The sequence below is a fragment of the Musca domestica genome, unplaced genomic scaffold (assembly GCF_030504385.1).
Source record: "Musca domestica strain aabys unplaced genomic scaffold, Musca_domestica.polishedcontigs.V.1.1 3, whole genome shotgun sequence".
NCBI lineage: Eukaryota > Metazoa > Arthropoda > Insecta > Diptera > Muscidae > Musca > Musca domestica.
The window spans coordinates 9,217,049-9,361,145 of NW_026712299.1; the positions used below are offsets into that span (position 1 = coordinate 9,217,049).

General features: G+C 35.7%; 8 protein-coding genes across 25 annotated transcripts; 4 read left to right on the forward strand and 4 right to left on the reverse strand.

Annotated features, from left to right (window-relative positions):
* Positions 1 to 744: 744 nt before the first annotated feature.
* On the reverse strand, positions 745 to 10,524 carry LOC101889670 (putative uncharacterized protein DDB_G0286901). Of its 2 annotated transcripts, XM_059124522.1 has the most exons (5): positions 10,297 to 10,524; positions 10,127 to 10,232; positions 2,619 to 5,071; positions 932 to 1,030; positions 745 to 890 (listed from the first exon to the last, which is right to left on the reverse strand). In XM_059124522.1, the coding sequence occupies exons 1-4, from the start codon at positions 10,519 to 10,521 to the stop codon at positions 941 to 943; spliced, it is 2,874 nt and encodes a 957-aa protein (XP_058980505.1). In that variant the 5' UTR covers positions 10,522 to 10,524; the 3' UTR covers positions 745 to 890; positions 932 to 940. The 2 variants fall into 2 exon arrangements, with proteins under 2 accessions (XP_058980505.1, XP_011295446.2); XM_011297144.3 differs by lacking the exons at positions 745 to 890; positions 932 to 1,030; positions 2,619 to 5,071 and adding exons at positions 6,106 to 6,513; positions 7,235 to 9,612 and having other exon boundaries at positions 10,297 to 10,519.
* Positions 10,525 to 12,556: 2,032 nt separating this feature from the next.
* Positions 12,557 to 46,665, reverse strand: LOC101889512 (homeobox protein 2). The gene is made up of 4 exons (XM_011297090.3): positions 46,392 to 46,665; positions 46,244 to 46,322; positions 12,905 to 17,343; positions 12,557 to 12,736 (listed from the first exon to the last, which is right to left on the reverse strand). The coding sequence occupies exons 1-4, from the start codon at positions 46,470 to 46,472 to the stop codon at positions 12,674 to 12,676; spliced, it is 4,662 nt and encodes a 1,553-aa protein (XP_011295392.1). The 5' UTR covers positions 46,473 to 46,665; the 3' UTR covers positions 12,557 to 12,673.
* Positions 26,264 to 99,778, forward strand: LOC101899511 (multidrug resistance-associated protein 1). 17 transcript variants are annotated; one of them, XM_005176179.4, is made up of 16 exons: positions 26,264 to 26,391; positions 49,937 to 50,167; positions 50,421 to 50,732; positions 53,178 to 54,383; positions 54,442 to 54,579; positions 55,152 to 55,298; positions 58,492 to 58,576; positions 58,643 to 59,465; positions 59,530 to 59,677; positions 62,210 to 62,417; positions 72,169 to 72,392; positions 94,354 to 94,571; positions 94,634 to 95,137; positions 95,203 to 95,584; positions 97,796 to 97,983; positions 98,680 to 99,778. In XM_005176179.4, exons 2-16 carry the CDS (start codon positions 50,114 to 50,116, stop codon positions 98,720 to 98,722), a joined length of 4,680 nt encoding a protein of 1,559 aa, XP_005176236.1. In that variant the 5' UTR covers positions 26,264 to 26,391; positions 49,937 to 50,113; the 3' UTR covers positions 98,723 to 99,778. The 17 variants fall into 17 exon arrangements, with proteins under 17 accessions (XP_005176236.1, XP_058980628.1, XP_058980625.1 ...); XM_059124645.1 differs by lacking the exon at positions 72,169 to 72,392 and adding an exon at positions 65,188 to 65,408 and having other exon boundaries at positions 26,270 to 26,391; positions 49,943 to 50,167; XM_059124642.1 differs by lacking the exon at positions 72,169 to 72,392 and adding an exon at positions 68,183 to 68,403 and having other exon boundaries at positions 26,270 to 26,391; positions 49,943 to 50,167.
* A 6,530-nt stretch (positions 99,779 to 106,308) lies between these two features.
* On the forward strand, positions 106,309 to 107,583 carry LOC101889338 (protein mono-ADP-ribosyltransferase Parp16). Its single transcript, XM_020039533.2, has one exon. The coding sequence runs from the start codon at positions 106,476 to 106,478 to the stop codon at positions 107,562 to 107,564; it is 1,089 nt and encodes a 362-aa protein (XP_019895092.1). The 5' UTR covers positions 106,309 to 106,475; the 3' UTR covers positions 107,565 to 107,583.
* Positions 107,584 to 108,991: 1,408 nt separating this feature from the next.
* On the reverse strand, positions 108,992 to 112,715 carry LOC101898984 (bromodomain-containing protein 7). The gene is made up of 4 exons (XM_005176176.4): positions 112,521 to 112,715; positions 111,591 to 112,411; positions 109,811 to 111,521; positions 108,992 to 109,745 (listed from the first exon to the last, which is right to left on the reverse strand). The coding sequence occupies exons 1-4, from the start codon at positions 112,576 to 112,578 to the stop codon at positions 109,390 to 109,392; spliced, it is 2,946 nt and encodes a 981-aa protein (XP_005176233.1). The 5' UTR covers positions 112,579 to 112,715; the 3' UTR covers positions 108,992 to 109,389.
* Positions 112,716 to 115,193: 2,478 nt separating this feature from the next.
* LOC109614191 (uncharacterized) lies at positions 115,194 to 116,023 on the forward strand. Its single transcript, XM_020039531.2, has 2 exons — positions 115,194 to 115,480; positions 115,540 to 116,023. The coding sequence occupies exons 1-2, from the start codon at positions 115,285 to 115,287 to the stop codon at positions 115,992 to 115,994; spliced, it is 651 nt and encodes a 216-aa protein (XP_019895090.1). The 5' UTR covers positions 115,194 to 115,284; the 3' UTR covers positions 115,995 to 116,023.
* A 2,490-nt stretch (positions 116,024 to 118,513) lies between these two features.
* LOC101889162 (uncharacterized) lies at positions 118,514 to 129,390 on the forward strand. Its single transcript, XM_011297086.3, has 9 exons — positions 118,514 to 118,721; positions 118,788 to 119,186; positions 119,249 to 119,514; positions 122,091 to 122,223; positions 122,283 to 122,748; positions 122,813 to 123,472; positions 123,545 to 124,018; positions 125,741 to 125,988; positions 126,047 to 129,390. Exons 1-9 carry the CDS (start codon positions 118,677 to 118,679, stop codon positions 129,233 to 129,235), a joined length of 5,880 nt encoding a protein of 1,959 aa, XP_011295388.1. The 5' UTR covers positions 118,514 to 118,676; the 3' UTR covers positions 129,236 to 129,390.
* A 3,890-nt stretch (positions 129,391 to 133,280) lies between these two features.
* On the reverse strand, positions 133,281 to 136,753 carry LOC101898809 (uricase). The gene is made up of 3 exons (XM_005176175.4): positions 136,391 to 136,753; positions 134,002 to 134,322; positions 133,281 to 133,931 (listed from the first exon to the last, which is right to left on the reverse strand). Exons 1-3 carry the CDS (start codon positions 136,599 to 136,601, stop codon positions 133,447 to 133,449), a joined length of 1,017 nt encoding a protein of 338 aa, XP_005176232.1. The 5' UTR covers positions 136,602 to 136,753; the 3' UTR covers positions 133,281 to 133,446.
* Positions 136,754 to 144,097: the final 7,344 nt, after the last annotated feature.

Below are 144,097 nucleotides of genomic sequence, written 5' to 3' on the forward strand. Positions count from 1 at the left end.
ATAAGGAGGTAGAACAGCTTCGTAAAACTACAGAAATACAGCCACGAGACTATGCCCGATTCCAGTCAAACTACATGCAACAAGTTGTTTTCATTTATCCAATATTTTTCATCATTTTTAAAATCAGTTAAACAGCGGAAAATTCCTGGATTTTCTTTAAAAAAATCTATCTATATCTTTCAATTCCATGGCAAAACTGGCTTATAGATTTACTGCGCGTCTCCCAATCATTGATTTTGAAAATATTCTGTTTTTATTTTTCAAATCAATTAACACATACACAAAACTGGTAGAAGTCGGGCACGTTCAGAAAAAAATTGTAATCACTGGTAGCTCTACCTTACCTTTTTATTGTACCATGATGGAAACCAAGTTTTATGCTGTGAAATTTGACAAAGCAAATAACAAGAAATGCAGAGATGGGTATGCTTATTTGAAATGTCTTTACCTTCTTAATTTTACAATGTATTTATAAAAATAAATAATATATTATTTCGCCAACTATTGCATGTTGCATACCCATGCTAACCAAAGGTAACCTCATTTCAAATAAGCATTCCCAGCTCTGCGTTTTCTGTTTTTTACCTTACCTTCTTAGTTCTGCCATGTCCATACCTTAGGAAAACGAATTTTATTTAGCTAACAAGATAAGCATCAACATATAAAAATAGAGATTTTAAACCTTTCAGTCCTCGAAGACGTTTTAAATAAAAAATAAAAAAAATGGTAAAAATGAACAGAGGATTACATTAACATTGAAGATAGGGAAACATTTTACAACCACGTTGTATTAGATTTCAAGGAATGTCATAAAAAGCGATTCCATTTATCTTCTTTGTTTAATTTTTGTCATATTTTAATATAATTAAAACACATTGAATTTCATTCCATAACATTATTATTTGTATCAGCTAGCGTATTCGCAGGAAACTCCTTAAATTCACGTGGTAGTAGTTTTTGTTTTCGCTAGTTTCATTTGTAAGCCTTTATAAAACTTGAGAAAACTTGGGTATTCACTAACGCATATGACCTGAAAAGAACAAAACGATATATATTAATTATTTAAATGTTATAAAAATATACAATTTTTAAGAATTTTCTATTTATTTATTTATTACTATACAGAGTGAGATGAAAATACCACAACCAACATCAGACTGCTGTCATTCCTAAGCCACTAGTCCGACAGCTGCTAAAATTATTCCAGTGACAGCTCATTTTATTGTTTTCATTTTATGAGCATTTTCAAGAGAAAAAGTTATTCGTGATGGAATCTAAGCGTGATATTGTGATTTCTGGAAAACCACAAGTGGCTATCGTTAGAGCACTCTAGCATTTAAATGTGAATAAATCTTTTGTGTTTCGTACCATCGCTCGTTACCGTGTTACTGGTAGCGTAGCCCGATACATGTCAAGGAAGTGGACGGAAGAAAACAGCAACATCAGCAGATATGGTTCGAAAAGTAAAGAAGAGACTTGATCGAAGCTGCGTCGCATTGGCCGAAAAATGGCTCGTGAGTTGAACATATCGCAAAATTCCATTCGGCGAGTATTGAACAATAAGCTCAGGGTAAAAACATTTAAATTGAAAAAAGTGCAAGAACTTACACCGCAACAGAAAGAAAATAGAATCAAAAGAGCTAAAGAGTTAGTTCGCTTGGCCGAAAGTGGTGAACTGCCGAATTTGGTTTTCTCCTATGAGAAAACATTCGTTGTCCAGCAGTTTGTTAACAAACAAAATGATTGTGTTTACTTGCTAAAGATGTCAGCTGAAAATGTACACCTTCGGTTGGCCACCAGAACTCAAGAACTCATTTTGGCCGCAGACCGTGGACATTCCAACAGATGGTTACAAAATGAGGTTCCTCGCTTCATTTCCAGCGCAAAATTGCAACCTTAATTTCTGGTTGGCAAGCAGTACTCAAACGCCGGCCATGGTGATGGTGTGGGCCGCCATAACAGCCGATAGGCGCTCTCCGCTCGTATTTATGGACCGTGGAATCAGAAAAAATGCCGAATATTATGGAGAAAATATTCTGGAGGGTGTATTAAAGACTTGGGCACGCAAACCTTGTACATTCCAACAGGAGTCAGCACCATCGCACTGAGGACCCGCCCCCCAAGAATGGTTACAAAATGAGGTTCCTCGCTTCATTTCCCGCCCACAATGGCCACCAAAATCTCCGCATACCAATCCGTTGGACTATTGTGTCTGGAGTATTTTGGAAAGCAAGGTTAGCACTAAAAAAATCCAAAGTGTCGATCACCTCAAGCAAGAGCTTCGCCGGGAATGGGCCAAAATAACGTAGAGCAACATTCGCTCAGCGTGTGACAGTTTCATTGCCCGTTTGAAGGCCATAATTCGTACTATAGTGACCAATTCGAACAAATCTAAACTTATTCTAAAATTTGATACTATTTCCGAGATGTTTTGCTTTCGTTCAATAAAATTAAAAAGAAGGTAACAATTATGGTGTTTGACTTTGTTGCAGCTTTTTTACCTCACCCTGTATCCAGTAACCGATATCATAAATGCTGTCCTAGGAGTACACATTTCTTTGCAACTGAAGAATGTGAGACATATGCTATATAAAATACTATACATAGTTTTTACCTACCTTCAATTGTATTATTGATTCGTATAGAAAATGAATATATAAACGATCATTCAATACGACATAGGCCTGTGTCACTTCGTCCGACAATGAAATTTCCGCATTCTCAAAACGTCTAACCGTTTCTTTGCATCGATGCCAGAATTCGATGATGTCTTGATAAATGAATGCCAATTTCACTTTGTGATTCATCAAAAGTAACAGGAAATGGCAACGAGCCTGCTCCTTCTTCGTTAACGCCACATTGAAGAGTATATTATACACCGTACCGCGCATTTTAAGTATGGTGCGTAAGTCTCGATTACGGAAATTTTGCTCAGTCAACCTTCTTGTTGCTGTACTGAAGTATTTCATTGCTGCATTTATAAAATCCCCAGCTTCTTTGTGTATGTCATCATCAGTTAGGGGTTGGAATTTGAGTTTATGTTTGACATATTCATCATTTTTATCGACTTGCTCGATACTATTCTCAATGTAAACATATTTTGGCCACCAGTTTCTCCAATATGCTTTCGGATTGCGTTTTGTTGGCCCAGCTGGATATGGTTTTAGTATCAATTGACCGGTGTAAACGGTCGCTTCGCTGCCACAGTCATTGATATCATCGCCATAATTGTAAGCATCATCATTGTCATCGTAGTCGTGATGATCCGACAGGGTGTCATGGTGTTCAAATTCAAATGAATTTGGAGCCTCGTGTGAATGTCTATTGTAACTGGTATCTCTTTTTGCTGGGAATTTTGCTTTTTGATTGTTGCTCTGGAAACCATCGTCATTACTGTTTCTCCTTCTACGTTTCCTCAATAGCTCTTCTTCATCAAGGTCATTTGCGTTATTTTGCCTACCACTTGCTACTGGGTAGTTTCTTTGCATATTATGTGACTTATTGTGGCTCATTGCATTGGGATTCCCATAACGATTATCCAAATGCCTTTTCCTCACTTCATCCAGCATTTGTTTTCTTGGGGAAAACATTAGTTCATTTCTTCCAAAACGTTGGTCTTCTAGTTGCCTCGGATCAACTCGAAAATCGTCATTACGAGAATTTATCTCAAAATTATTATTGCTACGCACTGGAATGTTGGTTGCAAAGGTCTCCTCGTTAGAACGTCTATTATAGTTATCCGGGGTTTTATTCCAACTGGTATTGTTGTCCGGTGTAAAAAAGTCGTCGGGCCCATTAAACCTTCGATCATCAAAGTTCATATTATTTATGCTGAAACTTTTATGTGGCCTATTGTTTTGGTTTTCCAGATTTCTGGTAATATCCACAGCAAAGTTATTGGATGGAAATGTGTTGTTGGCATTTCTAGGCGGCCGTGATTCAAAATCATTGGGGAAGGGTCGATTGATGCCTCTTTCACAATCCCATGAATTGGTATTGGCCACATTTCCAAAGTTTTTGAATGTTTGGAAATCAATTGAATTACGCGGGCCAAAAGTATTCCAATTATTATTTCCTCCTTCAAAGTTATTGTTATCCTTTTTGAAATCTTTAGGATTGTTTGGCCCGAAATTTGTGTTGTTTTTCCATCGATTGAAATTTTCCGCATCCCTAGCAGCAGGGTCAAAGTTTGGTTCATTGTTGGAACTATAAATATCTCTGCCACCGCTATTAAGTTCCTTTTCAAAAGGCCGATTATTATTCCCCCATTTTGAGCTGTTCGGTCCAACGTTTCTGTTATTATTGCTCCAGCCATTACCTCCTTTTGAATTATTTCGTAGGTCATCCACATTACCTCTGCCTCCGTTTTTAAACTCCTTTTCAAATGGAAAATTTTTACACCATTTTGTATTGTCCAATCCAATGTTTCTGTTATTATTACTCCAGCCATCACCTCCTCGACCACTTTTTGAATTATTTCGTAGTTCATCCACATTTCCAGGGCCAAAGTTTTGTCTATTGTTGGTATTATTGATATCACTGCCCCCATCATTAAAATCCCTTTTGAATGGAACATTATTAATCTCACATTTAGAGTTGTCCAGCCCAAAGTTTGGGTTATTTTTTCTCCAGCCATCATCACCACCTCGACCAACTTTTGAATTATTCCGTAGGTCATTGTTACTATTCCAATTTTGAGGTACATTATCATTGTTCCTCCCCAAATTATTGTTGACATTGGAATTAAAGTTTCGCCAGTTGCTGTTATTTCCATAACCCTCCTCATCTCTTCTAAAATCATCATCAAAATTATTACGTTCAATCATGTTACTATTCATGCTTTTAGCTGTATCAAGCCTTTCGAAGACATTATTGTTGTTTTTTCGTGGATAATTGTCATTGCTGTTGTTGTTTTCACTGCCAAAATAATTCCAATGTTCTCCTTTACCGCTTACAAAGGTTTGCTGTTTGTAATCTGTATTATTGTCCCTGTTGTTGTTTATTCCAAATGAAGAGTTTGGATTGTCGGAACCTCCTCCTCCGGGCATTTGAACATTGTTGCGAAATGGACCTGTAGAAAAAAAAATTATAATAAATTAAAAAGTATATACGAATAAAAACAAGTAAAAAAGCTGTAAGTTCGGCCGGGCCGAACTTTGAATACCCCTCACAAGTTGGAGCGAATTTGACAATTTTCAAAAAAATAAAATCCGTTAAAAATTATCTTAATATCTAAAAAATACCGAATGTAGTCGTTATTTTAGGAACTATACGACGATGTCGATAGGCAACTTTTGTCATAAGCCATTACCATATTCAAATGCGAAACTTGAAAAAAAAAATTTGGTGAATATAGGGAGATACCATTATATGGGGGCTACATTAAAACGTGGACATGCACAGACAGTTTTCTGTCATAGGCTGTAGCATCCATGATGAACTACAAATACCAAATTTGAAACAAATCCGGTGAATAATGTCGCTAAAATTATCAAAATACCGAATATAGGGAGGTACCGTTATATGGTGGCCATACGAAGACGTGGACCTGCACAGAAATTTTTCTGTCATAGGCTGTAGTATCCGCTACGAACTTCAAATACCAAATTTGAAACAATTCCGGTGAATAATGTCGTTAAAATCATCAAAATACCGAATATCGGGAGGTACCGTTAGGTGGGGGCTACACCAATACGTGAACCTACATGGTCCATTTTCAATACCAAAAGCTCTGCAGACATAATATACATTTGAGTAAAATTTTATCAACCTACTTCATTTCGTTCGGAAACTAGAGTGATTTCCACAGAAGGATGGACGGACGGACATTGCTAAATCGATATAGAATTTTATGCTGATCCAGAATTTTATACTTTGTGGGGTCTAAAATGTATATTTCGAGGTGTTACAAACGGAATGACAAACTTAATATACCCTCCATATCAAAATAAGATTTGATATCAAATCTTCAGTGTGCATTTGTGTATCATTTTCTTTGTTTAATATTTTCCCGCTAGGACCATCTGCTTTGTGATTGGTCCCAAATTCAATTATTTTTTTTTTTTCAATCTATCTAAAGATTAGGATGTACCAAAAAGCCTACAATTGTTCGGATAAATATTCATATGAACATTTTTTTATTTCATACTTTAAAATAAATATATATTTATGTAATTCAATCGTGGGTGTTTGCTTGTATTTAAAAAATACAACACGAGTAGTGTTAGGTTCTTATTCTAAAGGTAGATGCATTTATTCTTCTTGTTTATCTGTAGTTTCAGCATTCTCTGCATTATCGTCTTCCTCCTCTTCTTCTGCATTGTCATCATCAGCAATATCTTCCTCTCCTTCGGCCTCATCATTATCATCATCATCTGTGCCTTCTTCTGCATCCTCATGGTCTTCCTTATTTTCAGATAATACTGGGTTGCTAGGATATGTTTTGCCTTCAAGTGATGTCATCAATGTTTGATGGAAATCTTCAAAACCAGGCCATTCATTGGCACACAAAGTCTAAAAATGGAATTAATTGTAATTTATATACATTTTTGATATAATAAAATGCATTTACAGAGAAGCCAAACAGTTAGCGTCTGGCAGTCGAGAATTAGTTGACAAATTAAAATATCTTACTTTTGAAGCTTTGATCGCAACACTGTGTACATTTCAAGGTCTCCTATACAGAGAGGAAGACTTCTCAAGATCTCCTATAAACAACAAAAGACCTTTCAAGGTCTCCTATAGACAACAGAAGACCTTTCAAGGTCTCCTATAGACAATAGAAAGCTTCTCATGGTCTCCTATAGACAATAGAAGCCTTCTCATGGTCTACCATAGACAATATAAGACCTCTCAAGGTCTCCTAAAGACAATAGCAGACCTCTCAAGGTTTCCTATAGACAATATTAGACCTTTCAAGGTCTTCTATATATCCTAGAAGACTTCTCAATGTCTCCTATAGGCCCTAGAAGACCTCTCAATGTCTCCTATAGACCATAGAAGACCTCGCAAGGACTACTATAGACAATAGAAGACCTCTCATGGTCTCCTATAGACAAAAGAAGACCTCTTAAGGCCTTCTACAGACAATAGAAGACCTCGCAAGGTCTCCTATAGGCAATATCTTCTAAAGTATTTTAAAATCTTTGAAATTTAAAATTATCTCCAGCCATGATACACATACTCTCTGTTCAGCTCTGTAAAAATGCCATTGCAAACGTTGTTTAAAACCTACCTTCAAATCATCAATGGCCTCCAATACCAAATAATGAAATAGTTTATCGTTCTGTAATTTAATGGCATTTCGATTGCGAGTTGCTTCGTGTTGTTGTTCACTGGTGGCATGCCATTTGTGTATTAAACTCTGCAACAAAAGTGCCCATTTGGCTTTGTTTCTGAGATTGTCCAATGCCATTTTGACGGGACGTTTTTCCTCATCGTTGAGATGTTTTTGAAAGTTGGGATCTTGTAAATGTTTGCGATACACGAATAATTTATAAACATCCCGCAAGTGGTAGTTGATCTCATTAATGTTCAGGTTTTTCTGTATTTTCGCACAACCGATACGTAATAAAAGTTTTTTACGGTTTTCAAATTTAACACTCGTCGGTTCGTAGGTGAATTCAATGAACTCCTTAACAGCTTCATCGTTCGGATCGACTTTTTGAGCAGCCTTTTCAATGTAGGCGTACTTGGGCCACCAATCGGTCCAATATTTTTCTGGTTCACATTTGGAAAGATGTTTGGGGGGTTTCTTTAGAATACCCGCCTCGGCGAGACGTTTGGCCTCGTCCTTGAGAATGTTGGCTTGACGGCGACGTCTTATGAAATTGGCATCCTTTTTCTTTTTACCCTTTCGATTCCTTTTGTCATTTGCCTGATCTGTTGGAATTGCTTGTGGGGGTGTTGTATTGTTAGAGCGATTATCTGTCCGTTTTGGGTTTTTATTTCCGGGAGAAAATTCCCGACCACCTTTCGATTTATTCCTGGAACGGTTTCGTTTTTTGTTAAGAGGTCTGGAATTTCTTTCTTGATTGGAATGATTTCGATTATCATGAGCATGTGACCAGTTCCTTGGACCCATACCGTTTCCATTGTTGTTGAAATTTGTTGGAAAATTTGCAGAATTATTTCCTGAAGGAAATCCACGAGTATTTCCAAAATTCCTATCATTATTAAATCCTCCGTCATTACCACCAAATTGGGGAAAAGTATTGAAGCCATGCTGCTGATTGTTGCCAAAACCACCAGGAGTCTCATCAAATGTTGGTGGTGGTTGTTGATTGAAATAATCACCTCTGATGTCTTGGAAATCATCCCTAGGAAATTGTGCAAAATTATCATTAAATGATGGATTCAATTTGTTTCGTGTATCAGCGAATGCAGGAATATTTTCTAAACTAGAATTGTTACCAAACTCTCTATTGTAGTTGTTAGAAAATGGTGCTTCATTTTGGCGATTTCTATAGTCGTAATTGCCCAACTCTTGATCGTTTCGGAAATTTGTGCTATTACCAAAATCACCTCTTTGAAATTCATTATAATTTCTAGGGCCATCCTGAGTATTTGACATTTTTGATTCCCTTCGGGCAAAGAGATTTGTGTTGTCCATTTCCCGGTCATTTCGAGAGCGAGAACGTTCTCTATTACGCTCATTAAATACATCGTAACGAGTAACAGTATCCATCCTCTGATTATCCATTGGCATACGAGGGAATTCATCGTTATATCTATCATTTCGTTGATAGCCATCTCCATCTATCGCATTATCTCTATTCGAAAATTGCATTTCATTGTTCATTTCACCAAAATCCCTTGAAGAATCATGGCGATTGTTCCCTGCTCTTCGAGTAAAATCTGTGGCATTGTCTTGGCTTCTTCTAGCATTGAAGTTGTCGCGGCCATTGAAATCACGGTTACCACGAGAGTTTACATTAAAATCTTCCCTTCTTCTAAAATCCTGCGACTCGTTACGGGAATGCGGATTGAATTCTTCCCGGCTTCTGAAAACCTGTGACTCATCACGGGAGTTTAGGTTAAATTCGTTCATTTTTCCGAAACTCTGTTTGTCATTACGGAAATTTGAACTAAATTCTTTCCTTCTTCCGAAATGTTGCTGCTCATTACGGAAATTTGGATTAAATTCTTCCCGATTACTTCGGGAATTTCCATTATTTTCTTCTCTTCTTCCGAAACTAGGCGACTCATCACCGAAATTCATTTTAAATGGTTCATTTCTTTTAAAATCCTGCGACTTGTTGTGGGAATTTCGATTAATTTCTTGCCTTCTTTCAAAATTCGGGTGCTTGTTACGGGTACTTGGATGAAACTCTTCCCTACTTCGGAAATTCTGCTGCTCATTACCGGAACTTCGATTAAGCTCTTCGCTTCTTCCGAAATGCTGGCGCTCATCTTGACGTCTGTGCAAATCATCGTCATAATCTTTTTGATTTCGGTAATAATTGCCATCACCGAATTCTCGGGAGTCCATATCACGCCTACGTGTTGATTGTGAGGAACTCTGATCAAAAAAGCTAGGCACATTCACATCATCCCTTTTCGTGGTTCGTGATGGTCTTGCAGTAGGGATCATTGTATCATCATAACGATTACCTAATTATTAAAATGTCTTCATTATGATTTTTTAAGATTATTTGAAATATAAGTTATATGTTTTAAAATATTGAATAAATTACAGGAACAATTAGGATAACACATTTGAATTTTCACTTTTATATATCGATACGATTTCAATTTTTCTAAGATTTATCCGGAAATCTAGAGAGCGCGTAGAGGCAGTCGACCTATCAAAAGATTGGATATAAAAGGAATTTTAAATTGGATGTCAATCGAATGTTCAGCCATACTCCAATATGATTTAATAATGGCAATCATTGACAAATTACCCAATCAAATGGAGAGGACAAATGCTGGAATGGATAAATGCTTTCCATTTGTGTATGCACACATATATATACACAAATTAATAAGAAAAACAAAAATGATTAGGGGACATTCTGACATACATATCCTTTCCCTCTAATCTCACGTGTTAACCACTATCTGCGCGAACACTCACGACAAACGTACCTGCACAAATCTTAATTAGCTGGCTTATATTATTTACCTGGCCTATTGTTAAAGCCATTCATTGGCGGGTGTGAAAATGCGTTTGATTGCTGCTGCTGCCGATTGGATGAAAAATATTGGTCGAGATTTTGTTCCAAATTGCTCTAGACAAACAAATCAATTCATTTAGGAAACACATTTTCCAATCAAAGGTATAGCATGACTTACCCTTGGAAAGAGGGGACCATCCTGATCCAAATTCCGATTAAAATGACGGCGATCTCCCATTTTCACAAGGCGAAAGAGAAAATAATTTGCAACCAATAGATTTCCCTTTTCGAGTGATGTTTTTCTCGATATCAATCTTCGGTATCGTCTTGTATGTTTGTGCGGCAAATGATAGGGTTCACCAGGTCTAGTTTGATTTGATAACATTGCATTGTTTGCATACATGTTCATACAACAATGCTTAAATGTGGGTTACAATCAAAGCGTTGTCGTTTGTTAAATAACATTTAATGGCTGTAATTGAAGCCAAACGGACATAATATTCAATTATTGGTAAGACCCATTTCGCACGCAGAAAATTTGCCGCAAATGAAAGGGGATTTCTAAAATATTGAGAGCGGAATGTATGGCGCATAAAAAAGTTATCATGATTTCTTCTCCATATGGCGTTTTCTCTTTTTCCTTTTTTGCTATCATAAATAAAAATTGCTGTAGCAAAATAATTCCGTGGGAGAATAAATAAGTATCACGCATTAGGCATAATGTATGATGTAAAACACTTTCGTAAATATTGTGAAAATGCAACCCTGATGCCCGCTTTTTGTCAAAATCCTTTAAAACAAGTAAAAAAGTATCAGTCGCTTTTGTCGACAGGTGTATTATACTCCCAGCCTTAAGTTATGATTATTCAAACTGTTCACATTTATGGGGAGCTTCCGAAGCAGTTGGTCAATATTCACCAACTCGTATCTGACGTAAGACTGATATAAATAGTACAACGTACCAGATTTGGACTATTTCGACTACTTCCTATACCTTATATGAAATGTGTGCAAATTTTTGTTAAATCTGGAAATATGCGTGAGGTAACAGATATAGCGGATCGAAGTATTAAATTTTCAAACTTCATCTAATACAGATACAATATTGGTATGTGCAAAATTTGAAGGAAACCGAACAATTATATTCAATTTAATGCGAAATCATAAGTGCCGATAATTAACATATTCATATCAGATTTCTGCTTAAAAGAAATATTTAGATATAGCAAGTTGTAAAGAATCACCGGCTTGTTTCGCAAGTTATGACAGATATAAGTATGGGAAATTGTGACCCTTTGTGGATGAAGTACCAGAAGGGGTTGACAGATATAGATCATCTTCACAACAGATCTTGTTTGTATATAGGAAATTTGAGGAGATGGATGTTCGGATTTGGATGCTTATTTCCAGTTTTATGAGCGTTTTGTTTTTCAAAATCTTGAACCCTATGTGGAGGAGGTACCAGAAGAAATGGTGTGATCTCTAACATCTTTACAACAAATCTTGTGTTGAAGGAAATATTGAGATGTACCAAGTCTAAATAGAATCGGATGTTAATTTCATGTTTTATGAGCTTCATGCATATTTAAAATTTTGACCCTTTGTGGGGAGGTACCAGAAAGAGTGGACCGATATATTCCATCTTTACACCAGACCTTGGGCTTACAAAAATATTGTGATGTGTGTAATTTGAAGAGAACAAGATGTTTATTAGGGATTTTATGATTTTTATGGATATTCAAAATGTTAACCATTTGTGGGGGAGGTACCAGAAGAAATGGTGCGATCTCTACCATCTTTATAATAGATCTTGTGTTGATGGAAATATTAAGATGTGCCAAGTCTAAATAGAATCGGATGTTAATTTCGTGTTTTATGAGCTTCATGAATATTCAAAATTTTGACCATCTTTTGACCAATTCCATCTTCACTCCAGACCTTGGGTTAAAAAAAAAAAAACAAATGTGATGTGTGCAATTTGAAGACGATCGTACTCTTACATCACATTTTATAAGAGTACTTGATGGAGTGAGCCGATATTGTCAATTTTCGCACCTGACCTAGCACTGGTGCAAATATTAGGATTTACAAAGTTGGAGCAAAATCGAATTATCCTTTCTCCTTCTGTGCAATAAAATAGTTTTTTTTTTCAAAATTTCAACCATTTGCCCATTTTCGAGCTCGATGTAAGTTTGACAATAATATTACGATGTATGAAGTTTGGATCAATTCGGATACTTCCTTTGAGAGTTATCGTGTGCACAAACCATACTCTTTGATTCCTGCCGAACTGTTACACAAACTTATCTCTCAGATCCACTCTTTTTTCACTTAAAGTCTATCAACCTTACGCTTCTATTAATGTTGCATTTCTACAAACAGGATGGATCAGAAGGATCCCTAAACTAACATTGTAGAGGAAAAAATAAAAAAAAGGATTTTTAATACTTCTGAAAGTATATATTTATATATTTTATTTATTCATGCATATTTACATGTATGGCACTGAAGAACGATAGTATATAATATACAATCTGTGTGTGAATTTTCTTAATCTATGTACTTTGTAATGAATTATAGTACTCTTCAAATCCCGGCCAGTCTTCGTTAATTAGTTTCTGAAAATACAAAAAAAAAAAAAAAAAATAAATAAATAATTTACATATAGAAGAATAACATTCGTACAGAAGATTTACCCGAGGACTTTTAAGAAATGGCTAATTTTTTTAATTTCATTTTTAGAACTACAAACGTAGACCTTTTAATATTGTCTCTCAATAGCTTACCTTCAATTCCTGTATGGACTCGCAAACGAAATAAAGGAACACCTTGTTGGCCAACAGTTTTCTGGCATGACCAACTTTGAGCTGTTCCCCGCTTTCTGCACGTTGCACAATCTGCGTCGAGAAATGCCAACGACATATCATGCTTTGATAGAAGAATGCCCGACGAGTCTTTTTCCTGGCATTTTTCAATACCATTTCCAAGCGTTGCATTTCCTTTGCACTCAAATACTGTTGAAATTTTGAATCTTCCAATTGATGTCTGTATTTGAGAACATTAAAAATATCCCGTAAGGCATAATCCGTTTCATTGATACGTATGTGTTTAAGTATTTTTGCCACACCCATGGTGAGGAGGACACGTTTACGTTTGCGAAATTCCTTGTCGTTGGGTGTTAGTAGGAAATCTAGTACAGACGCCACAGTGGGATCATTACGATCCACTGGAGCAATTGAGTGTTCCACATAACCGTAAAGGGACCACCATTGTTTCCAATATTCTTCGGGGTCAGGTTTCAAATGGCCCTTGGCCGGTTTCTTTCCATTCACCTGGATGGGTTTAAAATCACCGAATACTTGTTTATTTATGTCGATATGATCATCTCCAGCGGTTTCCTGGTCCGGGCAAGTGTCTTTGGGTTTTAATTTTGTTTTCTTGGATTTCTTTTTTTCCGTTTTGGTTGTGTTTAATTTACTTTTTATGAGTTTTTTGGCGTATTTGTTTTGGACTCCAATGACAGCTCGGGACAACTTCCTTTGGAAATTGTGTTTCAGGCTTGATTTTAATAGGGGTATGGGTTTTCTATTGCCCCTTTGCACAAGGCGTCCTCTCACTGAAGGTGCTCTATTTATGAAGCCTCTTTGATTGAATTTTCCTATTCCAGGAAGGGGTTTTTGCAAATGCTGATACTTGAATGGTGGCCTGCCATTGCGATTGTCGAATGGCTTCATCCGTGGATTGTGGTTGCTGTACCGTTGATGGTTCTGCCGCAATTGTTGTCCACCATTATTGTTATTTTGTTCGATATTATTAGCGGGATTCACATTCTCAACAGGTGGAGCTGGATTGATATCCTCATAAAAACGCTGATTACCACCAAAGCTCGGATTAATTTGAAACCTATTATCATTTGATTTTGCAATCTGTTGTGTATTAAATCCCCTTCTTACAGGATATTTGGTGATTTCCTTATTTCCGAATTTTGAAAATTGCTTTTTAATACCAAAATGACGATCCATTTTATGATCCACCAAACGAATATTTGTTCGCCGGCGCATGCCAAATTGTATGTTTTTCGAATATTTCCCATTTTCATTACCATTCAAAGGGGGAGGGGGCACAGTAACATCAAATTGAACCGCCTGGAGGAGCTTATCATCGAAAGGATTTTGATTACTCATGGTCGGGAGACTTGTATTTTCTTTTTCGAAACTTCCCATAACTTCAGGTGGCCCATTATTTGGTTTATTTCCACATATATCATTGTTCCCAGTATTTTTATTTGCTTCATAACTTGAGGACTTATTATCTTCCAATCTTATATTTTCCTTATAAAAATCCCCAGTATTTTTTAGATTTTTATCAAATCGGTTTGCTATTTCATTGGAAGACCGTATTTGGTTTGTTGTTTGTTCCCAATTGTTGTTATTATTATTTTCCATACGATTACCAGTATTTTTGTTATTATTCATATTCCCAGTATTATTGGTGAAATGTTTATTCATTTCATTTGGACTTTGTGTAGCTGGCATATTATGTCCCCTGTTATGATTATATGGAGCCGGAGCATTACAAATGTTGTTGTTGTTGGATAAATTCCCAGTATTTTTATTTATTTCCACAATCCGAGGATTGTTTTCATCATATCTGTGGGGTTGGGAAGTTATATGTGCATTATATCCATGTGGCGAGGGAAAATTATATTCATGGGAATTTTGAGAAAAATTACCAATATTTTGTCTCACCACATTTCCAGTAAAATTCCCATTATTTTGATTGCCTTTTAAATTGCGATAATTGATCCCAGTATTTTGTGTATTGTTTCCAAACGCCGGTGGGCGTTTATAAAAACCAGTATAATTCCCATTATTTTGATTTATTCTATTTTCGAAATTATTTCTATTTGAATTAGTGGCATTTTTTTCCTGGTAGTGCCTGAATTCCATATTGCCAACGAGTGTAGGAGGGGGTTGAGTGAAGTTTGGAGGAAAGTTTCTAGGATTTATACTAGTATTTTGTTGATTTTGAAAATTTCCAAATTGATTTTTAAAAGGATTTTCTTCATTTGACATTTTTGGTAGTCCATATACCGGAGGGGGTTTATCAAATCTCATGTTGGGAGGAATAAAATTCCCAATATTTGGTGAATTATTTGCCATATTCCCTTTATTAGAGGCATATTGGTGAAGTTTAGATGGTGATTGGTTCATACTACCACCTGGTTTGTCATTATAACTGATTGGTGGAATCCCAGTATTTTTACTGAAGTTCGAATTGAAATTATTTGCACTATTTCTGGCATCATTAGTGTCATTTTGATTAATTTCTGATGAAGTTTGGCTCATAGGGCCATCTGGTTTCTCATAACGATGCATATGCGCAATCCCAGTATTTTTATTCAAATTTGAATTTGGGTTTCCTTCATTTATTTGTTTTGTAGAAAACAATAACGATGGCGGTGGCCCATTGAATTTGTTTACATTCGGTGGAAAATTCCCAGTATTTTGTTTGACCACTCCAGGATCGGGATTTAGGGAACTATCAAAAGGACTTTTATTGCACATGTTTTCTTGGCTTTCGGCTTGAGTAATTCTGCATTGAGAGGTAGATTTACCAGAGGCTTTCTTGCAAAAATTCCCAGTATTTTTATTGTGTGCGTTAAAGTTAGAGGTATCACTCTTTGAATTGCTATTTTTTCCGTCATCATATTGTGCTTTATTGACATATGGTGGGGCTACCTTATTTAATATATTGGTATGCGAAAATTTCCCAGTATTTTCATTGTGTTGCTTTCCATTATTCTCTAAAGCTTGTATATCAATATTTGGATTAACTTTGTTGGTATATTTCAAATTACTTTCTATTGTGGCTTCAATTATTTTCCCAGTATTTTTCTTAAAGTCCTTATTATTTCGATTAGTTTTCTCTCCATCGTCTTGCAATTGCTGAGTACACAAATTAGATATTTTATGGATGTGATTTGAATAACCAGTATTCTTTAAATACTGGGACTGCCTTGATGTATGCGGTTGAGCGAAATTCCCAGTATTTTCATTATTCTCTTGAGGCTGAATATTCATATTTGGATTATCTTTGTTGTCATATTTTAAATTACGTTCATTAATTTTCCCAGTATTTTTTTTAGAATCATTATTTTCATAGTTATCTCGATTAGTTGAATCTTTCTCGTGGTGCAATTGCTGCATACACGAATTCGAGTTTATGGGGGCTTGTTTAGAAAAATCGGTATTTTTAAAAAATTGGTTTTCCTTGGGACCCTTATCTTGTATGGGAGGGGAATTAGCCATAAAAGCTGTTTTAAAGGTGTTACTACCACTTGTGGAAGTGGTAAATGGTCCCTTCAAAATCCCAGTATTTTTATTGCAACTCTCATTTCCGGCCGTTTTATTTTTAATTTTATTTTCTTCGTTTTGTGTGATATTGCTTTGTACTCTGCCATCATTTGTTTTCAATTTATCAAATGTTTTGCTCCATTTGCTTACAACATTCCCAGTATATTTATGGGAATCTTTTTCTGTAGTATTTTCAATGCAATGAGTTTGGGACTTGTTCTTTATAGGAACTTGACTTGATCTGTTTAATTTTTCTGTATTAGACAATAATGTCTCTGAAGAAAGGGCTTGGATTTTCCCAGTATTTTCATTCTTCGACACTGTAATATCTTTGCTGGGCTCGTTTGCTTCATGAGTTCCTGTGTGCTTATTTTGTGCGTATGCATTTTGATGATGACCATGATATGTAGATGTCACTTTTTTCATTTCCTTGCGATGTTCCAATTCTTCGATATTACCAACATAACTGGAACTATCTGCCACTTGATTTTTTGTCGAATTAGTTTCATGGGAATCAGCAGTCTTTTCGATGGTATTTTCTTTCTTTGGAGCGAAATCGCTTCCTATATCGGCGGATTCTGCTGTCATGTTCAATGAAATCGGTTGTGTTGGCCTCTTAAGTCTTGGTGGTGACGGGGGCAAATGGGCATAGGGTGATGGGATATTTGATGATTTTGCTTGAAATGCATTGGAGTTTTTTGTCCGGTTTTCCATTAAGGATTTTTTGAAATCTTTTCTCTCAATGAACTCTTTGGATTTGCGATTACTTTCATGGTGTTCCTCGTACCTATCATACCGTGGTCTCTTTGCATGGTGGTCATACTCATCGTGCGCTCTGCGTTTATACGATGTGTGATGGTGTTTGTGTTCTGTATTGGCATGAGAATAGAATACCGTTAGAATATTTATAATAGAATAATAATAGAAAAGTTGAATTATGTAATGGATCGGGTTAAAAACTTTATTATAAAATGATGATCTATACGCCCACTCTCTCCCTGCCAAAGAAATCCCAACACGATTGCCGTAGTTCTCACGTGTTCACACGACAATGTTTGACATTGTATTACATTTTCTATCATTCCGATTCTTAGATAAGAAATTACAAAATATAACTGTCAACGATTTGGGAATTTCGAATTACGTGACAAATAGAATTCAAGGTGGCGGTGTATTTACACAAAAGATAGTTGATTTCTCCTCATAGGGAAGTGAAATGATTAGAAGACACTTCAAAAACGGTTGGCCAACACTTTAAAGGAAAGAATAAAAAGTACAGATTAGAATTTTTGAAAACGAGTTTTAGGAAAAGCATAAATAATTAAAAAAACAGTAAGGAAAAGTCAAAAGTCATTGGCCTGATATTAGCCATTATTTGTAGAATAAACCTAAAATCGGATTAAGGATATTTATGAGCTATATTAAAATCTTAGCCGATCTCGATAAAATTTGAAAGAGATATTTCCGAGCTCCATAAGATATATGGTACCAAATTTCATTGTTGTCGAATGGATATTACGAATTTTGGGGACTTAAACACCAAATCGGATCAAACATATATATGAGAGCTATAGCTATATCTGAACCGATTTTCACCAAATTTGAAGTACTTGCTTCGAGACTGAATTCGGTCGGACTGAAGTATTTTTAACGTTTTCGTCATATTCTCTATTTAAGTTCTTGGGTGTCAGTCATATTTTTCAATCGACTTGGTTGAAAATTTGGTCCATCCTCTTAGTCCAATTTTGGCATTGCAGCCGGTGTCTCACGAGTTAAATGATTCAATATCCAATTGACGGGTCTCGAACGTGAAATAAAATTTAATTTCTTTGAGTGTAAGCTTTCAAACGTTATTGCATTTTTATTTCAATAAATAAGAAAAATTATCTATCGCCGTCATCAAATGACATGCTTTATTGTGCAAATATGAATTTCGTGACGTATCGTAATTGTTAATCAATGTTTAACTTAGAATGAGAGCGAGAGAGGAGCGGAAGAACATTTCTCCTGATGATTTCAAAACTTCTGAGAATTCGTCTTAATTCCTCATAAAAAAAAACTTTTCACTTTTACTTCATTTATACCGGAGATGGGAAGTATATAGGAAGTTTATTAACAAAAAAAGTAAAAAAAGCAGGTAAGTTCGGCCGGGCCGAACATTTAATCCCCTCCACCATTTGGAAGGAACTTGTAAAATTAAAAAAAAACTTCCGGAAACTACCACTTAAATGAAAACTGTTATATGGAGACTATATGAAGACATGGAACGAGATTTTTTGTCATAGGCTGTAGTACCCATTAAGAACTGCAAATACGAAATTTGTAATAATTCAGGTAAATAATGTCGCTAAAATCATGAAAATACCGAATATCGGGAGGTACCGATATATGGGAGCTATACGAAGACGTGGACATGCACAGACAATTTTCTGTCATAGGCTGTAGTATCCATTACGAACTTCAAATACAAAATTTGAAACAATTCCGTTGAATAATGTCCTAAAATAAACAAAATACCGAATATCGGGAGGTACTGTTAAATGGGGGTTTTACGAAGACGTGGACATGTACAGACAATCTCATGTTATAGGCTGTAGCATCCATTACGAACATCAAATACCAAATTTGAAAGAATTCCGGTGAATAATGTCGCTAAAATCAACAAAGTATCGAATATCGGGGTGTACCTTTATATGGGGGCTATACGAAGACGTGGACATGCACAGACAATTTCATGTTTTAGGCTGTAGCATCCATTACGAACATCAAATACCAAATTTGAAAGAATTCCGGTGAATAATGTCGCTAAAATCAACAAAGTATGGAATATCGGGAGGTACCGCTATATGGGGGCTATACCAAAACGTCACCCATTTTCAATAGTAAAAGTCCCGAGACATAATACACATTTGAGTAAAATTTTTATCAACCTACTTCATTTCGTTCGGAAGCTAGAGTGATATCCACAGACGGACGGACATCGCTAAATCGACGTAGAATTTTATGCTGATCAAGAATGTATAAACTTTGGGGGGTCTAAAATGTATATTTCGAGGTGTTACAAACTGAATGACAAACTTAATATACCCTCCACACTATGGTGGAGGGTATATAAAATACTCTTTATCGTTTGATCTGCGATTTCAATCACAATAATGCATTTTGACATTAAATTTGTTAGTCCCCTGGCTTTGAATTGGTTTTAATTGTAGTCTACTTTGGCTCTGATAGAAGTTGCCGATCATTCCAATCGAAGATTTTTAAAATCTGCATCAAAGAAAAAAAATTTACTCTAAAGGAACAATTACGCCCATGTCGCAATTTTGAATGATAAATGTTTTTACAAGTGTGTTGTGGATGTATTACATTACTTATAATATTGCCCATCTCTGATACATGACACTTCTTAACACAAGCAAGCGCTCTCTCTCCCTCTCTCTTTATCTCTCAGTACACAATACATGAATAAATTGAAATGTTTTCACAATGACTTGACAACTTTAATGAAATAGCATACCCTCAACGATATTTAATAAGATAAAGTAGTAATAAAAAAGAAAATATTTTTAGCGTGAAATTGGCGTTTCTATCCGCTATAAATATCCCAATTGTGGAATTATAAATGTTTTATTTCTATTGCAACTCAGAGGATATAATAATTTTTTGTCGATCTTCTAGCACTCAAAAAGTGAAGGGTATTTTCTAGAGTTCGTTAGGACTTGTACCTAATCTAAATTGTCCTCCTAGCCTTGCGCGAGAAAATTCAATTTGTTCAATAATTACAGGAAAATTCCAGCAGATTATGAAATAAGAGTTAACAAGTAATCAGTAAGGAAAAATAAAAAGTCGGGCAGGGCCGACTATATGATATCCCACGCCACTATGCATATTTAGTAGAGCTCCTGTAACAAAAGAATTTATAGTGGGAATTTACCACCTATAAAGCTTTGGCTTTAGAGCAGTTATATTTTGGTTTCAGGGCGAACTAATATATGGGATGCATATCCTATTCTGAATCGATTTTCACTAAATTTGACGTAGATATTTTTTATACCAAAAAACATTACTATAGAGTGCAGTATATCACTTCGAGAAGGATTATTAAAAAATATATATATCGGAGTCGAGTTCCACTAAATGAAAACGTACGTTCCGAAATTCACTCAATTTGGGCTGATATTAGCCATTATTTGCACAATAAACCTGAATTCGGATTAAGGATATATATATATGGGAGCTATATCCAAATCCTACCCGATCTCGATAAAATTTGGCAAAGGATATCTGGTACCAAATATCATTGTTGTCGAATGCATATTACGAATGTGAGGGACTTAAATAACAAATCGGATGAAGCATATATATGGGTGTTATAGCTATATCTGAACCGATTTTCGAATGAAACATATATATTGGAGCTATAGCTATATCTGAACCGATTTTCACCAGATTTGATGTACTTGCTTCTATGCTGAATTCCATCGGAAGTGCCAAATTTCAGCCTGTTTGGGCTGATATTAGTCATTTGGTGCATAATTAACCCGAAATCGGTTGAGGATATATATGGGAGCTATGTCCTAACCGATCTCGATAAACTTTGACAGAGGTATTTTCGAGCAGTATCTGATGTCCGGTAACAATTATCATTCTTCTGGAGTGCATATTACGCATGTGAGGGACTTAAGACGCCAAATCGGATGAAACATATATATGGGAGCTATAGCTATATCTGAACCGATTTTCTCCAAATTTTCATTAACTTGCTGCTAGATTAAATTCGGTAGGATGTACAGCAATACAAGTTATTAGGACTTATATTGACCGAAATCGGTTGAAGATATATGTGAGCTATATCTAAATCTGATCCGATTATCACAAATTTCAATAGGGTTCGTCTGTGGGCCAAACAAATATTGTTTGCAAAATTTCATCTCAATTGGATAATAAATCTGACCTGCATTTTGTTCACAAGAATACGTGAACGGACGGACTGACATGCATAAATCGACTCAGAAAGTAGTTCTATAAAGATCCTCAAAAGTAACTATGTGTCTATCTCGCTTCCTTCTCCATGTTACAAACAAATGCACATAATACTATTTGGTTTAGGGTATAATGACGTATGAACAGACTCTAGTCTTACCCCTGTTAGCAATGACACATTTTCTTGACTGTAAAAATATCGAAACGGGTTGCAATTGCAACAGATCAAATCAAACTCAGATCAGATGATGACAATCTCTTAGATAGGCTACACCGAGAGACTTATCACAGGCGCATCAAAAATCACGTCTCAAGCAACCTTAAACGTAATGCTTAAATCGCTCCTGTCGAACTTAGTATACAGTACCAAGCGGTACTAATTCGATAAGACTGTCCGAACAGAATATAATATACGATCAAAAATGTCTATGACTTTTATGCCACTGCCATGCTCCATCAAGGATTAAGAAGCAAGTACGTAAAAAGCTTGAAGTCATGGCTAGGCATATTAATGTCAAATTATAAAGGAAAACTACGGCAGGATTTTAGTGCGGCTCTGTAATTCCTTTATGAAATGTCACAAAATATGCCCAGCCATGACTTCAAGCTTCTTATGTACTTGCGCCCTTAGACTCAGTGTCCATTCCGACTCGGATCCCTTAATCATCTTGATGTAATTTCGCAAAGAGGTTTTATTGGCTCTGGCGTTAAAACACAACTCTGTTCGACGCATTTATCCATCCTCTCTACTTCTCTTCAAATACGTATGGCTTTTCTCAAACATTATTCCTTTTTCAAATATCTTTGTTTGGCTTTCTTGGCCTCACATTTGTATGATTTCCTTGTAGATTTGTCAAGCTTGACATGGCCTTAAGTCCACAGCACACTGGCTAGGGTGTCTTCCCAGAATAGGCGCTTCACTTCGTAATCTCAAACAATATTTCTTTCAAGAAAACAAAAGGTGTTAACTTTAGTTTCGTTTGTATTTGTTTAAAATGAGAAGAATTCCGATAGAAAGAGGCAAAGAAAAAAGTATTTTCCCATGTGCTGGCCATGTACTCTCCCCAACATTCGTTATCTTCATTCGTCCTACACATCTGATACCGGCCAAAACCTGATAACAATTTCTACAGAGTTGGCATGATTTTAATATTTTATTAGCATAGAGAGCGAGAGAGAGAGTTAAAAGAGCTAGTAATAACCTTGTCTCTTCCATTGGGCATTGCAAGAGGTTCGAAAAATCAGCGGTGCTCAAGAAGAAATATCTCTTTTCAGACAAATTTCTCTTTGCTTATTTAAATCAAGAACAAAACAGTGTTAAGTCATTATTTATAAAAATATTTTTAACCCATTTGCTTTATAAATTATTTTGGCAAACATTCTTATTTAAAAACAATTAAATTGAACCGTAAAATATAAAGAAAAACAGAATTTTAATTTTCTCTTAAATTATCTCTTTTTTCTCTTCATGTTCTAGAACACGGTTTTGAGCACCGCTGGAAAAATAGAAAACGAAATTATTTAAGAGAAAACTAACACTTCAATTTTCTTAATATTTCATTTATTTTAACACTGAATAAATGTTGTTAATAAAACTACCCATTAAAATAAATAAGCTACCAATTAAAATAAATAATGCGTGGTTTGGGGTTTAGAAGAGGAATCAAGAAAAAATTCTATCGATTATAAAATTGGTAAATTCCCATAGCTTTTGCATTGATTCCCATTTCTTTAAATGTCAGATGTGTAAACGACAAATCAATTTATTTATTTGAGTAAAAAATTTACAAACACCTGGGAGAAAAAAAGGCCTCCATAAATTAAGATGTATTTGAACAACTGATAAATACTCCTTAATACGTTGGGTATTATTTGAAGCAGCGGTGCTCAAAACCGTGTTCTAGAACATGAAGCAAAAAAAGAGATAATTTAAGAGAAAATTAAAATTTTGTTTTTCTTTATATTTTACGGTTCTATTAAATTGTTTTTAGACACGAATGTTTGCCAAATTAATTTATAAAGCAAATGGATAAATAATATTTTTATAAATAATGACTTAACACTGTTTTGTTCTTGATTTAAATAAGCAAAGAGAAATTTGACTCGAGAGAGATATTTTTTCTTGAGCACCCCTGTTTGAAGAGAAGTCAGAGTATTACTCGAAGAGCATAAATTGGCCAAATTTATGAAAGAGATATGCTCTACTTAAAAAAACTTTTCACATTGAATTCTTTTTTTTTGAATGTTTTTTTTATTATTTATTAATTTTGAAATAAAAACAAACAAATAACAGAATATCGGGAGGTACCTTTTATATGGGGGCTATACCAAAGCGTAGACCTATATATACTATGTTCCGCCACCGAAGCTAGAACCTATTGTGAACTACAAATTCCAATTTTATGACTAATCCGTGGAAAAACGTGGATGAAACCATCAAAATACCGAATATTGGGAGGTATCCTTATATGGGGGCTATACAAAAATGTGGACCTATATAACCAATCTTCTGTCGCCGAGCTGGAACCCATCCGTGAAAAAATGTAGCGAAAATCATCCAAGTACCGAATATCGGGAGTTACCGTTATATGGGGGCTATACAAAACTGTGGACCAACATATCTCATTTTCAATACCAAAGCCATCCTAGACACAATAGAAGTTGTTCTGCCAAATTTTGAAGCTCTACATCAAATAATGTGGGATGTATCGTAATTTCAACAGGCAGACTGACGAACATTGTTAAATCGACTTAGAATTTTATGCTGATCATGAATATATATATACTTTATGGGGTCTACGACGAATATTTAGGTATATTACAAACGGAATGACAAAGTTAATATACCCTCCTTTTCAAGATGGAGGGTATAAAAATCGGTCTATGCTACACACTTTTGGTTCAAAACAATGCAATGGTTAATCACAAAAAGAGACCAGTAAGGAAAAGTCAAAAGTCATAATTTGCACATTAAACCTGAAATCGGATTAAGGATATATATATGGGAGCTATATCCAAATCTTAGCCGATCTCTATAAAATTTGGCAAATGTATTCCGGAGCTCTATACGATATCTGGTACCAAATATCATTGTTGTCGAATGCATATTACACATGTGAGGGACTTAAAAGCCCAAATCGGATGAAACATATATATGGGAACTAAAGCTATATCTGAACCGAATTTCACTAAATTTAATCGACTTGCTTCTAGACTGAATTTGGTCGGATGTGCCAAAATTCAGGTCATTTTGACTGATATTGATCATTTTTGGTGCACAATTGATTAATCGGTTGAAGATATACAGGGTGAGATAAAAAAAAAACAGCAACAAAGTCAAACGCCATAATATTTACATTTTTTTTTAATTTGTTGAATGAAAGCAAAAATTGTCGGAAATAGCATCAACTTTTAGAACAAATTTAGATTTGTTCGAATTGGTCACCCTTGGCACGAATTATGGCCTTCAAACGGCCAATGAAACCGTCACACGCTGCCCGAATGTTGCTCTGCGGTAATTTGGCCTATTCCCGGCGAAGCCCTTGCTTGAGGTGATTGACACTTTGGTATTTTTTAGTGCCAAAATACTCTAGACACAATAGTCCAGCGGATTGGTATCCGGAGATTTTGATGACTATTGTGCGCTGGAAATGAATCGAGGAACCCCATTTTGTAACCATTCTTGGGTGGCGCGTGCTGAGTGCGATGGTGGGGAGTCCTGTTCTAATGTCCACGGTCTGCGGCCAAAATGTTTGCGTACCCAAAGTCTTTAATACACCGTACTTGCACTTTTTGGAATTTCAATGGCTTCAATGGCCCGATGTCATTTTTCAATATTTTCCGAATGGAATGTGTTCAGCTCACGAGTCATTTTTCGGCTACTGCGATGCGGGTTTCGATCAAGTCGCTTCTTTACTTTTTTACTTTTCGAACAATTTCTGCTGATGTTTCTGTTTTCCTCCGTCCACTTCCTTGACGTCGGGCTACGCTACCAGTATCACAGTAACGAGCGATGGTACGAGACACGAAAGATTTATTCATATTTAAATGCTGGAGTGCTCTAACGATAGCCACTTGTGGTTTTCCATCCAAATGTAAAGAAATTACATGATTATGAAGTTGGTTGCAGTTTTTTCGTCTCACCCTGTAGACAATTCTCCTTCAGGGGGTAAAGTACTCACACTCCTTGTGTAGAATTTCAGACAATTCCATTGAAAAATGTGGTTCAAATCATCAAAATGCCGAATATCGTTGGTACCGTTATATGGGACCTGCCTGCTAAATCGTCCTAGAATTTTACGCTGATCAAGAATATATATACTTTATTTGGTCTAAAATTATTTTTTGATGATGAGTTACAAACGGAATGACGAACTTATTATACCCTCCATACTATGACTGGTGGAGGGTATAAAAATCGGTCTATGGTACAAACATTTAGTTCCAAACATTATAATGGCCAATCGCAAGAAGAGAAATACGTAGCAGTCAAAACTCTGTTCAGTATTCGTCATAACAATGATGATTTAACAAAAAATTATACACTCTCAACTCTTACTCTCTTTTTTCCACTTTGCAAGAGATCTTATCAATACGCAATACAACCAAGCAAAAAAAAAACTTACTTAAGAGAGAGAAGGCTTTCAATTTGCAAATTCTCTCTTTGTTCAAAGAGAGCTTGACAAGATAATGAACAGCACTATCGATGTTTCGACTTTAGTTGTTGAATAAAAAAAAACAACAAAACGTTTAGTTAACGATTTTTAATAAATATTCAAACAAAACTCTGGCATCGAATTCATAAAAGTTCAGTTGGTGCGAGAGGTTCGAGCGTGACGGACGGTTGAAGTTCGAATTTGTGTTTAGACGACGGCGTGACAACAAAACAAGTGTGGTAGTGACATTAAATAAAAGAAAAAGAAGAAGAAGAAAAGGTAAATGAATTAACAAAAAAAAAAAAAAAAATGAATAAAAAAAATAAAACAAAACACAAATTGCCGGTTTTAGAAAGAGAAGCTGTAACCCAAGTTTAAGAAAAAAAACAAGAATTTTAAAAATATTGTGAAATAACGGCTGGAGATCGATAAAAACGAAACAAACATCTAAGAAAACAAAGAAAAAAACCAAACATGAGTGAAAGTTTGAACCAATAAAATTTTGTAAAATAAAATATAAAATGGTTATGAAATAGCGTTCATTTGAATATTTCGGGTTTTGTTTTTTTTTTCGAAATATGTATTAGAAAAAGTTATGGCTTTTTGTTCAGTTAAATAAATGTTGCAGTGTACAATTAAATTGTAATTGAGTTGTTTTATGTTCGATTCGATTCCGTTGCAATTTCAATTGAATAAAATCTAACCAGATCACAAAAACAAAGAATGAAACCTTGAAATACAACAACAACATCAATTAATTGTCATTTTAATGGTTACAATTACTAGGGTTGTTGTTGTTACTATTTTGAAAAAAAAACTACAACAAACATCAAATAAATGATTGATAAAAAAAAACGAAAAATACCAACAAAATAATCATCAATAATTAGTCAGAATTTAAACATTTCATGCTGTGGTGGTTTTTTGTTTTTTTTTTTTTGCTTTTTTTGAGGAATGTACGAAAAATCCCCACAAATGGAATATCTATGTATCTTCGCTGGATTTACATATGTACGTACATAAAAACACTCAAAACGTAACGTTCAACCAGCGAGCCAGCCAGCCAGCCAGCCAGCCATTTAACCAAGCAAAGCTATACAGCCAAGAGCAACACAGCACATGTCGTTCCCTATTATGACTCGCCATGACGTCACGTGTCAAATGACTTGGCGGTTTTGCTTTTGTTGTTGTTTTTTTCTTTAACGCTTCGAGTTAACGACACATTTACTGGCTCTCATAATCTCTGTTGATAACATTGACTAAAATTTGCGACAAAGGTACTCAGCGCTACTTCGCTACTTCATTGGGGATTTGGTATAACTTTCTTCGAGAATGGATTAGATTTTTTCTATGGAATACAGTAGCGCAATGAGGAATTATTTGCTATAGAATAAAGTTCGTCAGTAGCATTGAGGAATTATTTCTTATAGCAAAAAGTTCGTCAGGACCATTGAGGATTTATGTGCCATAGCAAAAAGTTGGTCAGTAGCATTGAGAATTTTTTTGCTATAGCAAAAAGTTCGTCAGTAGCACTCAGGATTTATTTGCTTTACCAAAAAGTTCGACAGTAGCATTGAGGAATTATTTGCTATAGCAAAAAGTTCGTCAGTAGCATTGAGGAATTATTTGCTATAGCAAAAAGGATTTATTTGTTATAGCAAACAGTTCGTGAGTAGCACTCAGGATTTATTTGCTATAGCAAAAATTTCGTCAGTAGCATTGAGGAATTATTTGCTATAGCGAAAAATTCGTCAGTAGCACTCAGGATTTATTTGCTTTAGCAAAAAGTTCGACAGTATCATTGAGGACTTATTTGCTATAGCAAAAAGTTCGTCGGTATCATTGAGGAATTATTTGCTATAGCAAAAAGGATTTATTTGTTATAGCAAGAAGTTCGTCAATAGCACTTAGGATTTATTTGCTATATCAAAAAGTTCGTCAGTAGCATTGAGGAATTATTCGCTATAGCAAAAAGTTTGTCGGTAGCATTGAGGAATTATTTGCTATAGCATAAAGTTCGCCAATTGCACTAAGGATTAATGTGCTATAGCGAAAAGTTCGTGAGTAGCACTCAGGATTGATTTGCTATAGCAAAAAGTTCGTCAGTAGCATTGAGGAATTATTTGCTATAGCAAAAAGTTCGTCAGTAGCATTGAGAATTTATTTGCTATAGCAAAAAGTTCGTCAGTAGCACTCAGGATTTATTTGCTATAGCAAAAAGTTCGTCAATAGCACTCAGGATTTATTTGCTATAGCAAAAAGTTCGTGAGTAGTACTCAGGATTTATTTGCTATTGCAAAAAATTCTTCAATAGCACTCAGGATTTATTTGCTATAGCAAAAAGTTCGTCAGTAGCACTAAGGATTTATTTGCTATAGCAAGAAATTCGTCAGTAGCACTCAGGATTTATTTGCTATAGCAATAAGTTCGACAGTAGCATTAAGGAATTATTTGCTATAGCAAAAAGTTCGTGAGTAGCACTAAGGATTTATGTGCTATAGCATAAAGTTCGTCAATAGCACTAAGGATTTATGTGCTATAGCCGAAAAATCGTCAGTAGCATTGAGGAATTATTTGCTATACAAAAAGTTCGCCAGTTGCACTGAGGATTTATTTGCTATATCAAAAAGTTCGTCAGTAGCATTGAGGAATTATTTGCTACAGGAAAAAGTTCGTCAGTAGCACTTAGGAATTATTTGCTATAGCAAAAATTCGTCAGTAGCCCTTATTATTATTAGGAATTATTTGCTATAGCGAAAAGTTGGTCCGTAGCACTGAGGAGTTAATCAGAAGTACTGAGTATTTATTTGCTATAGCATTGTATTCTGGAATACAAATAGTCTTTCACAACATACTTTAGAGGTATCAAACTTCATAAAATCTAATAAAATTTATATATTTTTATACCCCTCCACCTCGGAAAGGAGGTTATATCAAATTTGTGATTCTGTTTGTAACATCCATAAATATTCGTCATAGACCCCATAAAGTATATATCTTTATAATCAGCATAAAATTCTAAGTCGATTTAACAATGTCCGTCTGTCTGTTAAAATCACGATCCAGTCCACATTATTGGACGTAGTGCTTAAAAATTGGGCAGAACAATTTGTATTGTGTCTAGGATGGTTGGTATTGAAGATCACTTCATTTCCAGCGCACAATGGCCACCGAAATCTTCGGATACCAATCCATTGGATTATTTACAAGCGCTTCGCAGCGGGCAGCATGTGACGGTTTCATTGGCCGTGTGAAGGCCATAATTCGTGCCAAAGGTGACCAATTCGAATAAATCTAATAATAAATCTAATAAATAAATCTAAACTTATTCTAAAATCTGATGTAATTTCCGACATTTTTTAAAAATTAAAAAAAAAATGTAAAAATTATGACGTTTGACTTTGATGTAGTTTTTTCCTCTCACCCTGCATTTTTAATCCGATTTGGGATTTTAAGTCCTTCATATGTGTAACATGCCTTCTACAACAATGATATGTTGAACCAGATAACTAATGGAGCTCGAAAGTACCTCTGTCAAATTTTATCGAGATCGGATCAAATTAGGATATAGCTCCCATATATATCTTTAACCGATGACCAATATTAGTCCAAATGACCTGAAATTTGGCACATTTAACCGAATTCATTCTATAATCGGTTCAGATGTAGCTATAGCTCTCATATATATGTTTCATCTGATTTGGGGTTATAAATTCCTCACATGGGTAATATGCACACCACAAAAATAATCTTTGGTACTAGATACCAGATATAGCCCAGAAATAAGTGTTTACAATTTTGTCAAGATCGGTTCAGATTTGGATATAGCTCCCAAATATATATCATTATCCGATTTCAGGTTGTTTCGTGCACCAAATGGCTAATATCAGTCCAAGTGACCTGAATTTTGGCACAAGTAGAAGCAAGTACATCAAATTTGGAGAAAATCGGTTCAGATATAGCTACAGCTCCCATATATATGTTTCATCCGATTAGGGATTTCTCCTCACATGGGTAATTTGCCCGGACATCAGAGAGTGCTCGAAAATAAATCTGTCTGTCAAATTTTATCGAGATCGTTACGGATTTTTATATAGCTTCGATAAAAATCCTTATCCGATTTTACGGTTTTTGAATTCCACTTTTTGGGGTGTTAAAAAATTTAGTTTTTCAATGACGTTTACATTTAAGATTATCCATATCATAAATAATTTTGAAATCTCAACAAGCCAGTGAATTGTAAAAACACCAAAAACTACAACAAAATAACAAGCTTATCAAGTGGTGAAGTTGTGAACAACACGTTAACACTGCGAGGTGACAATAATTATTTTCCTCCCCCACCCCTAATACCATTCCAAAAAAGTAAAAGAAAAACCAAATAAATATTAATGATAATCATAATAACAGAGCAACAACAAAAGCGTAAGTAAAGCAAATAATAATTTCACAACTGAACTTTTGTTTTTAAATAAAAAAAAACAAGTAAATTATTTAACTACTACCGCCGAGGCTGCTTCTGCTGTTGCTGCTGCTGCGGCAAAAACAAAAGCAAACAATGTTGACTTTTATAAGTGTGCCACAATCAACCAGCGGCCCCGCCCCACAAATCTATCCACCCATCCGTCCATTTGTACCGAACAATAGCGCCGCAGTCTGGAACAATGAAACAACCTTCACGGCCGCTAAAACCAAGATTACGATTATAGAATTTACAACAACACAGTGAGATAGTTTTTCATTAATCGTAATTTTGGTTCTTTGTTTTTGCTTTTATGTTTTCTTCTCCTTTATTTCACCTGATTTTGAAATAGAGGCCACCCGGGTCCCAGAATTGTAAAAATTTTATCTCAAATAGTAAAAAATAGAAAAACGTTTATAAACGTTTGATAAAGCTTGAAAATACAGATGGGGAGATAAATACAGCAAGGTAATGAATGCTCTCCCGTCAATTTTTTTATAGAAAAAAGTTCGTCAGCAACGGCTGAGGAAGTTTTTTCAAAAAAAAAAAAGTTCGTCAGCAAAGGCTGAGGTAGCGTTTTTTCCTATAAAAAATTTAAAAAGCATCAGGTATCGTTTTTGCCGACAGATGTATACCCTTAGCCAATGTTCGATTATTTAAATATGAATGTGTATGAGCTACCAGATATAGTCGGCTGAAGTATTCCATTTTTATAATTCAAATAAAAATATTGGTATGGGCACAATTATAAGAAAATCGAACATTTCTATCCAATTTTATGCGAAACCATAAATTCCATAATCATCTCAGATTTCTGGTTGAGACAAATATTTACAGGGTGAGATGAAAAAACTGCAACCAACTTCAGACTGCTGTCATTTCTAAGCCACTCGTCCGACAGCTGTTAAAATTATTCCAGTGACAGCTCATTATATTGTTTACAAAACCTACAAAAGCATTTTGGTGAGAATTTTCCAGTAAAAAAAGTTATTCGTGATGGAATTTAAGCGAGGCTGAAAATGTGCATCTTCGGTTGGCCACCAGAACTCAAGCGGGGGCCATGGTGATGGTGTTGGCCGCCATAACAGCCGATGGTCGCTCTTCGCTCGTATTAATCGACCGTGGAATCAGAATAAATGACGAATACTATCGCGAAAATATTCTGAAGGGTGTACTAATGCCTTGGGCATGCAAACATTTTGGCCGCAGAACTTGGACATTCCAACAGGACTCAGCACCATCGCACTCAGCACGCGCCACCAAAATCTACGGATACCAATCCGTTGGACTATTGTGTTTGGAGTATTTTGGAAATCAAGGTCGATCACCTCAAGCAAACCCTTCGCCGGGAATGGGCCAAAATACCGCAGAGCAACATTCGAGCAGCGTGTGACGTGTCATTGGCCGTTTGAAGACCATAATTTGTGCCAAAAGTGACCAATTCGAATAAATCTAAACTTATTCTAAAATTTGATGCTATTTCCGACATTTTTAGCTTTCATTCAATAAAATTTAAAATTATGGCGTTTGACTTTGTTGCTGGAGCTTTAACTTTATCTTGAACCGACTTTCACCAAATTTACTTGCCAGATGTGCCAAAAATCAGGTAATTTAGACTGATATTGGCCATTTAGTGCACAATTAACCCAAAATTTATTGAATATATATATGGAGGCTTATCCAAATCTGAACCGATCACCACAAAATGTTATGCATTAATTTTTTAGGTGTATCTAATATCTGGTACCAAACAAAAATCATCGCTGTACTGTGCATATTACGCATGTTGGAAATTTAAATCCCCAAATTGGATGAAACATATATATGGGAGCTATAGCTTTATCCGAAACGATTTCCACCAAATCTCATGTACTACTTCTAGACTGAATTCGGTCGGATGTGTCAAACATCAGGTCATTTGGACTGATATTGGAAATTTGGTGCACAATTAACCCGAAATCGGATAAAGATATATATAGGAGCTATATCTAAATTTGAACCGATTCACACCAATTCCAATAGGGTTCGTCCTTGGGCCAAAGAAATATTGTTTGGAATATTTCATCTCAATCGACCTGCATTTTGTTCACAAGAATATATGAACAGACGGACTGACACGCATAAATCAACTCAGAATGTGATCCTATGAAGATCCTCAAAAGAAAATATGAGTCTATCTCTTATACCCTTACCACTATGTGATGTAGGGTATAAAAATTCGTCCGCAAAATTGCTTCAGATGATCTAGCGATGTCCCTCTGTCTTTCCGTCTGTTGTAATCACGCTATCTTTCGAACGAATTCAGGTAGAAAGCTAAAATTTTGCATACATGCATAGTTTACCAGTAGGCAGATTAAGTTCGAAAATACGCCATGCCGGTCCACGTTTTCGTATAGACCCCATATAACGGTACCTCCCGATATTCGGTATTTTCATGATTTTAGCGACATTATTTACCCGAATTATTTAAAATTTCGTATTTGAAGTTCGTAATGGGTACTACAGGCTATGACAAAAAATTTTGTATGCAGGTCCCAGTCTTCATATAGCCGCCACATAAGGGTACCTCCCGATATTCGGTATTTTGAGGACTTCAGCATAATTATTCACCGGCATCGTTTTAAATTTCGTACTGGAAGATACCAATGGGTACTACAGCCTATGGCAAAAATTTCTGTATGAAGGTTCACATCTTCGTATAGCCCCCATATAACGATACCCCCGATATTCGGTATTTTCATGATTTTAACGGTATTATTTACCGGAATTATTTCGAATTTCGTATTTGAAGTTCATAACGGGTACTGTAGTACTATGACAGGTCCACGTCTTTGTATAGCCCCCGGTATTTTGACGATTTCAGCAACATTATTCAACGAAATCGCTTCAAATTTCGTATTGAAAGATCTTGATGGGTACTACAATTTATGGTAAAAAAAATCTTATGCAGGTCTACATCTTCGTATGGCCTCCATATGACGGTTTTCATTTAAGTGGTACTTTTCGGAATTTTATGAAATTTTTAAATTTCCTTCGAAATGGTGGAGATTTTTTACTTGTTCCTACAGAGGCATGTTCTTATAGATTCTACTGAAAATAGCAATCCCATCAAAATTTTTAAAGTTTCCATCCCATTTTCAATGTAAATATTTTTTTATGTATTGATATGCTGTCCGCAAGAATTATACAAATAAATTAAGTTGTTGAATATTGCTGCTGTTTTTGTTTTTAGAATTTGACGCCGCTATCAATGAGAGTAACTCAGATCGTATTCCGAACAATTTGTCAGAATTTCACAATTCTTGATTAACAATGAGTGAGCGTTTTGTGTTTGTTTAACAAATTGTAATTGACTTTGTAATAAGCGAATGCAAAGGGAAACCGCTGGGATGGAGTGAAGTGGTGGAGAAATGGCAATTTGAGATGGAAAATTAATAAAAACAAAAACAATTTTTTTGCATAGCCAAGTTTGTATTCTGAAGGGTAATGAAAGCTTAAAAGCTATTGAAGATTAGGAAATTGTCGATACGGAAGTGAATAAGTCCCACAATTATAAGTGATTCTGGAATTAATGGTCAATTTTTATCAACTGAGTTCTTTTTCAAAAATCTTTTTTGAAATACAACCTTTGTTTGAAGATTTTTGAACTCGAACCTTTGTTCAATAAAAAAAAAACCCGGACTGTCTAAACTGACAGAAGAGGTTACGGACCCCTCTTTAAATATTGATTCTATAGAAGGAAAAAACAAGATTTATCATCATATATATCCGTCGTGTTGAACAAGATGACGATAAAGAATTTTCTTACAAGATAAGCAATGATTTGCGATGTGATGTAGATTGTGCTTTGTTGTGCTAAGAGGAAGGAAGAAAGAACAGAAGGCAAAACAATAAATTTGCATCTGCAAAATAAATATTGACTTACTTATGGGTTCGCTGTAGGATTTCACAACACATTGAAATGAAAACCATACCTTTCGAATGGGTGGACCGTTCTCAGAAATTTCGTTAAGGGTCTTGATTAAAGCGAATATTATCAAATCAAATTGAATTATTTGAAGATAATTTTTATCAAATTTATTGGCCTCCTACGATACCGTACAAATAGAGTTTTAACTATTATTTAGAAAAAAAGAGCATAATCCTTCCGGTGCCTTCTAGTACCTCCCTCACAAAATGTCAATATTTTCAAAGAAAATAATTTACTGCACAGAAAGAGGAAGGATAATCCGATTTTGCTACAAATCCTTATATTTGCATCAGTGCTAGGTCAAGTACGAAAATGGAAAATATCTGTCCACTCCATCAAGTACCTCCCCCACAAGGGATCAAGATTTTGAATAAATATAACTCTTATAAAATGTGATGTAAGTGTCCGATTGCCTTCAAATTACACACATCAAGATATTTTTATTATTCCAAGGTCTGATGTGAAAATGGGATACATCGGCCCACTCAATATCTATGAAGCCCATAAAACACGAAATGGTAACTGGTAAAGATCAGAACCAATTCTTCTGGTACCTCTCCCACATAGGGTTCAAGTTTTTGAAAAACAAAACGCTCAAAGAAAGCGAAACAATCATCCAAATCTCTTCAAATTTTACACATCCAAATATTTTTGCTAAAGCAAGATCTGTTGTGAAGATGATATATATCTGCGCACCCCTTCTGGTACCTCAACTACAAAGGGTCACAATTTCAAATGTTTATATCTGTCATAACTTGCGAAATAAGTCGACGATAAACATAAATCTGATATGAATATGTGCAGGGTGAGATAAAAAAACCTGCAACGAAGTCAAACGCCATAATTTTTACATTTCTTTTAAATGAAAGCAAAAAAATGTCGGAAATAGCATCAAATTTTAAAATAAGTTTAGATTTGTTCGAATTGGTCACATTTGGCACGAATTATTGCCTTCAAATGGCCAATGAAACTGTCACACGCTGCCCGAATGTTGTTCTGAGCTATTTTGGGCCATTCCCGGCGAAGCGCTTGCTTGAGGTGATCGACACTTTGGTATTTTTTAGTGCCAACCATGCTTTCCAAAATACTTCAGACACAATAGTCCAACGGATTGGTATCCGAAGATTTTGGTGGTGTGCTGGAAATGAAGCGAGGAACCTCATTTTGTAGCCATTCTTGTCTTTTTACTTTCCGTTGCGGTGTAAGTTTTCGTGCTTTTTGGAATTTCAATGGTTCTCTGAACTATCAATGGTTCTCTGAACCATCAACCGTTCTCTGAACCATCAATAGTTCTCTGAACTATCAACGGTTCTCTGAACCATCAATGGTTCTTTGGCCCACCAATTGTTCTCTGAACCATCAATGGTTCTCTGAACCACCAAAGGTTCTGTGAAATAATGGTTCTTTGAACCTTCAATGGTTCTATGAACCAACAGTGGTTCTCTGAACCGTCAATGTTTCTCTGAACCATCAACCGTTCTCTGAACCATCAATAGTTCTCTGAACTATCAACGGTTCTCTGAACCATCAATGGTTCTTTGGCCCACCAATTGTTATCTGAACCATCAATGGTTCTCTGAACCACCAAAGGTTCTGTGAAATAATGGTTCTTTGAACCTTCAATGGTTCTATGAACCAATAGTGGTTCTCTGAACCGAGCTCATTCTTCAATATTTGCCGAATCGAATATTGCGATATGTTCAGCTCATGAGCCATTTTTCGGCCACTGTGACGCGGGTTATCAAGTCGCTTCTTTACGCGGTTATCAAGTCGCTTCTTTACTTTTCGAACCATTTCTTCTGATGTTGCTGTTTTCTTCCGTCCAAATTCTTGACGTCGGGCTATGCTACCAGCATCACGATAACGAGCGATGGTACGAGACACAAAAGATTTATTCACATTTAAATGCTAGAGTGCTCTAACGATAGCCACTGACTTCCAGCCAAATATAAAGAAATCTCAGTATCGCGCTTGAATTCCATCACAAATAACTTTTTTCTGGAAAATTCTCAGCAAAATGCTTTTGTACGCTTGTAAACAATATAATGAGCTGTCACTGGAATAATTTTAACAGCTGTCGGACGAGTGGCTTAGAAATGACGGCTGTCTGAAGTTGGTTGCAGTTTTTTCATATCACCCTGTAGATCTTCAACCTATTTCGAGTTTTTTTTGCACCAAATGGCTAATATCAGCCCAAATGGAGTGAATTGCATCACATCCGACCGAATTTAACCTAGAAACAGGTACATAAAATTTGGTAAAAAACGGTTCAGATTTAGCTATAGCTCCCATATATACGTTTCATCCGAATTGATATTTAAGTCCCTCACATGCGTAATATGCACTCCACAACAGTGATATTTGATACCGGACATTAGATACAGCTCGAAAATACCTCTGCCAAATTTTATCTAGGTCGTTTCAGATTTTTGTATACCTTCGATATACATCTTCATCCGAGTTTACAGTTATTATCAGCCCAAATTGGATAGATTTTTTTCATTTTCGACCGAATTTTTCCATTTAGTGAAACTCGGTCCGATATTTCTGTTGCTCCAACTAATATGTCTTAATATAATCCTTATCGAAGTTATATCATGCACCATACAGCAAGAATATTTGGTACTAGAGGTACAAAAGTCTTCGTCAAGTTTGTTAAAAATCGATTCAGAGTTGGACATAGTTCCCAAATTAGCGATGATACGCATTCAACTAAGGTTCATAGTTGGTATGATCTACTGCACATAAATTCCCAATATACACTTTTTTTTGTTACGGGAGCCCTACTTAATACGCATAGTGGTGTGTAGGGTATCATATAGTCGGTCCCGCCCGACTTTTGACCTTTCCTTACTCGTTCTGTTATTTGCTATCTAAATTCATGTTACATGTCAATATAAAAAATTAACCCGTTGTGTACAGTTGTATTTTCTTAATCACCTTGATAATATCTACAGTCAACGAAGATGGCCATCATTTTCTTTGCGTTTTTTTTTTTCATTTTTTCCATCCAACTTTTCTACAAATCTTCATTACGAATAATTTACAACATTTTACAGGCATTAACAAAGCCGGAAATACGTATTTTACAACAACCATAAATAAATAAATAAATAACTTTAAAATATTGCCGAAGGTGTCACATTTTCAAACCAATATGGACAAAAAAAAACCAACTAATTAAGGGTGGATCTAAAATCTAACCTAAGAAGAAATCTAAAAAGCAAAACAAAAGATAACCACCTATTCTCAAATGATTGATTAACTAAGACATGTATTAAAAAAAAACTAAGAAAAAAACGAGTTGGCTATCATCACACATCGAATACAAGTCACTAAACATAATTCATGACGGATTTTGTGGCGGCGTAAAAAAAATTAGAAAAAACTCGTTTACAACAAGAACTCACCTCCCAACTACAACTTGAACTTGAAATGGACAAGATTTTAGCATTAATTAAACATCCACTGGGTTTAGAAACAAAAAAACCAAATTAAGACTTGTTTTAGAATCGAAAATAAAAACTTGGGAATTATCTAATATCGTGGCTAGAACAGCACTCCGAGATGAAGCAAAAAAAAAAAACAAAAAAAAAATGTCAAAGATGAAACAACATTTGTAGAGAATGGGAGACAACAAAATGAAATGAAAATCATTGTGAAATATTTGCGCTAACTTGAGGGGAATTTTTATTTAGCTAACGATTATTATTAACTCAAAGTGTTATTAAAATATAATTATTTCGTAATTTTCGTTTTGTTGAAGTTTTAGATATTTTTTAATTCTTTTTAGATTTTATTTAGTATTAGATATATTATTTAAAATACTAAATATAATCTAAACAAAGAAAAGAAATTTGTTCAATTCGGAAGGAACTCCTCTATGAAGAAGTTAGAATTTCTCAACATAGCAGCTAGTATTTAAAAATTTAAAATAGTGTATCAAACCGATAAAAACGTTTTGTTTTTTTTTTTATCGAATTGACGTTTCGAAAGTCATTGAACTCAAATTTCTTCGTTATAATATTATCTAATGTGACACCTACTCAAAGATACAGCATTGGTGAGTTAGATATAAAATGGCAACAACAATAGCATTTGTATGAACACTGTGGAGCAAAAATATATTGCAAAAACTGAGCAATTGTTTACATTGTGGAACAATTTTTCTTGTAAGAAGACCTTGAGGTAATCTATGGTCTATAGAAGACCTTGAGGTCATCTATGGTCCATAGAAGACCTTGAGGTCATCTATGGTCCATAGAATACCTTGAGGTCATTTATGGTCCATAGAAGACCTTGAGGTCATCTATGGTCTCTAAAAGACATATAGGTCTTCTATGGCCTCCAGAAGACCTTGAAGTCTTCTATGTCCTCCAGAAGACATTGAGGTCTTCTATGGACTCTAGAAGACCTTGAGGTCTTCTATGGTCTCCCGTAGACCTTGAGCTCTTCTATGGTCTCTAGAAGACCTTGAGGTCTTTTATGGTCCATAGGAGACCATGAGGTCTGTTATTGTCTGGAGGAGTTTGAGGTCTTGGATGGTCTTTAGAAAATATTGAGGTCTTCTATGGTCTCTAGAAGACCTTGGGGACTTCTATGGTCTCCAGAAGACCTTGGGGTTTTCTATGGTCTCTAGGAGACCTTCAGGTCATCTTTTGTCTCTAGAAAACCTTGAGGTCTTATATAGTCTCTAGAAGACCTTGAGGTTATCTATGGTCTCTAGAAGACCTTGAAGTATTCTATGGTCTCTAGAATACCTTGGGGTCTTCTATTATTCATAGGAGACCTTGAGACCTTGCCTAAAGGAGATTTTAAAGTCTTGTATTGTCTACAGGAGACCTAGAGGTATTTTATAGTTTCTAGCAGACCTTAAAATTAGAAGAAGTTTAGATTTGTTCGAATTGATCACCTTTGGCACGAATTATGCCATTCAAACGGCCAATGAAAACGTCCCACGCTGCCCGAATGTTGCTTTGCGGTAACTGGCCCATTCCCGGCGAAACGCTTGCTTGAGGTGATCGACACTTTGGTATTTTTTAGTGCCAACCTTGCTTTCCAAAATACTCCAGACACAATAGTCCAACGGATTGGTATCCGGAGATTTTAGTGGCCATTGTGTGCTGGAAATGAAGCGAAGAACCTTATTTTGTAACCATTCTTGGGTGGCGCGTGCTGAGTCCTGTTGTAATGTCTAAGGTCTGAAATCCAAGGCCAAAATATTTTGCGTGTCCAAGGCACTCCAGAATACTTTCGCGATAATATTCGGCATTTATTCTGATGCCACGGTCGATTAATACGAGCAGAGATTGACCATCGGCTGTTATGGCGGCCCACACCATCACCATGGCCGGCGCTTGAATTCTGGTGACCAACCGTAGGTGCACATTTTTAGCTGACCTCTTTGGCAAGTAAACACCATCATTTTGTTTGTTTACAAACTGCTCTGCTGGACAACGAATGTTTTCTCATCGGAGAAAACCATATTCGGCAGTTCACCACTTTCGGCCAAGCGAAGCAACACTTTAGGTCTTTTGAGTCTATTTTCATCCTGTTGCGATGTAAGTTCCTGCACTTTTTGGATTTTCAATGGCTTTAACCCGAGTTCATTTTGCAGTATTTGCCGAATTGAATATTATGATATGTTCAGCACACGAGCCATTTTTCGGCCACTGCGACGCGGGTCTCTATACTTTTCGAACCATTTCTGGTGATGTTGCTGTTTTCTTCCGTCCACTTCCTTAACGTCGGGCTACGCTACCAGTATCATGGTAACGAGCGATGGTACGAGACACAAAAGATTTAATCACATTTAAATGCTGGAGTGCTATAACAATAGCCACTTGTGGTTTTCCACCCAAATATAAAGAAATCACACTATCACGCTTGAATTCCATCACGAATAACTTTTTTTCTGGAGAATTCTCACTAAAATGCTTTTGTACGCTTGTAAACAATATTAGGTGTGTCTGGTTACTTTTCCAGCAGGAATTGTCCAGCAACTTCTTTCTGAGAGAAAAGGTAGTTTTATTCTCTTTTGCAAGGAAAATGCGAAAAGTAAACAGACGGTATTCCTGCAGAAGCTTGCAACTAATCAGCTGATTTGTCAAAAAAACCAATTTGTCCCCCATGAGGAGAATTAAAACAAAGGAAGCAATACTAATTTTACAAGTTTTTTAAATAAAAATGTTGGAAATAGTCTTTTATTTTCTGATTACATATTGACATTTACGTTTTTCACATTTTGTAAAGTTGTTCTCTAAAAACTATTAGTCTTACTAATTCCAAAAAAATATTTTCAAATTGAAAGCACAAAAATAAATAAACAAACAGTAGAAAACATCTGATTGAATGTCGATGAATGAGAAGAAGAAGAGTTGCAAGTGATTCCAAGAAGAAATTTGTCCAGCAAGAATCTGCAAACTCTCACTGAAAGAACTGTCAAAATTTCTCTCTCCAACCGCTCTCTTTTGCAGAACTTTCGGGTTAACGACGACTTCCAGTAACAATTTGTAACAATTGTTACAAATTTTAGGGTAACCAGACACGCCTAATATGAGCTGTCACTGGAATAATTTTAACAGCTGTCGGACGAGTGGCTTAGAAACGACAGCAGTTTGAAGTTGGCTGTAGTTTTTTCATCACACCCTGTATAGGAAATCTTGAGATCCCTCTCTTTGAAATCCTCCTCATAAAAAAATATATTTTGTTATGCAATTTTGTTTCACAGTGTAATGTGTTGTTTTTTTACATTTCACTTCGAATTGCTATAAGAATCTACAATTTGTGCACTTGAATGGAATTATGAATAATGTTATTCGGTATCACTGTTAATGGCAATTAAAGACGACGTCGTATACGTATGTGTATCTAAAATGGTTTGTAATATGACGATCATCGTCTGTCAATGCTTATTTGTTATAAACAAATGTTATTTGTAATTGACTCTCTCTCTATAAAGTGACTTGGCAACAAGTAAAAAAGGAAAGCCTTAAGTTGGGTCTGCTCAAACTCTGTATGACGGAATTTAAATTTTCAGCGATTTCATTAAATTTGTATACAATCTGCAACAATATCTCAAATATATGTCACAAGCTACAAGAAAATGAGAGCAATAAAAGCGATTTCAAATGTTATCAACCTCTTGGGAACTGTAGACTCTTATCGAATGACATACATAACCAGAATATATCAAATCATGAATGACTTCAAGAGTAAATTGATATGGAAAGGAGTCGAGTTTGATAAGCGTTAATTTTCTCCCTCAAAATTTGCTTAGAAATGAATACCGGCGTTCAAATACATACATGTGAGGTTTAATGCTTCTTCAATATCACAGCTCTTACTTTTGACATTTAATGCTTGCAATTTTAGAACAAGTTGTTGTTATTGGCAAGTCATTATTTCTACTCTGTGTATTCAAATGGAAAAAACTTATCCCCTGTGGCAGCGGATTCAATGGCTAAAAAATAATTAAAATCAAATTAAGAAATTATAAGTGTTATTGGAAATTTACAATATCACCAAAAATAAAAACACATAAAACGAATCAATATAAAATTACATCATAATTATAGAATAAAACTTAAAATAGCCAAATAAAAATTTTCATTATTGATTTATGTAATTTTTATAAGAAATATAGTTTATAATATAGAAGGTATAAGAATATTAACAAGTAAAAAAGGTTAAGATCGGTCGGGCCGAACTTATAATACCCTCAACCTTAGGGTATATAATAGTATATAAAAGTATCTGACTTTAAGCGTGTTTCACTTTAAACTTCATATACCAGTAAGACCGTTTATCAAAAAACTATATAGTAAGTGAGGACGTTATATGGGGTCTAACCAAAACGAGAACCTCTATAGACAATTTTATTCTTCAGGGATTGTCTTCTATCAAATCTTCCAAAATACCCAATATAAAGCAAAAATGTGGATAAATGTGACTAGGATTATAAAAATACCGAATATCGGTGGGTATCGTTATATGTGCGCTATAGGAAAACGTGGAACTAAGTATTCAATGTTCTGCCACCGGCGCTAGAACCCATTATTAACTACAAATACCAATTTATATCAAAATATCGAATATCGGCAGGTAACCTAGACCTATGCGTTCAATGTTTCGCCAACGGAGCTAGAACCCATTATGACCCAAAAATACCAATTTTTAGACAAATCCCCGAAAAAATGTTGCAAAAATCATCAAAATACCGAATATCGGGAGGTACCGGTATATGGGGACTATACCAAAACATGGACCTATACATACGATGTTTCGCCACACGAGCTAGAACCCATTATGACTTACAATTTTTAGACAAATCCGTGAAAAAATTTGGTGCTGAGTCCTGTTGGAATGTCCAAGGTCTGCGGCCCAAGGCTTTAATACACCCTCCAGAATATTTTCGCGATAATATTCGGCATTTTTTCTGATGCCACGGTCGATTAATACGAGCGGAGAGCGACCATCGGCTGTTATGGCGGCCCACACCATCACCATGGCCGGCGCTTGAGTTATGGTGGCCAACCGAAGGTGCACATGTTCAGCTGACCTCTTTGGCAAGTAAGCACGATTATTTTGTTTGTTTACAAACTGCAGTTCACCATTTTCAGCCAAGCGAAGCAACACTTTAGCTCGTTTGGGTCTATTTTCTTTCTGTTGCGGTGTAGTTCTTGCACTTTTTGGAATTTTAATAGCTGAGCTCGGGTTAAGCTTGGTTTTCAATATTTGCCGAATGGAATATTGCGATATGTGCAGCACACGAGCCATTTTCGGCCACTGCGACGCGGGTTTCGATCAAGTCGCTTCTTTACTTTTCAAACCATGTCTGCTGATGTTGCTGTTTTCTTTCGTCCACTTCCTTGACGTCGGGCTACGCTACCAGTATCACGAGCGATGGTACGATACACAAAAGATTTATTCACATTTAAATGCTGGAGTGCTCTAAGGATAGCAACTTGTGGTTTCCAGCCAAATATAAAGAAATCACACTATCACGCTTGAATTCCATCACAAATAAGTGGAAAATTCTCACCAAAATGCTTTTGTACGCTTGTAAACAATAAAATGAGCTGTCACTGGAATAATTTTAATAGCTGTCGGCCGAGTGGGTTTGATATGACAGCAGTCTGAAGTTGGTTGCAGTTTTTTCATCTCACCCTGTATTATGTCGATCTTTGTTTACGTATACATAAGTTGTTTGAGAAGCACTGAGCCATGTACGTAAGCTCTATCTCTCCACTTTTCTAGAGCATGTAGCCTAGCAACAATTGATTTGTATTGAGGGTCTTAGCCGGCAAAATAGTTGTTATCCAACTGATCATGAATGGTGCCACGTCAAAGTTATATAGAGAGTAATCTATTACTAATGGGCTGACTTTGTTGAAGATGCCTTCCAAATTAAAAGAAGGCAGCTAAAGTGTATTGTGTGTGCTCCAAGAACATGTCAATAGTCCTAACCACCAGAAGATATGTGGTATGGGTTCTCAATCTTTTCTTGAATATGTACATCGATGTGTCTTTCGAGTAGTTTAAGCTGGATGATGGAAGTTTTATAGGTTAAATTTTAAGTAGACCCTTAAAAGGCTCTTCCTTCAGACTTCTTGAAAAGAGTAAGATCTATTTCATCTGTCTTGGGAGATACTCTATTAACAAACAATTTTTGCAAGTAATTCCATATGAAAAGACCTTTTAGAGGTTCGTGTGCCTATACAAGTGGTCTTAAAACAAATACGTACAAGAATTTTTCCTCACATCGAATAGCTTTCGTGTAAAACCCATTTTTATTTAATTGAATTGTGCTCAATATTTATGACCACATACTTTCATTTGCAGATTGTATCAATTTATATATGGAACACTGGCTGTCATTTAATTGATAATAACATTGATATGTAATAGTAGATGAATAACTTATGTACAGAAACATATGCTGTATAAGAGTTGTTCATAAGGGCCTTTATTAAGAGCAAGACATCACTGGAAATAATGTTTCCAGTTTGGTCTGCTATTTTAATTATAATAGCGGTTTAAACCAGCTCCAAGTTGAAATTGAAAATATTTGGTTTTCCATGAAACAATCATTTGCATATGTAGGCACATGAATAGACCCAAATACAAAATATTGTTGGCGAAATATTATTGTTGCCAAATCCATATTACGAATGTGAGGGACTTAAAGACCAAATCGCATGAAACATACTCCATATGGGAGCTAAAGCTATATCTGAACCAATTTTCACCAAATTGGATGTACTTACTTCTAGACTGAATTCGGTCGGATGTGCCAAAATTCAGGGCATTTGGACTGCTATTGGCTTTTTGGTGCACAATTAACCCGAAATCGGTTGAAGAAATATATGGGAGCTATATCCCAATCTGAACCGATCTTGATAAAATTTGGCAGAGGTATTTATGGGCTGTATCTGTATATTACGAATGTGAGGGACTTAAACACCAAATCGGATGAAACATATATATGGGAACGATTTTAACCAAATTTAATTTACTTGCTGGTACCAAAATTCAGGACTTTCGGACTAATATTGGCCATTTGGTGCCTAATTAACCAGAAATCGGTTGAAGATATATGAGAGCTATATTTAAAGCTGATCCTATTATCACTAATTTCAATATGGTTCGTCCTTAGGCCAAACAAATGTTGTTTGAAAATTTTCATCTCAATCGGATAATAAATGCGATCTGCATTTTGTCCACAAGAATACATGGACGGGTGGACGGTCTGACATGCATAAATCGACACAGAAAGGGATTCTATGAAGATCCTCCAAAGTAACTATGGATCTATCTCGCTTCCTTCCAAATGCACAAAGACATAATACACTTACCACAATGTGGTGTAGGGTATAAATATGTTTAAAAAATGGAACAAAGACCCTCAAAGCATATATTTAAAAATCTAATATTATTAAAATATATATGTAAGAAATCCAGGATTATTGGTCTTTGAAAAAAATGTTTAAACATTAATTAATATAGCTTAGTTTGTCTTTGAAAATATATGAAAAATCGGCGTTTTCAGCTCATTTTGTCCTTGAAAAATATCCAAGATTGTAGATGAGATAATCTTTAGAATTTTTTAAAAATTTAGAATGTAAACTGAATGTATTTGTCTGATATTGGGATTTTCTGGTAACGTTATTATTTGCAACATTATTGGAATATCGCTGGAGTCGTATTGCTACACAACATTTGGTGTCTTTGGTATGGTCTTTTATTTTCTTTCCTTATGATATTATCAGTGGCCTGGGAAAACTTTCTATGAGCAATTTTGCTTATTCCAAATAAGCTACTATTCTTCGTCGAAAGTCAAGGTTGCGGATTTTACTTATTCAACTTGATATCTTCTTCAGAACCATAGGAATATTGTAATCAATATATTTGTATTGATGGTATTCCATAAAAGAAATATTTTAATCGCTTGTTATTGCATTCCTTTTTTATAGTTCATTGAGCACCGGGAATTGCATATGATTACATATCCCATTTGCATATCTACATAACATACATACGTATGGCATCTATATACGTATTGAAAATATTCTATGTATACACACACTATTATTACTCGCAACTGCAATGAATGATCACTTTGTATCATTACCCCCCGTCTAGCTCTGAGAGAATCATCTACACACAATAGGAACTAAGATATTAACATTCCAACATACCTGAACTATCTCTGGAAGATTTGTGATATCTGTCTCTATCCGAATCTCGATCATAGTGTCTTCTATTTCGTTCATCATGCTAGTTTAATAAACAAAAATGGAATTTTTATATACATTTTTATTTTTCCAATATTTGCAAAATATCTACCTCAGCATGGTGATAATGATGGTGACGGCTGCGATCGTAGGAACTTTTGTTTTTATCTGAATAATTGTGACGTCCACCCATTGTTTGGCAATATATATGTTTAATAATAGCACATCCTTTATTGAATAATTCTAAAACTGCCCAAATTTGTGAAATATGCAGCAAAGCAACTGGTATAAAAATATTTTTCCAAAACACAACACTCTCAGCCAGACAAAAACAAACTGACAGTTAAACATATGTTTGACTGCTGTCAATATCCTGTTAGTAATGCCAATGTGTATTTTTTTGGCCGTGTTAATTTGTTGTTGCAGGGATTTTCGGAGCGCCAAAATGGTTATTTTTAAAAAGGATGTTATAAAAGAAAACGCCTGGCATAACATAGGGTGATTTTTTAAGAAACGTATACTATTCCTTATTCCAAAGAAGAATTAGTAAAAACAATAATAAATAAATAAAACACGTTAAAAAAATTAAAAAAATAATAAATAAATAAAATACCTCTAAAATTTTGTTTGAATCATAAAAAATCCGAATATAGGAAGTTACCGTTATATCTATACGAAGACATAAACTTGCATAGGCAAGTTTTGTATAGGTCATTACAATATTCAAATTCAAAAAAAAAAAAAAAAAACATCGAATGAAGTCGCTAAAAGAACAAAATACCGAATATAAGAAGGTATCGTTATATTGGATATATACGAAGACGTGGACCTGCATACGCAGTATTTTGTTACAGTCTATAGTACCCATTACGAAATTTGAAACAATTCCAGTGAATAAAGTCGCTGAAATCAGAAACCGCGGTAGGTATCCTTATATGAGGTCTATAAGAAGACGTGAACCTCCACCGACAGTTTTCTGTCATGGGTTGTATGATCCATTACAAACTTCAAATACCAAATTTGAAACAGTGCCGTTATATGGGGGCTATACAAAAACGTGGATACAATGTTTCGCAAAAGGAGCTAGAATCCGTTGCGAGCTACAGATACCAATTTTCAGACAAATCCGTGGCAATGTGGCTAAATACATCAAAATACCGAATATCTGGAGGTACCATTATATGAGGCTATACAAAAACGTGGACCTGCACAGACCATTTTCTGTAATAGGCTGTAGTATCCATTACGAACTTCAAATACCATTTTTTGGACAAATCCATGAAAAAATGTGGGGGCTATGCAAAAACTGCACAGATCTTCATTCTGATCTTCATATTATCTAATGTATATTATTAGTTTGTTAAAAACAGTACATGTTTTTAGTACTTTTACTTTTGAGATATGTATGTACACTTATTTAAGGCTTGTTGCTTTGTTGCTATCACGTCCTTCATTTATTATTAATATTAATCCCTTTTTTTAATTTTTGTGTAGTTATGGCTGGGGAGCCAAATATATTGACTTAGTTAAAATTAGTTTTAAGTTATTATTTTCTACTTGGAGCATAATTACGTTATTAATACTATTCATTGGCCCTGGAGGCTTTAGTATTATGGTATGAAATGAATAAATAAATAAATAAATTTTCTGTAATAGGCTGTAGTATCCATTACGAACTTCAAATACCAAAATTTGAAACAATTCCGCTGAATAATGTCGCTAAAATCATCATAAACTCGATGGCTATACGAAGATCGTGGACAATTTTCTGTCATACCCTGTAGTATCCATTACGAACTTTAAATTCCAAATTTGAAACAGTGTCTGTCAATAATGTCGCTAAAATCATCAAAATACCGAATATCGGGAAGTGCCGTTATATACATGGATTCATGGTACAATGTTTCGCAAACGAAGCTAGAATCCATTGTGAACTAAAAGTACCAATTTTTAGACGAATCCTTGAAAAAATGTGGCAATGACCATCAATATACCAAAAATAGGGAGGTACCGTTATAAGGGGGCTATGCAAGAACTTGGACCTATACATACAATGTTTCGTCACACGAGCTGGAAACCATTATGACCTACAAATACCAATTTTTAGACAAATGCGTGGAAAAAATGAGGTAATATTCATCAAAATACAAAATATCGAGAGGTACCGTTATATAGCGGCTATATCAAGACGGTATATCTCATTTTTAAATACCAACCAACCCTGTCACAATACAAATTGTTCTGCTAAATTTTGAAGCTCAAATAATGTGGTATTTCAACAGACAGACGGACATAGAATTTTCAATCAACTTAGAATTTTATGCTGATTATGAATATATTTATTCGGAATTGGAAAGTTAATATATCCTCCCTTCCAAAGTGGAGGGTATAAATAAATTATTTACAAAATTTCTGCCCCCGAAATTTCTCGACAAATATATCTCTTTGCTTTATAGCATGTTTCCATTGAAAACCGAACAACGTTCGCTCTCAGAATTAGGTACACGAATTAACCCGTTCATACGGCACGATTCGTAATTCATAGTAAAATAATTCCTTTTTTCAAAAATTTTGTTTGTTGATTTCAATGGGAATATATACGAAAATACATGAAATTCTCACTAATATGAATAGAAGAATTTATTGTTTTCCTCCCAAAGATTTATTATATCATTAATTTTACAATTTTCATTCACGATTTCAACTTTTTGTGTAAATGTTCACATTTTGAACACATTTTTGTGATTTTCCATTTTTAAATTCTGCTGGAGAGACACTTGTCAAACATTTTTTTTGCCGATAGAAACATTTTGAAAATGTTGCCTCTTTTGTTTGCGTTTTCTGTGGAAATTTTAACTCGTGGACAAAATGCGTACCTCGAATAAAAGAGAAAACAAAATTTACTTTCGTTTGAATGTACATACGCCATTCAACATTGTAGTTTTCATTCATAATTTTCAGTCTTCCCAAAAATTTTTAAAATTTCATAAAATTTTTCTATTTTTAATTTTTAAATGTCACAATTTATTTTTTCGATAAATGCTCTCATTTGTTAGGGATGGGACATATTTTTTCGTTGTTCTGAGAGTGATTTGATTTGAACAACGTACAAATATGAGTGTTCGCTCAGGAAATTTTGTGTGAAGAATTAGGTAGTTTTTTCATAGTTAAGGGTCAAACAACGAATAGAGAGCGAATCAAGTGCAGTGGAAACGCCACATTAAATGTTATTGTTTTACATTTTTGCTATGTTCTACCAGTTTTGCAATTTTCTAATATAACATAAAGTGAAAATCGGTCATCGAAGTGAAAAGTCTTAACTTCTTGTAATGCTGGAACAGACCTTTTCTTAGAACAAGAATTGAGCGCCAGATGTTGACTCACGAAATTAAAATATCTTGGCAAAGGGAATACAAAAAGTGAAAAGTCATGGTTATACATAATTTTTGAGAAAATCAAATTTAAACCTCTTAATTTTTTCTTATTTCACGTTTTTATTTAAATCGACGTTTATAAAAACTCCGCTGAATTGACAACACTGAAAACTTCTTTGTTTTCCTTGTTTTGTTTTGCAAAATAATAACAAAAATCAGCTGTTATTTTTAATAATTATAATTCTCCTCTCCTCTTTTTTTTGTTGTTATTTTTTGTTCTCAGCGATAGCACGTTTCGCAGCGTTTGCGTTTAGCTTGCTCACGGAATCATCATCATTTGGCAAGCTAAACAAATAAACAACGGTCGCGGTTTGTGGAAACCCTTCTCCTTTTGGTAGTTGGGAAAAAGAGACGCCTGAATTAGAGGATTGCAGACGCCCCCAAAGGAAAACACAACACAATGGAAGACACAACTCATTCGGCAATGGATGAGTTTTGTGGTTCGAAATTCTGGGTAAGTTTTGATTTCATTCAATGTTGGTGTTCGTTTATCCCACACTCGATACACACGCATATAGAAAGAGCAATGTGTTTTATAATCACTTTAATTTGTTGCTAATATTTACCTCCCATGCCACATTGCCGCCACCCACCCTCATCGACAAATGTGTGGGAAAATCATGACTAAAATAACCTTGTAATTCTACATTTTTTTGTTTATAGTAATTCATTGTTGTTGTTTTTTTTTCTGAACAAATCTCTTGCAGGATCTCAACGAAACCTGGTATACATTTGATCCTGATTTTACACCCTGCTTCGAACAAACCGTTCTAGTATGGGCACCATGTGCCTTCTTCTGGGCATTTTGTATATTCGATTTTTACTATCTGAAGGCCAGTCTAGATAAGAATATACCATGGAATAAATTAAACATAAGTAAATTATTGCTGACCTTGGGTCTACTAGTGCTGACAGCCATTGACTTTATAATGGCAATGGTGGGAAAGGGCAATGAAGACACAGCCGATTTTATCTATCCGGTTGAAATATGGACGCCCGTCATAAAGTTTGCCACATTTGTAAGTATCTATTAAATTTGATGTAATATTGTTTGAATGATTGATTTTGATAATCGAAATACCGTTATTCAAGTGGTTTGGACGGTGTCTTCTGTTGGAAAAAAGCTTTTGAAGTTTGAAGATAAGCTAACAAAAAAACACAAATTGTTTGTCTACAATGTAAATATTTTGAACAAGGGCTGACAATAGTAATTCAAATTTATATATTACACATTTCATCTCTAGATACAAGAGAGCAAAACTATAAACTGTGTGCAGTTGTAAAATGATTGTTTATTTTAATTTTAGTAGTTTTTTTTTATAGGAAGTGGTTTTCTAATATCAATATTATTTATAGAAATTGTAAACTATGTAGATTTCTATTTACGTATATCCAGCACATGTATGTGATACTTAACAATTTCATTTATAGCTTAGTAATATTTTCTGCGCATAGTTCCTCGTTGTTTCCAATCATATTTTGAAAGTCATGCAGTGGATAATCGCTTGAAATGAATCATAGAACATTACTCATGTTTTCGGATAATTCCGATAACGTCTACGTCAGTTAAGAAAGTTAATACCTTATCCATGTCATGTAGAAACCGAATCGTTTGTATTTTTGTCTTATCCAAGCCATTTGGAATATGTAGATACTTAACAGAAGTCATTTGGAAATATATATCATTATCTAATACATGTGGATATGGTAGATACCTTCTTTTGATAACATAGATACTTATCTGCACAATTTATATAACAAAGATATTTTATCCGGGTAATTAGAATAATATAGGAATCTCTTTCACGATATTTGGTGACGTATATGCATTATACGGGCAATTTGGATAACATAGATGGTTTATCCAAGCCTTTGAATAACAAACATATTTTATTCGCCCTATTCGGATACTCTAGATACCTAATCCACGACAATTGGATGAATTAGATACTTTATCCAACTAATTTGGATAACACAGGTACCTGATCCATACTATTTAGATTACGTAGATACATTATCCACAGCATTTGGATAACGTGGATGGCTTATCTAAGGCGTTGGATCGTAAAAACATTTTATCCGTGCTATTCGGATAATGTAGATACCTTATCCACGACATTTGAATAATACATTATCCGCGGCATTTGGATAACATACACGGCTTATCCACGTCATTTGGATAATGCAGATACATTATACGCGGTATTTGGATAACAAAAATATTTTATCCACGTCATTTGATTAACATAGTTATCTATCCACATCATTTGGATAACGTAGATATCTTATCCACGTCCTTTGGATAATAGAGAAATTTATCCACATCATTTGGATAACGTGGATACCTTATCCACAACATTTGGCAACCATAGATTCTTTATTCACGCTATTTGGAGAATGCAGATACATTATCCCATAATTTGGATAACGTAGATACATTATCCGCGACATTTGGACAACATAGTCCACATATCTACGTCATTTGGATAACAAAAACATTTTATCTACACTCGCTGGATAATGTTAATACCTTATCTACGGCATTTGGATAACGTATATGCTTTTTCCACGCTACTTGGATGTTGTAGAAACCTTGTCCACGACATTTGAAAACATAGTTTTTTCCACGCTATTTGGACCATGCAGATACATTATCCGCGGCATTTGGATAACGTAGATACATTATTCGCGACTTTTGGATAACATAGATAGCTTTTCCGCGTCATTTGTATATCAAAAACATTTTATCCACACCAGTTGGATAATGTTGATACCTTATCTAGGACAATTGGGTAACGTAGATACTTTATCCATGCTACTTGGATAACGCAGATACATTATCCGTGGCATTTTGATAACATAGATGGCTTATCCACGCTATTTGGATAACGCAGATACATTATACGCGGTGTTTGGATAACAAAAACATTTATCCACGTCATTTGAATAACATAGATACTTATCCACATCATTTGGATGACGTAGATACTTTATCCACGACATAGATTCTTTATCTACTCTGTTCGGATAGCGTAGATACTTTATCTAAGCTATTTGGATAACACAGATACGTAATATAAACTCAAAAATATTTTATCCCCGTCATTTGGATAACATAGATACTTATCTGAAACATTTGGATAACGCAGATACCTTATCTACACCATTTGGATAACACAGATGGATGATGTAGATATTTTATCCACAATATTTGGAAAACATAGATTCCTTATCCACGTTATTTGGATAACGTAGGCACCTTAATCACGCCATTTGGACAACATAGATACTTATCCGAAACATTTGTATAACGTAGATACCTTATCCACTCTATTTGGATAACGTAGATACATTATCTGCGATATTTTAAAAGCATATCTTTTTATTATCTCTCTCTTTACATCTCAACATTCAATATTAAATTTCTCTCTCTCTCTCTCTCTCTCTCTCTCTCTCTGTTGCAGGCTCTCATACTGATCTTCATTCCATTGAATCGCAAATATGGCGTCCAAACATCCGGTTGTCAATTCCTATTCTGGTTCCTATTAACAATATTCTCAATTCCTAGATGTCGCACCGAGGTGCGAGCTGAACGCATTCGTTCACAAGTGGTAGAGTCGTCGCTGAGTGATCAACCGGATTATTCATGGGATGAATATAAATATGTTAGTTTTATGATCTATTTTGCTTTTTGCTGTGCCATGCTGTTTCTGAACTGTTTTGCCGATGCCAGACCGAGGGAAACCAAATATCAGCGCACGGATAAGGAGATACCCGAAAATTCAGCCAGTTTTCTGTCACGCATTACGTACCAATGGTTTGATACCATGGCCTGGAGAGGTTACCGAAATCCCTTGGAAGAAAAGGATTTGTGGGATTTAAGGCCACAGGACAGCTGTAAGGAAGTTATGCCTATCTTTGCCTACTATTGGAACAAGAATGTGCGTAAGAACTATAAAGTCGATCCCAATCAACCAAAGGTGAAATTCAGCAATGGCAAGGTTTCGTTTGACAATCCTCATGGTGCCAAGAATGGCAAGAAGAAGGGTGATGCCTCAATTATGCCTCCCATTATTAAATCATTTGGTGGAGTTTTCCTCTTTGGATCCATGATGAAGTTAATGACCGATGTCTTGACATTTGCCCAACCCCAAGTGCTGCGTTGGATTATTGGCTTTGTGGAAGATTATGAAGACGAGAAACAACCACAATGGAAGGGTATATTCTATGCAGTACTACTTTTCCTTTTGGCTGCTGTACAAACAATAATCTTGGGTCAATATTTCCATCGCATGTTCATTGTGGGTCTACGTATTCGTACGGCCTTGATTAATGCTATTTATCGCAAAGCTTTGGTTTTGTCCAATGCCACGAGGAAAGAGTCGACAGTGGGTGAAATTGTCAATTTAATGGCTGTGGATGCTCAACGTTTTATGGATTTAACAACCTATTTGAATATGTTGTGGTCGGCTCCGTTGCAAATCGGTTTGGCTTTGTATTTCTTGTGGCAATTGTTGGGTCCCTCCGTTCTGGCCGGTCTGGCTGTAATGATTGTTTTGATTCCCGTCAACGGTGTTATTGCCAATCGCATCAAGACCTATCAAATACGACAAATGAAATACAAGGATGAACGTGTCAAACTAATGAATGAAGTTTTGAGTGGTATTAAAGTGAGTGAGATAAATATGTGTGTGGCTGGGTTATTTCTAAAATTCATTTTTCTTTTAGGTTTTGAAATTGTATGCCTGGGAGCCTAGCTTTGAGAAACAAGTGTTGGAGATCCGTGAGAAAGAAATTGCCACCCTGAAATCTACAGCTTATTTGAATGCCAGTACCTCGTTCTTGTGGTCTTGTGCCCCATTCTTGGTAAGTCCTCGCTAACTTTGGAAAAAAGCGCAAAGTTTTAATTTCTTTTCAGCTGATGCCCTGGAGATGTAACGCCACGTCATATATGTAAACAAAAATGATGTCAAATAATTTTATTGAATTTCTTTTAAATCCTCCAAAATTAAGATTTCTCTGATAACCTTTGGCACTTATGTTTTGGTCAGTGATGAGAACGTTTTAACACCCACCAAGGTGTTTGTGGGTCTGTCACTTTTTGAAGCAATGAATTTGCCCATGATCACAATACCAATGTTAATGGTGGATATTGCAGAGGTATATACAACAAAAAGAAAAAGAACCTAACAAGCCACCAAAAACTCATGGAATAATATCAATACAGATTCATATTATCAACAAAAACCTCTTATCTACCAGCAAAGCTTTTTGAGTCGAGAAAAGAAACATCATCGAAGGGTTATTGGATTCTACAACATCAACATATCGATTACAACTTTCCTTCTTTTTTCTTATTCTTATATAACTATCTCTTCTTCTTTCTTGTTACATGCCATTTTATTAAATTCTCTTACATTTTTTTTCAATTATTATAGGTATCATTGGTCACATTTGCCACATACGTTCTAATTGATGAAAATAATGTTCTCGATGCTACTAAAACATTTGTCTCATTATCATTATTCAATATCTTACGTTTCCCATTAACCATGTTGCCCATGTTGATATCGAATTTGGTTCAAGTAAGTTTTTCCAAGCCACTACTTCTTGTCCTTCATGGGAAAGAAGATAGTTTTGTGTGTTATGTTTTGTTTAGAGAAATCTTTTCAAAAGGTTGTTCCAATTATCTGTTGATCTGGATTTGGCTTGTGCAACCTTTCAAAAGATTTCTTTTGTTTGTTCCCTTGTTTGTTATTGCCTGTTTATTGTAATTTGTAATAATTCCCTCCACCTTTTACAATTATTCCCCACCTCAATCCTTAATGTTGTATGTGTTATACTGTTACATTCCAAATGTATCCCTGTGAGAGCCTTCCCCTAAAATAAGTTTTGATAAAATTGTTTAATCATTATTTGATAAAATTGTTTAATCCTTAGAATTAATGCTTTAAAAAAGTTTATGTTCTAGTTTTTATTTTGTAAATATTTTCGTTATTTTTTGTATTAATTATCTAACAATTTAAATTAATCCCCCCTTTGATCCAATCCTCTTAAAACACATACCTATTTTTATGAATTTAAATCAGAATCGTGTTCGATTATTATATATGTCCCTTAATTTCTTTGAAAATTTTCGCTGATTTGGTTTTCCCATATTCTATTGTTTTTTTATACCCTGAGTCATAGGGCTAGGGAGGGTATATTTGATGCGTCCAAAACGTGCATCATCGTAATATCGTGTTTTTAGATTAGGTCTCTTTGGGCCAAATCCGTTTCAGGACAATTGGAGTCGATCTAGCGATGTCCGTCCGTCTGTCTGTCTGGCTGGCTGGTGCGCACGATAACTCTCGAAGGGAGGGAAGGGATCCGATTTGATCTAAACTTGGTACATCGTAATATTATTGTCAAACTTAGATCGAGTTCGGGGATGTGCAATATCGGTCCACACCTTCTGGTACCTCCCCCACAAAATGTCAAAATTTTCAAAGAAAATAATTTACTGCACAGAAAGAGAAAATATAATCCGATGTTTCTCAAACTTTGTCATGTGCGAAAATGGATAATATCGGTCCACTTCATCCAGTACCTGCCCCGCAAAGAGTCAAAATTTTGAATAATTACAACTCCAATAAAATGTGTTGTAAGAGTCCGATTGTCTTCAAATTCCATGCATTCCAATAATTGTATTAACCCAAGGTCTGGCGTGAAGATGGAATATATCGGTCTACTCTTTCTGGTACCTCCCCCCACAAAAGGTCGACATTTTCAAAAAAATATATTTTCTGCACAGAAAGAGAAAGGATAATACGACTTTGCTCAAACTTTGCAATTCCTAATGTTTGCATCAGTGCTAGGTCAGGTGTGAAAATGGACAATAGCGGTACACTCCATCAAGTACCTCCCTGCAAAACTCCAAAATTTTTAATAATTATAACTCTTATAAAATATGATGTAAGGGTCTGACTGTCTTCAAATTTCACACATCCCAATAATTTTATTAACTAAATGTGTGGTGTGAAAATGGAATATATCGGCCCACTCCTACTGGTACCTCCCCCACAAAGGGTCAAAATTTTGAATATGCATGAAGCTCATAAAACACGAGATTGATATCCGATTCCATTCAGACTTGGGACATCTCAATATTTCCATAAACACAGGATCTGTTATAAAGATGGTAGAGATCGTCCAATTCTTCTGGTACCTCTTCCACAAAGGGTTAACATTTTGAAAATTCAAAACGATCAAAATATCCGAAATAAGCATCCGATTCTCTTCATATTACACACATTACAATATTTTTATTAACTCATGGTGTGAAGAGGGAATATATCGGTCCACTTCTTCTGCTACCTCCCCCACAAAGGGTTAACATTTTGAGTAACCATGAAACTCACACAACGCGAAAATAACGCCCGATTACACTTAGACTTGGTACATCTCAATATTTCCATCAACACAAGATCTGTTATAAATACGGTAGAGATCGGACTATTCCTTCTGGTACCTACCCTACAAAGGGTCAAAGTTGTGAATAAACAAAACGATCCGGTTCTCTTCATATTTCACACATCTCAACAATTTCGATAACACAATATCTGTTATAAAGATGGTAGAGATCGGACCATTGATTCCGGTACCTCCCCAAATAGGCTTCAAGATTTGAAAAACAAAACGCGAATTAATCATCCAACTCTCTTCAAATTTCACACATTCAAATATTTTTGCCAATGCAAGATCTGTTGTGAATACGATATATACCTGGCAACCCCTTCTTGCACCTCACCACAATTTAACCAGAAATCTGATATGAATATGTATTTTACCGGAATTTATGACTTCGCATAAAATTGAATATAAAATTTCGATTTTCACATACCAATATTTGTATCTGTATTAGATGAAGTATGAAAATGGAATACTTTGGTCGACTATATCTGTTAGCTCACGCATATTTCCACACTTTCCAAAAAAATTTTTTAGTAGTCGATATAGTCCATTTCTGGCACATTGTAATATTTATAACAGTCTTAGGTCAGATCTCTCGGCAAAACCGACTGATATTATTTTACTTGTTTTTTTTTTTTTTTTTTTTTTTTTTTGAAATCAATTTTATTAATCTCATCTTGCCCAACAAACATTTTTAATGTAAAATGGCACCTTCCAAAATTTCAAGAAAAAAATTCATTTTCCAAAGCCTTTATTTACAAACAACAAACATTTTTTGACTGCCCCTTTTTTCCTTTACCAAAAATCCTCATCCTAAAAAAAAAATCTTCCCTAATTTTTTTTTACCACACACATATCCTCATTACAAACAAAGCCTTAACCTAAAACCAAAAACCTCCACAGCTAATTTTATTCCTTGACACATTTTTAGACAGCCCTTAACTTTTCCTTCACCAAACATCCTCATCCCAAATTAAACCCCTAACCTGATACAATTCAAAAAATTTTCTTTGCATTATTAGACTGCCCTAAAATTTCCTTTAACAAATACATATCCTAATCCCAAATAAAACCTGAAACAAAAAAATCCTTGCACCTCATTCCATTCCTTGAAATCAAAATCCACTTAAATAACTAACAATACCTGGTGTTAAACATTAAATTGCCCCATAACAAAAATTATTTAATTTTGTAATAATAATTTGTTTATTAATTATTTTGTTATGGATTTAACATTTTCTGTTTTGGTTTTGCTTAAACAATGCATGTTTTGTGTGTTAACGTTTTGTTGTTACTTTTGACTAATCTTAAACCTTCTGCCCCTAGACACAAGTCTCTGTGAGTCGTATCAATAAATTCATGAACAGTGAAGAATTGGATCCCAATAATGTACAACATGATCCCAAGAAACGTAAGTCCAGAGAATTTCATATGATTCATTCATATCCTTCTATTAACCTCTCTGCTTCCCATACAGCCCATCCTTTGTCCATTGAAAATGGTACTTTCTCGTGGGGCGATGGTGAAATTACCCTGAAAAACATCAACATGCATGTCAAGAAGAATACCCTCTGTGCCATCGTTGGTACTGTGGGTTCGGGTAAATCTTCCGTGGTTCAAGCCTATCTGGGAGAAATGGAAAAAATTTCCGGCACTGTTAATACCGTTGGCTCAATTGCCTATGTACCCCAACAGGCATGGATTCAAAACTCAACGCTGCGTGATAATATTCTCTTTGGCAAACCATATGATCGTAAACGTTATAATCGTGTCATCGATGCCTGTGCCTTACGTCCCGACATTGAAATGTTGTCGGCTGGCGATCAGACAGAAATTGGTGAAAAAGGTATTAATTTGTCGGGTGGTCAAAAGCAACGTATTTCCATGGCTCGCGCCGTGTACAGTGATGCTGATCTGTATTTCTTGGATGATCCTTTGAGTGCTGTCGATTCACATGTAGGCAAACACATTTTCGAACAGGTTATCGGACCCAAAGGTCTGTTGGCCAAAAAGACCAGAGTTTTGGTTACCCACGGTATTACATTCTTGCCACAAACCGATAACATTTATGTCATGAAATTGGGTGAAATCAGTGAAAATGGCACCTATCAAGAGCTGTTGAACAAAAAGGGAGATTTCTCCGATTTCCTAATGCAACATTTGCAAGAAGGCGGCGAGGAGGCTGAAGATTTGGATGTTATTAAACAACAATTGGAGGGTACACTGCAATCGGATGAATTGAAGAATCAATTCCGCAAAGTTATTACATTGGCCAAACAGGAAAGTTTATCGGATTCGGTGTAAGTTTTCGGAATGGTAATGTGAAAAACTTAAATTAAAAATTGATTTTTTTTTGGTTTTTAGTTCCGTACGCTCCTTTGAAAGTGGTACCAGCAGCTTAAGACGCCGCAAACGCATGGATTCTCAAACATCCGTCACAACGGTGGCATCCAAGAAGGATATGGAAGAACAGGGCAAACTTATTGAGACTGAAAAATCACAAACTGGTGGTGTAAGTAGAAATTTTATTAGCTTTTCAAATCTATGAGAGATTCGTAAAAGGTCTTTTTAGGGTCCCTACAGAGAGAATCTTTCAAAATTTTATGAAAATAAGGCCTTTTAGAAGTCTTCCTATAAGCAAGGCCTTTAAGAGGGTTTTTGTTGAAATTTAAAAAACTTCTCAAATCTATGAGGGACTTTTGAAAGATATTTTATCTAAAGTATAGTTTTCAAAGGTTATTTATAGAGAATTGTAGAAAAACAGGCATCTAGGGGTCTTGTTTTTTCGTAAACCTTTTAAAGGTTTTCTGTCTATAACTTACCTAGACCTGAAAGATCTGAAAAATATCTTGTAGTGACTATTTAAATAACATGATTAAAGGGTCTTCTCTCCTGAAAAGATCTTCTATTCCAAGGACACCTCTTCTATTTGTAAGAAAGCTATAAAAGGCCTACTTCCAAAGCGATCTTTAAATGACCTTCTACCCAAAAAATCCTGTAAAGTGTCCTATATCCATAAAGGAACTGAAAGGGGTCCTCTGTCCATAGAAAATCAAGGTTCCTCTATCAATAAATGAGCTGTAAGGGATCCTCCATGTAAAGAAAATCTGAAAAATATCTTGTAGAAATAATTTAAATAAAATTAATTAAAATAACGTAAAGGGTTCACTATCCAAGAACACCTGAAAAGGTCATCCTTTAAAGTGTCCTATATCCATATAGGACCTGTAAGGGGTCCTCTATGTAAAGAAGACCTATAAAATGTTTTATATTCATATAAAGTCACAGAATATTTCTTATCAATAGGAAGCATGTGAAAGGGCTTCTTCCTGCTAAAGATCTGCAATTGTAAACATTTCCTCAGACTTGTTATGGAGACCAGATCGTCAATTAATAGAAAATCTGTAAAATGTGCTGAACAGAACATCAAGGGGTAGAAGGCAAATAGGAATATTTTAAAAGATCTTTTATCTGAAGAAGGTCTTAGAGACTACTACTGTAAAGTAGCGGATCACTACTGCAGAATAGCTGGCCCTAAGAAGGCACTACTGTAGAGTAGCGGTCTTTAGAGAACTCTGCTGAAGAGTTAAGATGCTTTGCTGAGCAGAATCTGACCTCAGAAAACTCTGCTGAAGAGTAGCTGTCGTCTAAGGCCTCTGTTAAATAGTGGATATGCTCAATGTCCATAACTGTAAAGTAGCTGGGCGTCAAAAGAGGCCTCTGCTGAAGCTGGTCTCAGAAACCTCTGCTGAAGGGTAGCTATCCTCTGAGGCCTCTGCTGAAGAGTGGATGTCCACAAAGTCCATATCTGTAAAGTAGCTGGCTGTCAGAGGGCACTGCTAAAGAGTAGGTGACCTCAAAGACATCGGATGAAGAGTAGCTGAGCCCAAAGCTCACAACTGTAAAGTAGTTGGCAGTTGGAGGGCACTGCTAAAAAGTAGTTGGCCTCAGAAGCCTCTGCTGAAGAGCAGCTAAGCTCAGAGACCTTTTTGAAGAGTATCTGGCCTCTGGTGAAGAGTAGCTGACTTTCGCTGAAGAATGGGTGGCCCCAGAAACCTCTACTAAAGAGTAGCTGAGCTCTGAAACATCTGCTGAAGTAGGTGGCCTCAAATGGCTCTGCTGAGGAGTAGCTGGCCTCAGACACCTTTGTTGAAGAGTATCAGTCCTCAAAAAGCTCTGCTGGAGGGTAGCTGACCTAATGTAGGGTATCTGGCATCAGAGAAGAGTTACTGACCTCAGAGACCTTTGATGGGGAGTCCACAACTGTAGAGTAGCTGACCCTTAGTGGTCTCCACTGAAAATAACTGGCTTCGGAAATCTCTGCTAAATTGTTACTGAACTGAGTGGTCTCTGCTTACCAGTAGCTGGCCCCAGAAGCTACTACTGAAGAATGACTAGGCCTAACATCTAGGAGCGTCTGCTGAGGAATATCTGGCCCTCCGAGGCAAATAATGTAGATTGGATTGCCTCTGCCTTGAAAATTGCCAAATTCGTTCCAAATGGTGGAGGTAATTCAAAGTTCGGCCCGGCCGAAGTTACAGCTTTTTTACTTGTTTTTAAGTAAAATTTTGCTACTTATCGAAAGTTGACTACGGATTATTTTCTTAGAATACCTCTTAAGGGCTATTAGTTTCATAGAAATCCTATTAAAGGTCTATCTATGTAGACAACTTCCAAATGGTTTATATGTATATTGGAAGACCTGCAAAAAAATCGTTCATCTATGAAATATTTATAAAATGTCTCCTCTCTGTAGAAGATCGAAAGTTGACTACGGATTATTTTCTTAGAATACCTCTTAAGGGCTATTAGTTTCATAGAAATCCTATTAAAGGTCTATCTATGTAGACAACTTCCAAATGGTTTATATGTATATTGGAAGACCTGCAAAAAAATCGTTCATCTATGAAATATTTATAAAATGTCTCCTCTCTGTAGAAGATCGCAAACCCTCCTCTTAATAAAAAATAAACCTTCCTCTTAATAGAAAATATCTTAAATTTTCAAATAATTCAAATAATTTATTGTCCTCTCTCAATTTCAGGTTGAATTCGCTGTCTACAAACATTACATTAAGAGTGTGGGCATTTTCCTATCCATGGCCACATTGATATTGAATTTCGTGTTCCAAGCTTTTCAAATTGGTTCTAATCTCTGGTTGACAAAATGGTCCAATGACAAAAATGTGGCCAACGACACGGGTCTGCGAGATATGTATTTGGGCGTGTATGGTGCCTTTGGTTTTGGACAAGGTAAGTTCATTTGGTTTACCAATCGAACGGTGATGGTTTTAATTTTTAAAGTGTGTCTTAAAGAAAAAAAGAAAGAAATCGTGAAATTCGTCTCATAAATGTTGGGTTAAGGGTTTTATTTGTTATGGGTTTCTCTTTACTTACTTTACTTTACTTTTCCATGGCTTGTTTTAGTTTTATTTATAAATTTATTTATGTTTTAGAAATGTTTTGAACTTTTAGCATGTAAAGTTTTTTTGTATATATTGCATGTTTGTTTTTTATTTATTTATAAAGAATTTAAAAATTTTCGGCTTAAATGTATGTTATACAGTATTGTCTGTCTGGCTTCTTTGTAATTGGTTTGATTTTTTATTTATTTTTACTAATTTTCTTTATTTAACGATTTATTTCCTTTTTAATTTTGTAAACTTTTAACAACTGTAATCCACACATGCTGTTTTTTTAACAATAATAACACCTCTACCACCCACCTAACACACCTGCCGCACTAACATGCCTGAGTAGTTATAACCAGTTTCTTTTCAACCCTTGCTATTGGTTTGGGCGGTGTTTATTGTTCCAAAGTCTTACACGCCGTCATGTTGGACTACGTTTTCCGTTGGCCCATGGAATTGTTCGACACAACGCCATTGGGTAGAATTGTCAATCGTTTCTCTAAAGACATGGATACGGTTGATAATATTTTGCCATTGAATTTACGTGTTGTCATAACACAAGCATATTCGGTAATTTTGAATTCATTTAATTTTTAATTATATAATTTTTCATTCATTTCCATTTAAACGAGACATCAGAAAAATTTTGAAATTAATTGTACAACGAAATGCAGGGTGAGATAAAAAAAACTGCAACAAAGTCAAACGCCATAATTTTTAATTAATTTTTTTTTTTTAAATTTTATTGAGTGAAAACAAAAAATGTCGGAAATAGCATCAAATTTTAGAATAAGTTAAGATTTGTTCGAATTGGTTACCTTTGGCGCGAATTTTGGCCTTCAAACGGCCAATGAAACCGTCACACGCTGCCCAAATGTTGCTCTGCGGCATTTTGGCCTATTCCCGGCGAAGCGCTTGCTTGAGGTATTCAACGCTTTGGTGTTTTTTAGTGCCAACCATGCTTTCCAAAATACTCCAGGCACAATAGTCCAACGGATAGGTATCCGGAGATTTTGGTGGCCATTGTGGGCTGGAAATGAAGCGAGGAACCTCATTTTGTAACCATTCTTGGTTGGAGCGTGCTGAGTGCAATGGTGCTAAGTCCTATTGGAATGTCCAAGGTCTGCGGCCAAAATGTTTGCGTGCCCAAGGCTTTAATATACCCTCCAGAATATTTTCGCGATAATATTCGGCATTTATTTGCGGTCCAAATGTTTGCGTGCCCAAGGCTTTAATACACCCTCTACAATATTTTCGCGAAAATATTCGGCATTTATTCTGATGCCAAGGGTCGATTAATACGAGCGGAGAGCGACCATCCGCTGTTATGGCGGCCCACACCATCATTATGGCCGACAATTGAGTTCTGGTGGCCAACAGAAGATGTACATTTCAGCTGACCTCTTTGGCAAGTAAACACGATTATTTTGCTGGACAACTAATGTTTTCTCATCGGAGAAAACCAAATTCTGCAGTTTACCACTTTCGGCCAAGCGAAGCAACTCTTTAGCTCTTCGGAGTCTATTTCCTTACTGTTGCGGTGTAAGTTTTTACACTTTTTTGAATTTCAATGGCTTTATCCCGAGCTCATTTTTCAATATTTGCCGAATGGAATATTTCGATATGGTCAGCTCACGAGACATTTTTCGTCCACCGCGACGCGGGTTTCGATCAAGTCGCTTCTTTACTTTTCGAACCATTTCTGCGATGTGGCTGTTTTCTTCCGTCCACTTCCTTGGCGTCGGGCTACGCTACCAGTATCACGGTAACGAGCGATGGTACGATGGACATAAAAGATTTATGCTCTAACGATAGCCACTTGTGGTTTTTCAGCCAAATATAAAGAAATCGCACTACCACGCTTGAATTCCCACACGAATAACTTTTTTTCTGGAAAATTCTCACCAAAATGTTTGTGTTCGCTTGTAAACAATATAATGAGCTGTCAATGGAATAATTTTAACAGCTGTCGGACGAGTGGCTTAGAAATAGAAAGTCTGAAGTTGCTTGCAGTTTTTCCATCTCACCCTGTGCATTACATACCTTATGTCTATCTATAAGAAATATTCAAAGTGTTCGATAGTTTTATAAACCATCGATGATTTTATGAATTTATTCATGGTTTTTATGAAATTATTTTTTTTTTAATTTATTGAAATATTTATAGTATTTATTTAATATGTTAATAATTGAAACAAATTAATAGCAAAATGCTGGGAAAAGAATTGGATTGTCAGAAAATACTAATTACAAATTAATTTTAAAACACCTAAGCACCTTAACAGTATAACACACACACACGAACACATTTCACTGTAAATAAGCACAGTTTTTGATAGGCTTGCAAGCAAATCTCTCTTTTCTAGGAACCTACCAAATGGTGGTTCCATAAAAACCCATTTCTGTTATACACTTCTAACACCCGTTTTTTCTGTTTCAAGTAACATGCACCAGAGCCATTTCGCTCTAACACATTGTTTTTTGCTACTAATATCTTAAAAAAGTATAATTTTTATTAGATTTAAAAATCTATATATAACTTCTTCTACTTGTTCTTCTACTTTTTTTCCCCGAAAATCATTTTCTTGTATCTCTCTTTCCCCCTTTTGTAGTTATAATTCATTTTGTCTTTTCGCTAACCTTGGCATTGGGTTGCATCCATTGTTCGAAAATCTTGCATCAAGAGCTAATAAACAATGTCGTGCGTTGGCCTATGGAAATGTTCGATACAACACCATTGGGTAGAATTGTTAATCGTTTTGCCAAAGACATTGATACCATTGATATAATTTTACCATTGAATTGGCGCGTTGTCATTAGTCAGGCTTTTGCGGTAATTAAAAACATTATACAAACAAACAAACAAACACACACACATAAACAAAATACAATAATATCTAAACACTATAGTGTATATATATTACATTCTATAACTTTGTATTGATATATATCCTCCATTTGGCTTTTCATATTTTTAATAAGATTTCAGAATTACTAACACAGTTCCCTCGCTCTACCCAATTTAAGGTTTTCATGTTTTCTAATATTTTCCATTTCAAAATTTCGAACAGAAAACGCGTTTTTAATTTGCAACCAATACGTTTGAGATTTAAAATAAAAATTGGCTTCTTGATTTCTCTTTGGGAGCGGATTTTGTGGTGTTCAAATTAAAAATGGTTCTCTGAACCAGTCAATGGTTCTCTGAACCACCAATGGTTCTATGGACCATTAACGGTTCTATAAAACATCAATGGTTCTATGAAACAATGATGATTCTACGAACCATCAATGGTTGTCTGCACCATCAATGGTTCTATGGACCATCAATGGTTCTATGGACCATCAATGGTTCTGTGAACCGTCAATGGTTCTGTGAACCAGTCAATGGTTCTATGAACCATCAATGGTTCTATGAACCATCAATGGTTCTATGGACCATCAATGGTTCTATGGACCATCAATGGTTCTGTGAACCGTCAATGGTTCTATGAACCAGTCAGTGGTTCTATGAACCAGTCGGTGGTTCTATGGCCCATCAACGGTTCCATGAACCATCAATGGTCCTATGGCCCATCAACGGTTCCATGAACCATCAATGGTGCTATGGCCCATCAATGGTTCTATGAACCATCAATGATTCTGTGAACCATCAATGGTTCTATGGACCATCAATGGTTCTTTGAACCAGTCAATGGTTCTATGAACCTCCAATGGCTCTCTGAATTATCAGTGGTTCTCTGAATCAGTCAATGGTTCTTTGAACCATAAATGGTTCTTTGAACCAAAAATGGTTCTTTGAACCAAAAATGGTTCTCTGAACCATAAATGGTTCTCAATGGCTCTTTGAACCCTCAATGATTCTATGAACCATCAATGGTTCTATGAGCCATCAATGGTGCTATGGCCCATCAATGGTTCTATGAACCATTAATGATTCTGTGAACCATCAATGGTTCTATGGAACATCAATGGTTCTTTGGACCAGTCAATGGTTCTATGAACCTCCAATGGCTCTCTGAATTATCAGGGGTTCTCTGAATCAGTCAATGGTTCTTTGAACCTTAAATGGTTCTTTGAACCAAAAATGGTTCTCTGAACAATAAATGGTTCTCAATGGCTCTTTGAACCCTCAATGATTCTATGAACCATCAATGGTTCTATGAGCCATCAATGGTGCTATGGCCTATCAATGGTTCTATGAACCATCAATGATTCTGTGAACCATCAATGGTTCTATGGACCATCAATGGTTCTTTGGACCAGTCAATGGTTCTATGAACCACCAATGGCTCTCTGAGTTATCAGTGGTTCTCTGAATCAGTCAATGGTTCTTTGAACCAAAAATGGTTCTCTGAACCATAAATGGCTCTCAATGGCTCTTTGAACCCTCAATAATTCTATGAACCATCAATGGTTCTATGAGCCATCAATGGTTCTATGAGCCATCAATGGTTCTATGAGCCACCAATGGTTCTATGAGCCATCAATAGTTCTATGAACCATCAATGGTTTTGTGCACCATCATTGGTTCTATGGACCATCAATGGTTCTGTGAAACATCAATGGTTCTATGAACCATGAATGGTTCTATCAAGCATCAATGGTTCGAAAGAACCATCAATGATTCTGTGATCCATCAATGATTCTGTGAACCATCATTGGTTCTGTGAAACATAAATGGTTCTGTGAACCATAAATGGTCCTGGGAACCATCAATATTTCTGTCAACCATCAATGGTTCTTTGAACCATTAATCGATTCTGTAAACCAGTCATTGGTTCTCTGAACCATCAATGGTCTTCTGAAGCATCAAGTGGTGAATCAGTTAATGTTTTCTAGAACTAATTAATGGTTCCTTGAACCATCTATAGTTCCTTTAACTCTTGTATCCCTAGTGTGGATAAGTTAATTTAAACACCACATGATTCGCATCCCTAGAGAAAACTTTGTACAAAATTCTGTCTGTCCCCAATCCCTTGGCCAACCCCTACTCCTCCCCCTTAGGCTAGCTTTGTGTGTTCTTTCTGTAAATAGTATTTAATGCATTTTGAGTGAATTTTTAAATATGGTCTTGTTAATATTAATTTTACAAGTAAGTTGCTAGTAAGCCGGAAATTTTTTTCGCGTTACAAAGATTGAAATTCGTTTTGGTTCTTTTTTAAATACTAACATTTATTTGTAGTGTTGGTTACCAAGATTTTGTTGTAAATTTGTGTTTTTTTTTGTAATTTCTTTTGGTAAAAATGGCATGTATCAATTTGACATGAAAATGTTTTTATTTTTTTACTTTTGTTAATTATTTATATAAGTATGGCTGATAAAAAAAATGTTTACCAACTGTTGCAGCAAAGCTTTTGTAAAAGACTAAGTACTACAATTTTTGTTCAAGATATTAGTACTATTTTGAACAAAATCGTTTCTTTTGTCCAAGATATTGCAATACATTTTGGAACAATTTTAGCTTAAACAGTAACTGAATCTGAAAAAAATGAGACTCCTGTCGCTTCTTAACGGTTACCCTTTTTTTAGATTATTTTTGAAAAAATCTTTTTTTTTTTTTGCTATATTTTTTAATTACCCCAAATCTGTTTCTTCCCTTAACCGCAGTTATAACTCGTTATTTATCCGGCCTGGCATTGGCAATTGGCTGTTTGCATAGCTCAATGAGTGTCTTTCATGTCTTATTGCTAAAAGTTTTCAAATGGCCAATGGAGCTGTTCGACACAACGCCGGTGGGCCGTATTATCAGTCGTTTTGCCAAAGACATTGATACATGCGATACAGTATTGCCATTGAGTTTTCAATCGTTTTTGAACACGTGTTTTTCGGTAAAGAAAACAAAAAAATTTGAAACAAAAAATACTTAATTTTTAAGTTGAATATAGGGATTATTAATTTTAAAAACACAATTCTCAATGTCGACTGAAGGTGGAGACTTTGATTTGTTTGAAGGTTAAATAAGATCCTAACCTAATTTAGTCTCAAAAAATCAAGTGCAAACTTTCTTTCGATGTTGTGGAAAATGCCTCCATTATTATTTTCTGATAGCTTAGTCCCATTTCTCTGCAAAAAAAGAACTTCAATATTTTTATGCAACAAAAAAATTAAATAATGTTCCTCTAATCGAAATTGCATTTGTGTGGGGATTTAACTTTTATATATTTCACAAAGCTTCAATGAAATTCCCATCTCTGGCAGGGTTTGAAAATATTAATGGTTCTTGCAATCAATGGTTCTATCCACAATGGAATGTCCACTGATCTACATTTTCCTTAATATCGCAGTTGATGACCCTGGCTTGTCCTATCCGCATATTTCCCCATTCGACAGGTACCGGATCTTTCTGTCGATCAGCATCGAATGACCCACGCTAATGTACCCATTGGGATCAGCGTGATCACTGACCACTACTCCAAAGGGGTTGTTGCTACTAGGGACCATGGGGTCTCATCCATTTTAATAATGGCATTAGCTTCTGCATAACACTCTTTAATGCCCTGAAGAAGGAACTCATTTTTTATAGTCGCCTAAATTATTAAAAAGTCAAAATGTTAATTCTTAGGTTTGGAGTAAAAGATCGATCATTTAGCTTCGAATAGAAGATTTTTTTGATAAAGTAATAAATTTAAGCAAGATTTATCCTGGAAACTGAAATACGTTACAAAGTTTTTGTTTTTCTGCCGTAAGAGACTGGGAGAGATGTAACACCGTGTAGTGAGTGTTTGGTATCACTAATAACAATGATGCCAAGTTTTGGGTTATGAAAAGAGTGGCCTAAGCACAAAATTATACATTTGACAACATTTATAAAAAAATCGGAAAATCAATTTTTCTACTTTTGATTTAAAATATATCGATTTTAATATCAATTATATTAAAACAATTTAAAATTCTGACGCTTCTGCCCCAGCAAAAATGCATTTTCGATGGTTTTTTGTCGCAGTATTGAATGTTATTCTCGTTTTTTTTTGGAATCTAGTATTACAAATTAGTTGCAAATTAAAATTATTCTTACATTCATATTTTCAAATATCATTATCTATATTTTTTAATATGCATATATTTATATTCTCTTCTAATAGTTGTATTTTAAATTATATTAATTTATATTTATCATCACTTGATTTTTCTTTTAACATAACTTGACTCAAGACTTTCTTCTCTTCTATGCATTGGTAATTTGGCAAAAAATTTCGAAAACAGTCACACAATAAAAACTGTATTTATTAAAATAATCTCTAAACTTTGATATTGTTCTGAAAGAAAGTGTTCTCAAAGGACATCATATTCTCCTTAGGGCCTTTTTTTCTATGACAAATGCAAATAAAATATGTTTTTCAAACGTAAGATTTTTAATTAAAAAATCAAAGTTATGGAAAATATATTTGGAATTGTGTTTATACCGTTGAGAAACGTCTTACAAAAACAGCAGCGTAATATCATATCTTTACGTTATTTGTTGCACTGTGTAATGCTTCAGAACAATTCATCCAATGTCCCAATTTTTTTTAATTCTAAATGAAATTCATTGCTTCTGGTTGGTTTTGAAAATCTCTTCTTTACATCATCTGCATTTAGTAGATTTTCCATATAATTTTTCACAGCAAAATTCCTACAGCAGCGTCCAAACTTCAAATCATCAAAAGGCAGAAATTAATTTGCCATCTACAACGCTCTCTAATCTGGTATTACGGAAATAATTCTGCGTCCATGGATAAGGTAGCCATGCTATAACCCAAACAAACAAACAAAAAATCACATCCCACCCATCCCATATATATTTCTCATCCCAACCTAATCCTATCCCACATTTTACATAATCCCACTTTTAACTCTGCAAATTTGCCTACCAGTTTTCATGATTTCAATATTCATATCCCTAATATCAAAGCCTTGACAGACAAGGTTCTTATAAATTTTTACCACAACTCTCATCGATGACAAGCTTTCAAAAGACATTTTTTAGAATTCCGTCCAATCTATGATATAGTACGTTTATATATATGAGGGTTAACCCACTGGATTTGGATTTAAATTGAAATATCCATTACTTTTACTTCAAATAAATCCTCTCAAAGTAGGTTAACCCTACAAAAAGTTCTAACGTAAACATGGCAATATTCAAATAAAAATAAACCTGCACAGACAATTTTCTGCCTTGGGCTGTATTATCAATTACGAACTGCAAATACAAAATTTGAAAAAATCCCGGTGAATAATGTCGCTGAAATCATCAAAATACCGAATATCGGGGGGTACCTTTATATGGGCGCTATACGAAGACGTGAACCTGCACAGTCAATATTCTGTCCTAGGCTGTAATATCCATTATGAAATTCAAATACCAAATTTGAAACAATTCCGGTAAATAATGTCGCCAAATCATCAAAATACCGAATATCGGGGGGTACCTTTATATGGGAGCTATACTAAGACGTGAACCTGCACAGTCAATATTCTGTCCTAGGCTGTAATATCCATTATGAAATTCAAATACCAAATTTGAAACAATTCCGGTAAATAATGTCGCCAAAATCAACAAAATACCGAATATCGGGAGGTACCGTTATGTGGGGGCTATACGAAGACGTGGAACTGCACAGAAAAGTTTCTGTCATAGGCTGTAGTATCCATTACGAACTTCGAATGCCCAATTTGACACAATTCCGGTGAATAATGTAGCTAAATTCACCAAAATACCGAATATAGGAAGGTACCGTTATATGAGGGCCATACCAAAACGTGAACCTACATGGCCTATTTTCAATACCAAAAGTCCTGCAGACATAATATACATTTGGGTTAAATTTTATCAACCTACTTCATTTCGTTCGGAGGCTAGAGTAAATTCCACAGACGGACATCACTATATCGACATAGAATTTTATGCTGATCAAGAATATATATACTTTGTGGGGTCTATAATGTATATTTCGAGGTGATATAAACGGAATGACAAAGTTAATATAGGGTGCAGGGTATAAAAATGGAATTTTGTCGCACAGTGTAATTAATTAAACATGATTGGACTTGATATATATTTTAAAAATCAAAAAACTTTTTCAATATTTTAGAGGGTTCCATACTCATTTTACGCCAAAAATGATCTCTCTCTCTCTCTTCATTCATTTAATCTCTTGAGTACCACTACCATTTGGTTTAGCTTAACAGAGTTGCCAGCATTATTTTTTATTAAAAAATCAAAACCTATTATTTTTCTTTCCTATACTGGTTTGGTAAAATAAAGAACAAAATTAATCCTCATCCTCCTCAATCCTCCATCCATCCTTTAATCCTTTACACAAAAATATATACAAAATCCCTTTATAATCCTTAAATATATTATTTTATTTTTTCCCCTTTTTCCCATTTTTATTATTTTTTTCCTATTTTGGTTTGGTAAAATAAACAACAAAATTTATCCTCATCCCCCTCCATATATCCTTTAATCCTTTATACAAAAATATATACAAAATCCCTTTATTAATCCTTAAATATATTCTTTTATTTTCCCCCTTTTTCCCCGTTTTGTGATTATTTGTTTTTGTTTTTTGTTATAACTACCACCACCACCATTGGATGGATCTATCCAGGTGTGTTTTCCTATTTTGCCGTAGTGGCCGTCTATTATGGTACCTTTGAGGCCGCCAAGTCCATGCACAATGATCTCTTGCGAATTATAATGCGTAATTCGGTGAGTCGATTCTTTGATGTGACACCAATTGGACGTTTGCTGAATCACTTTAGCGGTGATATGGAAGTAATCGATGGAGAATTACCAGCCACCGTGGATGGGATAATGACATTTATGTTTTCGGTATTTCAATTGTTTTCTTTTTTTATTTTTACAATTTTTTTTTTCATTTCCAACAAAACCCAACATGGTTTGTATGAATTTTCACCACCACCAAAATGAAAAAAAAAAACTCCATAAAAGAAAGTCACAACCGATTTTCATAATAATGCTGCATTTTCTATCTTTACTTCTACTCTTTTTTCTATTTACTTCCTCTTCTTTATCTCTTCTCTATAAATTTCTGTAATTTTTCCTTTTGCTTTTCCATATAATGTTCATAATACTACTCACATTCCAACCAACCAATCAGGATTCTGCAATTTTTTTGCCTCCCTAACCCTGTGGATAGCCACCCTACACGCCTCGTTTCGAATTTTCCACAGTTTATATTCACATTTAATGCATTGTTCATCGGAATTTTATGATATAACACCGAAAGGTCGCATTCTAGATAGATGTTCGAATGACATAAATACCCTTGACATGATCATACCAATGAATATACGTATGTTTATATCAACAGCATCACAGGTAAACGATTAATTTAAGTTGTATATTCTTTTTTTGTTTTAGAATAAATTTTAAGAAAATTACGAACAAATTTCATAAAAGAGAATATTACGAACAAATTTCATAACTGAAAAGTTGAAGCAACTTTTAACAATGTTGTAAAGAGATAAACGATGTTGAAGCAACATTTTTTCAAAATCGATCTGCATTTGTCAATGTTGCATCAACATTTGTGAGTTGTAGCAACATTGTTTAATGTTGCAAAAACATTTTTTTTAATTTTACATCAAATATTGTTAGGCTGAGTGAATTTTAATCAATCATAAAATTTTATTTATCAACATTTGAAGAAATTTTCTGAACTGAACATTTTTCATAACTGAAAAGTTGAGGCAACATTTAAAAATGTTGAAATGAGATAATCAATGTTGAAGCAACATGTTTCAAAGTTGTTTACATTTGTGAGTTGTATCGTGTTTAATGTTCCATAAACAGTTTTTTAATTTTATGTCAAATATTGTTAAGATTGAGTGAATTATTATAATTCCACTGATTCCTTCAATAGCAAAACACAAAAATGTTATATATCAACATTTGAAGAATTTTTCTGAACCGAATCAACATTGGACTATGTTGATCTTCTTTGAACAATGTTGCAGCAACATCTTTCAAAGTAGATCAGCATTTGTAAATGTTGACTCAACATTTGTTTGTGTTTTATGAACAAAGATTGAAAAGTTTTCTTCAATATCAATGTTGAATCAACATTTTATTCTTTCAAATTTATTTAACAATTTTCACTGTTGTATTTATAGTTATGTTGAATCAACATTTGGTTTTATGGAATAAATTTTTTAATTTTTAGATTGAAAATCTTTCTTCAAGTATTAAATCAATGTGGGCACTATCAAATCAAACTTTGTAATAATTGTTAAAATATATTCTCTCAACGGAATCAACATGTACCCATACCAAATCAACACTGAACTATGTTGAAATGGCATTTTCAATGTTGCGGCAACATTTTTCAAAGTAGATCAGCATATTTCAATGTTTAATCAACATTTGTTGCTGTTTATGTTTTAATACTGTTGCATAAACATTTGCTAATGTTGAGTGACTTCTTATCATTTCATAGATTGAAAATCTTTATTTAATATTGATGTTCAATTAAATTGGGCATAGGCTGTCTATAAATTGTCTCCATTTGCAATATTGTTGTAGAATCTTCCAAGACTATAAGACGTAGAGTTAATTATACCCTTAGTCACATGACTAGAGTATATATCATTTGATACGGCCAAAACGTGCCTAATCGAAATAACGGTTTTTGGCCCTAGGTCCAAATCCGTTTCAGGACATTTGGAGTCGATCTAGCGATGTCCATCCGCCCGTCTGTCTGTCTGGTTGGCTGGTGGGCACGATAACTCTCGAAGGGAGTATCCGATTTGATCCAAACTTGGTATATCGTAATATTATCCTCAAAGTTACAGGGTGAGATAAAAAAACTGCAATTTTTTTTAAATTTTATTAAATGAAAGCAAAAAATGTCGGAAATAACATCAAGTTTTAGAATAAGTTTAGATTTGTTCGAATCGGGCACAAATTATGGCCTTCAAACGGGCAATGAAACCGTCACACGCTGCTCGAATGTTGTTCTGCGGTATTTTGGTCATTTCCCGGCGAAGCGCCTTCTTGAGGTGATCGACTCTTTGGTATTTTTGCGTGTCAAGGCTTTAATACACCCTCCAGAATATTTTCGCGATAATATTCAGCATTTATTCTGATGCCACGGTCAATTAATACGAGAGGAGAGCGATCATCGGCTGTTATGAGGGCCCAGACCATCACCCTGGCCGGCGCTTGAGTTCTGGTGGCCAATAGAGGGTGCACACTTTCAGCTGACCTCTTTGGCAAGTAAACACGATCATTTTGTTTGACAGTTCATCACTTTCGGCCAAGCGAAGCAACTCTTTAGCTCTTTCTCTATTTTCTTTCTGTTGCGGTGTAAGTTCTTGCATTTTTTGGAATTTCAATGACTTTACCCCGAGCTCATTTTTTAGCCCACTGCGACGCGGGTTTTGATCAAGTCGCTTGTTTACTTTTCGAACCATTTCTGCCGATGTTGAAGTTTTCTTCCGTCCACTTCCTTGAAGTCGGGCTACGCCACCAGTATCACGGTAAAGAGTGATGATACGAGACACAAAAGATTTATTCACATTTAAATGCTGGATTGCTTTAACGTGGTTTTCCAGCAAATAACTTTTTTTCTGGAAAATTCTCACCAAAATGCTTTTGTACGCTTGTAAACAATATGATGAGCTGTCATTGGAATAATTTTAACAGCTGTCGGACGAGTGGCTTAGAAATGACAGCAGTCTGAAGTTGGTAGCAGTTTTTTGATCTCACCTTGTATGTGTTCCCCACAGTCGTAAGGTGTTCTCCGTAACAACGACATTCGGGGAAATATATCAAATACAGCTCAGTAATACCTTTGCCAAAATTTTATCGAGATCGGTTTAGATTTATCATATCATATATGTCTTTATCCGATTTCGAGTTATTTTGCACCAAATGGTTAATACAAGCCCAAATTGAAAAGGCACAAATGCCTCATAAATTTACCGATTTCGGAATTTTTTTGTGGCACCCCCAGATTTTTTAATTCTGCTCCAATAAATTCTCTCATAATCGACGAAAATATTGTTAAATGGTTTTTAACCAGTTTCCTCTTTGTGCCAGTTTTGAAGCGTGAACAGCTGGCTACTCTGATCAGCAAACGATTGCTTGCCCTTAGATTTTGCATTTGGTGCTGTATTATATGCAGCCTTTCGAGTTTTTGGCAACCTAGACCCCTTAGGCCTACATGCAGCCGGTTTACTCTGACGAGTATTCAGCTTTGCCTTTGCTTTAGGCTCAAATCTTGCGATCTGTGATACAGTAGTTTCATGAGCTATTTTTAGCGAGCAGCGCCATTTTCCGGAAAGAGAATCATTTTCACTAAGAGTTCCCCCTTAGCTAAGTGACGGTAATTTCTTTCGAACTTTCTCACTAACCTAAGCTTGGTCATGATATATGAGATTTCCTTCTCGGTATGCAAAGTCAGATCCAGTGAGATACAAAATGGCATTCTTATAGAAGCTGCGCTATTTTTCGGAAGGGAGTCCTTTTCGCTAAGAGTTCTCCCATAGGTAAGTGAGGGTAATTTCCTTTGGAATTTTCTCACCAACCTATGCTTGGTCATGATATATGAGATTGATCTTGGTCTTGATATATGGGATTTCCTTCTCGGTATGCAAAGTCGGATCCGTGTCCACGAATTTGAGGAGAATTTGGAATGATAGTCTCATTCAAGGTCATACACTGTAAAGGTGAGGCTGGGACTGCTCTGTGGGGTCTCTTCTATGAGGTCGACTCGTGTACCGCATTTATCGTCCTCTTGCTTCCATTTGGCCGTCAACTTGTCGTTTATTACTAGGACTTAAGGGCTAAGTACATAAGAAGCTTGAAGTCATGGCTAAGCATATTTTGTGGCATATCACAAAGGAATTACAGAGCTCCCATAAAATCCTGCCGTCGTTTTCCATTATAATTTGACATTAATATGCCTAGCCATGACTTCAAGCTTTTTATGTACTTGCACCCTTATAACAATGGCAATAACAGCCAATGACGATATTTATAATTTCTTATTAACTCTAGACCTTAATATCGGTAAAATATCCGTTTGCATTGAATTTTTTAAAAATCGAAATTTTCAGAAGTGTTTACTTTGTGTGTGTGAAGAGAGAAAACAATAGCCTATAGGCGACTCCTTTGCTTTAGCCGGCCGTATAATAAACTCAGAGCCAATTAGATATTGGCTCAACGCAGACAACATCAAGCCGTTAAACAAGATTTTCAACGACATCAATCAAATCTAATAATTTTCTATTTTCAAACTCTTTTTTTTTTCTTATGTGTTATTTTCTTGGCCCTCCGTTAAATGTTTATTCGTATTTCTAATGTTTCATGTTTATGTCCTTATAATTGAGAATAAGATACTCGTTTTTTGTTTCTGAGAACCACCACAAAATTTTCTCTCTATTCAATGTTTAAAATGATGACTTGGAAAAAACTGGATTTCTGTTTTGATATTTTTTTTTTGTTCTCAGTTTCCGTTTTCTCTACGTCCACTTTTTATTTTTTTTAACTCCCCACTTTCATTTCTAGTCTTAGCTTTTATTGGCGGCACTTTAAGCTGTGAATTGGGTACTTTATTGGCTTCATATAAACTGTTTGTGCAGGCTTTCGGTCGTGTTATGCATGCACCCCAAGAATTTTTCGATATAATACCCAAGGGACGAATATTAGATCGATTGGCTAATGATATTTATATTTTGGATCTAGTAATGCCCTCAAATATAAGAGTTTGTTGTAAGCAGACATTTGCGGTAGGTCAATGAAAACCCAAAAAAAAAGGTAAATAGGTTACTAACCGCCACTAACTAAAATGCACTAATTTTCTCACTCAAGCTGCTAACCCCCTCCGCACTAAATCAATTTTATCTAACAATCCCACAATTTTTCTATTTTAATTGTAATATTTCGCGATTCTTCTTGAAATTTGAAGAATTTTCACAAATTTGAAAGTTTTCATTTAAAATTGCCCAATACATTCAGTACGAAATGATAGCCCTTCGTTGCGTGACATTATCGTATGGGCAACACTGTACTTTTACGGTATACACGCATACCGATCATATAGGATATCTTATGGCAGCATTGTGATGGGCAGCACTGATATCCCAATTGCATTCGCTCAAACGAATATAGAAAAAAAAATAAAAATTAAATTAAATTAAAATATAAAAAAAGAAAAAATATAAAATTCAGAACTGTAGTAAAGTCCTCAAAAAAAAAAAAAAAAAAAAAAAAAAACAAGTAAAATAGTATTAATCAGATTTGCTGATCGATGTATAACCTTAACCTAGAGTTGTGATTATTTAAACTGTTGACCCTTAATGGGGGAGGTTCAGAATCAGTTGGCCAATATTGACCAATTCGTATCTGATCCAAGACTGCAACAAAGTGCAAAGCCATATTTTTTACATTTTTTTTTTAAATTTTATTGAATAAAAACAAAAATTGTCGAAAATAGCATAAGTTTAGATTTGTTCGAATTGGCACGAATTTTGGCCTTCAATCGGCCAATCAAACCGTCACACGGTGCCCGAATGTTACTGTGCGGTATTTTGACCCATTCCCGTCGAAGCGCTTGCTTGAGGTGATCGACAATTTGGTATTTTTTAGTGTCACGAATGTTTTCTCATCGGAGAAAACGCAATTCGGCAGTTCACCACTTTCGGCCAAGCGAAACAACCCTTTAGCTCTTTTGAGTGTATTTTATTTTTGTTGAGGTGTAAGTTCTTGCACTTTTTGGAATTTCAATGGCTTTACCCCGATCTGATTTTTTAGGTCTGATACGAAATGGATAATTTTGGCCCATTCCTTCGGAATCTACTCCATAGAGTGAAAACAATTTGATTAATCATACCTGAAGTCAAAATATATTTAAATAATCGAACCTAGGCTGAGGGATGAGTCGGCAAAACCGATTGATACTTTTCAGCTTGTTATAATAAAATTCAATGATTGCGATCATGTTCGTGTTGAAGACAAACTGAAGATGTTTGACAGTGAAACAAAACAACGAAACGCATGTGTGCTGTTTACACCAGTGTTGCCAAAGTCATAATAGCTAAAATAAACGCACTTTATATATTTACTTTTTCGATCATAGCCTGCCCTACTTCAATTTTTTAAATTGCAAAAGACTTTTTATTGGATTTTAAATGGAATATTTTGAATATAAATAAACAATATTATATTTTCTAATCGAAAGACTTAGGTATAGCGCAAAACAATAACAATTTTGTAAATTAATTTTCGATCTAACAAAACAATCAAGTACCTGCATGTCAAAAACAAAACACCTCAATTACATTATTCTTTTTTCATTGGAAAAATGTAAAAAACTAGGCTTTACATGTTTTGTGGTCTGTTGGTATTGTTGCCCACACTCCTCTCCTGTCATTATTCTTTTAATTTTACGAACATCTTTTTCCTCAACTTTTTCAATTTCATATTTAGATTAGCCAGATCCTTTTTCCCCATTCAAAAATTCTTTTTAACAATCCCCAATAAATTTTTTAATAAATTTCCAGCTTTATTATCGTACGGTACAGCGCTGGTACCACATTTGGGGGCATTGCGTGCTGCCAAAATTTTACATTTCATGTTATTGCTAAATGTTCTCAGATTACCAATGGAATTTTTCGATACCACACCCAGTGGTCGTGTCATGTCGAGATTTTCCAAAGATATCGATGCCCTCGATGTGGTAATACCACGGCTACTAGGTGGTGTCTGGTGTGCATTTGAGGTAAACATATTTTTCTATTTTTTGTAACACTATCGGTAACATCATGAAAGAAATTGGATTACATTTAGAAGTTTTTTTTTTATATCATCACTACAAAATTTATCAGAAATGTGCACAGTTATAGAGTCGAAGTATTTGATTAAGGAAGGTTTTTTGTGAAGCAATTTTCACAATTTTTTTAGAATGTTGCAACTTTTAGTTGGATTCTCACATTGATAGGTATTGTGTACCCCATTTAAGCACTTCGTTGATTGGCATCATTTGCATGCTACAACCATGTGTTGTAGGACGATTTGATCGAAATCGGTTCAGATATAGCTATAGCTCCCATATATATTGTTCATCCGATTTGTTATTTTTGATCTCCACAGTCGTAATGTGCACTCCGTAATAACGGCATCCGGGGAAATATATCAAATACAGCTCAGAAATACCTTTGCCAATTTTTATCGAGACCGGTTCACTAATTAACTAATAACTAGTTCCACTTAAGACGCCTCACAGCGCAAGCAACTGTAAACTTTAACATGGAAATGTCATACGACGTAAACTATTGACTCTCTTTGGTACAGGTTATGACCAGATATAAGTGACCAAATACTAACCCCTGCTTAGTCCCAAGTATACAGTTCGTTAAATTTGTTTGCTGAGTTGTTGTATTTATTCGCACCTGTCGCCTTTTCGTTTATTTGGGGACAATTGGTTCCCGTCACATTACTTTGGGACACATTTTGTACTAGTACGGTTTATAACAAAGTACAGGACTGACGAAATTGAGTTAATTGAAATTGTCGTTGCTAGCGTCTTCTGAGAATTTTTATAATTAGAGGCCAGTAACATTGTTTAAAATGTGTATACATTATTGAAGGTTTACCCATGGTACAATACAGAGGTAGAACAGCTTCGTAAAACTACAGAAATACTCCTCTGAGGCCATGCCCGCTTCCTGTCAAATTTGCATGCAACAAGTTTTTTTTATTAGATTTTTTTCCTTATTTTCAAAATGAGTTAAATAGCGCGATAAAAGAATTGAATATCTTGATTTTCTTTCAAAAATATGATCTAAACGGGTTTACCCCTGGTACAATAAGGAGGTAGAACAGCTTCGTAAAACTATAGAAATACAGCCCTGGAGCTATGCCCGCTTCCTATCAAATTTGCATGCAAACAAGTTATTTTCATTTATTCAATATTTTCCTCATTTGTAAAAATAGTTAAACCGCGCGAAAAATAAATAAAATGCCTGGTTTTTCTTTCAAAAATATGATCTAAATAGTTCCATCTTTCAATTACATGGCAAAATTCGCGAATAGCTTCAATGCGCGTCCCGCAACGTACGTTTCTTCCAACCGTTGATTTTAAAAATATTTTCTTTTAATTTTTCAAAATAATAAATACATACACAAAATTGGCAGAAGCCGGGCACACTTATAAAAAATTGAAATCAGCTGATAGCTCTACCTTACCTTTTTATTGTACCATGGGTTTACCCACTGGGCTGAATAGATCCACTGGGTTAACCTTGTGTGTTTAGATATATTTTTAGGAGTTTACGTATACATACGCAACCAAAAGCGAAAAGGCATAAAAAATTCAAAAAAAAAACCTTCCATTAAATGGGAAAATAGAATTTTAAGTTGTTCTTCTTATTGTATGAATGCAATATGTAAACAACGCCTTTGCGAAAACATTTGCGACTTTGGAGTAAACTTATGTAAAAACCCAGTGATTCCTGATAGATTATTGCCTAAATCCTTATAATGGTTATTCGAGACGAAATTTGTATCTAAACGTGCTTTAAGATTACTGGCAAATTATTATGAATGCAAAGAGCTTAATGATTCCCTTGCATGATTTTTATATAGGGAATGGGTCTCAGTATGTATTTGGTATTAGAATTGTTTCTAGTCTTGGGTATAATCGGGAAACGTGTAATGTAAAATTAAGGATTTATTTTATATTGAAAAAAATTCAAAAATATAATAGAATATTCTACGTAACTAACCTTGTACTTGACACATCCAGCACTAACATTACACTTTCATTAGCATTACTATGAATTCAATTGAAGCGATGAATTTATTCCTACATTCAAAGAACATATTCTTAATTATTATTCGAATCAGTGAAACTTATAACGCAGTTCCTAGATTTAATGAACATTTTTCGATAACCAATACTACATCATTAATGTTTTAATCTGCCAAGAATTTCTCTGGAATAATTTTTTTGTTCTAATACTAATTTGCATATTGTTCCCAAAACTAACCGTTAATACGATTCTGAGTGTGAACAGCATAAAATTTTCACAGTTTTTGTGAATGATTGTTCCTAAACCTAAGAAAGATATTCCTAGATTTTATTTAAAACAAGTGGAATGTAAATTACAATGACATTTAGAATTGAAAAGCGTTCTCCTAATGCATTTACCTCAATGTCTTAATGTCTAACCAAGATCAATACATGTTTTCTTTTTATTAGGAACCTTGTTCCTAATTTTTCGGAATTGTTTCTTCTCTTTTAATTTTTGTGAATATTAGATGAATTTCGCGTTCTATATATCAAACTTTTCTTCATTAATTTCCAAGCTTTAGATTATTGTATGGTAATTTCACAATCAGTGCATAAAATGTATTTAGAAATTAAGAACATTGTTTCTAAATTGTTTATTCGAAAGTCTACATATACATATACATATTATTGTCCCAAATTACAGGAGGGTTTTCCCAATTTTTTTTTAATTGCAATTTTTTTCTTATCCTTTTCCAAGTTTTTCACAATTTTATGAAAACATTTTGAATTAGTACATACATAAAATATATTTTCGAGTTAAGAAATTTATTCATATTTTCTTATTCGTAACTCTACTTTGACCCTTGTAAAAAATATCTTTTGTCAATGACGTAATTTCTTTATTCATATCCAAGTTTTAAATTATGTCATGGTCATAGTTTCATTTTCCCTAGTTTATTCCGGTCCATTCCTGTTCAATAATTTTTTTTCTTGCTATTAAGAACATTGTTCCTTACTTACAGGAATATTTTCTTATTTTTTAAATATTTTAAATAGAATAATAAAATTAGAGTAAATTATTTGCTATACTTCATGATTTCGTTCTTCACTTTCAAGCTATGGATTATTTCATGGAAATATTCACTATCAGTGCATAAAATGTGTTCAAATATTGAGAACAGTGTTCCTAAATCGTTTATTTGAAAGTCTGCATTGACAATTGTGAATGAAATATATTTTTGTCTTTAACAAAATTTTTCATTCACATCCCACTTTCAATTTGTATGAGGAAAATATTGTACACATTTTCTTCGCGCTTTTTCCTGTTCAGTACATATTATCTTGCAATTAAGAACATTGTTCCTAAATTTCAGGAATAGTTTCTTATTTTTATTTTATTTATTTTTTTTATTTTATTTTTGAATAGAATGATAACAATTAGAATAATTTATTGCACTATATTTCAAAATGTGTCATTTACTTTCTGACTTTACATTATTTTATGAAAATAGTGCATAAAATGTGTTTAAAAATTAAGAACATAGTTCCTAAATTCTTCATTCGCAAGTTCGCACATTGACAATGGAAAAGAAATATTTTTTTTAAATCTATTTCTTCATTCACATCTCAATTTCAAATTATTTCATTGAAAGATTAATATTTATTGCATAAAAGAGATTTCACAATTATGAACATTGTTCTTAATTTTTTTTTTGTAAAATCCTACATTTTATTGAAGTTTACGTTTGCAGAATAGTTTTCTGTGATTTATATCCTCATCAATAACTCGATAGAAAATTCATATTTATAAAATTAGGAATATTGTTCTTAAATCAAATAGCATATTATATTGAAGGTATTTCCAAAAGGACTTCATGTAGTATTAGCATGGTAGAAGAATACAGGTAGATGCATCAACGCTTGGGAACATTGATATGTCAAAAATTTTAAATTTTATTTATTATTTTTTTATTAAAAAGTAATATGTTTTCTTATACGCCGCCAATCAGAGGTTGTTATGATATGCATTTTTTACGAATATAATATTAACGAATATAATATAACGAATTTGAATAACTTTTCATTCAAAATTCTCATTTTCAAAAATGATTTAGCAGTTCATTGTACCAGCAGCTGTGTCGATGCGACTACCTGTATTCTTCTACCATGAGTATTAGCTAGGTTAGCGATTCTTATCCTAATTGTAAATTATTTCATACAACAAATTTTCACATTCAATGCACATAGTTTCGAGTCGAATTCAATAATTCTCATTAAGGTTGGTATTTTCTTTTTTTTAATGCAAAAAGTAGTTTTGAAATTCTAGCGTTTTTTACATTCAGGTTTTTGGTTATTTTGAGCAGTTATATATTATTAACACATGGGCTAGAAAAAAACCCGATAATTGAGAGGAGTAAAGAAGGAACCAATTTCTAATATATTTCTTAATTGTTTTGGTCCATGTGTTATCTTAGAAGTTTTCTAAATCTTTGTTTTTATAGAATTTTTACATTTTCTTTTGCACAATTCAGAATGCTAATGAAATGATTAACGACGCTTATCACAAAATTTCTTGTTGGATTGCCTTGGAACCAACCCTTTTCCACCAACACACGCCATCTTTGTTTTTTTTTTTTCTTCCAAACTAACCTAACATTATTATGTAGCAATTTGGTACATGCGAAATTGACAATTTTTTTAAAGAAAACTATTGAAACCCCTTTGTCAATAGTTTTCTTGTGATGTCTCTGTACTATATTATTTTTATATCTCTAACTTTCCTCCAAAAATCTATAACTTTATTTATAATTTTTTTAACTATATTTTCTATTGTTTTTAGCTATATTTTCCTACGCTCTAACTTTAGCACCATGGCTTGGTACCCTACAAGCCGCCTGTGTTCTGCACAGGGAATTATTAGTCAATATTATGCGTTTACCTATGAAATTTTTCGATACAACGCCAACGGGTCGTATCATGTCACGTTTATCGAAAGATATTGAATCGTTAGATACCACATTGCCCGATCTCTTTGATGGTTATATTTGGTGTGTATTTGAGGTAAATTATTTTCGAATTCTTCTTCTTCTTTAGTTTCTTTTGCAAATCATATTAAAACGAACGGTTAAACATAAATAAAATAGTTTTATCAGATAAAGTGATGATAAGCAGCTTTGCATCATGGCATGGCATATTAATGTCAAATTATAAGAGAAAACGACGTCAGGATTCGTGTGCGACTCTGACATCTCTTTATGATATGCCACCAAATTGTGGCATGCCATGATGCCAAACTATTCATGTATCATCAACTTTAGTTTCAATTGGCAAAAATGAAGATTTTTTTAAATACATTTTTCTCGAACACACCTCAAAATCATGGTTTTGAAATTTCTCAAAGAAGATTGGATTTAACGCTAGTTTTTCATTCAGATATTTAAGCTTAAAGTATGTTTATATATAATAAATCCACTGTCAATTCCATGTGTCGGGTGTTTTATAGAAAACATAAATTAAACATTTTTATCAAAAAAATGTTATCGGTTATTTTTAAAATTAAAGCGCATTTACATACAAAATTTTTATACGGGTCTACCGTGAAAATTGACCAATCATTAATTGTGATTTGTTAATTTACAAGTTAAGCGGGTAAAAATCTGTATGTAAACGTACTTTAGGATAACACTATTTTCGCTCTGTTTCTCTTTCATTTTATACCATGTTCTCATTGGCATGTAAACTACGCTGTTCACGACAAGCACCGTAATACATAGTAGAAAAATATTTTTTTGATTTCTGTGGAAATTTGTACGAAAATATATGAATTACGGTCCGATATCCAATGAAGTTTATTTGATTGATACGAAAAAAGTTGAGTGCTTACATAAACTCTTAACGCACGTTTACATACCAATATCTTTACTCGGGTTATTCATGAAAATCCAATAGCAATAAAAAATTTAACCAGAAAACATGCATTAAATTTATTGTGATTGGTCAATTATCAGGGTTATCCCCGGATAGAGATTTTGTATGTAAATGTACTTTTAGAAGGATATAGATCCACTCAGCTTATGTTTGCTTATGTATATATTCACAATTTTAAGGGACTCCAAAAAATAGCTAAATAATGTGACGAAAAAGCTAATATGGGGACAAATTATGTTTGAAATAAGTGCTCTAATCATTGTAGAAGAATAAAGGTAGATGCATCAACGCTTGGGAACATTGATATTATTTTTTTTAATAAGTAGCTTTGCATATGTTTTCTTATGCGACGCCAACCAGGGGTTTGTTATGACACACATTTTTCAACCATTTTTACAAATTTCGATATTTTTCATTCAAAAATTTCAATTCCAAAATTGGTTTGACAGTTCATTGTCCCAACAGCTATGTCGAGGCGACTATTTATATTCTTCTACCATGCTTCTAATATATTAGCACGAGTAAATATAAAATGAACGCCGTTACAAAAATATTAGTGACTTTGGAGTATTTTTAAACCCTCAGCCATATGGCTAGAGAGGGTATATATCATTTGATACGGCCAAAACGTGCCTCATATAAATAACGGTTTTAGATCCTTGGTATCTTTGCCCCAAATCCGTTGCAGAACATTTGGAGTCGACTTAGCGATGTCCGTCCGACTGTCTGGCTGGTGCGCACGATAACTCTTGAAGGGAGTATCCGATTAGATCTAAACTTTGTACATCGCAATCAAACTTCGATCGAGTTCGGAGATGGGCAATATCGGTCCACTCCTTCTGGTACCTCCCCCACAAAAGATCGACATTTTCAAAAAATATAGTTTCTGCAAAGAAAAAGGAACGATAATCCGATTTTGCTCCAACTTTGCAAATCCTAATATTTGCGTCAGTGCTAGGTTAGGTACGAAAATGGACAATATTGGTCAACTCCATCAAGTGCTTCCCCCAAAAAGAGTGAAAATTTTGAATAATTGTAACTCTTATAAAATGTGATGTAAGAGTCCGATTGTCTTCAAATTTCACACATCTCAATATTTCCGTCAACAAAAGATCTGTTATAACGATTGTAGATGTCGGACCATTTCTTTTGCTACCTGCCCCATATAGGGTTCAAGATTCTTAAAACCAAACCGTTAAAAGAAACGAAATAAGCTTCAAACTCTCTTCAAATTTCATACACACAAACATTTTTGCTAAAACAATATCTGTTGTGAAAATGACATATATCTGGGAACCTCTTCTGGTCCATTAGTGCTCATTTGTCATCGTTCATAAAATTAACGTTTTCTCCATCAGTCGCACTTTAAGGAACTGAAAATAAAGTTTTTGAATGATATTGTTGAGCCGATATTTTTAGTGAATACTTGATTTAGACTAGGTCGTTCGCAGTCTTCTCAATTTAATGCACCAAGATTTAAAAAACCCACCAAACCAAGAAAACTTAATTGGCTATCAAATGTGAAATCATCGAAATTTAAAAATCCAATTGGCATCAAATCAATAACTTTGGCAAGCTACCCATGTTGTTATGTGGTTCCACACTTTTATTCCATATACCGACACTATTTCGTTTTTATTTCTTTTCTAGCCATTCTTGATTATAGTGTAACGCTAGCACCCATGCTTGGTGCCTTGAGAGCGGGTCGACGTCTTCATAGCATATTATTAAAGAATATCATGCGTTTGCCATTGAAATTTTTCGATACAACACCAGTGGGTCGTATAATCTCACGTTTTTCGAATGATTTTGAATCGTTAGATACCGAATTATCAGAAATTCTTGACTCATTTGTTTGGTGTATATTTGAGGTAAATAAAATAAAGGATATGAGGAAGGGAAATTTTTATATGGAAGATAAATATCTGTAGCTTCTTCCATAAAAAATCTTGAAACCTTCTTGTGCACAATTTCGAAATCTTTACGTGGAGAGACCGGAGATTTTTTATGGAATATATGCAAATCGGAACTTAAAGTATGTTTACACTGGGTTTTATAGATATATTGTGTTAACCCCGTGTGTTTGGATAGACAAGAAGATATAAATACCGCTCAGCTGATCTTTGTTTACATAATAATTTAGCAAAAAAAAAAACAACTTATATTGAGACATTTTATCCCAAGTTAGGTTAAGTCATATTATCATAAGTAGTTCTAAAGGAATATTTTTATAATAACTATTCTCACCACAGAAAGATGTATTGTCTTTAGAAACTATAGATCCCTGTTTACAAAATGTTTCGAAAGAACGTATTCAAATGAATTCTATTTTTGTATCGTAATATTTCATCAATATGTATGTAAACGTGCTATTAGATATAGATTAGATCTATGTAAACGTGCTAGAAGATCTGTAGGTCTTCTCATAGAAGATCCATAGATCTTCTCATAGAAGATCCATAGATCTTCTCATAGAAGATCTGTTGATCTTCTAATAGAAGATTGGTAGATCTTCTCATACAAGATCTGTAGATCTTCTCATACAAGATCTGTAGATCTTCTCATACAAGATCTGTAGATCTTCTCATAGAAGATCTGTAGATCTTCTCATAGAAGATCTGTAGATCTTCTCATAGAAGATCTGTAGATCTTCTCATAGAAGATCTGTAGATCTTCTCATAGAAGATCTGTAGATCTTCTCATAGAAGATCTGTAGATCTTTTCATAGAAGATCTGTATATCTTCTCATAGAAAATCTCTCGAGATATTCCCATAGAAGATCTGTAGAAGATTTAAAGATCTCATAAAAGATTCTCATAAAAAGATCTGAAAATTGGTTCACAGGGTTGCCATACAATACGAATTTACAACATTTGCGTAATCTTAGAGGTAATGGTGTTTGCGTATTGCAGATTGCTTACTTCCAACTATACCCTCTTCCATTTCAAATTGTTTATAAACTTACGGTGCATAAGACAGTCCCACGTATATTTAGTAGACCAGTAAACATGTACTATATTCCGACACTTGTAGTAAATTTCAAAACTCCACGTTGTTGCATTTTGGTACAATATGTTACTAATAATGAATTTTTGTTTTACTAATATGAAATGCATATGAAAATAAGTTTATTTTAAATATTAATTTCTATGAGCAACCCCTCCTTTTTTCAAAAGCATAACCCCTAACCAATAAAACCCTCCGTTATTCTCAAACCAAAACCAAAAATTCATTTAAATTCAATAAAAAAAGACTTAATTGGAATTTTTTTAAAATTTTGAAAACTATTCACGATGTTATGCGTTTATTTTGGACTTCCCCTCCTCTCCCGTTTCGTTGCTCCCTGCGCTTGATCATTGTCTTCCTGTATATCAAAAATTTTGTGTTTTGTTTCATTTGTGTTTTTTTCTCTCTCTCTCTCCCATAATTTCATTTTGTTTTTAGGCGTTTTATCCTACGGTCTCGCCTTAGCCCCCTGGCTTGGTACCCTACGAGCTGGCCGTATACTTCATAGAGAATTGCTAGTGAATATCATGCGTTTACCGTTGAGATTTTTCGATACCACGCCGGTGGGTCGTATCATGTCACGTTTCTCGAAAGATATTGAATCGTTAGATACCACTTTGCCCGAACTATTTGATGCGTATATTTGGTGTATATTTGAGGTAAATTTCCAGTTTTGAAACAAGAGGTTTTCGAAAGACATAATATACCACAATAATTGTTCTAAAGTTGAAACATACAAAAATTATTTAAATCTTATTGAGATTTTCTATAGATAGATGAAGCCTATCTCAATAACAGACGATCCTTTACTGGCAATTTCGTCAGTGTACCCTAAATACAAGATGTTCTACAGGTCTTCTCGGACTGGAAACCTTTACAAATTTCCAAGGGTAGAAGAAAAAAGAAAAGGTCTTAAAGACCTTTTTTTAGGTATGGATGGAAGACCACTAACAGGTCGTATTTGGCTAGAAGGCCATTTACAGTTATTCTATGGTTAGGAAGGCTTTTAAAAATCTTCCAAAGCGAGAAAACCATTTACTAATGTTTTTTATAGGTCTTCTGCAACTACAAGACCTTTCGCAGGGCTAGAAGAACTTCTACAGTTCTTCTAACCATATTAGAAGTTCTACCGGTATTCCACAACTAGAAAAGAATTTTAGAGGTTCTCTATGACCGGAAAACTTTTTACAGAATTTCGTTGACTTTAAAGATCGGTAGATCTTCTCAGATGGAAGACTTTTTACATTTTTTATATTTTCAGTGACTTTAAGACCTCTTAAGCAGTTCTTCTTTGGATGAAATATCTTTTACCGAACTCCTATGGATAACAAGTAATAAACCTGTAAGTTCGGCCGGTAAGTCCCTCCACCATTTGGAACGAATTTGGCAATTTCAATATTCAAATGCGAAACTTGAAAAAAAAATTCGTGAATAATGTAGCTCAAATGATATGGGGCTATACGAAGACGTGGATCTGCACGTACTATTTTCTGTCATAGGCTGTTGTTTCCCTTACGAACTTCAAATACCAAATTTGAAACAATTCCGGTAGATAATGTCGCTAAAATCATCAAAATACCGAATATCGGGAGGTACCATTATATGTGGGCTATACGAAGACATGGACCTGCACAGACAATTTTCTGTCATAGACTGTAGTTTCCAATACGGACTTCAAATACCAAATTTGAAACAATTCTGGCAAATAATGTCCCTAAAATCATAAAAATGCCGAACATCGGGAGTTACCGTTATACCGAAGATGTGGATTTGCACGGACAATTTTCTATCATCGGCTGTAGTATCCATTACGAACTTCAAGTACCAAATATGAAACATTTCCATAATGTCGCTTAAATCACCAAAATACCGAAATAGGTGTATACCATTATATGACAAAACGTGGACCTACACGGCTCATTTTCAATACCAAAACTCCTGCAGACATAATATACATTTGAGTAAAATTTTATCAACCTTCTTCATTTCGTTCGGAAGCTAATGTGATTTCCACAGACGGACGGAAATCGCTAAATCGACATAGACTTTTATGCTGATCTTACTATATTTTGTAGGGTCTAAAATATACTATATACTTTGTGGGGTCTAAAATGTATATTTCGAGGTGTTTCAAACGGAATGACAAACTTAATATACCCTCCATACTATTGTGGAGGGTATAATAAGACTTCTATAAATATAAGATTGATTTCGACCACTGGTACAACCGGTTATTAGTTCCAAGAATTATTATATTTAGCATGATCTTTAGTAAAATGTATTAATTTTAGAATATTTGCTTAGACATTAGTACGTATTTCCACAAAAAAAATAGATATTTTCTCTTTCCTTATCTCTCTCTGTCTCTTTCTCTCTATACATAATTATAATTAAGTATCCATTACTCTCTCTCTCTGCCAGTATGACTGAAATGTGAGTAGAAAACAAAATCAAAACTGTTTATATCCATAAAGTCCATAAAGATCTTAAATAGAACTCTTGTATGATAAAAAACCATTTTCACTTCCTCTTGCTGTAGCAAAAAATCGAACGATTCTGAAAAATTTAAATAAAACTAGTTTATATTTATAATATTCCCATAGACCATTCATGGTCAAGGGACATTGTGACATTCTGTACCATTTTTTTTCCTAATCTACTAACGAACCAACTCTTTACAACTAACCTTAAGATCTAGTTTTAGTTTTCATAGCCATAATGGATGGGATTTTAGCGCATGTCCTAGTTTTTTATATATTTCGTCAATGCGTTGTTTTCGCTTGATCGTCTTAGTTGTAACTCTCTGTACAAAATAAAACCCTTAATTTTCATTTTGGTTAGCGTTCCATTTAAATTAAATGTTTTCTGCCCTTTGACCCCAATAAAAACTGACATGTGCTTTCTTCTATCCTTTCTATTTTCCTCCCACACACGCGCAGTTCTATTTTCTTACGGCGTCGCTGTAACGCCCTGGCTTGGTGCTTTACGTGCTGGTCTTGTCCTACATCGCTGTATGTTGTGGAATATATTTCGGGTGCCAATGCAATTTTTCGATACCACACCATCGGGTCGTATCTTGTCGAGATTCTCAAAAGATGTCGAGGCTTTGGATACGGTATTGCCAAGACTATTCGACGATGGTCTGTGGTGTGGATTTGTGGTAAAGTTTCTTTCGTTTTTAGGTATTAGTTTAAGTTATATAAATTGTTAAAATAACGTGGAATGATTATCCACATTATCGAATCAAGGTGGAATAATTATCCACATTATCCGCATAAGGTGAAATGATTATCCACGTTATCTAAATAACCTAAAATGACTTTATGTTACCCAAATAATGTGAAATACTTATCCACGGAATCCAAATAGTGTGAAATGATTATCCACGTTATCCAAATGACGTGGAGTTATTATCCACGTTATCCAAATGACGTGGAATTATTATCCATGTTATCCAAATGACGTGGAATTATTATCCGCATTATCCCAATAATGTGAAATGGTTATCCACGTTATCCGAACAATGTGAAATGATTATCTACGTTATCCAAACAGTGTGAAACGATTATCCACGTTATGCAATGGACATAAAATGATTATCCACGCTATCCAAATGACGTGGAATAATTATCCACGCTATCCAAATGACGTGGAATAATTATCCACGCTATCCAAATGACGTGGAATAATTAACCACATTATTCCAATGATGTGAAATGGCTATTCACGTTATCCGAACAATGTGAAATAATTATCCACGTTATCCAAACAGTGTGAAATGATTATCCACGTTATCCAAATGACGTGTAATAATTTTCCACGTTATGCAATTGACATAAAATGATTATCCACGTTATCCAAATGACGTGGAATAATTATCCACATTATTCCAATAATGTGAAATGGTTATCCACGTTATCCGAACAACGTGAAATGGTTATCCACGTTATCCGAACAATGTGAAATGATTATCCACGTTATCCAAACAGTGTGAAACGATTATCCACGTTATCCAAATGCAATTGACATAAAATGATTATCCACGCTATCCAAATGACTTGGAATAATTATCCACATTATCCCAATAATGTGAAATGGTTATCCACGTATCCGAAATGGTTATCCACGTTATCCGAACAATGTGAAATGATTATCCACGTTATCCAAACAGTGTGAAACGATTATCCACGTTATCCAAATGACGTGGAATAATTATCCACGTTATCCAAATGAACTGGAAACTTTTTTCACGTTATCCAAATAATGTGAAATGGTTATCCACGTTATCCAAAGACGTGGAATAATTATCCATATTATCCAAATGACCTGGAATAATTATCCATGTTATCCAAATGATTTGAAATGATTATCCACATTATCCATATGACCTGGAATAATTAACCACGTTATCCAAATGACGTGGAATAATTATCCACGTTATCCAAATAATGCGAAATTGTTATCCACGTTATCCAAACAGTATAAAACGATTATCCACATTATCCAAATAATGTGAATCGGTTATCCGCGTTATCCAAAAAAGCAGATCAGTTATCCACGTTAACCAAATAATGTAAAATGATTACACTGTGCGACAAAATTAAATTTTTTCAATAATTACGGCGAAAATTTAGCAGATTATGAAACTACTGCTAAAAAAAAACACGTCTATCGGCGTTTTAAAAGTTTGCCTCGAAAAGTGGCCCAAATAGAGCTAGGGCAAGTTCCTGCATGTGTCCATTTTCGGATTAAGAGCCCCTGAAATCCGTACATTTTAAGTATATTGTGTATTTGGTAGAAGACATTTTCTGACTTATAGTAAAATTTTATGAAGAATATTTTTGTCTTTGACGTCATCCTTCTAAAATGATGCCTTGTTGGAGATTTGTTCATGAAGTCACATGAAGTCACGGCTTTAACCCTAAAATGGGGTATTAATATATAAGAAGATTTGTGGAACATTTCGAATTGCTACTATCCCGTATAATGGGAGTTTTTATTCAAATGTTAAAAAAGGACCAAAACGACCCCTTTTTTTGACTCGCTTGAGGGTTAAACTGTTTAAACGATATATTCCTCGTATTTTTATCTACGATATAGCCAAAGACACTGCATAGCTAACATCCTTGGATTCTGAGGAATTTTAATCCAAAAATTTCCAAAAGTTTGGAAGAGGAGAAAACTTTCCCCAGCTCCTTTAAGGTTAATTTGAAGTGTAAACTTTAAAAACGTTGAAACTCATGTCTTCTATTTTAAGATCTACTTTCAAAATCTGCTCGATTTTCCCTGCACATTTTTTGGTGTTGATATGTTTATTTTTATTAATTCACGAATTTGGTCTAATGACGATAGACTGAGCACCAAGAAATTGAAATAAATAATATGTTGTTCATATCGAGTCATTGTATACCCAATATTGAAATATTCATCTACTTAAGTCACATGAGGTGATAAAGAAAAACCGTCTTTGGACATCCCATCTATTCCATATTTTTTGCCAAATTGCTACTCTATATTTTCTCTACATTAGTCCATAATAATTTTGATATCGAATCTAAACATAACCTAACTCAAATAATTTCAATTTGAAAGGAATCCTCATAGTTTCCCGACTATAAATAATTTCAATTTTCCAATACACCCACTTGTCATTGATGCAAGCAAAACAACATTTACACCTTCACTCACATAAGTTTTCACCTACTACCTATACACTAAGTCGAAGAGAAAAATCAAGTAATGATGATAATTTTTATGACCATTAGCATTTATTCAATATTTTATTATAGAGTATTCAATCACTAGCATCAAAAAACATATGTCATTCAAGAAAGAAAAAAAATATTTTATTTTAGAGGTATTTTATTGGATGAAATCTGAAAAGAATTTTCAAAATATATATAATGAACTAATTGACACAAAGAATTAAGTCAATCAAGATAGATCATTGAATACAATTTCGTCAGTGAAAATGTTCATTATAACCTAACTCCAGATCCATTTCGAATTCACCCAATAAAATACCTTTCCCCTTAATACAAAACATTTATTTTCACTATTTACATTTTTTTTCTCCTTACCAAATTTGGTTAACTCAAACAGGTTTTGGCCACCATTGTGGTTATTAGTATGTCCACACCCATATTCTTGGCAGTGATTATACCAATTGCCTTCCTATACTATTTTGCCCAACGTTTCTATGTGGCCACGTCTCGGCAATTGATGCGTTTGGAATCGGTATCAAGATCGCCCATATATTCACATTTCGGAGAAACGGTGACCGGTGTATCAACCATCCGAGCCTATGCAGTCCAAGATAGGTAAGTAAACCCCCCAACATTTATAATAATTAATTTTAACAAAATATCCCCACTCTTTCCAGATTTATCGATGAATCCGATAACAAGGTCGACAAAAATCAAATTTGCAAATATCCCTCCCTGATTGCCAATCGTTGGTTAGCTATTCGCCTGGAAATGGTGGGTAATTTAATTATTCTCTTTGCCTCGTTGTTTGCCGTACTGGGTGGTCAAACCAATCCCGGCTTGGTTGGTCTATCCGTCAGTTATGCCCTACAAGTTACCCAAACCCTGAATTGGTTGGTGCGCATGTCTTCGGACATTGAAACGAATATTGTGGCTGTGGAACGTATCAAGGAATACGGTGAGACCAAACAAGAAGCTCCATGGGAAATTGAAAACTCCAAGGTGCCACGTGATTGGCCCGAACAGGGTCAGGTGTGCTTTGAAGATTTCAAGGTACGCTATCGTGAGGGTTTGGATTTGGTATTGCGTGGCATTAGTTTCAAAATTGCCGGAGGTGAGAAAGTGGGTATTGTGGGTCGTACCGGTGCTGGCAAATCCAGTTTGACTCTGGCTCTATTCCGGTAAGTTTCAATCACCTACTTCATTTTTCCATTTCAATTAAAAATCCCTTTCTTGTTCGTTTTAGTATCATTGAATCGGCCGGCGGTCGCATTCTTATCGATGGCATTGATATCTCCACCTTGGGCTTGCATACTCTGCGTTCCCGCCTCACCATCATTCCCCAGGATCCTGTGCTCTTCTCCGGTTCGTTGCGCATCAATTTGGATCCCTTCGAAGTCAAGAGTGATGAGGAGATTTGGAAAGCTCTGGAATTGTCCCATTTGAAGACATTCGTTAAATCTCTACCATCCGGTTTGAATCATGAAATCACCGAAGGTGGTGAAAATTTGTCGGTGGGTCAACGTCAATTGGTGTGTTTGGCTCGTGCCTTATTGCGCAAGACGAAAGTATTGATTTTGGATGAAGCCACTGCCGCTGTTGATTTGGAAACCGATGATTTGATTCAGGTAAGTGAAGAGGAAGGAAGTCAGAGGTCTTTATAGGATTTTTTTCTAATATGGTAATATTTTGTTTGTAATTATATCGGAAATTTATTATATAGGGCAAATTTGTCTGTTCAACTGAATTTATAAAAAAATCCTCGCTTTGAAAAAATATTAGAATTCGAAAAGTCCAAAAAAACATTTTCCCCGCTTAAATGCATGTAAATATCGTAGACCCCTTTTTCCACAATGTGAAAATCATATATCGTAAAATTTTCTTCAGTGCTAGATAAAATATTATCAACGATAATCCAATATCGTAATCTTTTCGGTGTTATGTTAATATACAGGGTGAAATAAAAAAACTGCAACAAAGTCAAACGCCATAATTTTTACATTTTTTAAATTTTATTGAATGAAAGCAAAAAATGTCGGAAATGGCATTAAATTTTAGAATATCTTTAGATTGTTCGAATTGGTCACCTTTGGCACGAATTATAGCCTTCAAACGACCAATGAAACCATCACACTCTGCCCGAATGTTGCTCTGCGGTACTTGGCCCATTCCCGGCGAAGCGCTTACTTGAGGTGATCGACACTTTGGTATTTTTTAGTGCCAACCAAAATACTCCAGACACAATAGTCCAACGGATTGGTATCCGGAGATTTATTTTGGTTGCCATTGTGCACTGGAAATTGAGCGAGGGACGATTTTGTAACCATTCTTGGGTGGCGCGTGCTGAGAGCGATGGTGCTGAATCCTGTTGGAATGTCCAAGGTCTGCGGCCAAAATGTTTGCGTGCCCAAGGTTTTAATACACCCCCAGAATATTTTAGCGTTAATATTCTGATGCCACGATCGATTAATACGAGCGGAGAGCGACCATCGGCTGTTATGGCGGGCCACACCATCACCATGGCCGTCGCTTGAGTTCTTATGGCGAACCGAAGGTGCACATTTTCAGCTGACCTCTTTAGCAAGTAAACATGACCATTTTGTTTGTTTACAAACTGCTCTGCTGGACAACGAATGTTTTCTCATCGGAGAAAATCAAATTAGACCAAGCGAAGCAACTCTTTAGCACTTTTGAGTCTATTTTCTTTTTGTTGCTGTGTAAGTTCTTGCACTTTTAGGAATTTTAATGGCTTTACTCTGAGCTCATTTTTCATTCAATATTTGCGGAATGGAATATTGCGATATGTTCAGCTCACGAGCCATTTTGCGGCGACGCGGGTTTCGATCAGGTCGCTTCTTTTCTTTTCGAACCATTTCTGCTGATGTTGCTGTTTTCTTCCGTCCACTTCCTTGACGTCGGGCTACGCTACCAGTATCACAGTAACGAGCGATGTTAAGAGACACAAAAGATTTATTCACATTTAAATGCTGGAGTGCTCTAACAATAGCCACTTGTTGTTTTCCAGCCAAATATAAAGAAATCACACTATCACGCTTAAAGTCCATCACGAATATCTTTTTTTTCTCATCAAAATGCTTATGTACGCTTGTAAACAATATAATGAGATGTCACTGGAATAATTTTAACAGCTGTCGGACGAGTGGATTAGAAATGACAGCAGTCTGAAGTTGGTTGCAGTTTTTTGAAATCCCACCCTGTATACAGGGTTGCCCATATTCGACGATGGGTCCGGCAACACCATAACTTTTGACATGATGTCACATCGCTTAATGACATACCGCGTTTGAAGCGTCAGTCCAAGCTGATTTTACCCCAAAGGGCCCAAAGGTCCGTCGAATATGGGCAACCCTGTATATATAGCTCCCATAAATATCCTTAATCCGATTTCAAGTTTATTGTGCAAATAATGAGTAATATCACCCCAAATGGAGGGAATTTCGGGACGTGCGTTTCCATTTGGTGGAAATCGGCTCCGATATATATATTTTTAATATAATCCCTTTCGAAGTGATTAAAATGTCTCCGTCAATAGTGAAAATCCATTAAGAGTTTGATATGCCTCCCATGTATTAGTTCTCTCTGAAACCAAATTATAACTGCTCTAAAGCCAAAAGTTGATAAGTGATATAATCCCCACTTCAAATAAATTATTTTGTTTCGGGAGTTTTACTAAATATACATAAAAGTGTAGGGTATCATATAGTCGGCCCCGCCCGACTTTTGACTTTTCCTTACTGTTTTTTTTTTTTTTTTTGATAATTTCTAACAATTTATTCAACTTTCTAATTTTTTGTTGTTTTCTTCATTTTTTCTTCCAGAAAACAATTCGCTCCGAATTCGCCGATTGTACCATCTTGACCATTGCCCATCGTTTGAATACAATTTTGGACTCGGATAAAGTTATCGTTTTGGACAAGGGTGAAATTTCCGAATTCGATTCACCCAACAATCTATTGAACAATCCTCAAAGCGCCTTCTATAGCATGGCTAAAGATGCAAACTTAGTGTAATTGTTTTATTTTTTTTTACTTAATTTTCTTTTTTTTTCATTCTATGTTAATTTATTACTTAATTACTACTTAAAACAAAACGAAAATGTATTGCTAACACAAAAGAAAGAAAAAAAAAACAAAACTACAGACAGACAGAAAACACTTGTCATGGAGTGATATGCTAATCCTATGACACTTACATGTAACAAATCACACCGGAGCATGCCAAAAATGAAAAAAAAAAACAAACCCACACAAACAATATACTACATAAAACTCTGGACATTGTATGCCTAAGTAGCTAACAGTTGAGAAAAATTGAAAGTGAACTTAATTTATTTTTAGTTCTTGTAAGGCTTTGACTTCTTATTTTGTTGATTGCATTTGTTAATGGTTTATTTTTGGCTGTTTCCATTACATTTTGAGAGGAGCCTTGGTTTTAAAATTTTCTTATATTTTTATTTTCTCAATTTAAAAATAAGAAAAAAACTGCCGCCTTAATCTAAGTAGTACTTAATCACCATTGAAGTTTTCTTACCAAGGCTCTGAAAACTTTGCCAACCTTTTCAATCATGATTTCATGGCTTGTAACTGTGTGTGTTTTCGTTTATGGTTTCGTTTATGATATTTGCTTCTTTTCTTTTTTGTACAAAATAAATTATTTTTTATACTTTTTTTCTATTTCCATTGAATTCAAAATCAACCAAAAGTCGTAAACGTTTAACAACACAAGATTCCGAAAGTGAAATTTAAAGAAGAGTATTTAAAAAAAAAAATAAAACAAAACATAAATAAAAAAGAAACAATACTTTACAAAGTCCAAATCAACCTGCTGCGATAAAATTCAAGTATAACGCCTAATGAGTTACTTAACAAAAAAAATATTAAATATGTAATTGAAAACAAAAACAATATTTTGATTGTAAAACTAAATATCTTAAAAAATGTTTGTAAATACTACCTCAGTATCCTGTGAGACGTCAAGTTATAGAGGATATAAAAAAGCAATAACAAATAACAATTTGTAAAGAAAAAGAAAAAACAAACTACGAAACAAAATTTTGGAGATATTTGAGATCTATTTTTGGTTAAATTTTTTGCCAGCCTTACAGCCTCAAATTGGCTCCACTATTTTTTGTAATGAAATATCAAACTTTAACAACTTCAAAATTATAAGTATGTACAGTGAAACCTATGACCAAATTCTTGTATTCCATTCGAACAAATTTCAAACGAAATTAATTTAAATATGCCCATTTTAGATTGATTTGAATGAAAATGTTGAAAGAAACCGCAGGGATTTAATTCCAACCTTCGAAATTTACTAGTTTCTAACGAAATTTTTAATTTATCCATACCAAAAGTAAACATTTTCAAATTCATTCCGAGCGAAATCTTATCGATATCGAGTGCGAGAATTCGGAACCTTTGAAACTTAGGGTGAAAATACATAAACCGCACATTTGGCTGGCTTAAGTCATCGGCTGGCTTCATTGTACAAATGAGTTTTAGGTTGATTTTGTTCGATTTTGAACCTAGGCTCCTTTGATCATTTCCGAAGAAGCCAGCCGATGACTTAAGCCAGCCAGATAAGCGTTTTATGTATTCCCACCTTTACTTTTTTAACGAATTTTTCCATTTATCCACACCAAACATATTCAAATTAATTTCAAACGAAATCTTTTTAATATCGAGTGTGGGAATTCGGACACTGTTCTGGTGATCTACAAGCAAGCGTGGAATTTCTGAAATTCCTTTATAAAAAATTATTTTAGGAAAATAGTAAATTTTTCTAAAAAAAAGAAAAAACTAACCAATCTGTAAGGCCTTATTTAGACACAAAGAAATCCTCCTTCCCTTCGAGTTTGCTTTTCATAAAATTTCCTGGGTATGAATCCCAAAATAAGTTGGAAAAATGTTAACTTCATCTGCACTAGCCATGGGTTTTACTGTATATCAAGCTATTGAAAAAAAAAACAACAAAATAATAATTAAACAAAAAAACAAACAAATATCTCTATATAGTCAGAATTTAAATTAATGTAAATGATTTACTTAACAAATAATTGATATATAATAATGAAATACTTAATTTTTTTATTTTTTTTTATATATACATATGAATCACACACATTTTGTAAAAACAACAACCAAACAATAAAAAAAAAACAAAACTCCAACTTAATGGCCTGTATAACAAAACAAAATATATATATTTTTCTAAGAATTTATTTTTTATATATAATTACCATTCACACACACACACAAATAAATATATTAAATTTAAAACACTGCAAACTATTTAAATAAACAAACACAAATTTTATTTTTAAGAAAAGAATTTAAAACATTTTATTTTTATTCATTAAATTCCCAGCCAATTACTTTATGATTTTTTTAAAAAAACACTTTCCAATATTGATGCAATCCAAAATAAATGCCTTTGTGTGTTCATTGAGCTCTAAATTTAGGAAAATCGATCCCATCTTTTCTATAAGAAAAACAAAATATCATAAAATTCAATAATATAGTGTACCTATACAGCGTGAGATAAAAAAACTGCAACAAAGTAAATCCCCATAAAAGCAAAAAATATTGGAAATAGCATCAAATTTTAGAATAAGTTTAGATTTCTTCGAATTGGCCACCTTTGGCACGTATTATGGCCTTTAAACGGCCAATGAAATAGTCAAGCGCTGCCCGATTGTTGCTCTGCGGTATTTTGGCCCATTCCCGGCGAAGCGCTTGCTTGAGGTGATCGACACTTTGGTATTTTTTAGTGCCAACCTTGCTTTTATACTCCAGACCCAATAGTCCAACGGATTGGTATCCGAAGATGTTGGTGGCCATTGTGCGCTAGAAATTAACCTAGGAACCTCATTTAGTAACCATTCTTGGGTGGCGCGTGCTGAGTCCTGTTGCACTGTCCAAGGTCTGCGGCCAAAATGTTTGCGTGCCCAAGGCTTTTATACACTCTCCAGAATATTTTCGCCATAATATTCGCCATTTATTCTTATGCCACGGTCGATTAATACGAGTGGAGAGCGACCATTGGCTGTTATGGCGGCCCACACCATCACCATGGCCGGCCCTTGAGTTCTGGTGGCCAACCGAAGGTTCACATTTTCAGCTGACCTCTTTGGCAAGTAAACACGATCATTTTGTTTGTTTACAAACTGCTCTGCTGGACAACGAATGTTTTCTCATCGGAGAAAACTAAGTTCGGCAGTGCGCCACTTTCGGCCAAGCGAAGTTGCTTTGCTTTAGCTCTTTTGAGTCTATTTCCATTCTGTTGTGGTGTAAGTTCTTGCACTTTTTGCAATTTAAATGGCTTTACCCCGAGCTCATTTTTCAATATTTGCCGAATGGACTAATGCGATGTGTTCAGCTAACGAGACATTTTTCGGCCACTGCCAAGCGGGTCTCGATCAAGTCGCTTCTTTACTTTTCGAAGCATTACTGCTAATGTTGCAGTTTTCTTCCGTCCACTTCCTTGCCGTCGGGCTACGGTACCAGTTTCACGGTAACGAGCGATGGTACGAGACACAAAAGATTTATTCACATTTAAATGCTGGAGTGCTCTAACGATAGCCACTTGTGGTTTTCCAGCCAAATATAAAGAAATCACCCTATCTCGCTTGAATTCCATCACGAATAACTTTTTTTCTGGCAAATTCTCACCAAAATGCTTTTGTACGCTTGTAAACAATATAATGAGCTGTCACTGGAATATTTTAAATAGCTGTCGGACGAGTGACTTAGAAATGACATCAGTCTGAATTTGATCGCAGTTTTTTCATCTCACTCTGTAAGAAAAACAAAATATCTTAAAATTCAATGGTATAATTTACCTATATTTTCCATCATTATGGGCTTTTTGGATTTCCTTTAGTCTTACGGAAGTCTTTTTGGTTATGCCAGTCAGTTTGTTGGCAATTTTTTTTTCCAACAGCAGTCTCTTTTGGCAATCTCTTGTCTGAAGACAGTCCTTCTACACTGATGGCAAATATCGACCTGATGCATCCTATGTCCCAAAATATCGCAATCAATCACAATGAAGGGTGCTAATACATATAACGCTTTTTTGACTGGCTTAAGTCATCGGCCTGGTCCTAAGCCGGAAGGCCCAATCGAATTAAGTCAACCTAAAACTGCTTTTTTCTCTAAGTCGTCGAAGCCAGACGATGACTTAAGTTAGCCCAAAAAGCGTTCTGTGTATTCTCACCTTAATGGTGTACTATAATAAACAATTTTTGTCCCTTAAATAATACTAAACAACAAAAAGAAACAACAGAACAACAAAAAGTTTCTTTAACGATAAAATATCGTATGGAAAAAAAAAAATAAAATAAAATCTGAATAATGCAATTAAACACTTTTCTTATACAGAATTCTAAAAAATAATTATTATTGTAAAACAATATAAATATAATATTAAAAAAAAAAACAAAAACTAGCGTGTTATTAACAAATTCTTAAATAGAAAATATATCTCTTTTTGTAATACAAATTTACAATAAAAACCAACAAACGAACTAAAAACAAAACAAAAACTTTGCAATACTTTTTTTGGTTTCATTAAAAAGCTGTTCCAATCAAAGACCCATGGAAGATTTTTGTTTTTGTCAAGAACAAAATACATTTGATTTGGTTTAGTTTAAGAATGTGAGGGAATCGACAACTACTTCACTCGGAGACCTTAAGCTCTTTGTGTTCATCCTAGGATGAATAAAGTAGTGGTGATGGAAAAGATATAAAATCGTAATAGGAGAAAGGGGTGAGGAGATGTATTAGTAACATTTTCGAAGGTATTTTTTAAATACTATTTTTTTTTTCAAAATTGGCATATCTTAAGAACTTTTCAAGATATTGAAAAAAAAAAAAACAAATCAAAAAATATCAGTCGGCTTAGCCGACATATGTATACCCTCACCCAATGTTCGATTATTTAAATATATATTGCCTGCTGTTATGATCATTCAATTAGAGTAGGTTCCGAAGGAATGGGCCAATATTGAAAATTTCGTATGGGACCTAAATAAATATGATATAAATATTGCGACGTGCCAGGTTTGATCTATATCGACTACTTCCTTTACTTTATATGGGATGTGTGATCATTTTTAGAAAATGTTAAAATGAGATTGTCGACGAGAAGTATTCCATTTTCATACTTCACCTTCAGATAAAAATATTGGTGTGGGCAATGTTACAAGAAAATCGAACATTTATATCCAACTTATGGAAAATCATAAATTCCATATTCATCTCAGGTTTCTGGATACAGAAAGTTTTAAAGAATCGCAGACTTGTTTCTTTGTGAGTGAGGTGCCAGAAGGGGTTCGCAGATATATATCATCTTCACAACAGATCTTGTGTTATGGAATCGGATGTTAATTTCGGGTTTTATGAACTTTCTTTCTTTCTTTATTTATTTAATTCATACTTAATACTAAAGCCTCCAAGTAGAAAAATTCAAAATAACTTATAATTAACTATAACATTATTAAAAAACAGGTTATAAAAGCCCTTTAAAAGGACTTCATTGATATTCAAAATTTCGATCTTTTGTGGGGGAGGTACAAGGATTGATCCGATCTCTGCTATCTTTACAACAGACCTTATATTGATAGAAATATTGAGATATTCGTGTTTTATGGGCTTCATGAATATTCAAAATTTTGACTCTTTGTGAGGGCGGTACCAGAAGGAGAGAACCGATATATTCCATATTCACACCATACCTTGGGTAAATAAAAATATTGAGATGTGTGTAATTCGAAGACAATCGGACACTTACATCAAATTTTATAAGAGTTATAATTATTGACCTATTGTGGGGGAAGTACTGGATGGAGTGGACCGATATTGTCCATTTTCGCACCTGACCTAGCAAATATTAGGATTTACAAAGTTGGAGCAACACCGGATTATCCTTTCTCTTTCTGTGCAGTTAATTATCTTCTTTGAAAATGTTGACATGTTGTGGGGGAAATGCCAAAATGAGTAGACCGATACAAGGGTACCAAAAGGAGTGGACTGATATTGCCCATCTCCGAACTCTATTTAAGTTTGGTAATAAAATTATGATGTACCAAGTTTGGACCAAATCCAATACTCCCTTCAAGAGTTATTGTGCACACCAGCCAGTCAGACAGACGGACGAACATCGCTAGATCGACTCCAAATGTCCTAAAAAGGAATTGGTCCAAAGATACCTAGGGTCTAAGACCGTTATTTCGATGAGGTACGTTTTGGACCAATTAGACTTTAAAAACAAAATTTGAAACAATACAAAATTTTTTAAAAGTACTGTTTTTCGAAATTGGCATATCTCAAGAGATATTGAAAAAAATAAACAAATAAACGGAACAAATCGAGCACAACCATAGACAAATGAAGATATAGACAACGAAAAGTTAGTTTTGTCTTTTTATCAGGTGGCTCTCATCATGTTTTGCATAGTCAACATGCGTTCAATCCACTCGATTATTCCGAAATTTTTTGATGTCATCACGTACTTTTAACATATCTTTTATTACGGAACAAATTTCAACTGACAAATATCCTACAGTTTTTGTTATTTTTAACGTTTTAGAATTGAGTGGCTTTAATATTCCCACTTAAACCCCTGAAACGATATAGACGACATCTGCTGATCCGATTTTTTCGAAGATAAACGGTGAGAGCAATTCGTTGTCTATTTTTCATTTGTCTATGGCACAACTTTTGTTTTATTTATTTATTATTATTATTATTATTTTTTTTTTTTTTTTTGAAATTCAAAAATTGCCGATATTGTCAGTTTGTTGGTGAGAGAGGTTTTCAAGAAGTGGTGACTGACCATATCCACATCTCATATAAAAACTGTCAATTGTAGCTTTTAAAATTGTAATTGTAAGCATAGACAAATGAAAATATAGACAACGAAAAGTTAGTTTTGTCTTTTTTTCCAGATGGCTCTCATCATGTTTTGCATAGTCAGCATGCTGATTTACGCGTTCAAGCCACTCGACTTCGAAAACACATTTTATCGTTTTTCAAGAATTTCACTGGAATATTCCCATATTTGTCGATGTCATCACGTACTTTTCACATTTCTTTTATTATGAAATAATTTTCAGCTGACAAATATCCAACAGTTTTTGTTATTTTTAACATTTTTGAATTGAGTGACTTCAAAATTCCCACTCAAACCCCTGAAACGATATGATTCGATTTTTTTCGAAGATAAACGGTGAGAGCATTTCGTTGTCTATATTTTCATTTGTCTATGTTGTAAGTCAGGAGTTGTCTGCCATATACTCACTTTTCTTTTTCTTTAACTTTGCTGTACATTTAAGGACTATTCATTGGGAATTCCTATACATTGACATTAATTAATTTTTATACCCTCCACCATACTATGGAGGGTATATTAATTTTGTCATTCCGTTTGTAACTCCTCGAAATACTCACGTCAGACCCAACAAAGTATATATATATTCTTGATCAGCGTAAAATTCTAATACGATTTAGCCATGTCCGTCTGTCTGTCCGTCTGTCCGTCTGTCTGTTGTAATCACGCTATCTTTCGAACAAATTGAGATAGAAGGCTAAAATTTTGCACACATGTATATTTTGCCAGTAGGCAGGTTAAGTTCGTAAATGGGTCATGTAGGTCCAAGTTTTCATATAGCCCCCATATAACGGTACCTCTCGATATTCGGTATTTTGATGATTTTAGCGACATTATTCACCGGAATTGTTTCAAATTTGGCATTTGAAGTTCGTAATGGATACTACAGCCTAAGACAGAAAATTATCTGTGCAGGTCCACGTCTTCGTATAGCCCCCATATAACGGTACCCCCCTACATTCGGTATTTTGATGATTTTAGCGACATTATTTAACGGAACCGTTCCAAATTTGGTATTTGAAGTTCGTAATAGATACTGCAGCAGAAAACAGAAAATGGGCTATGTAGGTCCACGTCTTCGTATAGCCCCCATATACCGTACCCCCCGATATTCGGTATTTTGATAATTTTAGCGACATTATTTACCGGGATTGTTTTAAATTTCGCATTTGAAGTTCGTAATGGATACTTCAGCCCATGCCAGAAAATTGTCTGTGCAGGTCCACGTCTTGGTATAGCCCCCATATAACGGTACCGCCTATATTCGGTATTTTGATGATTTTAGCTACATTATAAACAAATTTTTCTTCATGTTTCGCATTTAAATGTTGTAATAACTTATGACAAAAGTTGCCTATGCAGGTATACATTCGGTATTTTTAAGATTTTAACAGAATTTTTAAAGGATTTTTTTTATTTTATTTATTTTATTTTTTTTTTTTTTTGGAAATTGCCAAATTTGTACCAAATGGTGGAGGGTATTAAACTTACTTGTTTTGTTTTTGAAAGCATTTTGTAAATTCGAAACTGTTGAAAATCCAAATATCAAACCTCAATTTTGCAAATCAAGATTTCTACACCACATTTTGAAGCATAGAAACTGCTAAAATGTTACAAATTCGGCAACAACAAAAATGTTACATCAAAAATAATGGGCACTCAGAAAATCAAGAAAATTTCATATCTCAGGATGATGAGAACCCTTCCTCTGCACTACAAGAAAGCGGCGACAATGGAACTCCAATACATCAATTAAATGAGCCTCTTGATTTCCTTGGCAAGATTCAAGCTTTGCGCAAGATTTTAGAGAAGGATATGATGGCCTGTGATGCCAAATGGACGTTGTTTGTGGCCACAGCCTTTAGTTATCGGAATACATTTAAACTAAAACCCTTTCCTCCGAGATTTCTCAATGACACAACTGGGGAGCATAATATTGATGCATTGATAATGGTCATCAATGATACACCAAAACTCAATGTGGTGCTACATAACATAATTGGTGGACAAATTGATAATATGGATCCAGAGGTCATTGAATTGCTCTATTGGCTTTTAATTCAGCAAAAGGAACCTGGTTTGCGTTTAGTAGATTTGGAAGAATTCAATGAAGGCTTAAAAGATGTGAATATATTGCAAAAACCAACACATATCTTTGAAGTGATTGATTCGAAAGGAATTTCAAATTCTCCCACAAAGCTGGGATTTTATGGGCAAACTTTGGATTCCTATTATTCGATCATATACAATGGTTTTTCTGAAGTACCGAATAAGGAAGCTATAAAACTGTATGCCGATCTTGGGTCATATTTGAGTACGACACCTTATGATGCTGCATGGGGTGCCTCGCAGTGTGGTTCGCTTATATCTTGCATAGCATTGTGTGAATTTGCAGGTGATTATAAAGTTGTGGCACAAGGAGGTGATCAAGTGTACAAGGATGTTGATCCACTCAAAATACGAATGCGTTATCTGTTGTTCTATGGTAGCCGTTATCCTGTGGAAGATAAAACTCAACCAGTAGGCTTTAAAGGTTGGGGTTTGAGCCGCAAATATATTTTATCATTGACAGCATATATGATCTTGATATGCTCGATTGCTGTTGTAAATAGTGGCGATCGTGGAGAATATTTTAAAACATTAGTTGTTAACAAATTTGAACAACTTTTAAAATTTTGTAGAAAATTCATCGCCTAAATAAATTAAATTTTAAATACGTGTTTTATAACAAAGGATTATGATAAACAAGTACATAAGGTGTTAAGCTCGGTCGGGTCTATGTTTTAGTGTCTTAAACCAAATGAGAACCAGAAACCAGAAATATAAACAAGTAAAAAAGTAGCTAAATTCGGCCGTGTCGAACTTTTAATACCCTCCACCATTTAGAAGGAACTTGAAAATTTTCCAAAAAACTATCGGGGGGTACCGATATATGGGGGCTATACAAAAACGTGGACCTATGCATACAATTTTCGCAAACGGAGCTAGAATCCATTGCGAACTACAAATACCAATTATTAGACAAATCCGTAAAAAATGTGGCAAAAATCATCAAAATACCGAATATCGGGAGGTACCGTTATCGAATTAAAATATCGAATATGGGGAGGTGCTACACGAAGACTTGGACCTGTATACGAATTTTTATGTCATAGGCTATAGTACGCACTACGAACTTTAAATATGAAATTTGAAACAATTCCGGTAAATAATGTTCAAAAATTGTGAAAGTATCGAATATCGGGAGGTAACGTTATATGGGGGCTATACGAAAACGTGGACCGTCATGGCTCATTTACGAACTTAACCTGCCTACTGGTAAACTATGCATATAGAGGTCAGTTGAAAATGCGCACCTTCGGTTGGCCACCACAACTCAAGCGCCAGCCATGGTGAGGGTGTGAGCCGCCATAACAGCCGATGTCGCTCTCCGCTCGTATTAATCGACCGTGGCATCAGAATAAATGCCACATATTATCGCGAAAATATTCTAGAGGGCGTTTTAAAGTCTTGGGCACGAAAACATTTTGGCCGCAGACCTTGGACATTTCAACAGGACTCAGCACCATCGCCATCGCGCCACCTAAGAATGGTTACAAAATGAGGTTCCTCGCCTAATTTCTAGCCTACAATGGCCACCAAAACTTCCGGATACCAATCCGTTGGGCTATTGTGTCTAGTGTATTTTGGAAGGCATGGTTGGCCCTAAAAAATACCACAGTGTCGATCACATCAAGCAAGCGCTTCGCCGGGAATGGGCCAAGATACCGCAGAGCAACATTCGGGCAGCGTGTGACGGTTTCATTGGCCGTTTGAAGGCTATAATTCGTGCCAAAGGTGACCGATTCGAACAAATCTAAACTTATTCTAAAATTTGATGCTATTTCCGACATTTTTGGCTTTCATTCAATAAAATTAAAAAAAAAAATTGTAAAAATTAGGCTAAATACTTCTCCCCTGTGTAGCACTAATATTCACAGATCATCTAACACATTATAAGAGGTCTACAAGATCTTCTTGTCAGCGCCACAGCTTGCCTGACTTCTGCTGCAACGATGAATGATACCAAAAGTTCTCCAAAACCTGTTGAAATCTCCCATAAGTCGCCTCATATCCACTCCATATAATATTTAATATATTTACATATTTATTTCTTTTTTTTTTCTCAATTTATATAATAAATACAAATTTTGCTATTCCAGGAAGAATGTGAGAGATGGAATTGTTAATTATTTGAAAATTAAAATCTACATATGTATTATGAGGTAAAAAATCCATTGAAATGCTCAAATTGGAGTTATAAGAGAAAGAAAGAAAAAAAAAACGAAAACATGAATTAGCGGCAGTGGAATAGGAGCTAAAAACCAATACAAAAAAATACTAACTAAACATAGGTACAAAAAACTATGAAGAACAATATCAGAAATATCAAAGAGACATAAACTAATTAAAAAGTAAAAAGACATGACGGTAAAATAAGGAGGCGTACAAATTGCTTGAGTGTGTAACTTGTTACGACATTTCAATTCATAAGTAATTGAGCCATTAAATTGTTATCATCGACATTGGATGACGAAGAGGCAGCGTGTAGACCTGGGCCACTTTCTAGAAATTCGCGTAATTCATTTTCCAAATCTCCGCTGGTATTGGCACCGCCTACATCTTCATCGATATCCATGGACAGAGCGCTTGTTAAATTGTGTTGATCCTGATTGCTTGTACTGCCGCTATTCGCGGTATTGCTCGATGTTGCTGTATTGGACGATAGAGATTGTGGGTTGGTGTTCGTAAAGCTTAGGGGTGGCAGAGCTACCGGCTGTTGCAACATGGCGGGTACAGATATACGCTGTTGTGGCTCGGGCGGAGGTGGCAAACCAACTAAAAAGGCAATTATATTTTAGATATTTTCGATATATCTGAGAGAGAGGGAGAGAGGAACTTACCATATGAAATGCCCATGGCTCGGCGTAGAGCATATGGGTCCGTTACCGCCGATGGTGGTAATTTCTTAACCACATCCGTCAGCTGTTGGCTAACTTGATGTGCCAATTGCGTCTCCTCTTGTGATGGCGGCTGCACCAGACCCAAATGATGTGGCAATGGCTGTGATAACCGTTCATGCTGGGTATTCTTCAGCTTATCAATTAGATTTAGATTATTGCTTAGATGCTCCTGTAATCTTCGCGTCAATTCAAAGTTCTTCATTTCCTTCTCAATATCATTTAAGAATGTTGTGTCTATACCCAGCTCCTGGAGGGTCCTAAGGCGATTAAAATCTATTCGAGTATTTTTATATTTTTCATATTCTTGTTCTATTTGGGCTCTTGAATCGTGCGGCGAGGGCGAAGAGCTACTGCCCAATAGCAGGGGTCCGGCATTGGTGAAGCACTTCAGTGCCTCTTGTTGTTCATAGTTTTGTACTTGGAGATCGTAGAGATCCTGCATGCATTTGGAATGTTCGCCATTGGTAAGAGCATCCAAGAGGCCATTGGCCAACATGGTGGCATACGAAGAATCTTTGGTAAATTGTAAAATACTTTCAGCATATTCTGTGCTCAGAGCATCACCATAAGTATCCATAACCAATTGGGTTTCGTCTTTGTTGAGTGTGGAAAAGCGCGAATCAAATGTGGGTGCAAATGACGAAAAGGGTCCGTAATTCAAAGGTTTCACTAGCTTAGCTTCATTGCGCTTATCTTCACGATAGCCTTGTACTTGACCAGATCCTGATTTTAGTTTGCCTACCAAATCACCCAGAGACACCACCTTTTCAGGTCCTTCATTTTCATCTTTGATGAGAAAGTTAAGTGAGGTGGTGCCATCTTTGTTCTGCCTTAGGAATCCCATTTTATGGGCCTTTTCCTTGGCCGATAAGCGTTTTTTGGCTGCCTGAGCTGCGCCCTGAACCTGGGCCAGTATTTCCTCCGAGGTTAAATCATCAACATAAGGTTCGAATCTAGTCTTAGGCTCATTAGCCAGACGTATGGCCTTACGTTTTTCCTCTTCCTCAATTTGAGCCTGAGTCAGTGGCTCTTCGGTACATGTGGAGGCTCCCTCATCGGCAGAGTCAATCATGCCATGATGATCGAAACCAGCAAAATCTCCACTGTGATGGACCAAATCGAAACCTAATTCCTTAGCGGTAAGATCCCTCAAATAACCAGAGGTGGGTTTGAGGCTTCTCATTAAATTGTCCGGTGAAAGATGTTTCATGCCCACTTGAAGTAATCGTTTGGCAGCCTTGTGATACACCGTATCCACATGATTGTAACGTATGGCATTGTCACACATCAGACGGAAATCTTCGGTGAATTCTTGTAGTGTACTGTATTCATTGTCATCGATTTTTTGACGCATGGTGGAAAAATCCATGGGTCGCGATATGATTTTCGAATATCCCGGTGCAATATCATCCGTAACCGGCCAGGCAAAGAATTGATGGGGATCACGTTTCTCCAAGCCACGCAGCAAATGCTCCAGTAGTTTATTTAATGAGGATTTTTGTTGTTTCATTTTCAGGACACATGTTCTGGGTTCCCGGCCCGACTCACTCGAGGAGCTGGGAGTTCGTGGGGCCTCTAACATTTTTGGTGTCAAATTAGAACCACCCGGTGTGGTGTCTGATGCCGATGGTGAGAATGAGGGTATTGTGAGCTGGAAAATATTTTCAAAATTATTTGAATGGAGGTCCTGCTATTTTCAATGTTTTACTTTTTTACTTACCTCAGACAAAGGTTTTGTGGGACTAACGCCACCCACAATACTACCAGCACCCATTGGACTGGGAGGTATATTTGGGGTTGCTGCTGCACTTGAAGGCCCTGCAACATTTTCTCCCTCCTCCGCCATGGCCACTGCCACATTTCCCATAGATGCTGCACTTTGCATGGTCGAAGATGCTGCAGAATCTTGTGTAACTTCATCTACTTTCATGGGCACGATGGGTTTGGATATGGGTCTACTGGCCGGTGAATTTTCCGTGGTAATACCCGCATAGAGTAACACATTTTCTGGTAAAGGCTGTGACGTTTCATCGTCCATAAAACTAAAACCATCCTGGCTGCTATCACCATCTGCCATCACCGAGGGCATTAGATTTGAAGGCGGCCCAGCCGCTCCCAGTTTAGGACTGCGTTGCTGTGTCAAACTAAAGGAAGTAGCCGGCAATGACTGTGAATCCTGATTGGCAATTAATGTCAAATCTTCAGTACGTTCCATTGAGGATGCATCTCGTCTGGGACTTTCGTCCACAGCATGTCTTTCTCCCTTATCACGTTTCTTTTCTTTGTGATGTTTGTGTTTCTTCTCACGATCTTTCTTCTTCTTCTTTTTCTTGGATTTCTTGTGTTTTTCACGGTGCTCCTCTTCGAAATCTTCCATTGCCAAGGGACTGCTGCACATTGCCTCGGCAGCAGTAGGAGGCCCGGCCACTGTGGATGTAATAACATCGTCGTCGCCATATTCGGGAGTGTTATTGGGTCCAAGTTTTAAAATTATTTTCAAACGTCTTTGTAAGTTGGCAGGATCATTACTGTGGCTATATTCTATAGAAGAAAAAAACAGGAATATATTATATTTGCCAATGAACAAAGTTTGTTGGCAGCAGCAAATTTAGCGGCAGCGGCGGCAAACTTGTCGTGTTATGTTACTGACCTTCATATTTTTCCCGCCGTTCCAATTTGTGTTTCTTGTGCTTTTTAGAGGATCCCATTTTGTTGCTCCTCCGTCTGGGTTTCCAATATTTTCTATTTTACAAGTATTTTCACAAATTTTCTTCGAAAAGAAAGAAATTTTGATGTTTGTTTGAAGCAAGCACTGAGAATGATGCCGTAGGGATATGTAGGTCGACTTTCGATTAATCGAATAATCGACTATTAGTGCTCTGAATCTCGAACTCGACTGTGGACTTGGGTGAAAACCGAGTACTCGACTAGTCTTCATCGAGTATTCAACTTATGCTATGTTCTCATTGCAATTTCAATCACGTTGTTTGCTCTCAGCATTAGGAACACGAATTAACCCGTTCATATATTTTATTTCATTCATGTTTTGAACTTTCTTCTATAAATTTTGGCATTTTACATATAACCTAACTTTGAAAAATGAGCTCGGGGTAAAGTAATTGAAATTCGAAAAAGTGCAAGAACTAACACCGCAACATAAAGAAAATAGACGCTTGGCCGAAAGTGGTGAACTGCTGAATTTGGTTTCGATGAGAAAACATTCGTTGTCCAGCAGTTTGTAAACAAACAAAATGATCGTGTCTACTTGCCAAAGAGGACAGCTGAAAATGTGCATCTTCGGTTGGCCACCAGAACTCAAGCGCCAGGCATGGTTATGGTGTGGGCCGACATAACAGCTGATGGTCGCTCTCCACTCGTATTAATCGACCGGTCGGTTAGAATAAATGCCGAATATTATCGCGAAAATATTCTGGAGAGTGTATTATAGCCTTGGGCACGCAAACATTTTGGCCGCAGACCTTGGGCATTCCAACAAGAATGGTTACAAAATGGTATTCAATTATTTATTCAAAATAAATGCAACAAGTTGTTTGATTTTTTATTGTTTTGATACTAATTCGGACATTACAAGCCAAACAGATAGACCTCTACACTTGCAATTTTTATACCCTACACCACAAGGCGGTCAGGGTATTATGTCTTTGTGCATTTGTTTGTAACAGGCAAAAGGAAACGAGATAGACCCATAATTCCTTTTGATGATCTGCATAGAATCACATTCTGAGTCGATTTATGCATGTCCGTCCGTCCGTCTGTCCGTCCGTCCGTCTGTCCGTCTGTCCATGTATTTTTGTAAACAAAGTACAGGTCGCATTTATTGCCCGATCCAGATGAAATTTTGCACAGATCATTTATTTGGCCCAAGGACGAACCCTATTGAAATTGGAGATAATCGGTCAATATTTAGATATAGCTCCCATATATATCTTCGTCCGATTTGCCTTTTATTGTGCACCAAACGTGTAATATCAGCCCGAATAGTATGGAATTTTGCACATGCAACCAAATTAGGCCTGAAAATATGTATGCCAAATTTGATCGAAATCGGTTCAGATATAGCTATAGCTCCCATATATATTGTTCATCCGATTTGTTATATTTGTCCACCGCCGCCGTAATATGCACTCTGCAACAACAATATTTGGGGAAATATATTAAAAACAGCTCAGAAATACATTTACAAAATTTTATCGAGATCGGTTCGGATTTGGATATAGCTCTCATATATAACTTCGTCCGATTTACCTTTGATTGTGCACCAAACGTCTAATATTTGTCCAAATGGGATGGAATTTGGCACATACGACCGAATTGAGACTAGAAGCTAGTACGTCAAATTTGGTGACGATCGGTTCAGATATAGCTATAGCTTCCATATATATTATTCAACCGATTTGTTATATTTGTTACCCACAACCGTAATATACACTCCGTAACAACGATATTCAGGGAAATATATCAAATACAGCTCAGAAATATCTTTGCCAAATTTTATCGAGATCGGTTCAGATATATATTTATCCGATTTCAAATTAATTGTGCACCAAATGGTCAATACAAGTCCGAATTTAAAAGATACAAATTCTTCGGCATGTTTAGTCCTTTGAACTTTAAATTATAATTATAATTATAATCATAGCGTGTATGATTGAATTCTCCCATAAAAACTTTTAATTGTTATGTGGAGCTCTACTAAATTAGCAAAGTGGTGTAGGGTATCATAAAGTCGGCCCCGCCCGACTTTAAGACTTTCTTTACTGGTTTTAATTAAATTAGCCTACCTTCTCTTCATTGTATCATGGTAGAGTCTTATTTGAAATGACTTTACTTTTTTAATTATACCATGCCTTTATAAAAGTTTTCTTTTTCTTTTTTTAACAAGAAGATGAATTGAGTCCCAGTGGTATTATCTGAAATTGTGATTTTATTTGGGGTTACATTTACATTGGCGACCAATCAAGATAAACTAATATAAACATGTGTCCGATATATCGTGATAAATAACTGTGTTTCAATGTAAATGTAGCCTTAGGGCTGTTCCAGAACCTGCAAGAATCTCCTAGTTTTGCAATTTTTTCGATATCATAAAGGTAAAATCGGTTATCATAGTAAAAATTTGACATTATTGCATTTCTGGAAAAGACCACTTGTTGCATAAATATTTTATGTCTATGTAAATAGGATATTAGTAAAACATAATTTGCGCCTAAAAATAAACTACACTATTTAACATGATTTCCATTAAAATAAACAATTTGTAATTTGTCACTGCAATAGTGACAAATGTATTTTATTTCAAAATTTTCAGATGTTAATTAGAAATATATTAAAAAAATATTATATATTAATTTAATTCAAAATTCTCTGTGAAAATTAAAAAAAAAAAAATAGAAATGGATCGTTTGGATTTATCAAAAATGGTTGATAAGCAAATCCGGCAGCATTCCAAGATTGACTATTTCAATTTGAAATATATGAAACAAAAGCAGAATGGAAGTGTATCTCATACGAATCCAAATGGATCACAGCATTCCTATCATCAGGGGAACATTAATGGGATTTTTGCCCATATCTATACCCAGCTTAGAGGTGAGTTCAATAAATCAAATCAAATTAGCTGTACTATGTGTAAATAAGAATATTTTCAGAGGCTAAAACAAAACCGAGGAGTGTTATACCCCATGTTGGAAAATCTAATAAATATAAAGCCGTTTACACCACACCGAACCCAAGTGTCACGAAGGATGTTATGAAAACCACGCATGAGAATCCATTGAGTAAAACATCTAATATTCCCCGTTTAAAAGTCCTCTGTGATCACAAGGAAAAGAAACGTCGCCACAATTCCATACCAACCGTCGATGATGCTAATAATTTTGTGAGTCAAAAGCGTTTGAGTGAGCTGAAGCAACAGAATGCCGTTTTCACTTCAATGTTGGAAGATCAACGCCAAATACAACAAGATCTCAGTACAATTTCCAAGGAAACCTCCAGTATGCGAAATAATTTAAATGATTTACACAATCGCCTGAATTGCTCAATGAAAATGCTGTCGCAAAACAAAACTGTAAATGAACTGAATTTGGCGAATAAGGCGAAATAAATTAAAATCGGATTTATTGAAAATCTAAATCTAGTTTTAAATAATACTGTGCAACACAATAAGTACAGTGTAACCATTTTTGGGTGGAGTGTGTTGAGTGCGATGGTGCTAAGTCCTGTTGTAATGTCCAAGATCTGCGGCCAAGATGTTTGCATGCCCAAGGCAGAATATTTTGGCGATAATATTCGTCATTTATTCTGATGCCACGGTCGATTAATACGAGCGGAGAACGACCATCGGCTGTTATGGCTACACCATCACCATGGCCGGCGCTTGAATTCTGGTGGCCATCGGAAGATGCACATTTTCAGCTAACCTCTTTGGCAAATAAACACGATCATTTGGTTTGTTTACAAACTGCTGGACAACGAATGTTTTCTCATCGGAGAAAACCAAATTCGCCAGTTCACGACTTTCGGCCAAGCGAAGCAACTCTTTAACCCCGAGCTTATGTTTTCAATATTTTCCGAATGGAATATTGCGATATATTGAGCTCACGAGCCATTTTCCATTTTCGGCCACTGCGACGCGGGTTTCAATCAAGTCGTTTCTTTACTTTTCGAACCATTTCTGCTGATGTTGCTGTTTTCTTCTGTCCACTTCCTTGACGTCGGTCTACGCTACCAGTATCACCGAGCGATGGTTCGAGACACAAAAGATTTATTCACATTAATAAGGTTAAAAGGGAATAATTTTAACAGCTGTCGGACGAGTGGCAGTCTGAAGTTAGTTGCCGTTTTTTTCATCACACCCGTATGATAAAAAATAGGACCATACGGCCAAAATCGAACTAAATCAACCTAAAACTCTTCGTTCATCTACGAAGAAACCAGCCGATGACCTAAGCCAGCCAGATAAGCGCTTTATGTATTTCCACCCTTAGACCTTTGATGTCTTCTAGGACCCTTAGTAGAATTTTATGGTAAATAATTCTGTAGAATATTTTGTCTTCCTAGGATACCGTTTGAAGGGAGATTTTAACCATATTTTCAAAAAAGTACCAAAGAGACCCCCATGTTGAGTGTTTGAGTGTTAAAATTGTTGACTAAAATATTCCTCGTATTTTTATACCCTCCATCTTGGAAAGGAGGGTATATTAACTTTGTCATTCCGTTTGTAACATCCTTAAATATTCGTCTTAGACCCCATAAAGTATATATATTCATAATCAGCATAAAATTCTAAGTGGATTTAACGATGTCCGTCTGTCTGTCTGTTGAAATTACGATACAGCCCACATTATTTGACGTAGAACGCCAAAATTTAGCAAAGCAATTTGTATTGTGTCTAGGATGGTTGGTATCGAAAATGAGATATATCGGTTCACGTTCTGATATAATCCCCATATAATGGTACCTCCCGATTTTCGGTATTATGATGATTTATGCCACATTTTTTCACGGATTTGTCTGAAAATTGGTATTTGTAGGTCATAACGGGTCCCTGTACGTGTGGCCAAACATTGCATGTATAGGTCCACGTTTTGGTATAGCCCCCATATAAAGGTATCTCTCGATATTCGATATTTTGATTATTTTTGCCACATTTTTTCACGGATTTGTCTAAAAATTGGTATTTGTTGGTCATAATGGGTTCCAGCTCCGGTAGCGAAACATTGAATGTATGGGTCCACGATTTGGTATAGTCCCCATATAACGGTACCTCCCGATATTCGGTATTTTGGTGGTTTTTGCCACATTTTTGCACTGATTTGTCTAAAAATTGGTATTTGTGGGTCTAGTTCGTGTGGCGTTTTTATGTATAGGTCCACATTTTGGTATAGTCCCCATATAATGGTACCTCCCAATATTCGGTATTTTGATGATTTTTGACACATTTTTTCACGAATTTCTCTGAAAATTGGTAGTTGTAGGTCATAATGGGTCCCAGTTCGAGTCATTGGCGAGTCATTGTAATTATAGGTCCAAGTTTTGGTATAGCCCCCATATAACGGTACCTCCGAATATAGGGTATTTTGATAATTTTTGCCACATATTTTCGCGGATTGGTGTAAAAATTGGTATTTGTAGGTCATAATGACGAAACATTGCATGTGTAGGTCCACGATTTGGTATAGCCCCCATATAACGATACCTCCCAATATTCGACATTTTAATGGTTGTTGTCAAATTTCTTCTAATGTTTCCTTTACCCTAAGGTGGAGGGTATTAAAAGTTTGGCCCGGCCGAACTTAATGTTTTTTTACTTGTTATGTACAATATTGCCGAAGACACTATATAACTAAAATGCACGGATTCCAACGAATCTTAAAGTCTGGAAGAGGGGGAACTTGCCTCAGATCTATTTAGGTTACTTTGCGATGTAAACTTTTAAAAAACCAATACACATGTCTTCTATTTTTAGCTCTACCTTCATAATTTGTGGATTCTCCACGGATGATAGCTAAAACATTACCCTTTATATGTACTACGCAGAAGGCACCACATTTGTCCTCCACTGTATTTCGATTTCAATTCAAAGGGAATCTGTCAAAATGCACCAATTTCGTTCCCTTACACAAATAACAACAAAAATTCCGTTAAGTTACAATCCAAAAGTAATGAAACCATGCTAGTCGGTTTATTGATCTTGTTCAGAGCAAAGAAGAATTGAAAAAAATACAAAAACAACAAATGCAGTATTAAAAAATAAAAAAAATTGGGAAAAGGCATTTCATCAAAAATGATCCTTAGAAAAACGGTTTGGATTATTTTCATTATCCAACAGGTAAGTTATATGAAATATCGATATCGAAAATAATAAATTTGGAAGTGTTTCTCAATTTCCCCCCAGATTCATGCCGATTTCATACAACAACACCTGCAAGCGGAATTTCATCCATTCACCCCGGTATGGTTTTCAGAACCTCCACCACCACCGCCACCATGTATTCTGCATCCATTTCCCTTAATAGAAAATCCTGCAATAGGGCATCCTCCTTTACACCACACTGTGGAGCAAAAGAAACCATCGGAGAGACCCAAACCCATTGATTTCAAACGACCATTCTTGGATATTGAAATAGAAGTGGAACGGAACACCCATGTTGCACAGGATCCAAAAGAAGAGGGCATCTTCATTGTTCATGGTCAGGAGTTATTTCAGATGTTTTTCGGCCATGAAGACAAACGTATTAGCCTGATGGGCTATTTGGAAGGGAATGTGAAAATCGTGGAACCCTTGGCAGCTGAAGTGAGAAAAATGATTTTATTTTTAATTAATTGAATATAAATATGCAATTCATAATCTTGCAGATCATATCCTGGAATGGCCACTATATATTGGTTGTGGCTTTAGATGACTACTTGGAGATATATAGGCTACGCAAAGATATTTTGGAAAATCGTGCAAAATTGCTAAGAGAACCCCAAGAATTTGTGGAAAAGGCTCCAGTTTTTGAGGTCATTCAGCAGCTAACTGTGCATGGCCATTTTCAAAAGTTATTTTTACTTAGAATCCAGGACAATGGAGTAATGTTAATTGTTACGTCAGGTTTTTCAAAACTCCATGGAAAAATTGGGTAAGTTGGAAATATTCGGGAATTAAAGTTTTTTCCAAATTCACGAACTCGAAAAAGAAAATTATAGGCTATTCAGTTAAATAATGTGGCTACGCCTACAAAATAACAGGATATAGCTATTTGGGGTCTATTCCAAAACGTGGACCTATAGTGCACCATTTGTGCGAGGGTGTGTTATGCATATTAATATTTATGGAGGAAGTTGATTTTAGGGGCTATGCTCGGATCGCTTTGAAATTGTTATCATTGGTCGGAATTTTTACCCTGGTTACTGCAAAGTAATTTTATCGTGGTGTGGGGGGAAGTGATTTAGGGAGTAAGCTGATTTAGGGGATATGCTGGGATTGCTTTCAAATTTTTATTATAGGTCGGTATTTTTACCCTGAGTTATTCGACCCGAAATTTCGTATACGAAATCCAGTTTCTATCCGGCTTTTTTTAACCGATAAGATTTAGGGAACAAAGAAATTTTTGTTCGTGGGGGAAATACCCGGTTACCCTGTTATTCGAATCGAAAGTTCGGATAAAAAATCCGGTTTTTATCCGGTTCAACTTTACCGATAAAATTTAGGGAGCGACGTAATTTCTTCATGGAGGAAATTCCCGGATACCCGTTTATTCGACCCGAAAGTTCGGATACAAAATTCGGTTTTTACCCGGTTTTATTTAACCGATTAATGTGGGTGTCATTTGAAATCCGGTTTTTATTCGGCTTTACTTAACCGATAAGACTTAGTGAGCAAAGCGTTTTTTTTCACGGGGAAATAACCAATTACTCGGTTATTCGAACCGAAAGTTCGGATACAAAATCGGTTTTTATCCGATGTTACATAACCGATCCGATTTATGGAGCAAAGTAATTTTGTTATGGGGAAAATAACCGGTTACCCGGTTATTCGATCCGGGTATTTGGATACAAAAACCAGTTTTTATCCACTTTAACTTAACCGATTAATAAGGGTATCATTTGAAAGCCGGTTTTTATCGGGCTTTACTTAACCGATACGATTTAGGGAGCAAATTATTTTTTTCGTGGGGAAACAACCAATTACCCGGTTATTCGAACCGAAAGTTCGGATACAAAATCCGGTTTTTATCCGATTTTACATAACCGATCCGATTTATGGAGCAAAGTAATTTTGTTATGGGTAAAATATCCAGTTACCCGGTTTTTCGACCCGAAAACTCGGATGCAAAATTCGATTATCCGGTTCCACTCAACAATATGGGTTTCATTTAAAAGCTTATGAAACAACCTATCCAGTTATCAAACATATAATGGTGTTATTTTAACCGGTTCAGTAGTAATACAGAAAGTTGGTACTTTGGGAGCGAACATTTTTGAAAAACCCCCGAAGAATAGAAAATGGTCCTAAATGGTATAGTAAGTTTAATGTACCACATTATAGTGTATATAGTCTAAGTTCTCTTGCCTTTCTAAAATGGTGCCATATGTGGCGATATGTCTCGTAATTCCTAAGATATTGGTCATAAAAATCATGATATTGATATTTTCTCTAATAACAGGTGTTTAAACTTTATAGCTTTTTTAAGTAGCCGACCTTTGGCTGATCTTGGATTTTTCCTCCAGTTAAGTTTATATATGGGTGAGATAAAAATAACTGCAACAAAGTCATATGCCATAGTTTTTACATTTTTTTCCGAATTTTATTGAATGAAAGTAAATAATGTCAAAAGTAGCATGAAATTTTAGAATAAGTTTAGATTTGTTCGAAGGCTTTAATACACCCCCCAGAATATTTTCGCGATAATATTCGGCATTTATTCTGATGCCATGGTCTATTAATACGCGCGGAGAGCGCCCATCGGCTGTTATGGCGGCCCACACCATCACCATGGTCGGCGCTTGAGTTCTGGTGTCCAACCGAAGGTGCATATTTTCAGCTGTTTATTAATAAACTGCTAAATAACGAATGTTTTCTCATCGGAGAAATCTAAATTCGGCAGTTCTCCACCCTCGGCTAAGAGAAGCAACTCTTTAGCTCTTTTGAGTATATTTTCTTTCTGCTGCGGTGTAAGTTCTTGCACTTTTTTGAATTTCAATGACTTTTCCCCAAGCTCATTTTTTAATATTTGACGAATGGAATATTACGACATGTTCAGCTCATGAGCCATTTCGGCCACTGCGAGGCGGGTTTCGGTCAAGTCGCTTCTTTACTTTTCCAACCATTTCTGCTGATGTCCCGCTTGAACTCCATCACGAATAAATTTGTTTCTGGAAAATTCTCACCAAAATGCCTTTGTAAGCTTGTAAACAATATAATGAGCTGTCACTGGAATAATTTTAACAGCTGTCGGACGAGTGGCTTAGAAATGACAGCAGTCTGAAATTGGTTGTAGCCTCTGGTATAATCCACTTCAAATAAATTCTTTTGTTACGGGAGCTCCACTAAATATACATACTGTGTAGGGTACCACATAGTCCCCGCCCGACTTTTGACTTTTCCTTACTTGTTTTTTGTTGAAACTGTTCTGACATTTTTCTTCAAAAAATTCTCCTAGCAACCCAGTTATTAATTTAAAAAATATTCTCAAAATTCCATTTTTATTTTTAGCTCTTTCAAGTGGAACGGCAATGAGTTTGAATCCCTACAAGAATTGACTGTACCGGCCTTGAGTGTGGTAAATGTCATTGGTACGGAAAGAAAATTTTTAATTACCGGAAAGTCCATTAAGCAACAAACCAAGGTAAGCTAATTGTCATCCGATCCCCACTTTTACATTTAATACCATTCCCATCCCCCCAGACCCTCCTCACCATCTATGAAATTGATCCAGTCTCCTTGAATTTGAAAATCAAGCAAACCTTCATGTTGGATTCCCAAGTGTTGCATAGCACAACGTTCCAAGGAGAAAATCTAATTGTGGCCTGTTCTTGGAAAAATCCCCGATGCCAGACATATTTACAAAACCGAGATGGGAATTTTGAGTTATTCCAGCAGAGAGAAAATGAGAATCTCTCATTTTCTCATTTTAAGGCTTCGAGGGAATTTCTTATGGTATCGCACCAGAATCGAATTATGATTTTCACAGATTATCATTTGGATTGTTATGGAAGTTTTACTTCGGATTTGTGGACCATATCGGATTTGATGGACTACCGGGGACCTCATGGGGAAAATTATCTGTTGATGCTTTTCAAAACGCCTTTTAAGCTGCTGATACGTGTTGTGGAATTGGAATTGGGTGAAAAATATCGCATGACAAGGGCAGGTGGGGAAGAGTATTTTTCCTTGGAATTTCTAAATCTTTGAAAGAAATTATTTTTCCTTTCCAGTCGACTCACCCAAACAGCTGATTATATCCATGGCTGAACAGTTGAGAAGTTTCCTGCCAGAGCGACAAGATAATGGCTTTCAAAATCTTTTCAATCCTCAACGTCGGACCCAATCTCAACCGAATATTTTGCAACGTTTCACGGATGTATTTTCATCCTCGAGAAGGGCGCAAGCACAGGAGAGATCATCGAATCCCCTTTCGGAAATACTCAATCGTTTTACTGGCGCCAGGTCATCTGCGTCCCAACAGAGAGGCGGGAGAGGGGGTTCATTAACGAACATGTTTCAGCAAATTATGAATATGGCCCCGCAACCCCCAGCAAGTCGACCAAGACAGCCGTCGTATGGTTCCATTGGTGGTATGTTTCGTTCGTTAAGTGCTGCCTTTAGACCCAGAAGGGAAGTTAAATCCACAACTCCCATTGCCATCAATTCGGGGAGAGTAAAGAAAATACAAATTCTTGATCCAATGTTAAAGAGTCCCCAGGAAATATTAACTAAAATTGAGGAACTGAAAGGAAAATATTTATCAGGTCGGCTGAGAGAAGCCCGCTCCCACAGCGAGGGACCCTTATCGATAACCCTAGAAATGGGAAGGCAAATAAAAGCCAAGAAAGTGAAGATTCAAAACCTAATATACTCCCATGAGGTCATCAAAGGTAATACCCCAACCCATTCAAAACCCCTCCCCATGCCGCCTCCCAAAAATAACCCATTTCTTCTACTTTCAGGCTTCTCCCACAATCGAACATCTGGAAAACTCCTAATAGAGCCTAGGATCAAAACCCACCTGCTAAATGCCACCGAAATTGTAGAACCTTCCAACGTGCGAGCCACCCGGCAATTTGTCCCCGACCTATACTATGGCCTGACACCTTCAATACGAGCCAAACATTTACAGGTCACTTCCATCAACGGCATACCATGGTCGAAATTTTATGAATCGATATTTTTAAAAAATCGTGATATTCAAATCAAAGGACGTTTAATTTTTCAATCCCCCCTGGTTGAGGTTCAGCATTTGAAGACCACGATGCTAAATCACTTGGAGGTGGATAAACTGTTCAATATGCGTCAGTCGCAAGTGGTGAATTCTAAGCTCAAGATATCGAGATTTTTTGTGCGGGAACTGGAAACCGAGACCGTAAATGGTTTGAAATTTGAGGAAGATGTTGTGTTTAGTGGCCGGGATGCCTATGTGGAGAGTGAGTTTTAGACATTTTTAAATCTCTTAATTTAACCAAAATTCTCTTAAAAAAATCTTAGGTCCAGAAGCAGAAGGGCCTAAGGAGTTTCAGAATTATTTTCTATAGAAAAAATGCATTTTCAGGGGCATTCCTGAGCAGATTTTTCCTATAGAAAAAGAAAATCATTTTCAGGCTGGGGCCTGAGCCGATTTTTTTCTATAGAAAAAAGTACAACACAGGCTGGGGCCTGAGCCGATTTTTTTCTATAGAAAAAAGTACAACACAGGCTGGGGCCTGAGCCGATTTTTTTCTATAGAAAAAAGTACAACACAGGCTGGGGCCTGAGCCGATTTTTTCTATAGAAAAAAGTACAACTCAGGCTGGGGCCTGAGCCGATTTTTGTGTATAGAAAAAAGTACAACACAGGCTGGGGCCTGAGCCGATTTTTTTCTATAGAAAAAAGTACAACACAGGCTGGGGCCTGAGCCGATTTTTTTCTATAGAAAAAAGTACAACTCAGCCTGGGGCCTGAGCCGATTTTTTTCTATAGAAAAAAGTACAACACAGGCTGGGGCCTGAGCCGATATTTTTCTATAGAAAAAAGTACAACACAGGCTGGGGCCTGAGCCGATTTTTTTCTATAGAAAAAAGTACAACACAGGCTGGGGCCTGAGCCGATTTTTTTTTTATAGAAAAAAGTACAACACAGGCTGGGGCCTGAGCCGAATTTTTTCTATAGAAAAAAGTACAACACAGGCTGGGGCCTGAGCCGATTTTTTTCTATAGAAAAAAGTACAACACAGGCTGGGGCCTGAGCCGATTTTTTTCTATAGAAAAAAGTACAACACAGGCTGGGGCCTGAGCCGATTTTTTTCTATAGAAAAAAGTACAACACAGGCTGGGGCCTGAGCCGATTTTTTTCTATAGAAAAAAGTACAACACAGGCTGGGGCCTGAGCCGATTTTTTTCTATAGAAAAAAGTACAACACAGGCTGGGGCCTAAGCCGATTTTTTTCTATAGAAAAAAGTACAACTCAAGCTGTGCCTGAGCCAATTTTTTTTTAGAAAAAGTCATTCTCAGCCTGGGGCTTGAGCAGATTTTTTTCTATAGAAAAAAGTCATTCTCAGGCTGGGGGCCTGAGCTGATTTTTTTCTATAGAAAAAAGTCATTCTCAGGCTGGCATCTGATCAGATTTTTTTTTATACAACTCAGGTGTCCCCTGAGCCGAATTTTTTATATAGAAAAAATTATATCTCAGGGGTCCCCTGAGCGAATTTTTTTTTCTATACAACTCAGGCTGGGACATGAGCAAAATATTTGTATAGAAAAAAGTACAACTCAGGCTGGGACCTGGGACGAATTTTTTCAATAGAAACAAGTCCGTTCTCTGACGGAGGTCTGAGTTGAATTTTTCTATAAAAAAGTACATCTCGGACGGAGGTCTGAGATTTTTTTCTATAGAAAAGAGTTCGACCTCAGACTAAGGACATTTTTTCTAGAGAAAAAGACTGTCTTCAGACGGAGGTCTGAGGAGATTTTTTCAGAAAAAAAATCCGTCATCAGACTGAGGTCTCAAGAGATTTTTTCCCAGAGAAAAAAGTCCGTCCGCAGACGGAGGTCTGAGGGGAGTTTTTTCTATAGACGGAGGTCTGAGGAGTTTCCTTTTTCTTTTTTCTCATCATCCCCCTGAGTTTTTTTTTTATTTCCTCTTTTTAATACCTCTCTTATTCTCCTTTTAGCTCCCGTGACCATGCATCACCTTAGCATATCCGGGGACCTTATAGTGGCCGATAAAAAAATTGAACGCCAAAATGCCGATGAAATGGAATTTAAACAATTCTACACAAAAAAGGTGGTCATCAATGGAACTTTGGTGTTGGGAAATGTGAGGCGGGACAAGGAGAACGAAAGTAAAATCATAATTGGCGATGAGGAATTCAAAGAGGACGAAATTAGGGAGAATTATTTATTGAAAAATGAAGAACAGGTATGGAGATCTCAGATTCTTAAAATAATGTTAAATGTTAATGATTTTCAATTTTTAGAATTTCCAATTTCCGGTAATATTTGATAATGGTAAGGTGGTGGCGCCCAACGTGGAGACTCGTTATTTAAATGACCACATAACGGAGGAACACATGCTGGTGGATAAGGTCAATACCTCAAAACCATTGTTGTTGGTGTTTATGAAAGCTGAGGTGCCCGGAGATGTTGTGTGCAGGGATTATAAATCTAAGTTGGCGGAAATCCAGGAAAATATCATACGACCAGGAGATGTGGCTGTGATAACGGGTAAAAAGCATTTCCAAGCCCCCTTGGCCACTAATGAAATGGAGACTCCAAATTTGAACGGTATTGCCATTGATGACTTGGTTTTCAAACCCGAATTGGCCACAACCATAAAATTCCAGGGGTGCAAGTTTTTCAATAAGATAATTGTGCGTAATCCCTGCTTCGTGGAAAAGGGTATTGAGGCAATGAACTTGAATAATTTACCCCTGGAAGATTTGCTGAATTATGATTACCATATGGATTACATATCGGTTTCGTATACCTTGATGGCCTCCAATATTGTGTTCCATAAAATTAATGGCATACCTTTCGATGATTTCTTCACGAAACTGAATGTGGAAAAGGATCAGCTGATTTTGCGCAAGGATTTGATAGTTGAGGGCAATGTTTTGTTTGCCGAACCATTGGAATTGAAATATATCAATGAATTGGAATGGAATGCATATGTGGCAGGTTTGGTAAGGAATCATGAATCGGCTGTTATCGAGGGGAAAGTATGTTTTGCGGGAGATTTTGTGGTGAATGAGGATCTGCTGGCGCCTGAGGTTAATAATTACGATTTACAAAATATTTTCAATAATATTTTGCTTAAAAGTAAGCCTCAACTTATAACGGGCCAGTATACATTCGACAATTTGCAGTTATCGAATTTGGATGTGTTATCGATAAATAATAAGGAGGTAAAGGAGTTTGTGTCATTGTCACCGGGGGAGGTGGAGGTTTTGGGTGATATAATGGCACCCAAGGTTGTGGTGAGGGGTAACTTAAAAGGCCCGATGAAAGAGGAGTTCCAGTTTGATAACATTTTGGAAAAACTGAACAATTTTACCAAGAAATCCTGGCGGAATTTAAAGGTGAAGGGAAATCTGAAATGGCCCACGGATTCGTTAAGCATAAATACCGATTATGAATTGCTGAAATATTTGTATAAATATGCCGTAAAATCGAATGGAGATCAAGTTATCAGTGGCAATGTTAAGTTGATATATCCATTAATCGATAAAATGAGAACGCGCCTAAAATTCCCCGGAAATATCGATTTGGAATTTATCGATCAAGATGCCTTGGATAGGAATTCCAATGAGAGCCAAGTAATAATGGCGCCCAAGCTATTCCTGCAGCCGGTTTTTATGGAACAAATGGAGGTGTTGGGTTCGATAAATGCAGGTCATGTAAATAATATCGACGTTTTGTTATTTAATAACTCCCTTTATCGTTTATCGAGCAAGGAGCCGTTAAAGGGTCCCCTAAAGTTTTCGGCACCCTTGAATATAGGTCACATGTCCCTGAGAGGTTTGTTAAATGGGGTAAATATTTCCCAGATTTATCAAATAGGCGATAATAACACCTTACCTGTCGTGAAGGCCAATCAGCTGTTCATCGATAACAGCATGGAGTTGCGGCGAATCAATCACATGGATATGGAATATTTCTTGGAACAACGTATACCCCTGGAGGGGCCGGCCTTGGAGGTATTTGGTCACTTAACATTTGAGAATTTAGTTATCAAAAATGCTGCCCTTCTGCAAAGTATCAATGGCATAGCCATCGATAACATGGTTTTCCGCCACAGTCCACATTTGCAGACAATTAAGGGCCACAAAACTGTGAGTTCCTATTTGGAGTTGGCTGGCCCAGCCCATATAAGACACCTAAATGGCAAGGATCTTATGGAAATTTATCGCAACTCCTTGTTTAAGAATCGTAATTATCAATTCGATAACTTGATTATCGATAAGGTGACATTTGAAAAGGGTTTGAATGTTTTAAATTCCGAAATGAAACAGAGATCATTTGCTGGGGATGTTTTAAAGGAAAATCAAACCAATGGACCTGATTTTATGGATTTACTAAAAATGATCGATAACAAGTTGTCATCGAACTCTGGCGATATTTTGTATTTGGATTATGATGTAAAAACCTCCATAAAATGGCAAACAACAAATGTCACAGAGAGGAATTTGGTGAGACTGAGAGAATTGACACGCCTCTCCTGTTGTGAGAAACAATATTTGAAAATCTCACTCCCCCAAAAGAGAGGGTTTGAAATACAACTTGAAAACATAACCTCAAATCGTTTGTCAGCCTTCCAGGGCAATGTGGCCGTAAAGGTGGAAAACTTTTGTAAACCAAAACACGGCAAGGTGAAATCGAAAATCACCATCAGTGCCACGAAACTTTTCAAGGTTTTTGGCATGAAAAGATATGTGGAATCCATACACATTATGGCCCCCAAGGGGCAAGAGGAATTCGTAATACTACATGGTTTAGATTTACCCAGTCGTAGGCGTAATGAAGTGCGTATTTTTAAAATCGATTATCACAATAACAGCATCGCCGATTGGCAGGGTTTGATATCGAACATTGGAGAAAAAGTGAAACTTTTCCACACCCAGAATCACACTTGGTTACTGACAAATGGCCCAGTTCACAATCACCCCGCCCTGACAGTATATCACTTTGAAAAACACTCACAAAAATTCAAATTTCAACAAATTATCGATGGCGATTATGATGTTATCGAAATGATACAACTCCCACACAATGCCCTTGATTATCATCAGCTGATATTGAGCTGTCACAAGTGTCATAAAATTTACATTTACGAACCCTCGCTGCAGGATGTTCCTACCAACTATCAAATTTACCAAATTTTATCCCTCAAATCGCCGATAAACAAACTGTTTACCTTTTCACTTAAAAACGATAATTATTTGATGGTGATATTGGATGATAAGGAGGGTTCATATTATCATCTCTACAAATATTCTTATATTCAGGGTTGGGTCCATAAAACCTATGGTTATTATCCCAACCTACATATGGCAATACCATACGTCGATGATTCGCTGGAAATTGCGGAAAATTCCGATACTTTGGCTCTGATGATTTTATGTAATTTCGATAACTGTCATTTGGTAAATGCTGTTGTGAGGAGATAGGGTTCTAATGTTGAAAATATATATTTTATTTATTGTTATATGTATTTATTTGTATATAAGTATGTAGTTTATATAGCGTAAGATAATGTAATATATTTTTTGTTAAATGCGGATTTTTTAAATTATAATAAATTATATTTTTTTGTTATACTTTATTGGTGAATTTTTATATACTTTTTTATTGACTCGCAGTGCTACAGACTTGATTTTTTTAAGAATATTTTTCAAGACAGCAACAGAACAAAATTTTTGGATATTTTCAAGGCACCAGCAGTGCTACAAACATGTATTTCTAAGAATATTTTTAAAGGAGCAGTACTGCTACAGGCATGGGATATTAAGGAGTATTTCTAAAGAAATTGCAGAATTATAGTCTTAAATTGTTAACGTCTCGAAGATCAAAATTTTTTATTTCTTTTTGTTTTTGGGATTATAATATTGGAGATTTTAAGAATATTTTTTTAAAGATCAGAAGAGCTATAATCGAGGGTCTTTTAAGATCATTCTTTGTAAGGACTAGTTAAACTAGAAACGTGTGACACTAGCATAGCTTTAAAAGCAGACTTTCAGGAATATAATATAGCAGAGCTACAAACGTGGATTTTTATACCCTACAGCACTATGTGTTGTATAAGTTTGATTGGGCCAAAAATTATGTAACACCACGAAATATTGGTTTCCCACATAGGAAAGTATATATGGATCTTCCTATCTCGCCGATCTGAGTCGATCTAGCTATGTATGTCCGTCTGTCCATGTTAATTTGTAATCACTCTATAGGGCGCAATTATGGCCCGATCTTCACGAAATTTAGAATGGAGGTGGGGCTAGAGTCAGAATAGAACCCTATTTCTTTTGGAGATGATCGCATAACATTTAGGGGTTGAAATGGACCAAAAACTGAAAAAAATAGACCAATTGACGCGGAAATTAGCATGGGGCTAGAGCTTAGGGCTGGGCAGAAAATCGCAGAAAAATATGTCAATAATGATGTTAATATAGATTTTGTAGTATTTTGTGACATTTATTTATTTTTTCATATTTTTTATCGCATGCGATTTTTTCAATTTGACTTATAATATTTTTTAATATTTTTCACCTTACAACACAGGTTGGATTTATTATATAAGGATTGCAAATATCGTCCGATCCTCACGAAAATTTTCACAAGGGTAGAGTTGGGCTCAGAAGGGCTAGCCCTATTGTTTTCAAAGATGTCCGCAATATATTAGGGGTTGAAATGGACCAACGACTAAAATTTTTCCTGATTTTGCAGCCGTTATAAAGGTCACAAATAGAAACCAAAGGACACGAAATCTCGCATAAAGTTAGAGTTTAGGACAGCGGGTACAATAGACCACTAACTTTGTGTGAAAAAATATCAGCATTACCATTAATACCAGCGATATCCGAAATACCCAAAAGGCGAACTTCTGGATTTTTTAGGCTGATTTCGTTGACGAATGTAGCCAAATACTTAGACAAGCAAATCATATAGATGAGTCTAAATTTGGAGATATAGAGGGGGGTCTTGCTTTTGGAGATGATTGCAAAATATTTAGAGGTTCAAATTATCCAAAAACAGAAATGTTTTTCCGATCACACAATTGAAGTCAATCGACACGCCTGTGAAGAGAGTTAAGGACAGGGAAGAATTCTATCATTTTGGATGAACATTAGATTATATTTAGCTGTAAAATGGACTACAACAACTAACAGTACGACGGTGTGCATAAATATTGGGCAAATGTCCCTAGTCAAAATCCTAATTTCAAAAGCGAAATCTTCCAATATGGATTTGAACATAAGGAGGTTTCTAACATACTGTAGTGTTGTAGGGTATAACATAGTCGGCCCCGCACGACTATAGCCTTTGCTTAATTGTTTTTTTTGGTTAGGAAATTTCGGATTTATTATCTTGGATTACTTAAGAATATTTTTTTTTTCAATTACCATCAGAACGTGGATTTGTTCAGCCATATGGCTATTTAGTGTATATACAGAGTGAGATGAAAAAACTGCAACCAACTTTAGACTGCTGTAATTTCTAAGCCACTCGTTCGACAGCTGTTAAATGTATTACAGTGACAGCTCATTATATTGTTTACAAGCGTACAAAAGCATTTTGGTGAGAATTTTCCAGAAAAAAAAATTATTCGTGATAGAATTCAAGAGTGATAGTGTGATTTCTTTATATTTGGTTGGAAAATCACAAGTGGATATGGTTAGAGCACTTCAGCATTTAAATGTGAATAAATCTTTTAGGTCTCGTACCATCGCTCGTTAACGTGATACTGGTAGCGTAGGCCGACCGCAAGGAAATGGACGGAAGAAAGCAGCAACATCAGCAGAAATGGTTCGAAAAGTAAAAAAGTAAAAAGTAAATGATCGTAACCCGCGCCGCAGTAGCCGAAAAATGACACGTGAGCTGAACATATCGCAATATTCCATTCGGCAAATATTGAAAAATGAGCTCGGGGTTAAGCCATTTAAATTCCAAAAAGTGTAAGAACTTACACCGCAACGGAAAGAAAATAGACTCAAAAGAGCTGCTTCGCTTGGCCGAAAGTGGTGAACTGCCGAATTTGGTTTTCTCCGATGGAAAACCATTCGTTTTCCAGCAGTTTGTAAACAAACAAAGTGATCGTGTTTACTTGCCAAAGAGGTCAGCTGAAAATGTGCACCTTCGGTTGGTCACCAGAACTCAAGATCCGCCCATGGTGATGGTGTGGACCGCCATAACAGCCGATGGTCACTCTTTGTTCGTATTAATCGACCGTGGCATCAAAATAAATGCCGAATATTATTGCGAAAATATTCTGAAGGGTGTACTAAAGCCTTTGGCACGCAAACATTTTGGCCGCAGACCTTAGAGATCCCAACAGGACTCAGCACCATCGCACTCAGCACGCGCCACCCAAGAATGGTTACAAAATCAGGTTCCTTGCTTCATTTCCAGCGCACAATGGCCACCAAAATCTCCGGATACCAATCCATTGGACTATTGTGTCTGGAGTATTTTGGAAGGAAATGTTGGCTTTAAAAAATACCAAAGTGTCGATCACCTCAAGCAAGCGCTTCGCCGGGAATGGGCCAAAATACCGCAGAGCAACATTCGGGCATCATGTGACGGTTTCAATGGCCGTTTGAAGGCCATAACTCGTGCCAAAGGTGACCAATTCGAAGAAATCTAAACCTATTCTAAAATTTATTTCCGACATTTGTTGCCGAATACCGAATGTAGCTGTTACATTAGGGTGTATACGATGACATGGACCAGCATAGGTAACTTTGGTCATAAGCCAATACACTATTCAAATGCGAAACTTAAAAAAAATCGATGTGTAATGTAGCTAAAATCATCAAAATTTCGAATATCGGGAGGTACCGTTATATGGGGGCTATACCAAAACGTGGACCTACATGGCCCATTTTCAATACCAAAATTCCTGCAGACATAATATTTGAGCAAAATTATATAAAATTACTTCATTTGATTTCCACAGACGGACAGACGACAGGCCCTCCATACTATGGTGGAGGGTATAATAATGAAAAAATTATGGCGCTTGACTTTGTTGCAGTTTTATTATCTCACCTTGTATACTTAAAACCGACAACATCCAAGAAATCTTAATCCGAAATTTCAAATAAAGTACAAGCGGCGAGAACTTGCCCCTGTATTTAGGTTTTGAAGTCAACTTTCAAAACGCCGATACACGTGTCTTCTATTTTTAGCTCTACTTTCATAATCTGCTGGATTTTTCTTGTAACTATTTTTTGCGTTGCACTGTGTAATCAAGAAAGTTATAAGAATATGGTTTAGCAGCCGCAACTCTGTTGTTATTTTTAAGTCATTGTCTAGCGAACGGTTTATCTATTATTCAAAATTCCATTCTTTGAATCATCTTCGGCAATGACAACTGTTATAAGAACAACAAATCATAAAGAATCCATTCAGCTACCGAGTAACCCCCACTTCAAAATAGGTGTTAATTCCACGAGCAAACATCCAAAACCCAACATAATTTCAACAATCTAAACATTTCATTACAAACTTTTTTTTTATTATTATTATTGAGAACATAAGATATGAATAACAAAAAAAAATAATTTCAAAACTTAAAATCATAACCGCAACCGTAAGACATAGCCAAAAATAACATTCCATAGAATTCCGCCAAAAAAAAGAGAAAAACAATGCCTTTGCTTTACAAATGACTGGCGATATCTTTGCGTGCCAATTGGGCATAGATGGTACCATGTGGCTTGTCGACGGGAATAAAGACTTCATTATTCTCGCCGGGTACAACGGCCTGGAAGGGCTTAGTGTCGAAATTGAAATAATGTTTATTTGGCATTGTCATCGAAATGACCGAAACTTCTGGCAGGGTGTCCAAAACTTCTTTCTCGGTCAAGTACAGGGTGTGTTGTACCGAGGGGGAGGAGGTGCCAACATTTGGATCACCGGCAAATTGCCGGATAATAATGTTCTTGACAATGTTCCAGGATTTACAGAACAGGACCTTATCGGTGTTGGAATATTCCCAAGAGCAGTCAACGACGGTACTGAAAATGCGATCATATTGATCGGGCAGCGAACGGAACTCATCGTTGACAAAGTTGACGAAGGACGATTGTGTGGTCTTCAAGACACGCAGGCCACGAATGCCACTAATGACAGTTTGCTTGGGATCTGTAAGGAATTTTCAAAATTTTGTTATAAAATTATATGTTGCCATAATTTGGTCCCATTTCTCACTCACCGGTCCTCCTCAGCACCACATCGCAGTAACGAATTTCGGTGGGTGTAAAGATGAAGGCATGATTATGTCTGGCCCTGTTATTGATGTTGGTGTAATTACAGTTACCATTGCCTTCTTGACAACCGGTCTCTTCGGCACTGACTCTCTGCCATGGATACTCCTCAACATGGATATGAACTTCCTCGACATGGGCATATTTCTGCATGAAATGACGTGCCAACAGAAGGGCAAAGTTCTCAGGGTTTTCAATGCCATGCTTCTTGGCCAACAGATAGACGGTGTTCTTTTGCGAGTCAGTGGCCACAATATCGGAGTTATCGCCTAAAATGTGAGGAGAGGGGGGATTGTAAATCGGTTTCGTGATTTTTTCATCTAGAAAAAATTCAGGACCCACAGTTCACCCTGTTGGTCTGGATTTTTTCGTCCAGAAAAAATGTCGACCTCAGTTCCCTGAGGCCTGGATTTTTTCGTCCAGAAAAAATGTCGACCTCAGTTCCCTAAGGTCGGGATTTTTTGTCCAGAAAAAAATTGGCACCTCAGTTCCATGAGTTCGGGATTTTTTCGTCCAGAAAAAATGTCGACCTTAGTTCCCTGAGGCCTGGATTTTTTCGTCCAGAAAAAATATTGACCTCAGTTTCCTGAGGCCTGGATTTTTCGCCCAGAAAAAATGTTGACCTCAGTTCTCTGAGGCCTGCATTTTTTTGTCCGGACAAAATGTCGACCTCAGTTCCCTGAGGACTGCATTTTTTCGTCCTGAAAAAATTTCGACCTCAGTTCCCAGAGGCCTGGATTTTTTCTTCCAGACAAAATGTCGACCTCAGTTCCCTGAGACCAGATTTTTTTCGTTTAGAAAAAATGTCGACCTCAGTCGCCTGAGGCCTGCATTTTTTCTTCCAGACAAAATGTCGACCTCAGTTCCCTGAGGCCTGGATTTTTTCGTCCAGACAAAATGTCGACCTCAGTTCCCTGAGGCCTGCATTTTTTCGTCCAGACAAAATGTCGACCTCAGTTCCCAGAGGACTGCAATTTTTCGTCCAGAAAAAATTTCGACCTCAGTTCCCTGAGGCCTGCATTTTTTCGTCCAGACAAAATGTCGACCTCAGTTCCCAGAGGACTGCAATTTTTCGTCCAGAAAAAATTGCGACCTCAGTTCCCTGAGACCAGATTTTTTTCGTTTAGAAAAAATGTCGACCTCAGTCGCCTGAGGCCTGCATTTTTTCTTCCAGACAAAATGTCGACCTCAGTTCCCTGAGGCCTGCATTTTTTCGCCCAGACAAAATGTCGACCTCAGTTCCCTGAGGCCTGCATTTTTTCGTCCAGACAAAATGTCGACCTCAGTTCCCTGAGGCCTGCATTTTTTCGTCCAGACAAAATGTCGACCTCAGTTCCCAGAGGACTGCAATTTTTCGTCCAGAAAAAATTTCGACCTCAGTTCCCAGAGGCCTGGATTTTTTCGTTAAGAAAAAATGTCGGCCTCAGTTCTCTGAGGTCTGGATTTTTTCGTCCAGACAAAATGTCGATCTCAGTTCCCTGAGGTCGGGATTTTCGTCTAGAAAAAATGTCGACCTCGGCTATCTGAGGTCTGGATTTTTTGGTACAGAAAAAAATTTGAAATTTTTTCGGGACCTCATTTCCCTGAGGCCTGGATTTTTTTGTCCAGAAAAAATGTCGACTCAGTTCCCTAAGGCCTGTTTTTTTTCGTTCAGAAAAAATGTCGACCTCAGTAGCCTGAGGTCTGGATTTTTTTCGTCCAGAAAAAATGTCGACCTCAGTAGCCTGAGGCCTGGATTTTTTTTTGTCCAGAAAAAATGTCGACATCAGTTCCCTGAGGCGTGGATTTTTTCGTCCAGAAAAAATGTCAACCTCAGTTCCCTGAGGCGTCGATTTTTTCGTCCAGAAAAAATGTACCCTCAGTTCCCTGAGGCCTCCATTTATTCGTCCAGAAAAAATGTAGAACTCAGTCGCCTGAGGCCTGGATTTTTTCGTCCAGAAGAAATGTAGACCTCAGTCGCCTGAGGCCTGGATTTTTTCGTCCAGAAAAAATGTAGACCTCAGTCGCCTGAGGCCTGGATTTTTTCGCCCACAAAAAATATCGACCTTAGTTCTCTGAGGTCTGAATTTATTGGTCCAGAAAAAATTCGACCGCAGTTTTCTGAGGTCTGGATTTTTTCGTCTAGAAAAAATATCGACCTCAGCCGCCTGAAAAAATGTCGACCTTAGTTCTCTGAGGTATGGATTTGTTCGTCCAGAAAAAATGTCGACCTCAGTTTCTTGAGGCCTCGATTTTTTCGTCCAGAAAAATTGCCGACCTGAGGTCGGGATTTTTTCGTTTAGAAAAAATTCGGCACCTCAGCTCTCTGAAGTCCGGATATTTGTCACTAAAACTCACCATGGAAATAATCCTTTTTGCTGTACAACTTCAAATGCGTGCCAACTTCAAATTCCTTTATCGAATGCACTGGCCCGTCCCTCTTAACGTGCAGGATCTTGACAGCATCCTTGCCATAGCCATAATCGGATATAGCATATTGATGGGGCGCTTCACGGTCTTGGAAGCTCTTTCCCTTGGTGGTGGGTTTTTGCAATGGATTGGCGAACATGATGGAGCGCGGCAGTGGGCAGTATCCTTTAAATCTTTTAGCTCAAAAGTGAAATCTGTAGCCGATTTGAAGGTGACCGCTGCTGGAGATTCAACGGGAACACACAGTTTGATTCAGTTTCAGTCCAAGACTGATTACTCCAGTCAGCGCTGACAGCATCTTTATATTAGATCAGATAGCATCGTGTTATCGTTCTCGTTCTCATTCTCCTTCGTCCAATGTCAGGGATATCTAATAGTTGTTGTTGTTTCTATTGTTCACTAATATTTTGTTGTGTTTTGTTTATCTCAAGAAGTTGGGTGGAGATAACAACTAATTCCCGTGAAAATGAAATTCACTAAATCTCATCCGCGGAGATTCATAAAAGTAAATAACAATTATAAATTTACGTCAAAATTTCGTCTATCAGCCACCCATGGATGGCGGCTACCTTGGTTGCTGGGGAGTGTAGATTTTCTTGGTGTTAGCCTACTTTAATGGTTACTTTATCACTTTACTATTTGTTGTTTGATCCAATTTTTCGGATTAAGGAATTTTCCAAAATAATCTTGTGACTATTTTAGGGGGGGCGGGGGTTGTAGAAAGAAAATGGTAGGCACACGTTTGGATTTGGCTTTGATAGGCATTGTTTTGATTTTTGTAGCACTCATTAAAAGAGCAAGAGAAAACAACAATCTTGTAGATTAGTGTAATCTAAGAATAAACATCACGCCCACCCTCTATTTACTTTTTATTTCACAGAAATAAATAAAATGCATTCTGCTCAGATAAGAGTTGAAAATTAAATTTTGAAAATAAGTTGAAAGATTGTAAAAATGTGTTGAGAGTAAAATTTACATATTTTTGTAGTAATCCATTGTGGGAGATAAGAGGTAGTAGTTTCGATAAATTTCGAAATATGGTGAAAAAAAAGGAAAAAATAAAACTATTTTTATTATTTCCGGTGCATCAGATGTTTCTAATAAAGTTTTAAGATATAAGGTAACATGTGATATTACAAGAAATCACCTTTGAAATACAGGGTGAGATGAAAAAACTGCAACCAACTTCAGACTGCTGTTATTTCTAAGCCACTTGTCCGACAGCTGCTAAAGTTATTTCAGTGACAGCTCATTATATTGTTTACAACCGTACAAAAGCATTTTGGTGAGAATTTTCTAGAAAAAAGTTATTCGTGATGAAATGCAAGCGTTATAGTGTGATTTCTTTATATTTGGCTGGAAAACAACAAGTGGCTATCGTTAGAACACCCCAGCATTTAAATGTGAATAAATCTTTTGTGTCTCGTACCATCGCTCGTTATCATGATACTGGTAGGGTAGCCCGACGTCAAGGAAATGGACGGAAGAAAACAGCAACATCAGCAGGAATGGTTCGAAAAGTAACGAAGCTACTTGATCGAAACCCGCTTCGCAGTGGCCGAAAGATGGCTCGTGAGCTGAACATATCGCAATACTCCATTCGGTAAATATTAAAAAATGAGCCTAGGGTAAAGCCATTGAAATTCCAAAAAGTGTAAGAACTTACACCCTAACTAAAAGAAAATAGCCTCAAAAGAGCTAAAGAGTTGCTTCGCTTGGCCGAAAGTGGTGAACTTCCGAATTTGGTTTATTCCGATGAGAAAACATTCGTTGTCCAGCAGAGCAGTTTGTAAACAAACAAAATGATCGTGTTTACTTGCCAAAGAGGTCAGCTGAAAATGTGCACCTTCGGTTGGCCACCAGAACTCAAGCGCCGACCATGGTGATGGTGTGGGCCGCCATAAAAGCCGATGGTCACTCTTTGCTCGTATTAATCGACAGTGGCATCAGAATAAATGCCCAATATTATGTTTGGCCACAGACCTTGGACATTCCAACAGGACTCAGCACCATCGCACTCAACACGTGCCACCCAAGAATGGTTACAAAATGAGGTTCCTCGCTTCATTTTCAGCGCACAATGACCACCAAAATCTCCGGATACCAATCCGTTGGACTAAATCCGTTGGACTAAAGGTTGGCACTAAAAATACCAAAGTGTCGATCAATATTTTTTTTTTAATGTAAAAATTGTGGCGTTTGACTTTTTTGGAGTTTTTTATCCCACCCGTATTCTACTCAAATTTCAAACATTTCATATTTTTCTACTGACGCAAGGTCTGGGGTGAAGATGGTAGGTTTCGGTCGACCTCTTTTTGAAATCTCCACCATTTAGAGTTAATTTGCAAATGAAAAAAATTCATAAAAAATTCGCTATAATTTAAACAATGAAGATGGTGCCTATTACGAACTCCAAATCCCGATTCTAACAAAAATTCTTATATCCAATTTTATGCGAAATCATAAATTCTGTATTCATCTCAAGTTTCTAGTTGAGAGAATGTAAATTTCGCGTTTTATGAGCTTCATGGGTATTCAAAATGGTGACCTTTTGTGGAGGAGGTATCAGAAGAGTGGACCGATATATCCCATCTTCACCGCAGATCTTGTGTTAGTAGAAATAATGGGATGTGTGAAATATGAAGGGAACCGCATGCTTATTTCGGATTTTATAATCGTTTTGGTTATTTAAAAATTTTACTCTTTGATGGAAAGGTACCAGAAGAAATGGTCCGGTCCTTACCATCTTTATAACAGATCTTGTGCTGATAGAAATATTGAGATGTGCTAAGTCTGAATTGAATTGAGTGTTATTTTGCGTTTTATGAGCTTCATGGATATTTAAAATTTTGAACCTTTGTGGGGGAGGTACCAGCAGGGAGTGGACCGATATTGCCCATCTCTGAACTCGGCCTAAGTTTGATAATAATATTACGAGAGTTATCGTGCGCACCAGCCCGCCAGACAGACAGACGGACGGAAATACCTGGATTGGCTTCAAATGTCCTAAAACAGTTTTGTTTCAAAGAGACCTAGGGTCTAAAAGCATTATTTCAATGATGCACGTTTTGCCGGTATCAAATGATATATACCCTCTCTAGCCATATGGCTGAGGGCTGTGATTAAAATTGTCGACTAAAATCACCCTCGACAAACAAATCGACACAAAAATGTTTAGCCACAGAATCAACAATCTTGTAACAAAGATTCCCAAAATCAACAATTTCTTTCTTTGTATGCCGACACCGAGTCTCGAACTCAAAAACTTCGAGCACAAAACTCGGGTACATTAGGTGCCGATGATGAGTACATTTCATGGTTAAGGTCTCAACATGGACTTTTAGATTTTTCAAAATGCAATTGTTGGACTTTTTTAAACTTGAGCTACGTTAACCTTGTCAGTAATGATGCCCACAGGAACTCTCATCTGTAACTCGTCGAGAGAAAGTCCTTGAGAAAGTAGGTATTCGCTATAGCATATCCATTATATTGCATATTTTATGAGAAGAAACTCGAAATATCAAATTACATCTGTTTTGCCTTGAAATCGGGGCCATAAACTTCAAAATCCCGAAATACAAGAGGCATCGATTGTGATATATACCATTTCTAATACCAATAATCCAAGGAACAATATAAATATCTGTTCAATGGTTTTTAAATTCAAATTTAGAAAAGTACCTTTGAGTGAGGGATATAAGAAAACCTGGACCTATATGAACAATTATCAATATATTGGGAAATGTTGCTATTTTGTGCCGTACTACCACCTCCGAAAAACAATAAAAAAGCAGACAAGTTAGGCAGGGCCGAACTTTTAATACCCTCCACTTTGAATAATTTAAAAAAAAAATCCGTCGAAAAACACCACTTAAATGAAAACCGTTATAGGGGGGATATACGAAGACGTGGACCTGCATATGTAATTTTTTGTCGTAGGCTGTAGTATCGATTCCGAACTTCAAATACGAATTTGAAACATTTCCGTTGAATAATGTCACAGATATCATCAAATTTGAAACAAAAATTTTGCACAGATCTGTTTTTTGTCTGCAGGCAGATCAAGATGGGCTTTAGGCGTTTACGATTTACAGTACCATCCGATACTCGGTATTTTGATGATTTTAGCCACATTTTTTAACGGAATTGTCTGAAAATCCACACATGGATTTTTTTGTGAGTACTTTACTCCCAGAAGAGAACTGTTTATACAGGTCATGCCTATATAACGGCACACCCGATATTAGGTATTTTTATGATTTTAGCCACATTTTTCAAAAGAATTGTCTGAAAATTCTCAAAAGAAGTTCCTTGTATATATAGGTTCCTATTTAGGTCCACGATATCGTATAGCCCCCATATAAAGGTATCCCCCCGATATTCGGTACATTGACGATTTCAGCCAAATTTTTCAATGGAATTGTCTTAAAATCCATAAAAGGAGTTCCTTGTGAGTACATACATTACCCTTTGGAACAGATTTGTCATAGGGTTTACGATATCATATATCCCCCTATCATATATATAACAGTTTCTCCCAATATTCGGTATTTCGATGATTTTTGCAACGTTATTCACAAATTTCGTATATAAAGTTCGGAACAGTTACATGACACAAATTACCTATGACACAAATTACTTTGGCAGGATCACATCTTCGTATAGCCCCCAAACAACGGTTTCATTTGAGCGGTATTTTCCGACGATTTTTTTTTTGAAATCTTTCAAGTTTCTTCCAAATGGTGGAGGGTATAAAAAGTTTCGTCCGGTCGAACTTGGCTGCTTTTTTACTTTTTACTTGTTCATATTTACTAGATTCTTTGCTCATTGGCGTCGTTCGCAAATAATTTAACGACAAAATTGATGACAATTATCGATAATAGTAAGTGACGAAAAAAAAAACAGTCGATATAACCTGCCAATAGAAACAATGTTGTCAAGTTTTATCTCGCTTCTTAGATGACAGTTTTGAAATCTTAAAAGTTACACATTAACTGAGATAATTTTAATATTTTCATCAAAGGCATTTCCAATCTCCAAATCCATTTTGCTGCATTACTCTATTATTCAAATCGAGGTCACATCTATAAATCCTACGAAATATCTCTCAAAGGTATTCTATATCAAGAAGACTATTACAGGTCTTCTGATGAAGGTATTTGGCGCTAGGAATGCTTTAAATAACAATGTACATATGTTTCGGAAGTGAAACTTCAAACCGGTATCCAAGGGCAACAGCGCATCCATTTATTTACCGTTTTTTAAGCAAATGTAATAAAGAAAACAACAAAAAAAAAAACAATTTTCTTGAACTCGTTACGAATAAAATTCGGTCAAAAGACATTATTAAGTAATGTTTATTTAATAATAACAACAGCAAATAAACAAATAAAACTGACAAAAGGAGAGGAGAGAGGAGGAGACGAACTTATTTTATGTGTGTTATTTTCTTTCGTGCGGCTGGGTGTGAGGGGTGTGTGCGGTATCTGTACATACGTACGTACATTTGTACTTTGGTACCATTCAATTGCATACAAATTGTCATCGAAGATAAAAGCGAAAGTGTTGGTACTTTTTTATACCATCCACCATACAATGTATGGAGGGTATATTAAGTCCGTCATTTCGTTTGTAACACCTCGAAATATACATTTTAGACCTCACAAAGTATATATATTCCTGATCAGCATAAAATTCTATATCGATTTAGCGATGTTCGTCCGTCTATCCGTCTGTCCGTCTGTGGTAATCACTCTAGCTTCCGAACGAATTGAAGTAGATTGCTAAAATTTTACTCAAATGTATATTATGCCTGCAGGACTTTTGGTATTGAAAATAGGCCATGTAGGTCCACGTTTTGGTAGAGCCCCGATACAATGGTACTCCCCCATATTTGGTATTTTGATGATTTTAGCGACAATATTCATCGGAATTGTTTCAAATTTGGTATTTGAAGTTCGAAATGACAGGAGATTGTCTGTGCAGGTCCACGTCTTCGTATAGCTCCCATATAATTGTACCTCCCGATACTCGGCATTTTGATGATTTTAGCGACATTTTGACAGGAATTGTTTCAAATTTGGTATTTGAAATAGATACTACAGCCTAAGACAGAAAATTGTCTGTGCAGGTCCACCTTTTGGTATAGCCCCCATATAACGGTACCTCCCGATATTCGGTATTTTGATGCTTTTAGGTACAATATTCATCGGAATTATTCCAAATTTGGTATTTGAAGTTCGAAATGTATGCTACAGCCTATGGCAGGAGATTGTCTGTGCAGGTCCCCGTCTTCATATAGCCCCCATATAACGATACCTCCCGATATTCGGTATTTTGATGATTTAGCAACATTTTTGCCCGAAATTGTTTTAAATTTGGTATTTGAAGTTCGTAATGAATTCTACAGTCTAAGACGGAAAGTTTTCTGTGCAGGTCCACGTTTTCGTATGGCCCCCGTATAACGGTATCTCCCGATATTTGGTATTTTGATGATTTTAGCGACATTATTCACCGGAATTGTTTCAAATTCGGTATTTGAAGTTCACAATGAATACTACAGCCTAAGACAGAAAATTGACTGTGCAGTTCCACGTCTTCGTATAGCCCCCATATAAAGGTACCTCTCGATATTCGGTATTTTGATGACTTTAGCTACATTATTCGCCGACATTTTTTTCTAAGTTTCGTATTTGAATATTGTAATGGCTTATGACAAAAGTTACCTATGCAGGTCTACGTCGTCGTAATATAACAGCTACACACGGTTTTTCTAAAATTTTAACAGAATTTTTAACGGATTTTATTGCTTTTGAGAATTGCCAAATTCGTTCCAAATGGTGGAGGGTATTAAAAATTCGTCTTGGTCGAACTTATCTGCTTATTTTTACTTGTTTATTGCTATTATTATTTTTGATGTACTTGCTAAAAATCCACATGGAAGTGGTTTTTTATTGGTGTCTTCTTCATATTGGTTCCGTGCCCAAGCAACCGGTGAGGAGATAACAATCTTTCAAAGAAATAAAAGTGGTGTTGTTTCTTAAGATGTTTATGGGCCCACCGAAAATTAGGGGGTGTAGACTTTATTGGGGCAATTAAGTTATCAGCGTGTGTGTTGAAACGATGTTATCATATGGTGAGCTGTTACCATATGGTCGCATATATACTTTTGGAATATTTGGGAATTAATTACTGGTTCGATTTAATTTCTAAGTGGCCAGAAAAATTTTCAGATTTTATTTTTTTAAATAATTTTTGAGGATTTCTCCCAATACTTTTTAAGCACCAACAGAAGAATAATAACGTTTTAATTAATATTTAGGAAAGCTATAAATGGGGATTTTTAAGGATGTTAGGGATATTTTCGTGGATTTTTTTATACCCTACAGCACTATGTGTAAGTTTGAAATATTGGTTTCCCGCATAGAAAAGTGTATATGGATCGTCCTATCTCGCCATGCTGAGTCGATCTAGCTATGTACGTCTGTCTGTCCATGTTAATTTGTAATCCAGCTACAGTTCGCAATTATGGCCCGATTCTCACGAAATTGGAAATGGAGGTGGGGTTAGGGTCAGAATAGAACCCTATTGTTTTTGGAGATGATAGCAAAATATGAAGGGGTTAAAATGGACGAA

What these genes read in the sequence shown, in the direction of transcription:
- LOC101889162 (XM_011297086.3), top strand. Translation starts at nt 118,677, where the DNA reads ATGATCCTTAGAAAAACGGTTTGGATTATTTTCATTATCCAACAG. An exon ending in TTATTTTCATTATCCAACAG is followed by an intron (nt 118,722 to 118,787) that starts GTAAGTTATATG and finishes ATTTCCCCCCAG; the next exon opens with ATTCATGCCGATTTCATACA. An exon ending in ATATCGCATGACAAGGGCAG is followed by an intron (nt 122,749 to 122,812) that starts GTGGGGAAGAGT and finishes TTTCCTTTCCAG; the next exon opens with TCGACTCACCCAAACAGCTG.
- LOC101889670 (XM_011297144.3), bottom strand. Translation starts at nt 10,503, where the DNA reads ATGTTATCAAATCAAACTAGACCTGGTGAACCCTATCATTTGCCGCAC. An exon ending in ATGGTCCCCTCTTTCCAAGG is followed by an intron (nt 10,233 to 10,296) that starts GTAAGTCATGCT and finishes TTGTTTGTCTAG; the next exon opens with AGCAATTTGGAACAAAATCT. An exon ending in AGGCCATTGATGATTTGAAG is followed by an intron (nt 6,514 to 7,234) that starts GTAGGTTTTAAA and finishes TTCCATTTTTAG; the next exon opens with ACTTTGTGTGCCAATGAATG.
- LOC101898984 (XM_005176176.4), bottom strand. Translation starts at nt 112,578, where the DNA reads ATGGGATCCTCTAAAAAGCACAAGAAACACAAATTGGAACGGCGGGAA. An exon ending in CCACAAAACCTTTGTCTGAG is followed by an intron (nt 111,522 to 111,590) that starts GTAAGTAAAAAA and finishes AATATTTTCCAG; the next exon opens with CTCACAATACCCTCATTCTC. An exon ending in AGCCATGGGCATTTCATATG is followed by an intron (nt 109,746 to 109,810) that starts GTAAGTTCCTCT and finishes TTGCCTTTTTAG; the next exon opens with TTGGTTTGCCACCTCCGCCC.
- LOC109614191 (XM_020039531.2), top strand. Translation starts at nt 115,285, where the DNA reads ATGGATCGTTTGGATTTATCAAAAATGGTTGATAAGCAAATCCGGCAG. An exon ending in TATCTATACCCAGCTTAGAG is followed by an intron (nt 115,481 to 115,539) that starts GTGAGTTCAATA and finishes GAATATTTTCAG; the next exon opens with AGGCTAAAACAAAACCGAGG.
- LOC101889338 (XM_020039533.2), top strand. Translation starts at nt 106,476, where the DNA reads ATGTTACAAATTCGGCAACAACAAAAATGTTACATCAAAAATAATGGG.
- LOC101899511 (XM_005176179.4), top strand. Translation starts at nt 50,114, where the DNA reads ATGGAAGACACAACTCATTCGGCAATGGATGAGTTTTGTGGTTCGAAA. An exon ending in TGATATCGAATTTGGTTCAA is followed by an intron (nt 55,299 to 58,491) that starts GTAAGTTTTTCC and finishes TTCTGCCCCTAG; the next exon opens with ACACAAGTCTCTGTGAGTCG. An exon ending in AAAAATCACAAACTGGTGGT is followed by an intron (nt 59,678 to 62,209) that starts GTAAGTAGAAAT and finishes TCTCAATTTCAG; the next exon opens with GTTGAATTCGCTGTCTACAA.
- LOC101898809 (XM_005176175.4), bottom strand. Translation starts at nt 136,601, where the DNA reads ATGTTCGCCAATCCATTGCAAAAACCCACCACCAAGGGAAAGAGCTTC. An exon ending in CAAAAAGGATTATTTCCATG is followed by an intron (nt 134,323 to 136,390) that starts GTGAGTTTTAGT and finishes CTCACATTTTAG; the next exon opens with GCGATAACTCCGATATTGTG. An exon ending in TGTGGTGCTGAGGAGGACCG is followed by an intron (nt 133,932 to 134,001) that starts GTGAGTGAGAAA and finishes AATTCCTTACAG; the next exon opens with ATCCCAAGCAAACTGTCATT.
- LOC101889512 (XM_011297090.3), bottom strand. Translation starts at nt 46,472, where the DNA reads ATGGGTGGACGTCACAATTATTCAGATAAAAACAAAAGTTCCTACGAT. An exon ending in ATCTTCCAGAGATAGTTCAG is followed by an intron (nt 17,344 to 46,243) that starts GTATGTTGGAAT and finishes ATGCCAATACAG; the next exon opens with AACACAAACACCATCACACA. An exon ending in AGTCCATACAGGAATTGAAG is followed by an intron (nt 12,737 to 12,904) that starts GTAAGCTATTGA and finishes TTGTATTTTCAG; the next exon opens with AAACTAATTAACGAAGACTG.